This window comes from Lycium barbarum, chromosome 9, assembly GCF_019175385.1.
Source record: "Lycium barbarum isolate Lr01 chromosome 9, ASM1917538v2, whole genome shotgun sequence".
Classification (NCBI taxonomy): Eukaryota; Viridiplantae; Streptophyta; class Magnoliopsida; order Solanales; family Solanaceae; genus Lycium; species Lycium barbarum.
Window position 1 is genome coordinate 87,229,508 of NC_083345.1, and position 144,179 is coordinate 87,373,686.

At 39.0% G+C, this 144,179-nt stretch overlaps 1 protein-coding gene, 1 long non-coding RNA gene and 1 other non-coding gene across 4 annotated transcripts; 1 reads left to right on the top strand and 2 right to left on the bottom strand.

Annotated features, from left to right (window-relative positions):
• Positions 1–40,737: 40,737 nt before the first annotated feature.
• LOC132609061 (uncharacterized) lies at positions 40,738–46,761 on the bottom strand. Its single transcript, XR_009570661.1, has 2 exons — positions 46,139–46,761; positions 40,738–41,405 (listed from the first exon to the last, which is right to left on the bottom strand). It is a non-coding gene; the product is annotated as an uncharacterized LOC132609061 (long non-coding RNA).
• A 302-nt stretch (positions 46,762–47,063) lies between these two features.
• Positions 47,064–66,630, bottom strand: LOC132609062 (uncharacterized). 2 transcript variants are annotated; one of them, XR_009570662.1, is made up of 2 exons: positions 65,911–66,630; positions 47,064–54,509 (listed from the first exon to the last, which is right to left on the bottom strand). XR_009570662.1 is itself a non-coding variant. In XM_060322892.1 (2 exons), the coding sequence occupies exon 2, from the start codon at positions 60,303–60,305 to the stop codon at positions 59,343–59,345; it is 963 nt and encodes a 320-aa protein (XP_060178875.1). In that variant the 5' UTR covers positions 60,306–62,961; positions 65,911–66,630; the 3' UTR covers positions 54,519–59,342. The 2 variants fall into 2 exon arrangements, 1 of the variants encoding a protein (XP_060178875.1); XM_060322892.1 differs by lacking the exon at positions 47,064–54,509 and adding an exon at positions 54,519–62,961.
• A 24,584-nt stretch (positions 66,631–91,214) lies between these two features.
• On the top strand, positions 91,215–91,321 carry LOC132612422 (small nucleolar RNA R71). The gene has a single exon (XR_009571783.1). It is a non-coding gene; the product is annotated as a small nucleolar RNA R71 (small nucleolar RNA).
• The last annotated feature ends 52,858 nt before the right edge of the window (positions 91,322–144,179 follow it).

Genomic DNA, 144,179 nt, shown 5'->3' on the forward strand with positions numbered 1-144,179 from the left:
GGAGTTGAAATAAGAAATTAATTTGGTAAAATGGATACTTTTGATCAAAATGTGGAATGCCAGAATTTTGTCTCCACTGCAAAGTTCAAGGTCATTCTCTTGATAAATGTAGGGCTACACTCTTTGGGAAACACACCGAAAAGAATAGGACTGCCATAGTTGAAGAGTCTAATAATGCACCACAAACTACTCAAAAGGACAACAATAGACAGATCCATCAAAGTAATTATGTTCAAAAGAGGAATGTGGAACAACCAGTCCAAAGAAACTTCAAACTCCAGGAGGATGGTATGAAACTCAAAAAAACAAAGATGAGAATTGGCAGACTATCGACAGTAGAAAAGGAAAAGGAAATAGATATAATGAAAATCAGAGAGGACAACAACAAGAAAAGGATAACAAAAATGGAAAAGGAACAAGATTGGAGGCTCAAAATGGTCAAGAAGGGAACACCAAGACAGTGACACATAACACTAACACTTTTGGTATTCTACAAGAAGGGACAGAAAATGAACCTAGGGAATCAACAGACAAAGCTAAGAAGATTGTGGACAATCATATATACAGTAAACTTTGATAATGTTGGCAATGACTTAAAGAAAGAGATGGTGTATTTAGTCATCAAAGATCCAAATGAGTGCAAAAGAGTGAACAACAAGAGAAAGAAATTTACAAAAACATTTGACATACCAGCTGATATAATTCTTCAAGGTAGGACAAAGGATCAAAATGGAACAATAATGAGAATGGAAAACAACAAAAAGGATACCTGTACCCCTCTTGATATCCCCAAGAAAAGACAAGAGGAAGATGTGAACAGTGAGGGTAACAGAATAGAAGTAAGGGATGATGGGGAACAAAATTGGAACAATGATAAAGTCATCAGATAAAATGACAATCATGTACCTCCTGACCTAAATCCAGCATTGGAAACTGAAACAGATGAGCATGAAGAAGTTCTTCATGACCTAGACTCCATGGAAACAAGTTTGAGAGAAGACAACAGAGAGGGAGAAAGGATGACTCAATCAGATGATGAGCTCACCAAAGTCAACATCAACTATGACTTTCAGAATATGGAAAACACTGAAAGTACTCAAGTTCAGCAAAACATCACTTACTGTAACAATTTATCACCCAGATACTACCAAAACCAAGGTGGAATTTTCACATAAAGAAACAAAAATGAACAAACAGATTCTACCCCTGAAAGTTTTCATTGATTGATACATTATCATTGAACATAAGGGGAATAGGATCAGTAGGATCTCTGGAGAGACTCCAAACCATCAAACAACATTTTCAAACTCCCTTGATATGTCTGCAAGAACCTATGGTAGATAGTGGGATAATGGAAAAGTACAAAAGAAAATTGGGCATGGACCGTGGCTTCTTCAACTATTCAAACAAAAATTGGTTATCCTAGAATAATGAAACTGACAAGGTGAAAATGTTGTCATCAAGTTAGACATGGCAAAAGCTTATGACAGGGTATCTTGGAAATTCTCATGTAAGGCCCTAAAAAGTTTGGTTTCTCAAAATGGTGGATTCACATTATTCATAATTTTATCTCAAGCAACTAGTATTCAGTTATTGTGAATAGAGAAAGGCATGGATTTTTTAAATCTGTAAGGGGATTGAGATAAGGAGACCCTATATCACCTTCACTTTTTGATCATCTTTTCTGTTTGGGAGAGCATGCTAAGAGGATCTGGAGGTTCTTTGCTGGTCCTTTGGGAATAGACTACAACAACATGAGCCTCAAAATCCTGCTACTTAAATGGTGGAATCTTAAAGCTTACAATACCATTGCAAAATTCATCACCAGAACACTCCCTTTTATTATCTGCTGGGAGTTATGGAAATCAAGATGCAGTAAAAAGTTTCAAAACATAAGACCTTCAGTTTATAGAACCAAAAATAATATCATGTCCACTCTTTTGCAGGTCCTAGCCAGCAAATATGGAAGAGCAAGAGTAGGAGAAGAATGGCATACAATCTGTATAACATGTGAAGCAGTTATAAAGCAAAGATCAGCCAAAATTATAAATGGTTCAAACCTCCCAATCGACATGTTAAACTAAATAGTAATGGGAGTTGTGTTCAAGGTAGATGTGGATATACTAAGTTATACACTCGATATACATAATATACAACTTTCCGTCAAAGTCATAACTTGTGCAAAACATCAAATCTTTGGCATACAACTTCATAACATGCTTCCAACTTCCAAACTCATCAATGATCATCGCAATTAGCAACTAAACAACTTCATTTTCTTAATGTCGGAAAAATCACACTAAAGCGACATAGGTTCCTACATTCCAATTCAATACAAACTTATATCATTCTAACTTCATTTACATTGCAACCATCACAATAACACACTAACATACTAAACAACTTAATTCATTTCCATCCCAAATCCAACATACCACACGGCCAAAAGCCTTTTTTGTCAACTTCAACTAAATCATTCAACTTCCTATTCCAATATGCATTTCATCACAACCACAACTAGAATATAACATGAATTCAACACATTGTGGCTATACCACCTATACATACACACGGCTACAAGCCATATTCCAAACCCGCTTCACAAACTTCCATTTTTCCATACAATCAACACATTTTTATATACTACAACACAAACAAGACTTAATAACACAAAGATAAGGGAGAAATTCTTACCTTTTCCTCAAGTCTTCTTCACTTGGAGATATGATCACTTTAATGAATCTAAAGCTTCTCCCTCCAAACCAACTATACCAAGTTACAAAGGGACCTTGAATTAGTGGAAATCCAACAAGAGAACAATTTTTAGAACAATATTTTTGGTAGCCAAATTTTCCTCCCAAACCCGAGACCTTCCTTCTCTTCTTCTAATTTTTGCTCTTGTTTATCTTCTTGTTGATCTTATCCTAGTCTTCTAATGTGTATTTAATTGAAGTGCTTGGTCACATGACCAAGCACATGACCCATAAAATGGGCTTGGACCAAGCCAAAGTGGCCGGCCAAGGTCCCCTCTTTGGGCCTCAATTCCACTTAAATATTTGAGCCCAATAACTTGTGAATCACATTTTGTAATTCCCGAAACTAATTTCCAAAATTCCAAATTTGCCCTTAGCTTTGTCCCACACCTCCATGACTCTAATCTTTCATACATAACTCCTATGTTCAACAAAATATCAAATTGACCTTATTTCTCACAAATCAAGATTGTTTTCAAATTTTTCCTACCTGTGAAAACACGGGATATAACATCCTCCCCCCCTTTAGAACATTCGTCCCCGAATGTTAAATTAATATTATAGGGTCTGAGAATACTCCGGGGGAGTTTCTGTTTATAGATGGCACATATGACACACATTCGTTATTGAATGGAATTAAACAAAGATTCAAGATTACCTGCGGGCGTAGGGAACAAATGAGGATACTTCTTCTTCATTTCCTCTTCGGCCTCCCAGGTCATTTCTTCCCTATTGTTATTCCGCCACAGCACCTTAACAGAGGCTACATCTTTGTTTCAGAGCTTTCTTACCTGGCGGTCCAAAATAGCTACGGGCTGCTCCTCATAAGATAACTGCTCCGTCACCTGAATATCATCCACAGGAAATATTCTGGAGGGATCACCAATGCATTTGCGGACCATAGATACATGGAATACTGGATGCACCGCCTCCAAATCAGATGGCAGATTTAACTCATAGGCGACATTTCCAATTTTTCTAACAATCTGATAAGGCCCAATATAACGCGGACTGAGCTTACCCTTTCTGCCGAACCGCATCACGCCTTTCATAGGCGATACCTTCAGAAATACCCAATCACCAACCTGGAATTCCAAAGGACGACGCCGTTTATCAGTGTATGATTTCTGTCGACTCTGGGCTGCCAATAGCCACTCCCGAATAAGTTTCACCTTATCAACGGCCTGCTGGATCATATCTGGGCCAAATAACTCTGTCTCGCCAATATCAAACCAGCCGATAGGTGACCTGCATTTCCTACCATATAAAGCCTCGTACAGAGCCATCTGGATGCTGGAATGGTAGCTGTTATTATAAGAAAATTCAATCAATGGCAAGTGATCCCCCCAGCTACCTCTGAAATCAATAACACAGGCCCGCAACATATCTTCAAGCGTCTGGATAGTGCGCTCGGCCTGTCCGTCACTCTGAGGATGAAAAGTTGTGCTCAGGCTCAGCTGAGTCCCTAACCCTTCCTGAAAAGATCTCCAGAAGTTCGCTGTGAACTGAGCACCTCTGTCAGTGATAATAGATATAGGAACTCCATGAAGTCGCACAATTTCTTTAATATAAAGCCTGGCATAATCCTCAGCGGAGTAAGTAGTTCTGACGGGGAGAAAATGGGCTGATTTTGTCAGCCTATCAACAATAACCCAGATGGAATCATACTTCCGTGGAGTGCGAGGCAAACCTGTAATGAAGTCCATATTAATGATCTCCCACTTCCACGTCGGAATTTCCATTTCTTGCAACAGTCCACCCGGTTTCTGATGTTCAATTTTGACCTGTTGACAATTGGGACACTGGGCGACGAACTCTGCGATATCCCGTTTCATGCCATCCCACCAGTATAGGCATCTAAAATCATGGTACATCTTCGTAGACCCAGGATGGACCGAATAGCGAGCATAATGTGCCTCACTCATAACCTGCTGCCGAAGGCCTGCAATATCAGGTACACACAACCTGCCCCTGAATAATAAAGTCCCATCCGGAGTGAACTCGAACGGAGTCTTCTCCTTATCATAGGCTGTGTCTCTGTATCGAGCCAAAACAGGATCTTCATATTGATGCCGCTTGATATCTTCCTTAATAGATGATTCAGAAACCCCTCGGACAGAAATTCGTGTACCTCCAGAATCGGCCAGACGAACCCCAAGATTAACCAACTGATGAATGTCACGCACTATCTCTCTCCTGTCTGGCTGTAAATCTGCCAAGCTGCCCATAGATTTTCAGCTAAGCGCATCTGCAACAACATTAGCCTTGCCCGGATGATACAGAATATCCACATCATAGTCTTTCAGGAGCTCCAGCCACCTCCGCTGCCGCAAATTAAGCTCTTTCTGCTTGAAAATATACTGGAGACTCTTATGATCTGTATAGATATCAACATGAACGCCATATAAATAATGTCTCCATATCTTCAGGGCATGGATCACCGCTGCAAGCTCCAGATCGTGAGTAGGATAATTCTTTTCATGCTTTTTTAATTGCCGAGAAGCATAAGCTATAACTCTGCCGTGCTGCATCAATACACAGCCCAATCCCATGCCAGAAGCGTCACAATAAATAACATATCCATCGGGTCCCTCTGGAAGAGTTAGAATTGGGGTTGTAGTCAGCTTCTCTTTCAGCAACTGGAAGCTTCATTCACAAGCATCAGTCCACTGGAACTTGGCTCCCTTCTGAGTTAGCCTTGTCAAAGGCGCTGAAATCGAAGCAAACTTTTCCACAAATCTTCTGTAATAGCCTGCTAACCCCAGGAAACTACGTACCTCTGTGGGCGTCGTGGGTCTGGGCCAATTTTTCACGGCCTCAATCTTCTGTGTATCCACCCGGACACCATCAGCTGCAATAATATGCCCCAGGAATGCCACTGAAGCCAGCCAGAATTCACATTTAGAAAATTTTGCATATAATTTCCGATGCCGAAGAACCCCAAGTACCGCTCTCAGATGATCTGCGTGCTCTGCCTCGGACCGAGAATAAACCAGGATATCATCGATAAATACAATTACGAACATGTCTATGAACGGCCTGAATACCCGGTTCATTAAATCCATGAATACCGCAGGAGCATTAGTCAGCCCAAAAGACATAACTCTGAATTCATAATGCCATATCTGGTCCGGAATGCTGTCTTAGGAATATCAGCCTCTCGTACCCGTACCTGATGATAGCCTGACCGAAGATCTATCTTCGAAAAATATTTGGCGCCCTGCAACTGATCAAACAAGTCATCAATTCTGGGGAGAGGGTATTTATTCTTTATAGTTACCTTATTCAGCTACCGATAATCAATACACATACGCAGCGACCCGTCTTTCTTACGCACAAATAATACCGGGGCTCCCCAAGGCGAAGTACTGGGCCTGATGAAGCCTTTTTCTAACAGATCCTTCAACTGCTCTTTCAGTTCTTTCAATTCTGCCGGTGCCATTCTGTACGGGGGAATAGATATCGGCTGAGTATCTAGAAGCAAATCAATAGTAAAATCTATCTCCCGCTCCGGAGGAAGGCCTGGAAGCTCATCTGGGAATACATCCGGAAATTCATTAACCACGGGAACTGACTGAAGAGTCGGCGTTTCTGCTGTCAAGTCTTGTACCCGAACCAGATGATAAAAATAACCCTTTCTGATCATTTTCTTCGCCTTAAGGTATGAAATAAACTTACCTTTCGGCGATGCTGTATTACCGGCCCATTCTATAACTGGCTCCCCGGGAAACTGGAAACGAACTACCTTATTTTGGCAGTCAAGATTAGCATAACAGGAGGCTAGCCAGTCCATTCCCATAATAACATCGAACTCGATCATATCTAACTCCACCAGATCTGCCTTAGTGTCACGGCCACATACAATTACAGAACAGTTTTTATATACCTGTTTTGCTACAATAAAGTCCCCAATCGGTGTGGCTACCTCAAACGGCTCTATAGGTTCAGACGTTATACCAATTTTACTAGCAACCAGAGGCGAAATATATGACAAAGTCGAACCTGGATCAATCAATGCATACACAGACCGAGGGAAAACCAATAATGTACCTGTAACGACATTAGGTGATGCCTCCTGATCCTGGCGGCTGGACATAGCATAAATGCGGTTCGAAGGACCGCTAGTACCAGAAGCTCCACCACGGCCTCTGCCGCGACCCGCTGGTGCTGAAGTACCTGGCCCCGTAGGGCGCATAGCCACTGATGAAGATGAAGACCCGGCGGCTGACCCGGTAGGCTGCGCTGCACCACCCGAACTACCCTTATACGGGCAATCTCTCATAGAATGGCCCTGACGGCCACAAGAAAAACATGCACCGGTGGCTCTGTAGCACTCTCCCGGATGATATCTGCCACAATAAGAACACTGAGGCCTAGGTGGCCTCGTCTGACCAGAACACCTGTCTGTTCGCGAACCTGAAGCCCTGGAGCTCTGACCTGCTCCTGAATACCCTGGGCTATCAAACCTGCGACCTGTCGGCTGTGGAGGTGCGCTTTGTGCCGGCTGGGATAGATGTCTGCTAGGCTGCTGCTGCTGCTGAGGCTGTCTGCCCCGAAAATCTCCAGAATACCCAGACGATCTGACCCTCTTGGGCTGTCTCCGATCTTGACTCCTATCAGGCTGACGCTCCCTATGCCTGTCCTCCATGCCCTGGGCGTGCGCCTGAATCCGGGCAATATCCATGCCGGGCTGAGCAGCCAATACCAAACAGCTGTCGACGAAATAACGGTCCAGCCCCATAATGTACCTGTGCATCCTGTCAGCCATAGTAGCTACCACAGCAGGTGCGTATCGGGCCAATGAGTCGAACTCCATACTGTACTCTTGAACACTGTGACCCCTCTGTCTCAGCAATAAGAATCTGTCAGCCTTGGCTCGCCGTAGCTCCGGAGGCAGAAAATGGCTTAGAAAAGCCCGAGAAAAATCATCCCAAACTGCTGGGGGAGCGCCGTCGCCTCTGGATAACTCCCATGACTCGTACTAATTAGCCGCTACATCATACAACCGGTACGAAGCCAATGTGACTGACTCTGTCGCAGAAGCATTAATCAAATGTAAGGTGCGCCGCATCTTCCTGATAAACTCCTCAGGATCCTCCTCGGGCTTTGTCCCGAAGAACTCTGGAGGGCCACAAGTCAAGAACGCACGAGCTCTCGAACTGTCACGCCTATATGCTCGGTCACCTCCCAATATGTGCCCCTGAACCTGTCCTGCCACAAGTCTGGTCAATAGCTGGACTGCCTCTCTCATAGTCTGATCCTCAGTCCCTGGCCGTGGAGCTGGAGGCTCAGGTACTGGAACTGCGGGAGCTGGCGGTGGAGCCGCCCCTCGACCTGCAGCTGCTGCTGCTCCAATCTCATCTACATGTGGCGGTGTGGAAGAGCCCTCTGCCGGGGGCAAAACATCAGGAGCAATATGAGCATGGGCCCTGGTAACCCTCTGGGCCCGACTAGTCTCTCCCACAGCTGCTGCATTGGCCTTTTGGGCCGCTGTCGCCTTTTTTGGAGGCATAACTGCAAATGTAACAATTCGTTAGGGAGGAATCATCCTGATAACATACCTCTATCGCACGATCTAAGACAGAAAGAAGGGTAGTATCCTAAATGCCCTGTAGCCTCCTGTTTATAGGTGTGGTGCACAACACACCGATAAACAAGACTCTACTAGACACGGTCTGTAGACATTCCGAGGACGAACCGCTCTGATACCACTTTTGTCACGACCCAACCCCGTAGGCTGTGACTAGTGCCCGATCTGGGCACTCAAACACATTCTAGTATATAGCAGAAGCCGACAAGGCTTTATTTCCAATTTAGATAATTTCCAGAAAAATTTCGGCAGATTTTCCTTTGTTTTACGGACTATCCCATATACCCTGCACGCAGAAAATACCAACAAAGGCCACACAGGGCCAACAGAGTAACATTTAAATATATGCGGACCGGCCACCGCGGCGAATGGGATCGCCCAAACACAACATATACACACAGCTGTACAGAAAGATCCCAACCCACAAACATGTCTACAGACCTCTAAACAGACCAACAGAATCATATGGCGGGACAGGGCCCCGCCGTACCCATGAACGAGAATATACATATATAGAAGTGACAGACTGTACCAAAAGATGGCTCTGAATAAAAGAGCGCTCCAAATGGCGGAAAAGATATCCTAGACAGACGGATCGGCAAACCTGTCGTCAGTACCTGCGCGGCATGAAAACGCAGCCCCCGAGGAAAGGGGGTCAGTACGAAATATGTACTGAATATGTAAAGCCTGAGTTGCAGAAACAAAATCATAACTGGTATAGAACGTACAGAAAGTAACCAGAAAATACAAAGTATCAGATATATATTTTCAAAACATGCGGAGTGTGTACAGAAACATATGTCATATCAAATCCGGCCCCTGCCAAGGGACTCGACAGACAGAACGTGGCCACCCTCCCGACGCTGGTGCCACAACACAGAAGAATCAGAATAGGGGCATAACCCCGTAACATAATATGTCATATCAGATGGCCATAGTAAATCATATCAGAACAAGCGTACATGGCACACCATACTCCACAAACCCATGTACGCGTATACCTGCCCCCTCACATCGAGGCACGGCGAACAATGCAAAGGATCACGCTTGACAACATATCCTGGCCCGGGCTCAGTGTGGGAAACATTGGGGCATCCACGAATGGAGTAGTGAGAGACTAATGCAATTAAAATATCATAAATATTTTAATAGACTCGATGAGGCATATCAAAGACAAACCGATCCAATGAAGTCGAACGGGAACATAATAAACGAGTTTCGGATATCATAATGGATTACAGAAGTATAACCTTTCTGAAATCGTTCCGAGTGTCAAAAAAATTTATCGGACTCAATGGAATATTTAAAACAATGTTTGTTAGGTAATTAGAATAGTAGTCAAAACGTTTCTTTTAAGAACTGCTCGAAAAGAAGACTTAAGTACATTAAGGGAAAAACCGGGAATAGCGGGCCCACCTCGGGACAAACAAGGCGGCGGGCTCAAATTATGCCCTTTTAAGCTTATGGGGTCACCTAAAAAGGTTCTACGGACATTCTATAGCTTTCCAAGTAATTTAGAGAAAGTTTGCATAATTTCAGGGAAAGCACACCAAATGGGCTCAATCTTACTGAAGGAAAAAGCGAGATTTTCAATTGCGGATTCCGAGGGGCAGGAAGTCTTTCGAGGCCCGAATTCGATTCTAATACACTTAGGCATGCCAAAAGAAGGATCGGGTTAGCTTTACATACCTTTTGAGCTTTTTCAGTCTATCCAAGCTCACTTCCCGTTTCGTCAAAAATCTGCAAATGGTCACATTTACCAGTTGTGAGTTATGGATGCCATGATTTCAACTTAATGCATATTTGTCTACCGAAAATTTCGGCAGCACTTCCCCTATACATATAGCACCCCCGAGAATTCAACTCGGTTAGAAACCATCAACCACAACCCAAACGACAACATCAACATCAACAACGAACATTAAAAACACAAATATCCTTCAACTAGTCATCTTTGTAACAAGTTGACATAACCTTCATTCTAACCCAAACTTTCAAACTGATATCAATGATTTCACATTCATTAACAATCAAGATCATCACAATATAGTTCTAGAAACATTTCATATCGTTTTCCTTAAGTTATACACTCGATATACATAATATACAACTTTCCGTCAAAGTCATAACTTGTGCAAAACATCAAATCTTTGGCATACAACTTCATAACATGCTTCCAACTTCCAAACTCATCAATGATCATCGCAATTAGCAACTAAACAACTTCATTTTCTTAATGTCGGAAAAATCATACTAAAACGACATAGGTTCCTACATTCCAATTCAATACAAACTTATATCATTCTAACTTCATTTACATTGCAACCATCACAATAACACACTAACATACTAAACAACTTAATTCATTTCCATCCCAAATCCAACATACCACACGGCCAAAAGCCTTTTTTGTCAACTTCAACTAAATCATTCAACTTCCTATTCCAATATGCATTTCATCACAACCACAACTAGAATATAACATGAATTCAACACATTGTGGCTATACCACCTATACATACACACGGCTACAAGCCATATTCCAAACCCGCTTCACAAACTTCCATTTTTCCATACAATCAACACATTTTTATATACTACAACACAAACAAGACTTAATAACACAAAGATAAGGGAGAAATTCTTACCTTTTCCTCAAGTCTTCTTCACTTGGAGATATGATCACTTTGATGAATCTAAAACTTCTCCCTCCAAACCAACTATACCAAGTTACAAAGGGACCTTGAATTAGTGGAAATCCAACAAGAGAACAATTTTTAGAACAATATTTTTGGTAGCCAAATTTTCCTCCCAAACCCGAGACCTTCCTTCTCTTCTTCTAATTTTTGCTCTTGTTTATCTTCTTGTTGATCTTATCCTAGTCTTCTAATGTGTATTTAATTGAAGTGCTTGGTCACATGACCAAGCACATGACCCATAAAATGGGCTTGGACCAAGCCAAAGTGGCCGGCCAAGGTCCCCTCTTTGGGCCTCAATTCCACTTAAATATTTGAGCCCAATAACTTGTGAATCACATTTTGTAATTCCCGAAACTAATTTCCAAAATTCCAAATTTGCCCTTAGCTTTGTCCCACACCTCCATGACTCTAATCTTTCATACATAACTCCTATGTTCAACAAAATATCAAATTGACCTTATTTCTCACAAATCAAGATTGTTTTCAAATTTTTCCTACCTGTGAAAACACGGGATATAACATCCTCCCCCCCTTTAGAACATTCGTCCCCGAATGTTAAATTAATATTATAGGGTCTGAGAATACTCCGGGGGAGTTTCTGTTTATAGATGGCACATATGACACACATTCGTTATTGAATGGAATTAAACAAAGATTCAAGATTACCTGCGGGCGTAGGGAACAAATGAGGATACTTCTTCTTCATTTCCTCTTCGGCCTCCCAGGTCATTTCTTCCCTATTGTTATTCCGCCACAGCACCTTAACAGAGGCTACATCTTTGTTTCAGAGCTTTCTTACCTGGCGGTCCAAAATAGCTACGGGCTGCTCCTCATAAGATAACTGCTCCGTCACCTGAATATCATCCACAGGAAATATTCTGGAGGGATCACCAATGCATTTGCGGACCATAGATACATGGAATACTGGATACACCGCCTCCAAATCAGATGGCAGATTTAACTCATAGGCGACATTTCCAATTTTTCTAACAATCTGATAAGGCCCAATATAACGCGGACTGAGCTTACCCTTTCTGCCGAACCGCATCACGCCTTTCATAGGCGATACCTTCAGAAATACCCAATCACCAACCTGGAATTCCAAAGGACGACGCCGTTTATCAGCGTATGATTTCTGTCGACTCTGGGCTGCCAATAGCCACTCCCGAATAAGTTTCACCTTATCAACGGCCTGCTGGATCATATCCGGGCCAATTAACTCTGTCTCGCCAATATCAAACCAGACGATAGGTGACCTGCATTTCCTACCATATAAAGCCTCGTACGGAGCCATCTGGATGCTGGAATGGTAGCTGTTATTATAAGAAAATTCAATCAATGGCAAGTGATCCCCCCAGCTACCTCTGAAATCAATAACACAGGCCCGCAACATATCTTCAAGCGTCTGGATAGTGCGCTCGGCCTGTCCGTCACTCTGAGGATGAAAAGTTGTGCTCAGGCTCAGCTGAGTCCCTAATCCTTCCTGAAAAGATCTCCAGAAGTTCGCTGTGAACTGAGCACCTCTGTCAGTGATAATAGATATAGGAACTCCATGAAGTCGCACAATTTCTTTAATATAAAGCCTGGCATAATCCTCAGCGGAGTAAGTAGTTCTGACGGGGAGAAAATGGGCTGATTTTGTCAGCCTATCAACAATAACCCAGATGGAATCATACTTCCGTGGAGTGCGAGGCAAACCTGTAATGAAGTCCATATTAATGATCTCCCACTTCCACGTCGGAATTTCCATTTCTTGCAACAGTCCACCCAGTTTCTGATGTTCAATTTTGACCTGTTGATAATTGGGACACTGGGCGACGAACTCTTCATATTGATGCCGCTTGATATCTTCCTTAATAGATGATTCAGAAACCCCTCGGACAGAAATTCGTGTACCTCCAGAATCGGCCAGACGAACCCCAAGATTAGCCAACTGATGAATGTCACACACTATCTCTCTCCTGTCTGGCTGTAAATCTGCCAAGCTGCCCATAGATTTGGGGGACTGCGTTTCATGCCTGCAGGCCTTGAGGTACAGGTCGGTGACCCGTCCAGTAGGATATCAGCTCAGCAGCCAGTGTTGTTGCACTCCACTTGTTCAGGAGTTGCCGTGAGTCTGCATGATTATATATATATATATATATATATATATATACATATGCATGGCTATAGCGAGGCTCTGTCCTGACCACATTATGTCATGTATTCCAGTAGAAGCTTGTAGACAGTTAGGTACAGTCAGATGATGTCCAGACTTGATGTTTCATATGTTGTCACACAGGTGATTATGATAGCCTTGTTAGCTCGTATAGTCTGTCTAGTATATCCATATAGATAAATCTTTCAGATTATCTGATACAAGCATGTTTTCTTTATAAGTCTATTGAGTATCATACGATCAGGTGCCTGTCATGGCCCTCCAGTTGGGTCGTGACAGGAATCATATGCAGGTGCGTTGGGATACAAAGTTGGAATCAAATCAAAACTGAAGGTAATATTACCACCAAGATACCATGAAGGGATAGATGGAAAAGCGGTGGTAGTGTTCACCGAAGAAGAAATCAACATGAAGATCCTTAAATGGACTACCAATTTTAAACCAAATGCTAAAACATCTTTTGCTCCAGTCTGGATTAATCTCCCAGGCTTACCTTAGCATTACTATGAATGGGATGCTTTATGTAGGACTGTTGGTCCAATAGGAATTCCTTTGGTAATGGACAAGGCTACGACCTCTAAAGCTAGACCTACAACAACCAAGATAAGGGTTCAAATTGATCTTACCAAGCCTTTACTGAACAACATAGGAGTTGAAATAAGAAATTAATTTGGTAAAATGGATACTTTTGATCAAAATGTGGAATGCCAGAATTTTGTCTCCACTGCAAAGTTCAAGGTCATTCTCTTGATAAATGTAGGGCTACACTCTTTGGGAAACACACTGAAAAGAATAGGACTGCCATAGTTGAAGAGTCTAATAATGCACCACAAACTACTCAAAAGGACAACAATAGACAGATCCATCAAAGTAATTATGTTCAAAAGAGGAATGTGGAACAACCAGTCCAAAGAAACTTCAAACTCCAGGAGGATGGTATGAAAACTCAAAAAAACAAAGATGAGAATTGGCAGACTATCGACAGTAGAAAAGGAAAAGGAAATAGATATAATGAAAATCAGAGAGGACAACAACAAGAAAAGGATAACAAAAATGGAAAAGGAACAAGATTGGAGGCTCAAAATGGTCAAGAAGGGAACACCAAGACAGTGACACATAACACTAACACTTTTGGTATTCTACAAGAAGGGACAGAAAATGAACCTAGGGAATCAACAGACAAAGCTAAGAAGATTGTGGACAATCATATATACAGTAAACTTTGATAATGTTGGCAATGACTTAAAGAAAGAGATGGTGTATTTAGTCATCAAAGATCCAAATGAGTGCAAAAGAGTGAACAACAAGAGAAAGAAATTTACAAAAACATTTGACATACCAGCTGATATAATTCTTCAAGGTAGGACAAAGGATCAAAATGGAACAATAATGAGAATGGAAAACAACAAAAAGGATACCTGTACCCCTCTTGATATCCCCAAGAAAAGACAAGAGGAAGATGTGAACAGTGAGGGTAACAGAATAGAAGTAAGGGATGATGGGGAACAAAATTGGAACAATGATAAAGTCATCAGATAAAATGACAATCATGTACCTCCTGACCTAAATCCAGCATTGGAAACTGAAACAGATGAGCATGAAGAAGTTCTTCATGACCTAGACTCCATGGAAACAAGTTTGAGAGAAGACAACAGAGAGGGAGAAATGATGACTCAATCAGATGATGAGCTCACCAAAGTCAACATCAACTATGACTTTCAGAATATGGAAAACACTGAAAGTACTCAAGTTCAGCAAAACATCACTTACTGTAACAATTTATCACCCAGATACTACCAAAACCAAGGTGGAATTTTCACATAAGGAAACAAAAATGAACAAACAGATTCTACCCCTGAAAGTTTTCATTGATTGATACATTATCATTGAACATAAGGGGAATAGGATCAGTAGGATCTCTGGAGAGACTCCAAACCATCAAACAACATTTTCAAACTCCCTTGATATGTCTGCAAGAACCTATGGTAGATAGTGGGATAATGGAAAAGTACAAAAGAAAATTGGGCATGGACCGTGGCTTCTTCAACTATTCAAACAAAAATTGGTTATCCTAGAATAATGAAACTGACAAGGTGAAAATGTTGTCATCAAGTTAGACATGGCAAAAGCTTATGACAGGGTATCTTGGAAATTCTCATGTAAGGCCCTAAAAAGTTTGGTTTCTCAAAATGGTGGATTCACATTATTCATAATTTTATCTCAAGCAACTAGTATTCAGTTATTGTGAATAGAGAAAGGCATGGATTTTTTAAATCTGTAAGGGGATTGAGATAAGGAGACCCTATATCACCTTCACTTTTTGATCATCTTTTCTGTTTGGGAGAGCATGCTAAGAGGATCTGGAGGTTCTTTGCTGGTCCTTTGGGAATAGACTACAACAACATGAGCCTCAAAATCCTGCTACTTAAATGGTGGAATCTTAAAGCTTACAATACCATTGCAAAATTCATCACCAGAACACTCCCTTTTATTATCTGCTGGGAGTTATGGAAATCAAGATGCAGTAAAAAGTTTCAAAACATAAGACCTTCAGTTTATAGAACCAAAAATAATATCATGTCCACTCTTTTGCAGGTCCTAGCCAGCAAATATGGAAGAGCAAGAGTAGGAGAAGAATGGCATACAATCTGTATAACATGTGAAGCAGTTATAAAGCAAAGATCAGCCAAAATTATAAATGGTTCAAACCTCCCAATCGACATGTTAAACTAAATAGTAATGGGAGTTGTGTTCAAGGTAGATGTGGAGGAGAAGGACTAATTAGAAACACCCAAGGAAGATTCATTTTGCCTACTTCATTCGTTTTAGACCATGAACAAGTAACTTAGAAAAAGTAGTAGCTTTACTTTTTGGGCTGAACTGGTGTGCTACAATGGATATGTTTTAACACTAGGCGAAACAGACTCCTTCACGTCACTAAATGCATCAAAAGGGAATGGAAAATACCTTAGAAAATCATCAACATCATCACTGAGATCCAAGAACTAGTTGAAGAGCATGGATTTAAAATCAACAATTGTTTTAGAGAAGTAAGCCGGCTGATAAACTGGCCAGTCTCAGTCATAGTAGTGGTGTAATCCATGTATTCAACTCTTTTGCTGAATATCTAACCAAGTTAGAGGTCTCATAAACATGGATAGCTGGAACCTACTCTCTTTTAGAGTCACAAGAATCAAACCAACCCATATCATATATGAACCACCTTGAAAATTTATAAATTTTTCTATTTTTGGTTAGGACTAACAAAGTAGGCTACTCTCAAGATCATCTACAAAGTTTAGAATGCCAAAATCAATCTGTAACGTTTTGCACATCAATAATTAATGGAGACAATGTTTAACAAAAAAAAAAATTAAAAAGAATCACACTTTAACACTATTCTCAACAATAGATACCTCCTTTTCTTCTTCTCACAAATCTTCTTGCCATCTCTCTAATCTCTCTATATCTCTCTAAAGTCTACACTAATTTTTCTATTGATCTTTATTTTCCATCAAATTTTGGAAATTGGCAGTGAAGTTGGCAACAAGCTTGAGGATCGAGCAAAGTTCATTTACAACCTCAATTACACGTCGAGTTTACGTCGGCATTTGATACACTCTTTTCATTTTATAAAATTTTATTATTATTAATTAATTTTAATTGTCGTACTTAATTTTTTTAACTTTACTCCTTTACTTGCATAGTTGTAATATTTCGAATTGAGCGTGTTTCTAAGGGTAACAGGGGTAAGGCACATGATGAATCTAGAAATCCTAATTATGATGAGTTCACTAATGTAGATAAAATTGCTTATTTTAATATTAATATTCATATAAATGTGCAATTACTAGATTACGAGATTCGTCCTGCAGCTTTTCCAACTACTGAATCAGAAGATAATTTAGATGACACACCCATTAATCCAACAACTCCTGCTCCATCTTAGACTCAGTCTCAGGCTAGAACTTGAAATCCCTCCTATTCTCCCTAGTAAGAGAATAGGCCTAGTAGAACGACAACCAATATCAGATGCATGTTTTTTTTTCTTTTAAAAAAAAAAAGGATAAGGATAATTAGGTAGGTATTTGTAAAGAAAGATATGAATTTAAAACTGAAAAAGGTCAAAGCGAGACAAGGGCGGGCTGAGGAGCAGGAAGTAATTTGGGATAGGGGGGAAGCATAAAATGTCACTTATAAGACTTGTTTTTCCTACTTATACCTGGGTAGCATGGAAATGATAAAAACACAGTAATTAACATGGTTCAGATCGATGTGATCCTAGTCCACAGAGAACGACCGACATTTTTATTAATATCAAGGGAGAAAGTAAGTTACAAGATGGAATACTCTTAGGTTCTATGTTCTGTCCTACTTAACAAATCCTAGCTAGTATGTATTTATACTACTAGGTCTAATCCATTTCTAGAAAGGATCTAAATCTAAATAACACTCGAAAACCAACAAAGAAAAAAGTTTCCTTTTATTTCTTTCCGCTCTTGAGTAAGAATTGGATTGAATATCTTTTCAACTTCACAATCTCCACCTTGCGATGAATTTCGAGCTTCCACATGAACAATATTCAATCTAATGTGTTACATCTCAAAAACATTTTACGTCGTTCGCAAACCAACATAAGCTCGGAGAGGTCATGGGACCTTTTTAAGGTTAAGGAGTACTCTTAACTAGTGTTAAGAAAGTGTCTAAAGGTTCTGGGATCGAGCAAATCAAAGAAAATAAGTTTGTCAAAATTTTGGAAAAATATTGGCAGAATTTTGGACAGAAATTTTGGGTCAACTTCAGAGAGGTATATCTCCTAGTATATCAGGAGTTTTGAGGTGTTTCAACAACCTAAAATAATTTTCGTCGAGTGTAGTTTCCAACGCAACAAACTGTTAGTCAATACGACATCGGAGTAGGGAGCTATGGGCATTTTAAGACAGACTGCCAGAAGCCTGCGAATCTACGCGAATTCTCTAGAAACTCACTTAAGGCCCACTAATTCGGCCCAATGGAGCCTAACCCGACCCACACACCTATGAATACCCCTCTAACTCATCATGTTTTCACCATTTCCCATTTCCACACCTCTCTAGAACCTCTCATAACATTCATCCAAACACTCCTAAAGATATCCCAAATCCTCTAGAATATTCCTCCAACTTCCACAACATGAACATATATTCCTACAAGTCTATATGACAATTTTAACATAGCCTCAAGTCCTAGGAAGTCCTAAAAACTTCTCAAAACATATTCCAATATATTTCCAAGACCAAACCAAGGATCAAAGTGAATATTAAAGTGGTTAAGGTTTTCCAAGTGAGGTCTACACTTGTCTCCTCCTCTTGAAGATGTTTGGGTGAGTATTTTTAAGGAGAAGTAACCATAGAATTGAAGTTTTCCTGAATTTTGAGGTAAGATTTCATATTAGAGTCATGTTTATGAGTTTTTTTGGTAATTATGTTAAGATTTGAGGAGAAGAAAATTGGACGAAAAGTTCAAATATGCATTTGATGATATTTTGGGTTGTGAATTAACTTGAGTTATAATTATTAGTATGTTTTGAGCATAATCTTGTTTTGAGGGATAATAATGATGTTAAGGAATTGTCGTATACGAGTGTATAAGGGGTTGTATGAAGTTTTTGTTATGGATTGATTATAAAAAGAAGTTTTGGGATGGAATTGAGTATAGTTTGAATGTAATACTTTGATTATGGAATTGTTGATGTTTTATTGTGCCTTGGGAGTTGTTTTGAAGATTGGAGGGAGTAGAAGATATAGGGGAGATGCTACCTGAATTTCGGCAGATTTTAAAGGGATTTAATTTGAAGGCTAAAGATAAGCATATGACGATAAGCCTAACAATAATATGAATTCTCTTGAATGTAGATTTACGAGCTTGGGAGGATAAGCGTTAAGTAGTTAAGGAAGACCAAAAGGTATGTTAAGGCTAGTCCCATTCTATCTAAAGGCATGATTCTTTTCTTATGAACCCATACATGTTTTCCATAGCATTCTTATTCCCAAAAGTTAGAAGTTCATGATTCTTAGAATTTCTTATGATGCTAAAGATAAGTATGTTCCATGATGATAATGATGATGATGATGGTTCCATTTTTAGAGATTCCCAAGCTTATGGATTTGATGCTATTATGAGATTATTGAGTTTATTTCATGATTTCCTTGATTTTATTCATTGTTGTTGATCTCACCTTATGATAATTCTTCCTTTAAGGTGAGATATAGCGATGATGATTGCTCCATAATATAAATCGGAGGTTACTGACCTTACATCACTTCGATCTAGTAGTAACATTTAATTGGGCTCTCGTGCATGTTACATGTATTTATATATGTGTAATTTATATACTTACCGAGCCTTAACGGTCGGGCAAGATACTATAAACATATTACCGCGCCTTAATGGCCGGGCAAGATACTATACATATATTACCGCGTCTTAATGACCGAGCAAAATATTATACATATATTACCGCGCTTTAACGACCGGGCAAGATACTATATATATATTACCGCGCCTTAACGACCGGGAAAGATAATATATATATATATATATATAACACCGAGCCTCAATGGCCAGGCAGGATACTATATATGTATATATGGAAAAGTTTTTTTTAAAAAAAGCTAAGCATGCACGAGATCTGCCTTAAAAAGGCATTCAGGGGCACACGTTGATTTCTTTTATATTACTTTATCTTCATACTTTAATTATGTTGTTATTCATGCCTTACATACTCAGTACATTATATGTACTGACGTCCTTTCTTGTGGATGCTGCGTTCATGCCCGCAGGTAGACAGGTAGGCGGACCAGACCCTTAGGAGCTTCATCAGTGGAGTCTCAAGAGCGCTCCATTTGTTTCGGAGCTGTAGTTTATTGGCACTACTCTTGTGTATATATATACTTGGGCATGGTGAAGTCCTGCCGCGTCTTCACGGATTCCTATATTATACATAGAGGCTCGTAGACAGATGTGTGTAGCTAGAAGTCCCATACAAATATCAGTTCATATTGTTGTATTATATTATGGCAGCCTTGTTGGCTTGTGTTTATGGGCATAGCTGTTGATTATTATATAGAGATGTGTCACTATCTTGTAATATGTGCCCTTACAGAGTATGACGCCTATGAGATATCTTTGTGGTCCACCTAGAGATGGTTATGAGATGTATGTTCAGAGGTGCTCGGTAGGTTAGCTCCTGGTGCCTGTCATGGCCCCCTGGTTGGGTGGTGATATAATGTCTCTAAGCCTATATGAGCTAACTCCGTGTAGGAAACAAGAGACATTAATCGAAACCTTGTACATACTAGTAGCTCTACCTTGCCCTGCCATTCCCCATCCTGACACATCAGTTGATGCGAACTCCTGCAAATTCATACAATGACTAAACTTGACAAGAGGAACCACCTTGCTCAACATATCCGCTGTGTTGTCCTTTGTTTCAACCCTCAAGACCTTAATTGTGCCTTATTCAACAACATCACGAATAAAATGGAATCTGATATCAATGTGTTTGGTGAGATCATGAAATATCTGATTTTTTATCAAGTGAATAGCACTCTGTCTATCACATTTTAAAATTGGTTCATGTTGAACCCTACTCAATTCTGACACCAAACCTTTCAACCATATAGCCTCCGTTACTGCTTCTGCTGCTATCATATATTTAGCTTTTGTTGTGGACAAAGCAACTATAGACTGGAGAGTTGCTTTCCAACTTATGGCACTACCTGCAAGAGTAAAGATATAGCCCGTTATTGATCTCCTTCTATCATGAACCCCTGCAAAATCAGAATCCACATAAGCAAGGACCGAGAAGCCTTCATTTCTCATCCTACAAAAAGTTAGAACAACATTTGAAGAACCTTTAAAATATCTCAATATCCAATTAATTGCTTCCCAACGTGTCGTACCCGGATTAATCATGGATTGACTTACCACACTCACTGCTTGATCAATATCAGGCTGAGTGCAAACCATAGCATACATAATGCTACTAACTGCACTAGAATAAGAAACTTTTGACATGTACTCCACCTCTTCCTTTGATTGTCGTGCCATCAAAGAAGAAAGCCAGAAATATTATGCTAACGGTAAAGTAATGGGTTTACAGTTATTCATGCCAAACCTCTGAATTACCTTGTCTATATACTTTTTCTGTGAGAGATGTACCTCACCGTTTTTCCTGTGAATCTCCATTTCAAGGATTTTCTTAGCTTCACCTAAATCTTTCATGTCAAACTCCTTACTTAGCAGTTTCTTCAAATCATTTATCTTTGTCATACTATTAGCAGCAATAAGCATATCATCAACATATAACAGTAAATAAATATTTGAATTACCAGATACCGTCATGTGATACACGCAGCTATCAAATGCACTTCTCGAGAAACCTTTAGTAACCATGAACGCATCAAATCTCTTATACCACTGTCGTGGTGACTGCTTCCAACTATACAAAGATTTCTTCAATTGACAAATCTGATCTTCTTTTCCTTCAATAAGGAAACCCTCGGGATGATTTATGAAGATCACCTCTTCAAGTTCGCTATGTAAGAATGCAGTCTTGACATCAAGCTGATGAAGCTTCAAGTCATAATAGGCAACCAAAGCTAGTAACAAACGAATTGAGCTATGCTTCACGACTGGTGAGAAAATCTCATTGTAGTCAATTCCCTCTTTCTGACAAAAGCCCTTAGCAACCAATCTCACTTTGTATCTAGCATCTTCTACACCCGGAATGCCATCCCTTTTTTAAGACCCATTTGCAACCAACAGTTCTCTTCCCCTGTAGTAGACTCACCAAATCCCATGTCTGGTTCTTGTGTAGAGCTCCATCTCTTCGGTCATGGCTAAACTCCATTGAACAGCTTCACCACACATAGTTGCTTCAGTATAGCTTGAGGGTTCCAGATCCTTTATTTCCTCCTTGGCAGTAGCTAATGCATGGGCCACAAGATTAGCTTCTGAAGATTTAGGATAACATTTTGGATTAGGCTTCGGAGTTTGTTTGTCCCTTCCAGTAGCTATACTTTATGGTTCACCTTTGAGTACTACTGTGTAAGATTTTTCATTATCTGACTCCACCTGAGTCACTTGATCCTCCTGCTCAGTGATTTTCACATTTTCCTCCACCATTTCTGTTGTAAGAACTTTCTGTCCTGCAAAACTCAATAGAAGTCTTTCCAGGATCAAACATAGAGGCCTCATCAAAAGTAACATCTCTACTGATTACAAACTTAAGAGGATCTAAACTCCATATTCTATATCCTTTTACCCCTTCAGCATATCTCATAAATAAACCTTTTCGAGCTCTAGGTTCTAGTTTTCCATCACTTACATGATCATATGTGGGACATCTAAAGATTCTTAAGTACGAGTATTCAGATGGTTTACCTGACCATACCTCATTTAGACTTTTAAAGTCAATCGCCGACGCTGGAGAATGATTAATAACATAACAAACAGTTGTTACTGCTTTCACCCAGAACTCCTTAGGAACCTTGGCATTACACCGTGCTTTCTCAAGAAGAGTGTGGTTCATCCTTTCAGCTACTCCATTTTGTTGTGGTGTATGCCTAAAATTTCTATATCTCAATACACCATGAATCTTGCAGAAATTTTCAAACTATTCATTACAAAACTCCAAGGCATTATCTATTCGAAGACGCTTAATCTTTCTGTCACACTAATTTTCAATTAATGTCTTCCAGTTTTTGAAATTCTCAAAGACATCACTTTTAGCCTTTAAGAAGTATACCCAAACCTTGCATGAAAAATCATCAATGAAAGTAAGAAGATACCTCTTTCCACCCATGGATGGAACCTGAGATGGACTCCATAATTCTGAATGGATATAGTAAAGTACCCCTTAGGTTTTGTGCTTGCCAATGCTAAATCTAACTCGTTTCTGCTTTCCAAGGACACAATGCTCACAAAAATCAAGTGTACTAATCTTCTCACCTTTCAAAAGGTTTCGGTTGCTTAAAATTGCCAACCCTCTCTTCCTCATGTGACCTAATCTCATATGCCATATCTTATCCTTGTCATTATATGATAACTATGAGGTTGCAACATTTGCAGTACCTAGAATGGTGCTGCCCATAAGTACATAAAGACCATCCTTTAGTTTGGCCTTTAACATGACCATAGAACCCTTGGTCACCTTGCAGATTCCACCTTCACCCACATGCTTATATCCGAGCTTATCAAAAGTACCAAGAAAGATCAGATTCTTTTTCATATCAGGAACACATCGAACATTAGACAATGTTCTTATGATAGCGTCATGACACCATATACGGGTGGAACCAATGCCTGTTATTTCACATACTGCATTGTTACCCACAAGTACAATCCCACTCGTCTACTCGTAGCTAGTAAACAAATCTTTTCTAAATGTCACGACCCAACCGGAGGACCATGATGGGAACTCGGAGCTAACCTACTGAGCACCTCTTAATATACTCCTTATAATCATATCTAGGTGAGACACATGGCTAACTCATAATTACCACAAACTGAAGAGGCACAAGTTCCATTGAACATATGCATGTCTATATAAACATCATCAACTATGCCCATATGTACAAGCCAACAAGGCTGCCAAAAATGATATACAAAAATATGAACTGGTAAGGTTATGGAGCATCTAACTATATACATTTGTCTACTAGCCTCTACAAGGAGTGTATGACATCATAAAGATGGGACAGGACCCCGCCGTGCTCAAATATGTATACAGAAAAATAATACCACTAGACTGCAACTCTGAAGAAAATGAAGCGCTCTTGTGCAATCATTGATGAAGCACCAAGGGATCTGATCCGTCTCCTTACCAACCTGCGGTTATAAACGCAGCGTCTATAAACAAAAAGGACATCAGCACAAATAGTGTAATGAGTATGTAAGGGATGAATAATAACACAATGAAAATATGGAAAAAACATGAGACAGGAGAAGTAACCTATACATCTGATTGCCTCTTAAGCCGGATACCATGCACGCATAGCCTTTTAAAAAAAACATTTCATACATACATATATAATATAAATGTTAGTGCTGCAGAACTTGTAGCCCGATCCATATATTATATCATCTCGAGTTCGGGGCATGCCGCGTCCGGGGTATCATCATAACGTACCCACTACAGTGGTGTGCACAACTGGGGATATTATGGATATCATGTATAGGTTCACAACAAAGGAATCATGCCTTAAGAAAGAAAGGGTTAGCCTTAACATACCTTTACATCTCCTTAACTACTTAACGTTCTCCTCCCAAGCTCGCAACTCTAAGTCAAAGGATTCATAATAAGGTTAAGTCTTGAAAACACTCTTAAGTTCAAACTAGAGTAATTAGCGAGCAAGTGGAATTTGGGCAGCACTTCCCCTATTTTATCGACTTCCACCAAACTCCAAATAACTCCCAAACAACAATAATAACATCAACAATACCATAATCAAGGAATTATATTCAATTTAATCTTAAATCTATCCAAATCCCTTCTCAAATTCAACTCATAACCATCAACTTCAATTCAATGCTTTATGACTTCTCTTTTATGATTCTTTCCTTTCCAAGACTTGCTAAACCTTTAAATCAATTCAATTATATAAATAAGATGAAGAAAATACCTTATAATAGATGAACTTCTCCTCACTCAACTCCTTTCAATATCAAGTTCATCACAACATTGAAGAGAAACAAGAACAATCATCTTCCATGGACTATCTTGGAGTTATTGATGTTTGATCTCCTCTTTTAATGGTGTGGAAGGTTATGCAGTATTATGAAACCTTCAAGAACTCTCTAATAATGTGAGGAAATAAGTGTGGTAGGTGGATATGAAAATGGGATCTTTTGGGACTTAAAAAGGTTTTAAAATCGCTCTCCCGCTTCAATTTACAGTGGAGACGCGGCTCAGCATACTGAGTATGCTGCCGCATCTCCCCTCCTTTCCTTGGATAGGATGTTGGGTAGTTATGACATAAAATTAGGTGAGTTTGTGGCCAGATTTCTGCAAAGCAAACTCAGTTTCCGGTAGCATACTGGTCCACGAACTCCGATTTCGCGAAAATGCGTTCTTTCGATTCGTTTGATCTCCAATCGTTATGGAACCTTCTTGGAATTTGTATAAAACTTCATTCAAAATTTAAGGAGACCTATAACTCCCCCTCAAGGTAATGCTAAGTAATGTATAACTCAAATAACATGAAATTTTCCCAAAACATGACTCAAATTTCCAATCCGTCAACGAACTTACTTCCACCAATTCATTTAACTCTGAAACCTTAAGATACATACTTACAATTTTTAAATACCCTCCTTGAACTTTCAAGGGCTTCATTTCCACTTTAGGATTGCATTAGTTTACTCATAATGCAAACGACACGAAATTTTCAAAGTGTAATATTCTTCCCTCCTTAAGAACATTCGTCCTCGAATGTTTGACCTTTAGGGATTCTACAAAAATTTTGCTAGAGTTCTCCCCGTAGCTATACCACTACCATCCTGTCATAACAACTCAAAATATATAATGCCTCATTGGTATACAACAACAATAACAATAATGGCTCCACACGACTAAGAAATCATAAAAAGAAAGCATTACGCACCTGAAGACAATGGTGTGTCTGTTTGAACCTTCTCTGGGAGTGGAAACAAATGTGGATACCTAGACTTCATATCTTCCTCAGCTTCCAAAGTCATTTCTTTCCTATTATTGTTTCTCCATAGAACTTTTACTAAAGCTAAATATTTAGTTCTTAATCTACGAACTTGTCCATCTAGAATAGCAATGAGAACTTCTTCGTAGGACAATTGCTCAATAACTTGGACATCATCTACAAGTAAAACTCTGGAAGGATCTCCAATGCACTTGCGAAACATTGACACATGGAAAATCGGATGGACTGACTCCAAATCAGAAGGTAGGTCTAACTCATAAGATACTTGACCCACTTTGCGTACAATCTTGTAAGGCCTAATATACCGAGGACTAAGCTTACCCTTTTTATCAAATCTCATCACACTTTTCATAGGTGACACCTTCAAGAATACTCAATCATTAACTTGGAACTCTAAGTATCGTCGGTGATTATCTGCATAAGACTTTTGTCGACTTTGGGCTGCCAATAATCGATCCTGAATAAGCTTTAACTTTTCCACTGCTTGTTGGATCAAGTCTGGCCATATTAACTTAGTCTCTCCCACTTCGAACCAATCCAATTGGTGATCTACATTTGCACCCATATAAAGCCTCATATGAGACCATCTGGATGCTGGAATGATAACTATTATTATAAGCGAACTCAATAAGCGGTAAGTGATCATCCTAATTACCTCTAAAATCTACCGCACATGCCCGTATCATATCTTCGAGAGTCTGAATGATACGCTCAACTTATCCATCAATCTAGGGGTGAAATGTTGTGCTGAGACTCACATGAGTCCCCAAACCATTTTGGAAATACTTCCAGAAATTAGCTGTAAACTACGTTCCTCTATCAGAGATAATAGATACGGGAACACCATGGACTCGTACTATCTCCTTGGTATAAAGCTTTGCACAATCTTTAGCTGAGTACGTAGTTCTGACAGGTAGAAAATAAGCAGATTTCGTAAGTCTATCCACAACTACCCATATAGAATCATACTTACGCTAAGAACGAGGAAAGCCTGTAATGAAATCCATATTAATTACTTTCCATTTCCAAGTTGGAATTTCCATAGCTTGAAACAATCCCTCAGGCTTCTGATGCTTGATCTATACCTGCTGACAATTTGGACATTTTGTCTCACCAATAAATTGACTTAATATCATGATACATCTTTGTTGCTCCTGGATGAACAGAATAACGGGAACAATGGGTTTCCCCCAAAATCTGGTGACGTAACCCTGCAACATCAGGAACACATAATCTGCCTCGATGTGTGAGAACCCCATCTGCAGAAATCTCAAATGGTGACTTTTCCTTCTTGGGAAGTGTGTCTCTGCAATGAATCAATTTGGGATCCTTATATTGGAGCTCTGAATTAATATGGGATCCTCATATTGGTGCTCTTTCACCTCCACTACTAAAGACGAAACAGCTGAATTCTGGGTAGTAACTCCCGTATTGCCCGAGGCCATTAATAGAACTCCCAAACTAGTTAACTGTTGAAGCTCACAAGCTAACTCCCTCTTCTCTAGTTGTACATCACATAAGCTACCCATAGATCTACGGCTGAGAGCATCGGTTACGACATTCGCCTTCCCCGGATGGTATAGATTGCTAACATCATAATCTTTCAATAGTTCCAACCATCGCCTTCGACACAAATTTAACTCCTTCTACTTGAAAATATACTGGAGACTCTTGTGGTCAGTATAAATATCAAGATGAACGCCATACAAATAATTCCTCCACATCTTCAATGCATGAATTACTGCAGCCAACTCTAGATCATGGGTTGGGTAGTTTTTCTCGTGTTTCCACATCTGCCTTGAAGCATAGGCAATAACTTTACAGTGTTGCATCAATACGCGACCTAGTTCAACACCTGAAGCATGATAATAAATAACATAGCCCTCCGATCCTTTGAAGTGTCAGAACCGGGGTCAAAGTCAATCTATTCTTCAGCTCTTGAAAACTACGCTCACAAGCATCTTTCCACTGAAATTTAGCTTTCTGAGTGAGCTTCGTCAGTGGTGCAGAAATAAAAGAAAAACCTTCTACAAATCTTCTCTAATAACTGTCCAAACCCAAAAAACTATGAACTTCAGTAGGTGTTGTAGGTCTCGGCCAAGTCTTTACAGCTTTATTGTTCTGGGTATCCACCCGAATACCATCAGCTGAAATAATGTGCCCCAGAAAAGTAACAGAATTCAACCAGAATTCACATTTACCCGAAATTCAACCTGAAGAACCCTAAGAACAGTACTTAAATGATCCATATGCTCTGCCTCGGATAGAGAATATACCAGGATGTCATCGATGAACACAATCACAAATGAATTTAGGAAAGGCCTAAATACAGTATTCATCAAATCTATGAAAATCGTCGGTGCATTAGTCAACCCGAAATTCAAAATGACCATACCTGGTCCTAAAGGCCATCTTCAGAATGTCCTTCTCTCTAACTCTTACCTGGTGGTACCCTGATCTCAGATCTATCTTCAAAAACCATTTAGCACCCTGCAGCTGATCAAATAAATCATCAATTCTTGGGAGCAGATATTTGTTCTTTATTGTCACCTTATTTAGTTGTCTGTAATCAATACACATTCGCAAGGAGACATCTTTCTTTCTTACAAACAACACAGGTGCTCCGCACGACAATGAACTAGGCTTAATAAAGCCTTTCTCGAGCAAATCCTTCAGTTGCTCCTTCAATTATTTCAATTCTGCAGGAGCCATTCTATGTGGAAGAATAGATATTGGTTTAGTATCTGGTAACACATCAACGACGAAATAAATCTCCCGTTCTAGTGGAAGATCGGGAAGCTCGTCCGGAAATACATCTGGAACCTCATTAACTACTGGAACAGATTGAATAATCAGCGTCTTTGCTTCTGTATCTTGAACCCGGACTAAATGGTAAATACAACCTTTAGCAATCAAATTCCTTGCCTTGAGATAGAAAATAAACCTACCTCTCGGGGATGCTGTATTACCCTTCTATTCTAGAACTGGCTCTCCTGGAAATTGAAAACGAACTATTTTTGTCCTACAATCAACATTGGCATAACAGGAAGCCAACCAATACATACCCATGATGATATAAAAATCTACCATATTCAGCTCAATCAAATCAGTCATGGTATGATGGTCACAGACTACAACCACACAATTTTTACATACTCATCTAGCTATCACTGAGTCACCAACAGGTGTAAACACTTCAAAAGATTTAATCGACTCAGTTTTTACCCCAAACCGATTGGCAATATAAGGAGTAACATATGAAAATATAGAACCTAGATCAATCAATGCATACTCACCATGAGAAGATACTGATAATATACCTGTAACTACAACATGTGGATCCTATCGCCCAGCTAGTGTATAGATGCGGTTCTGGGGACCGCTCGAATTGGGTGCTCCCCTTTTGCCTCTACTACGGCCTGCTAGTGTCTGTGAACTCTTCTCCAAAAGGCGTACCGATGATGAAAAACCAGCTACGGACCTTGTGGGCTGAACCATACCTTTACCACTTCTCAATGGACAGTCACGCATCATATGGCCTGGCTGACCGCAGGCATAACAAGCATCCGTACCTAAATGACACTGTCCAGTATGCAGCTTGCCACACTGGGTGCATCGTGGTAAAGGCGGTCTCATCTGGCCAGAATCATCCCTATACTGAGAACCCGAAGCTCTAGAACTCTAGCCTAGTCTGAAATAAATAGGGCGATCAAATCTCTTGCCTGCAAATCGAGGAGGTGCACTAGCCGCTGACTGGCCCGAGTGCCTAGAATACTGCTGCCTCTGACCCCCTCTTACTCACTAATAACACCTAAGGGTCTGGCCCTCTTACTATACCCCCTATTACAATCACGCCCACTCCTCTGCTATTGCTGTCATTCTTCCAGATTTTGGGCATGGGCCTGAATACGAGAAATATCCATACCTTTCTGAAGTGAGGCCGTCAAATAATCATCAATCAAATAGGGTCCCAATCCATTCACAAACCGGTGAAATCTGTCTCCCATATCAGCAACCATAGCTAGAGCATACCTAGCCAAAGAATTAAAACAAAGGCTATACTCCCGAGCACTCATGTTCCCTTGTCTGAGGTTCAGAAACCTATCAGCTTTGGCCCGTCGAACCTCTGGTAGCAAATAGTGTCGAAGAAAAGCATCCACAAACTCTTGCTATGCCGGTGGAGGTGCATTTGTCCCTCTAGAAGCCATCCAGGTACTATACCAATGAACGACCACATCTTGCTATCTATAAGAGGACAACTCTACCGACTCAATATCTGAAGCATGCATTACCCACAATGTCCTCAACATCTCATCTATGAAGTTCTAGGAATCTTCGTCTGGTTTTGACCTAAAGAGTTCTAGAGGGTTTAGATTGATGAAATCACGAACTCTGGCGCTGACAACTTTATCACCATGACCTGTACCTTGCCGCTGAGCTTGAGTGGCTAATAATTGGGTTAGCAAATGAATGACCTCTATCATCTCCTAGCCTGAGGCATCTAGTAGAGGAACTAGAGGTGCTGTAGCTAGACCTGAGGCTCTTCTATACTCCTCTGGAGCGGGCGGAGTGTGAGAGGACCAAGATGGAACCTCATTTGGGGACTCGCCTTCATCTGCTTTTGTATGCAGTACCCATTCAGTCCTCCTACCTACCACTGCCTTTCCCTTCTGGGCCGCTATGGCTTTTCTCTTCACAGGCATCGCTGAAAAAATAGCACACGGTTAGGAAAAGGGAACCCTGATAACATAGCTCTATCACACGATCTAAGATGAGAAAGAAAGGTCAATCATTCCTAAATGCCTCGCAACCTCCTATTTATAAGTGTGACACACTTCACACCCATAAACAAGACTCTACTGGACACGATTGTAGACACAACCTAGGATGAACTGCTTTGATACCACGTCTGTCACGACCCAACCGGAGGGCCATGACAGGCACCCGGAGCTAACTGAGCACCTCTTAACATACTCCTCATAATCATATCTAGGTGAGCTACATGGCTAACTCATAATTACCACAAACTGAAGAGACACAAGTTCCATCGAACATATGTGTGTCTATATAAACATCATCAACTATGCCTATATGTACAAGCCGACAAGGCTACCGAAAATGATATGTAAAAATATGAACCGATAAGGTTATGGAGAATCTAACTATATACATTTGTCTACGAGCCTATACAATGATGGCATGGCATTATAAAGACAGGACAGGACCCCGCCATGCCCAAATATGTACACAAAAGAATAATACCACTAGACTGTAGCTCCGAAGCAAACGGAGCGCTCTTGTGCAATCGCTGATGAAGCACCTATGGATCTAATCTGTCTCCCTTCATACCTACGGGCATGAACGCAGCGTTCATAAACAAAAAGGACGTCAATACGAATAGTGTAATGAGTATGTAAGGCATGAATAATAACACAATGAAAATTTAGAAGAAACGTGAGATAGAAGAAGTAACTTTACATCCGATTGCCTCTTAAGATGGATATCATGCATGCTTAGCCTTTTAAAAAAACATTTTCATACATATATATATATATATATAATATAAATTTTAGTGCTGCGAAACGTGCAGCCTGATCCATATATCATATCATCCTGCGTCCAGGGCATCCCGCGTTCAGGGTATCATCATAACGTACCCACTGCAGTGGTGTGCATATCGACGTGCCGTACCCGGCCGACTATTGCACGGCTTAGTGTGAGAAAATACATACATGTATATAAAGCATGCATGAGAGCCCAAATAAAACATTACAACTCTATCGGAGTGATGTAAGGTCGGTAAACCTCCGATTTCTACTATGGAATAATCATCAACGCTATGTCTCACTTTAAAAGAACAACTACCATAAGATGAGATCAACAACAACGAATAAAACCAATAATCATGGAACAAGATTAATAACATCATGAGAACATCAAGAGATATAAGCTTTGGCATCTTTAGAAATGGAATCATCATCATAGAGAACATTTATCAACAATATCATAAGAACCTTGAGAATTAAGAGCTTCTAGCATTTTCTAGTAATAGGGATATTATGGATATCATGTATAGGTTCACAACAAAGGAATCATGCCTTAAGAAAGAAAGGGTTAGCCTTAACATACCTTTACATCTCCTTAACTACTTAACGTTCTCCTCCCAAGCTCGCAAATCTACATTCAAGAGGATTCATACTAAGGTTAAGTCTTGAAAACACTCTTAAGTTCAAACTAGAGTAATTAGTGAGCTAACGGAATTTGGGCAGCACTTCCCCTATTTTATCGACTTCCACCAAACTCCAAAATAACTCCCCAAACAACAATAATAACATCAAAAATACCATAATTAAGGAATTATATTCAATTTAATCTTAAATCTATCCAAATCCCTTCTCAAATTCAACTCATAACCACCAACTTCAATTCAATGCTTTATGACTTCTCTTCTATGATTCATTCCTTTCCAAGACATGCTAAACCTTTAAATCAATTCAATCATATAAATAAGATGAAGAAAATACCTTATAATAGAATAACTTCATCTCACTCAACTCCTTCCAAGATCAAGTTCATCACAACATTGAAGAGAAACAAGAACTATCATCTTCCATGGATTATCTTGGAGTTTTTGATGTTTGATCTCCTCTTTTAATGGTGTGGAAGGTTATGGAGTATTTTGGAACCTTCAAGAACTCTCTAATAATGTGGGAAAATAAGTGTGGGAGGTGAATATGAAAATGGGATCTTTTGGGACTTAAAAAGTTTTAAAATCGCCCTCCCACTTCAATTTGCGGTGGAGATGCAGCTCAGCATACTCAGTATGCGGCCGCATCTCCCCTCATTTCCTCGGGGAGGATGTTGGGCAGTGATCCCAGCCAATTTGGTGAGTTTGCGGCCAGTTTGCTGCACAGCAAACTCAGTTTGCTGTAGCATACTGGTCCACAAACTCTGATTTTGCGAAAATGCGTTCTTTTCGATTCGTTTGACCTCCAACCCTTATGGAACCTTCTTGGCATTTGTATGAAAATTCATTAACCATCTAAGGAGATATATAACTCTCCCTCAAGGTAATTCTAAGTAATGTATAACTCAAATAACCCGAAATTTTCCCAAAACATGACTCAAATTTCCAATTCGTCAACGAACTTACTTCCACCAATCCATTTAACTCTGAAACCTTAAGGTGCATACTTACAATTATTAAATACCCTCCTTGACCTTGCAAGAGCTTCATTTCCACTTTAGGCTTGCGTTAGTTTGCTCATAATGCAAACGACATGAAATTTTCAAAGTGTAACTAAATTCCACTTGTGTGTGTGAATGTCATCTATTGAAGCAGTTAGCACATAATCTTCTCCAGATATCTGAGCAACTTGAATCGTAGATGCACTGCTGTTGTTTTATCAATCTTCTTATTCAGGCAATCCCTCTCAAAGTGATCCTTTTGATGACAACCCCAACATTCAGCATCCTTCCTGCTCACCCTTTTCCTAGACTTTGACCTAGCAACTGATTTGCCTCCCCCTCTTTGACTCGAGCGACCTCTAACTGTCAAGCCCTCACCATGGTCCTCTTTATCACCATTGTTGATATGGTTTCTTAATTCATCCAAATTTAATGCATGTATTACCATCTGTAACCTGACGAGCTCCTTACTGTACATTATTGAATTAACTATGTCTTTGTACGCCGGTGATAATGAAGACAGTAGAGTGCATGCTAGTTCTTCATCTCCCACTTTAATATTAGCATGAGTAAGATCCATAGACAATTTATTAAAAGCATCAAGATGATCCTGTAAAGTTGTACCTGTCTTCATCTTGAAGGTGTGTAAATGCTACCTCAACAACATTCTAGTTGTTATTGATTTCTTCTGGTAGAGATCTTCAAGTTTCTTCCACAAACTCGCAACTATTTTCTCGGTATTGACTTCACATAACACGCTGTCTGATAAGGATAATTGAATTGCGCTAAATGTATCCATCTCAATATTTTGCTTCTCGGCCGCTTTCGTATTTTCGGGATTCGAGTCGTCCAAAGCACAGACTGATCCTTCTCTTCGTAACAACGCCATGATCTTGATCTTCCAGATGTTGAAGTTATTACTTCTCCCATCAAACTTTGCTACCTCAAACTTCATAGATGCCAAAGTCTCCTCGTCTTCTAGATCTCACGACTTGTAGGCTTCTGACACCAATAATTAACGCGGAAACGATAAAAACACAGTAATTATTGTGGTTCAGATCGATGTGATCCTAGTCCACGGAGAACAGCCAACACTTTTATTAATATCAAAGAAGAAAGTAAGTTACAACATGGAATACTCTTAGGTTCTATGTTCTTTCCTACTTAATAAATCCTAACTAGCATGTATTTATACTACTAGGAAAGAATCTAAATCCCAATAACACTCGAAAACCATCAAAGAAAAAAGTTTCCTTTTATTTTTTTCCGCCTTTGAGTAGAAATTGGCTTAAATATCTTCTCAACGTCACACCACCTTTAGTAGCTCCTTAATTTCAACATACAACTATGCTTGTTGAAGTCCACAAGACTTGAATGACATTTTAGTACATTATACATATCTTTAGTTCAAGATCATATGATCTAAAAGTCTCTTTTACTTTTAGCTAAAAATAGTCAAACCGAACCAAATCAACCCGACATTACGTGTATTTGATTTTAAAAATATTTTATACATAAAAATATTTATTTGTAATGTAGTTTGTATATATTTCCTAAATTTTTTCGTAGTTTTTTGTCTGTTATCATATTATTTTAAGCTTGAACTTAGAATTTTGAATGCTAATAAGTTTTATATTCCATGGATGTTAGTAACTCAAATAAAGTCCAAATCAAAACCAACTCAACACTAATGCTAACAAAAGAAATTCAATTGTAACTGTAGGAATGACAGTAATGTAGGATATCTATTCTTTAGTTTTGCATAATTGGTTTAGAGCGTAAAAATACATAGCTTAATTTTTTTCTTTTACATGTAATTAATACTTATTAGCCGTACTTATTTTAGTATAACTTAGTATTTAGATTAAAGTCATTTTCTTTATGGCTTATTAATTAGCAATACTTATTTTAACCAATTTTATTTTTGTTGTTGAATATTTTAATACAATGTCATCACCCATCTCACAATTTGAGTTATTTTCTTAAGAAACACTTTAGTTATATAGTTGTCTCTTACTAAGACTAAAGAAATATTTGAAGTAAAAGTCATATGTTTTGTATAAAGATTTTTTTGGAAAAAAACCCGAAAAAATCGAATAACCTGGGAAAACCCGAAGTTGAAAAACTCGAATTTTATTGGTTTGGTTTGATTTATAAATTTAAAAACCCGCCGCATTTGGTTTGATTTGGTATTTGAAAAATTCGAACCAACCCGATTCATGTACATCCCTAACGGTAAGAGACATGTTTATGATGTAGTTTGCTTATTAGGCAATCTTTGTTTTCCCATTATCATCAATTTGCTGCTTGAATTGTTCATGAGCTTACACGATGTAGTAAGATTGTTTTCTTAATTTTTGAGCTTTGAATTATTTGGATTTACTTTTGGTAATCAATACTTAGAATTAACGTGCTAAAGTTGTTGTTTGGTTATCCTACTTTCTCAGAATGAGGCATATTTGGTGACGAGGCTTGGAGAATTTGGAGAACCCGTTAGATTTTCAATTCCATTTCTTAGAATGAGGCATATAATGGTGACGAGGCTTCAAATATCAAGAAGTTAGGTATTTTCATTATTGGGGGGGGGGGGTTAGAAAAGAGTCCCCAGTATAGTGCATTATGAGCCCGTTTGGATTAACTTATAAGTTGCTTATAAGCTGTTTTTAGTTTTTTTGAGTATTTGACTGACGAGCTTAAAGTCATTTTGTGCTTAAAATAAGCTCAAAAAAATAATTGGATCCATTTGACTTAGCTTATCTAAAACAGCTTATAAACTAAAAAAAATAAGTTAGAGCCCGTTTGGATTTGGCTTATAAGTTGCTTATAAGCTGTTTTTAGCTTTTTTGAGTGTTTGGCTAGTCAGCTTAAAGTCATTTTGTGCTTAAAATAAGTCTAAAAAAATAATTGGGTCTGTTTGTCTTACCTTATCTAAAGCAGCTTATAAGCTGAAAACAGCTTATAAGCCAAAAAAATAAGTTGGGCTACTCTAACTTATTTTTTTAGCTTATAAGCTGTTTTTTTTAAGCCCATCCAAACAGGTTCGTAGACTACCTCAATTTATTTTTTTAAACTTATAAGCTGTTTGCAACTTATACGCATAAGCCCATCCAAACAGGCTCTATGTCAAATCTTTGCTCAATAGTTTAGAAACGTCACTATTGTAGTTCTAATTTGGCTTCTTGTAATCACAATCTTTTCAAATGTCATGCTCTGATGACGTAATGTAAGTACCCCGATAACAATTAGCCTTGAAGTCAGGACAACAAAAGTTATGCCGGTAAATGAAATTAGAAATTATTATTGGTTCACTTTTACTTATCACGTTTTGATTTTTCACATTGTTTAAGAAATAATAATTAAGATAGATATTTTATCACAATACTCATATTAAATAGTGTATAATTATATTGAAGTTCGGAAAATGATTTGAAATGAGTAATAAATGCTAAGGGTAAACAAGAATTTTTTTTGTCTTATCTTGATATGTGAAAATTGACAAGTAAAGATGAAAATTTATAAACGAAATAGTAGACAAGTAAAAGTGAACGAAGAAAGTATTTGAACAATTTTTTATTTTTATAAATTTACATACTCTTTGATCTCTCACATAATAATGTTATTTCTGTTATCAGAAAATGTGATTGGTGGTTATTTTTAGCAAATATTGACAACATGGAGGACTTGGTTATGTTATTTTTATTTATCATTTGTGATTCTAATGTGATTCTTCTCTATTTTATATTCTTCTTTTATATATATATATATATATATATATATATATATATATATATATATATATATATATATATATATATATATACTTTATATTTTTCTTTTTTCTCCTTTTTTTTTTGGCCTTTTTCATTGTTTTTCATATTTGTTTCCTGGCAGAAGGGTCTAGGACCCCCCTGAACTTGTCGATTTTTATTTAGTGTACATCTAAACTTTACATTGGCCTAATTACCCCCCTCAACTTGAAAATATGATAGCCTGGACCCCCCTAGACGCTAATGTGGCAAAGAGCATGAATACACTCTTTTTTAGACGTGTGGATGGGTGAAAAATAGAAAAGTCAGCTTCCAAATGAGGGTATTTTTCAACTATTAATTGCTACATAATCAATATAATGATTTTATTTGATCCAATTGTATTTCTTATTGGTTTTTCTTAATACACATTGCATATTTTATCCAAATTGTGTTTTTTTCTTTTTCGATATGATGATTATTTATTTTAGCTATGTATTTTTTTTTCTTTTTTCGGATCCAAATCTAAATAACTTAGTTGAAAGTTTCAACTTGAAATTCTATTTATTTTATTCAAATAAAAATAAGGTTTAACAAAAGTAATGAAGTTTAGACAGTGTATTTTTTACAAAAATACTGTGTATTTTTCTTTTCATGCAAGTACTATTTATTTCAACTGTGCATTATTTTTTTTCGGGTCAAATTCATAAAATATTTGGTTAATATTTTATTTGATTTCTTTTTCAGATTCAATGATTATTTGTTCTTACTATGTATTTCTTCTTTTCCTGGCCAAATATATAAAAATAACTTGATTAGAATATCATTATCTTTAGGAAAATAAAAAAATTATAGTCAAAATATTTATATAAAAATAACTTGATTAGAATATCATTATCTTTAGGCAAATAAAAAAATTATAGTCAAAATATTTTCAAGTTCTTTTTTTATAGATTTGGCCCGAAAAAGATGATTCAAATAATTGTTGAACTTAAAAAGTAAAAAATATATATTTTATCCTTTAAAAATGCCACATGGACAAAAAAATCCATATGGCAGCGCATGTTGACCACCTCCATGGGCTGTCAGCGTCCAGGGGGGTCGTGCCTATCATATTTTCAAATTTAGGGGGTAATTAGGCTAACGTAAAGTTTAGGTGTATACTGAATAAAAATCGACAAGTTCAGGGGGGTCCTGGACCCTTCTGCCTTTTTTTCTTTTATGATTTGAAAGAAATATTTAGAAAGACCACAACCATTAATGTTATCCAATTATATGGACAATTAATACGTCTTAATGTCTATTCCATATTCAACCGTTTTTGGCTCTTTCCTGTTCATGTGCTAATCATTTTAATCTCCAATTAAAGTGAATAATTAGTACATATTAATGTCCATGCTTTTTTATCTTCTTCCATAATCGTTGTATATATCTCCTCAAATTTTTCATTCATTTGTCACAACAATGCTTCAGTCTTGCAGTTTTCATCTTATGCCTAAAAGTCTTACTTTTTACAATTTTTTTGGTTTGCTCTCTTTGTGTATATGTATGGCAGCGTATTAGTTCTTTAAATATATTATCTTATTTGTTTTCAATTAGTTAGTATTAAATGGGGATTGAATTATGTATATGATATTTTTGGGAGCCTTGTCGTACCCCGATTCTTGATAGAGAAGCTGATAACGAATCGATTTGGGGATGACGCCAAATCAATTCAAGCGCGGAAAATCAAAGGATACGAAGAAAAGAGATGAGAAATAGAGGGATAGATACTTGACCCGAATGGGGAAACCCTATAGACAAATCTAGGTATATCAAACCTAAACCCTTCTCATTTGAATTCAAACACCCAAAAGAACCAAAGTAATATGAATCAAGGCAAGAAGTTCACTTGAAATCCACAAATCAACAATCTTCATGAATTCATTGGAAGTAAAAGGTCCTATAACCAACAATGGAATCCACCGCCATATGACTAAACTAACACTAGATTCTACCTAACAATCTATCACTCAAAATATGAGTATCTCTCAAATATTCATCCTCCATCAAAAAGCCCCTTAATGAAATGAAAGACAAGTTATATATACAAGCTAAGTAAAGAAGACTAATAGGAAATTACAATGCTACCCTTGATGAAGTAAAGACCTTGTTTGGCTAGTCTTCTTAGTATAGTCTTCAATTCAAGGATTGACCTTCAATGGCCAAACACGTCCCTCCTTGCATATATAGCCCTCCAATCAACCTTGCATGCATGGCCTTCTTGCAATCATAACCCTCCTTGCACAAAGTAGCCACTTGCACAAATAACCCTTTGCGCAAATAGCCATCTTCCGGCCTTGAATCACCCAAGCTTGCAATTGTAGCCACTTTAAAGGCAAGCCTTGGGTCTTGGGTCTTGACTTCTTCTCCCATGCTATCTCCCATAGCTTGAAGGCCCTCCAACGACTCTATTTTAATGCTCTCAAAGCTTCATCCTCCAAGAATCCGCTTCCAACACAAATCCTTGGAGAAGTTTGAGTAGTTGAGTCATTTGTGCCATTTAGGATCATATCATCATCCCCCTCTTCAAAAGGATTTGTCCTCGAATCCGTACCTTGCAAAATATGTAAGAGAATGAGTACAAACCCTCTCACAAAACAAGCAAGGTAGTCATCATAAGGCCAATGATAATACCTAAAGTATGCAAAACATGCAACCAATATACTAAATGGCTCACTTTTATGATATAACTAAGCATCAAATGGATCTAGAAAGAACATGTATCCAAATAATGCCAAAGACACTTGGCTATTCAAGGAATTTTGACAAAAGGGTAAATCAAAGAACCAAATGCAAATAGAAATCCCAAAATGCAAGTCTGCATTGGTTCTAGCAATTAAGAAGCATACATCTCCCCTTTAGTCAAGAAACAAGTGAAATCCCTCATGACTAAGTGTAATATCACCAATAAGCCCAACCTAAGTCAAGGGTCCAACTATCACACTACCCCACCTAGAGTAAAGAACCACTTCTAAGTCATCACCGGGGTCAAATACAAAGGTATCACCCACACTAATTTGCCCACATTCCCCATGCAAGCCCAACATGAAATCAAGTAACAACTCTAGCAAATGATCACATGAATGGAAAGAAGTGTTACTACTATACTCAACACACCAAGAAGTTACCTTCATGGCTTTAGAAAGCCTAAAAATAAGCATGAGCCAAGAATACATACCGTCCTTGAAGAAAGTACAAGTTGTGACATCATACCCAAGTGTAGTCCAATGAGGTCCATTCAAATGGTCTCCATCTTCAAGACTCCTCTTTTGACAAAACTTCATAAGAAAGTTAGTCAAATAATCAAGTTCATCAAGAGAGAAAGAGTTTCACCATTATGCTCATTCAACCTATGCCAAGCTAAGAGTAGCATCTCCTTACCCCTTAGGTCAGAAGATCTAGCATAGTCCTTCCAAGAAGTGTGCTCTTTCCTTTTTAAATTTCTCCCCTTCTTTAAAGAGCACTCACCACATTCAGAAGCCTTTTCCAAATTCGAAGTTGGTCCATCAAGTGGGTCACAAACCCTTAAGAAGGACTTTTTGTCTTCGGGGATGATGTCAAGAGCTTCAACCACCCCATGCTCTGATGCTAAATGGTAACCAATCGAATTGGGGAAGAACCAATTCAATCCAAAACGCGAAATTTAAAGATACGAAGAAAAGGAGATGAGGAATAGAGGATAAAAGTAAGACCCAATTAGGGAGAATTTATGGACAAACCTAAGTAAGACCCAATTAGGGAGAATTTATGGAAAAACCTAAGTATATTAAACTTAGACCCTTCCAATTGAATCTGATCCTAAAAGAACCACTACTATTTGACACTCAAGGCAAGAGATTCAATTTGAATCCACAAATGGCAATCTCTTCATGAATATCAATGGACATAAAAGGTTCACAAACCAACAATGGAATCCTCCATCATATTAGCTAAATTTAGCCCCAATACTACCTAACAATCTATAAACTCACATATGAGTATTCATCATTCAACAACAACTAAAGATGAAAATAACCTAAGTCTAATATTTATACTAAGAGGCAATAGAAGGCAACTAGCTATTACAATAATGCCCTTAATGAGGCAAGGGCCTTGTTTAGCTATCTTAGATATTGTCTTGAAAATCGAAATGAGCCCTTTTGCACAAATAGCCATCGTCCAGTCCACCAAGCTTGAAATTGTGACCATTTGCATCTCTGCCCTTTCTTTGCATGTTTGGCCACTTTTGTGTTTCTATCCTTTTTGCGCTTCTAGTCACTTTGAGTGTCGGCCTTCTTTCTCGTAGCTTCTTCTTCAATTCCCTTCCAAGCTACCTTCCACACTTCATAAGCCTTCTTGTGCGGCTTATATGCATCTCCCTGGATCCCTAATGCCCTGTTTGTCATCCACATAGCTTGCATGTCTTGGAGTTCCATGTCTTGACTTTGCATGTGACTCCTTGTGTAGAGTGTGCCAAGTAGGGTCATATCATCCTCCCCTTCTTCAAAAGGATTCGACCTCGAATTCGAACCTAGAAAAACATAAGAGAAGATATACGAAAACATACTCCTCAAGGATTGAGAGTTAGCACACAACATAATAATCACAAATTCATGCCAAGAATGAACAAATTTATGGTACAACCACACATCAATGATTATCAAGAAAAGCATGTGCACACATGGGATATCAACAAGGTGATTTCCCCGAAAAGCACGAAACAAGGACAAAGTGATGGAACCAATGTACTTAGAGTAAGAAGCATGGAAAACTCCATTGGTTACAGAAGATATGAAACAAATTGTATCCTCACTCCTCAAACAAGATTGACCTATTTTAAGACTAAGTGTAAGATTCAACACAAGGTCACTCTAACCTAGAATCCCACTCATTACACTAGTCTCAACTAATAATGGTCTTAAAACCAAGTCATGACAAGAGGGCAAAGCATTAGGGTCATAGACAAAATTATGCCTGACGTCATTGTGCAAAAATTCTTCATGTAATCCTATCATAGATTTATCCAATAACACACAAAGGAATTTACAAGCAAAGAATTCAAAGGGAAGAGTATCACCGGGATCAAATGGGAAGAATATCCACTTTTCATAGTTAAGAACACACCTATCAACCCCATAAGTACCTTTCTCTATATAAGATACACCCCAAACACACACAATAGCATCATCATATGCAAACAAGTAATAAAGAAAGGTGTTACGCAAAATAAGTTCCTCATCAATATCACTCTCCAATGTAACGACACTATACGGTTCAAGGACAAGATTATCCAATGGGCTACTATGAAGTTGAACATGAAATGAAGAATTAGCAAAATCTACACAAGAATCACCTTCCTTTGCAACACTTTCCCTCCCCATAAGTCGGTTGCAATCCCTCGAGGGAAGATTTTCATCATAAGGAAGAGTGTTGTCTCCCATAGTGTGTTACATATCACATTATAGTCTCCAAAGGAAACCAAACGTTCAACATTACCAAACACTCCACTAGGTTCATCACTCTAAATAGTCATGTCAATTTCAAATAACACATTATCTATAATGCGAGAAGAATCAATGAACAATGAAGGTTCAAAGCATGCAATCTCACTCTCAAAAAGACAAAGTTCATTTTTCAAGGCATTTTCATTCTCATGACTAACTACATGACACATAACACCATTACGATCTTGAGTCTCTACAAATGGCAAACAAGTCAAGGTCATGGGACTCATCTCCATACACGGGTGTTTCATATTCAAATTCACTATCAACTTGGTCAAAGTTATCACTAAATTGAGATTCATTAGGCACATCACAAAATTTCTCAATTAGTGGACTATCAATACAAGCAAGTTGACCAATACCATCATCCATACTAGTTGGACACAAATCGACCTTTCTAGAAGATCCAATTCGGTCATGCTAGGATCAACTAATGGGTACACTAACAATTCACATGACAATGTACTAACATGCATATCAAGAGGATCAACACTAGGTGGACACAACTTGAACTCAGAAGAAGAGTTAAGATATTCATCAATAGGATCAACTAGTGTTGGATCATCAATTTCAACTACATTGTCAATTGTCGTTATAGCACTAAGCTCATCACAAGGCAAAGACTCATTAAGCTCATTTACGGAAAAGCTATCATTCACACTCATTTCAACAACATGGTCATTCACATCACTTAGAGAGTTAAGATTAGCTATTGTACCTTGAAATCCGCATTCTTTTTCTTTGCCTCGGGTTTTAACTTTAGAGCTCATTTGCTCCTCGGGGAGCTCTCAACTACCTCAAGAACCTTCAAAGGTTGAGGTTCATCATCTGGCTTGCTCCCGAGAATACCTACACTATCATCAAGACCACTAGAAAAGAAAGGAAAGTTACAAGGGTTAGATAGAGTTTGTGACAACTCTCTCACATCCTCTCCTTTTTCCTCTCTAGAGTTGTCACCTTTCGCTCCCTTACTCCTCTCAATCTTTTCTATCTCAATTTCATTGGAGTTGTGACAAGTGCTAAGTATTTCTTTAGAACGGTTGGGAAAACTCTCCACCTCATTCTCTCCCTTTTCACAAGGGTTGGGTCTATCTTCCTCCCTTTGTTTGGGTAAGTGTCCCAACATTATGCGGTGCATTTTTTTCTAATTTCTCCTTGAGCCTTAGTGAAGGGTTGGACCCTCCACCTATAGCAAGTACGGTTGGAAAAAAAGCCACTCCTTCATTGTCCACTACAAACTCATGCCACCTTCGCCCAAACGATTACCCAAACACATGTGACAATCGTCTAGTGGGAGTATATCACACCAAACCTCTTCTTCATGGTAGTCGCCACGGGTAAACAACACCTTCGCGCTCCTATCAACCAAGAACCCTCGTGAATCATAGTAAGGGTCTTGTTTCTTGTGCAACCGCTTGAGGTGCAAGGTAGTTTCCATAACTCCAATTATCCAACACAAGAACATACCCCACACTACCAAGCAAAGTGATTTTTTTCTCAAGTGTTCGCCTCTCCGGGTCATTTCTAACTTGAGATCTTGCATTCCCTCTACTTCCTCCACCTCTCATTACATCACCCCTACCTTCCATACCATGACCATATTTCACACATGGTAACTCCGGATTAGAATAAGAGTAATGATTCGATGTATTTCTTGGCGTGGGGAATGTATGTACTCTTCTCCTCATAGGAGGACTTCTACTCAGCCCAACCCACACACTTATACCATTTTGCTTGGAATGGAAAGTATTACAAGGTGATGTACGTGAATATCAACTAGAAGACCCCTTATAAGAACCATATGCAACTTTGTTGTCTTCACAAACATATCCACCATGAAGTGCATAGCCACTAGGCTCATCATCACCACATTCTTCCCATTCTTGTAAGTTCTCACCAAGTGGTTCATATCGAAAGTGTGAGGAAAGAGCATACCTCAATTCAATCCCATGTCCATGGTGTGTAGGATGAGACTCTTCATGTTCGTATCCACCATAGGACTCTTCTTCATACTCATCTACTCCTTTTTCTTCATAAGCCTTAGAGGTGTTGCCTCGCAATTTCCTTCAGAGTAGTATTCTTCACCCTCGTATGAGTTATGATCATATCGCCCATGTTTCTCATATGACTCATGAGCACCATAACCATCATATTCATTGTAAGAATAGTGATGCTCACATCCCATGTCATTGTCACACCCCTTTTTTATCCGTAATAAAAAATAAATTTGATTTGTTTCTTATTTAAAAGGGTTTTTCCAATTAAAGTGACATTTTGAGAAGGGATTATTTATTTATTACAGATTCGCCACTTGGAATTGAGTTTTGGTGTTCCAAGTCACCTTATTGAATCCCTAATCAAAAGGAAAGTTGACTCTTTATTTATTGGTCTGCGAAAACAAAAGTCCGGATAAGAAATTCTGTTGACCGAGGGGAAAGTGTGAGGCACCCCTCGAGTCCCGTGATTCTAGTACGATCGCTTTATCAACTTATATTCGGCTTAAAATTATTTTGTAGGATACATTATGCTTATGAACTTGAGATTACGAATAGTAAATAACAAAAGTGATAATAACTATTATCTATATTAATGCCATAGGCTGTATATTTCACTTGAAAATGAAATTAGAATTATACAAATTGAATTCCATTTTTTTAAGTACAAGGCATGCGACTTGAATTTTTAACATGATACGTGAACTTATATTGAAGTCTAACTAGTAAGACCAATTGCTAATAACTCCAAGCTGAATGGATAACAACATGGCCGAATGATTTTTATTCAAGTATTTAACCTTATCTTTCATATTTGATGGCTTGAAATTCAGCTTTTAATTAGGAAGTGATAAAACAAGATAGGTATTAAGTCCATTCTCGGCTAAAACACTACCAGTTTATGGCACTTATAAGGATAGCCTAATTTCTCTTGACACTATATGTCACAAAAGTAGCTATTTAAACCTACCGAAATGTAGTGACGAGGAATTAAAGAAACCATTAATACACTGATCCATCCAAACATTATACTAACAGTAATAAAAAAGAACCAAATCTCAAACACTAACGAATGGAAATACTAATTAGATAATACTATATGCCATGTACGAATAAACTAGGCATACCAGTAAATGTGATTCAATTAAAGCGATAACATGCAACTAGGACAAAACGCTAAAAGTATGTAATAACGACGATCAGTTTACCAGAGTTATAGAAAATATGCCAAACACAAATATTTACATTAAAATATGACGGCTGGCTACTTATTCTTTATGTATATCATTTTTTCTTGTATCTTGTAACGTGAATTTAATTCAAGCCATAGTAGATTAGCATATTGCACTAGAGCCTTAATCTACCCCAAAAAAGTTAAAGTTACTCTTTTTATTCCTTGTGGTAAAATATTAGAAGGAACCAACTTGAACTCGTATACAATACCGAATCTTTATAGATGAGATCGACATTTTTGAACAGAGTTTCTTAACATATTTTTGACAGCTCAAGACCTTAATGAAAAACATTGGATTTGAGAAACTTGAAGAAATTCGCATAAGAAGAAGATAAATGATATCAAACTAAAGAAGAGGACACTGATATATCTCAAATACCTTTCACTTTAACATTCAAAAGAAAGAATTCCAAAGCAGCAATCATTATTCAACTTCCATCGTCACATACCAGTAATACAACTTAATTAAATGATGTGAGCTTTAACACACAAGGGTATTGAAATGAGCAAAAGAAGAGTGAAAAATAGGAACCTGTTGATAAGATGCAACTGCAACGAAATAAGTTTTGATGCCGAAATCAACAAGAAACAGTAATAAGAACTCCACCGTTGGAACTCGATCGGGAACCAGAACTCAGAATCGCAAACTCTCAAAGCTCTTTTTTGCTAAAAAAAACTACTCTCTTTTTATATTTTTGCATTACTCGTTCTCTGTTCTTGTCCCTGTGTATATTGTGTAGTGTGTTTATATAAGGTAATGTGTGTGGAAGAGTTTGAGTTGGAGTGGGAAACGGGGGGAATAGGACTTTTAGAGATAATATTTGGTTGAGGGGAGGTTTAAAGGGATTAGGATGGGGGAAGATAGGATGAGGACGTGAGGTGAGGGGTTTACTAAGGGATAATGTTTGGGGTGAAAGTTTTTAGGAGTTTGGGAGGTTTGAGGTTAGTTTGGTGAGAGTTTTAAGGGTGAAGGATTGTAAGGGATAATGAGGGGTTAGCGTTGGGTTTGGTAGGGGCAAATTAGGTTGCTGATTAGAGTAGTTTGAGTTAGCAATTTTCTTTTCTTAGTTATTTTTGTCTTTTAGTTTATCTTGTCTTTTTCCTTTTTGGGTCATTTGTTTCTTCTTTTTATTTCTTTAAAATATAATAGAATGATAAAATATATAATTATCTTTAGACAAATAAAATATAGAAAAGTTAAATAGCTAGTCCAAAATAAGACTAACTAAGAAAACTATTAAAAATCATTAGCTTATTTATTAAAACCTAAATTATAAGAAAACATATTTTTTTTTGTAAATTTTCTTTTCTTTTGAAAGACAAAATTTAACGTAAAATGTGACTCTATTTTTGTAGCTTCTGATATTTAAATGCAAAACTTACTAAAAAATGAGATAAAAATTAAAATATCTAACTAAAACTAAAAGAAATATTTAAACGCTAAAAATGGTGTAAAAACTTATGTTCGGTCAAAAATTAGGTGTTCACAGAATGTCCTTCTTTGCTTGGAAACATGAAGAGTTTCCAGGCAAATAAGTGAACACTGTGACTGATTTTTGACCTGACCATTATTTGAAAGGCGAAAAGATATAAAAGAAAAGGATGTAACCGAGTCCTATTTTTGGGCATCCTACATATCCCAGGTTATAAGAGAATCAGGTCACGTGTAGTTCACGTGGGTAAAAGGATGGAGATGAGTTGGAGGATCGAGTGAGGTCCCTTTGAGGTTCCGGTTCGTGGCTCCTGTTATTACATTAAAGAAATGAAAAATACAACAAAAGAAGAAAGGAAATACAAGATCCTATTTACTCTACTTGTCTTGAACCTTCCTTTAGACCTTCACTTGGATCTTCAGTTGTCACCTCACCTTTTTTAGGTGGGTACCTTGATCTCAAAGTATGATCTTGAAGTTAGAATTTGAGACTTCAACTTGCAACTTGGAATGAGTTGTTGATGCTCTTCCGAATAACAGTTCGTAGAATATTCTTGGGATGCTTGTTTCTTGATTAGAAGTTGAGAAGATGGATCTTGAGATGTTGGGCCCCTTATGTGTCAAAGCTAACTCTAGCTGCCTTCGAGATTGATCATTCTTCTTTCTCTTACCAAATACGGAACTTCATTCTTGAATATCAATTCTGTGCTTGCGGGCGAACCTGCAAGCCATCAAAGATAAACAAAAACAAACAAAATTTTTCTGCCCAGTTTGTACTAGGAAAATTTTGTGAGTGTTAGCAAAATCATAAACCACTTGGGACTATATTCGGAGGTAGTCAACCCGAAATTTAAAAACATGACTTTATTTGGAGCTAGTCGACTTGAAAGCACGACTATATTCTGAGAGTAGTCAACCTGCAAGCATGACTATATTCTGAGGATAGTCAACCTAAAATTTAAAAATATTACTGTATTTGGAAGCAGCCAACCTAAAACATGACTTTATTCTGAGGTAGTCAACCTATCAAAATATGACTTTATTCGGAGGTAGTCAACCTGAAATTTAAATACGTGACTGTATTCTGAGGTAGTCAGCCTGAAAATATGACTTTATTTGGAGGTAGTCAACCTAAAATTTAAAAGCATGACTTTATTCTGAAGTAGTCAACCTATGAAAATATGACTTTATTCGGAGGTAGTCAACCTGAAATTTAAATATGTGACTGTATTCTGAGGTAGTCAACCTGAAAATATGACTTTATTTGGAGGTAGTCAACCTGAAATTTAAATACGTGACTGTATTCTGATATAGTCAACTTATGAAAATATGACTTTATTTGGAGGTAGTCAACCTGAATTTTAAATACGTGACTGTGTTCTGAGGTAGTTAACCTGAAATGTAAATACGTGACTGTATTCTGAGGTAGTCAACCTGAAATTTAAATACGTGACTGTATTCTGAGGTAGTCAACCTGAAAATATGACTTTATTTGGAGGTAGTCAACCTGAAATTTAAATACGTGACTGTATTCTGAGGTAGTCAACCTATGAAAATATGACTTTATTTGGAGGTAGTCAACCTGAATTTTAAATACTTGACTGTATTCTGAGGTAGTCAACTTCAAATTTAAATATATGACTGTATTCTGACGTAGTCAACCTGAAATTTAAATACGTGATTGTATTCTGAGGTAGTCAACCTGAAATTTAAAAACATGACTGTATTCTGAGGTAGTCAACCTGAAATTTAAATACGCGACTGTATTCTGAGGTAGTCAACCTGAAAATATGACTTTATTCTTAGATAGTCAACCTATGAAAATATGAGAAAAGCAGGGATTTTTGTTCCCTAAAATACAACCAGGGAATGTCGTACCCTGTGAAGACATGAAAAGAAATAGGAGTTTTTGTTCCCTAAAATGCAATCAGGGAATGTCGTACCCTGTGAAGGCATCATAAAAAGTAGGGGTTGTTGTTCCCTAAAATGCAACCAGGGAATGTCGTACCTTGTGAAATCATGAAAAAGAAGCAGGGGATTTAGTTCCCTAAAATGCAACCTGGGGATGTTGTACCCTGTGAAGTCATAAAAAAAAAATAGAGGTTTCTGTTCCCTAAAATGCAACCAATAATGACATGATTATATGCATATCGAAGGAAAAACAAACATTTGAGAACTTTACTTTATGGCGTTCATCATTTTTTTTTAAGAACTGTTTTCCTAAATTTCTTCGCCCCTGTTTTCAACAAATAAAAATTTGTTAGTCTTAAAATGGTGGTCGGTTTGTGGCCTTCACTCGCTGTGGAAATTGTCTTAGAGCCCATCCCACTTTACGAAAAACAAGGCTGATAGTGATCGACCAAATTGCTTAGAAACAATCTTTGCTTGCGAGAGACCATGATCTTTCAATGCCCACCTTGACTATTTTGTACCCAGTATCATTTTGTGTATGTGGTGTAACCGATCTTATTCTTAGAGTGAATTTTTGTTGTGGTGATCCTTCCCCCTAGCACCTCGAAATAATGTTTTGCTTTTCGGGCAGTTCACTTTCCTGGATAGATCACAAATGGCTTTATGCTGTTGCCGATGCGGTGCGTGCCCAATAGTCTTTGCTCTGTACCGCTAGGAAACTGTAGTCAATTTTGCAGCCTTTTCTTTGCTCTTGAATTTGATGCAGGATTATACCGAAAGGGACTCAAAGAACATACTAGAGATAAGGAGAAGAAAATGACAAAAAATAAAAATAAAAAATAAAAGGAGTTATGTTTAAATAAAAAGGTGTCCCTTTCGGGGAAAGAGGGAAGAGACTTATTTGGAGGTATATGCCGACTTCAATGAATCATGACATGCATTTTGGACTGGACGCTTGATCCGTCTGAGCTGTCTAAATCTCAAAATATAGTAACCTTCAATCCAAAACCGAGCTCTCTACCTAGATCGTGTTCATGCCGGAATATAAGAAGCTCATTCGATCAATGGTTCCCTTTGGGGGTCTTCATCAACTGACCTATCTCAACTTACAATCATCTTATAGTGCCCTTGAGGGTTTTCATCAATAAGACTCTCATTTTATGTTATTTGTTTTTTTGAACTTACAATCATCTTATAGTGCATGTGAGGGTTTTCACCAATAAGACTCTTTTTTATTTTGAACTTATTATCGCCTTATAGTGCCTGTAAGGGTTTTCACCAGTAAGACTCTCTCATTTTTTTCTTTCCTCCTTTGCGTTCAAATAAAGCGTTGTATACAGCACCAAAGTCGTGGCACGCTGATTTGGCATTCTCAAATATCGATTAGAAGGTCTTAAAGGGGAAAGGCAAAAAGAATCATAGATTGAATTACAACTTTGGAACCTTTTTATGAAATATTTGGATAAAAAAGGAAAAAAAGAAAAACAAATGTCACAGTTTCTTCGAATACTAGGGAAATATGATTTTTTTTCTTTTGAGTGGTGGGACCGAACCCCGAAATAGGGCTGCCTACATATCCTTTTAGAAATCAGGTCGAACGTAGTTCAATAAACATATTTGAGGATTTTTTTTGCGCTACATTAGTTCCAAAGAGGGGAAAACAAAGAAAATGTAAACAAAGCTCAAAAGGGCTAGAAAGGGGTGACCGGTGTTTGGATAGTAGAACGACAACCTTTCATCATCCCAACCTGAAAATGCCAAGTACCATAGTGTCGAAGTGAAAGCATACCAAACATAATATCTTTTGACCGAGTCTACGTTAATGGCTATGTCAGCCACCTTTCCTTCTATATCGGACAACTGCAAAGCTCCCTTTGACAACACCTGTTTGATAACATAAGGGCCCTGCCAATTCGGGGCGAAGTTTCCCCTCGCTTCTTCTTGGTGCTGAAGGATGCGTTTCACAACAAGTTGTCCTACCTCAAAATGTCTTGGACGCACCTTCTTGTTGTAAGTGCGAGCCATCCTTTGCTGGTATAACTGGCCAAAGCAAACCGCCGTCAACCACTTTTCATCGATTAACGACAATTATTCTAGTCTAGAATTGACCCATTCAGTGTCATCAATATCTGCTTCAACAATGATTCGAAGAGAGGGGATCTCTACTTCTGCTGGTATGACCGCCTCAGTTCCATAAACTAATAAGTAAGGAGTTGCGCCAACAGACGTACGGATAGTCGTGCGGTACCCTAAAAGAGCAAAAGGCAATTTCTCTTGCCATTGCCTGGATCCTTGTACCATCTTCCAGAGGATCTTCTTGATGTTTTTGTTTGTAGCTTCAACAACTCCATTCGCTTTAGGCCGATAAGGGGTAGAGTTGTGATGTACAATTTTAAATTGCTCACATACCTCCTTCATGAGATGACTATTAAGATTGGCTGCATTTTCCGTGATAATGGTCTTTGGTATACCAAAACGACATATGATGTTAGAGTGAACAAAGTCTACCACCGCTTTCTTGGTGACTGATTTGAACGTAACGGCTTCTACCCATTTGGTGAAGTAGTCAATGACAACTAGAATGAATCTGTGCCCATTAGAAGCTTTTGGCTCAATTGGCCCAATAACATCTATCCCCCAAGCTACGAAAGGCCAAGGAGCAGACATAGGGTGTAACTCCGAAGGGGGTGAAAGAATCCGGTCACTGTGAATTTGGCACTGATGACATTTGCGAACAAAGCGGAAACAATCTCGCTCCATGGTGAGCCAATAGTATCCTGCTCGAAGAATCTTCTTTGCTAGAACATAACCGTTCATGTGCGGGCTACATACTCCCGAGTGTACTTCATTCATGATCATACACATCTCAACAAATTCAAATCCAGGGTCCTTTTGTACAAGATCTCCCCACTCAGAAAGAAACCATTGGAAAGTCGCCTAATAGTTCTTTTTTGATCTCCATCGGCATGTATTGGATACTCTTTTGTTTTTAGGAATCTTTTGATATCATGATACCATGGCTCACCATTTGGCTCTACTTCAATTGTATTGCAATAACCGTGTTGATCCCTAATCTGAATCTCCAACGGATCAATGTAAGCATTGCCTAGGTATGGAAGTATTGAGGCTAAGGTGGCCAAAGCATCAGCCAAATCATTGTGAAATCTGGGAATATATCTGAACTCGATTGACTTAAACCTTTTGCTAAGGTCCTCCAAACATTGTTTGTACGGAATGAGCTTGATGTCTCGAGTTTCCTATTCACCCTGAGCTTGCCGAATGAGTAAGTCAGAATCTCCCAAAACTATTAACTGATGTGCATCCAGATGTATTGCCATGTTTAAACCCATTATGCAAGCTTCATATTCCGCTGTATTATTGGTACAGAAGAAATGAAGTCGTGCCGTGGCGGGATAATGATGCCCCATTGGTGAAATGAGAATTGCCCCAATCTCGACACCTTTAATGTTGACCGCCCCATCAAAGTATAATTTCCAGACGTGACTGCCATCACGAACTTCTTCCTCAACTGAATTAATCTCTTCGTCAGGAAAGTAAGTATTCAAAGGCTCATTCTCATCGTCAACTGGGTTTTCTGCCAAATGATCGGCCAATGCTTGTGCTTTTATAGCGGCGCGGGTGACATAGACAATGTCGAACTCCGTAAGTAAAATCTGTCACTTTGCTAACCTTCCACTCGGCTTAGGTTTCCGAAAGATATACTTCAAAGGATCCATTCGAGATATGAGGTGAGTCGTATAGGATGAAAGATTGTGCTTCAGTTTCTGGGCAACCCAAGTCAAAGCACAACACGTTCTTTCTAAAAATGTGTATTTTACCTCATAGCTTGTGAACTTCTTGCTCAAATAATAGATCGCTTGTTCTTTCTTGCCTATCGCATCATGTTGTCTTAGAACGCACCCAAAGGAATTATCCATCACTGACAGATACAAAAACAAAGGCCTACCAGGTTCTGGCGGGACAAGCACTGGAGGGTTCGATAAATATTCCTTAATCTTATAAAGCCTCTTGACACTCGTCTGTCCACTTGACGGCGGCATCCTTGTTTAATAGCTTGAATAGGGGCTCACATGTAGTGGTGAGCTGAGCGATGAACCTATTGATGTAGTTCAACCTACCAAGAAGACTCATGACTTCAGTTCTGTTCTTCGGGGGCGGTTATTCCCGAATGGCCTTTATCTTGAAGGGGTCTAATTCAATTCCTCGCCGACTAACTATAAACCCTAGAAGTTTCCCAGATGGAACTCCAAATGCACACTTGGCTGGAATGAGGTTGAGGTTGTACTTGCGCAATCTTTCAAAGAACTTTCTCAGATCACGCACATGGTCCGCTTGTGTTTTGGACTTAATGATCACATCATCGATGTACACTTCATCATGTCATGCAAGATAGTAGTCATAGCTCTCATGTAAGTTGCCCCTGCGTTCTTCAAACCAAATGGCATTACCCTGTAATAGTAAGTACCCCATGGGGTGGTGAAGGCGGTCTTTTCTGCATCCTCTTCATCCATCAAAATTTGGTGATACCCAACGTAACAATCCACAAAAGATTGAATCCCGTGTTTGGCATAATTGTCAACAAAAATATGGATGTTAGGCAAAGGAAAGTTGTCCTTTGGACTAGCTTTGTTCAAATCTATATAGTCAACACAAACTCTGGTTTTCCCATCCTTCTTTGGTATGGGCACAACATTTGCTAGCCATGTAGTAAATTGGACGGCCCTGATCACATTTGCACTCAATTGCTTCATGATTTCCTCTTTAATCTTATCACTTACCTCTTTCTTAAATTTTCTTTGCTTTTGTTGGACTGGTGGGAAATCATGGTATGTAGGAAGTTTGTGCACTACCAGATCAACACTCAAACCCGGCATGTTATCATAAGACCAAGCGAACACATCTTTGTATTCAAATAAAACCTGGATTATGTCATCTCTAGTCTTTTGTTCGGCATAAATACTTATCTTTGTTTCTCTAGTTTCCTCAGAAGTTCCCAAATTAATTTCCTCGATTTCATTTAGATTAGGCTTAGGTTTATTCTCAAATTGATCAAGTTCCTTTTTTATTTCTTTAAAAGCCTCTTCTTCATCATATTCATCAACCTCTTGATTCGTTGTTTCGAGATTATACAGCTCTTTAAGTGTCACACCCCGCCCTTGGTAAGGCGTGATTAGCACCCGACACCTTACGAAAACCGAGCGAACCAACTTTATAACTTACATCCTTCGTGTCTCAAATGGAAACAATAGGATTGAGAGGCTAAATACGAACATAATATCATGCATAAGTATATGTACATTGGACCCATGATGCCATTATTACTATTGTCACACTATGACTAAGCTATACATATGAACTGTCTACAAAGCCTCTATGAACATGACTAAAGCATACAAGTCGGGACAGGGCCCCCGACAACAAAATCATATATATACATATCTGGACTCGGCAATGCTCCAGGAAGAAATGGAGCTCACCAATCAGAACTGATACCTGCAGGCAGCCTACTATGGAAGATCCTTGTCTCCTCTATCTACACCTGCAGGCATGAACGCGCATCCACAAGAAAGGACATCAGTACGAACAATGTACTGAGTATGTAAGGCATGAATAATAGTATGATATCGGAATGAAGATAACATAAGATAAGTAAGTAATTATACCTCGTACTCTTCTTAAGATCTATGTCATGTAAACTACTCGTCTACAGGAAAAACATTTCATACACATCCATACACAACATACATACATATGCATTCACATACACTTACTATACATACATCTGTCATATCCGTACCCGGCCCTTTCGGGACTCGGTGTTATCTGTACCCAGCCCTTTCGGGACTCGATGTTATCCGTACTCGGCCCTTGCGGGACTCGATGTTATCCGTACTCGGCCCTTGCGGGACTCGATGTTATACCCAACTGATCAGTGGGATGCAATGCATACATACATACATATATACACATAAAAATACATAAATAAAATCAACGTCATCATTAGCATTACATTATCATCATATCAATCCTTGAAGGATCAACCACCGCAAGATGAAATCGACGATGTCACGAGAGTCTCGAGAATCATGAACTTAGGTAGCACTAGAAATAGAATCGTTATCATTGCTATATCTCACCTCTTAGGAACGAGTAACATGAGGTGAGACCATCAACAATATGTACGGTTAAGGGATTCATGGAATGGCTCAATAGTCTCATAATGCCCTTAAATCATAGCTTCGGAGTTTCAAAAGAAGAGAATCATCATCGTCACAATCATCGTAGAACATATTCCATTTAACATCATAAAAGGCTTTAAGAGTCATGAACTTCGAGCTTTTGAAAACAAGGCGGTTATGGAAACATTTATGGAATCATAACATAGGAATCATGCCTTTGAAAGAAAGGGACGAGCCTTAACATACCTGAGAACTCACGTCTCGGCTTTCCCACCTATCCGGTCTCACAATCTACATATAAGACCATTCATAATATGGTTAGGCCTATTGCTGTATACTTATCCTAAGACTTCAAATTTAATCTCCTTAAAATCTGCCGAAATTCGGGCAGCATCTCCCCTGTTTATATGCCTAGCTCAATTCTCAATTCATAAACCAACAACAACAATAAAAATATCAACACCAATAACATCATTTCCAACTCCAAAGTATTCCATAGAACAGCCCACACGCTGTTTTCCAACTTCCACAACTAACCAACCCGTTATATAATTATTTAACCACGTTTTCTCCATAACTAAGCCGGTACTAACATAAATAGGAAGTGATTCGTACCTTTATCTCGATAATATTGCCGTATCTTCACTTCTCCACCTTGAGCTTAATCCATAACGCATCACTATACAATTTTGTAGTTGTAACTATACGTCGCCTGGACCAGAATTTGGGAATTATACTTTGATTTGCGTGAAAATTGATGAGTGGAAGTTGGTGGAAGTTTCCAGAGGTTTGGGGAAGCTTAGAGGGTGCTGTTTAAGGGGGTAAAGCCCTTCTTACAAGCTTCTAGGCTTGGGTTGCACCGACCTAGAAAATGGTCAGCGCGTTCGCGCAGCTTCTTGGCGCGTTCGCGCTGACTTATTCCACTGCCTGCATGTTCGTTCAGTAAAAGGGTCATAACTTTTGATCCCGATGTCGGGTGAGGGCCCACGACCTATGGTTGTAAAGCTAATTCAATTATCTACAACTTTCATTCTTGGTTTTTTTCCAAATTCCAAACTTATAATATGGTTTTGGCCCCTCCAAGTCTGATCATCCGAAACTGTTTCCTTAAATCGTCCTTTTGGAGGGTTTGGCTTATGGGTCCTTCTTAGGACTTGCTCAAATTTCCATATACTACTCATATGTCTCTTCACATGTCCTTCATGAAACTCCAGCATGTGTGCCCCACTTTGCTTACAACAACGAGGGCTTTTCGGCAAGTGACATATGAACCGATTCACCCCATATGCTCTCCACATGTCATATATATGCCATTATTACACTATTGTAATATAACCTTTCTCCTTAATCCTCACATAACTTTGCTCTTCCTCAGACCCATACTAAGCCGTCTACGACCTTGGTAGCGCGAAATTTTCCGGGGTGTAACATTAAGATCTGGGAGTGAATTCCGCATGCATGTCATGTTATTAAAGCCGACATTAATGAAACTGAAATGAAAATTAAATAACAAAATTAGGGAAAAGGAGAAGATAAAATTGACCAAAAAACTGAAACTTTATTTTATTGAATTGGAAAGGATAGAAGGGTTAACATTAGAGCATAGCAACTAAACTATCTGGATTACCACCCAGGGAATAATACAAATATAGGAAAAACATCAAAATAAACTACCAAGACACCTTCCTTGCTGGGAGAGGAGTAGCTTCCCAGTTGGTGAGCTTGAATTCTTGGCCAATACGTTGCACATCTGCATGACTAGGGCCTTCACCAATCTGAACCATGTTTACCCCATAGAACATTTCTTTGAGACCTTGACATATTTCGTCCATGTCATCTTGGACAGACATGTCCTTGTTCTCTTCAAGACGTGACCTAGTAAAAGACTTGGCAATTTCCAAACCTTATTTTTCTACTCTTTTTCCCATTTCCTATCATCTTTAGTTGGCCTAAAGCCCAAACCAAAAGTATCTTGATTACCAAATGGAGAGATAGGGTAAACAATTCCTTGCAACGACACCCCCAAGCCCTTTCCTGGCTTATAACCATTTTGCAGCATTTGTGTAGCCACCATGACCGAAGTAGAGGATAGATGAGGCTCTGGGATAGGCTTCCCTTCCATAAACTGATCAACTGCCACTATCTCAAAGGTCTGAAATACGAGGGATTCACAACCTTCCTTGGCCTCGACGCATGGGACGGAAGGGTCTCTATATATTGAAAGATCATCTTCACCGTGAAAAATAATTTCTTGTTTCTCATATTCAAACTTGACAACTTGGTGTAAAGTAGATGACACCGCTCTGGCTGCATGGATCCATGGCCTTCCTAAAATCAAGTTGTAGGAAGTGTCCATGTCTATAACTTGGAATGTGATCCCGAAATCAACAGGTCCAATTTTTAAAGTAAGATCAATCTCACCAATGACGTCTCTTTTTGCGCCATCGAAAGCTCGAACACACACATTGTTAGTACGAATTCTATCTATGCTGATTTTCGAACTCTGCAAAGTAGAGAGGGGGCAGATGTCCACACCCGATCCTCCATCAATCATGACTCATTTCACATAATTTTCTTCACATTTGACAGTTAAATGCAAAGCCTTGTTATGTCCGGCTCCTTCCATAAGCAACTCATCGTCGGTGAAAGTGATTCTATTCACCTCAAATATTCTATTGGCCATCTTTTCTAAGCGACTTACGGTTGTTTTGTCCGAAACATGTGCCTCATTCAGAATTCTAATCAATGCTTGACGGTGCTCTTTAGAATGCATGAGCAAAGATAGTAATGAAATCTGAGCAGGAGTTTTTTCTCAAATGATCAACAATAGAGTAATCTTGAACTTTCATCTTCTTCATGAACTCTTCAGCCTCTTCTTCGGTAATAGGTTTTTTCACTGGAAATTGGCTATCCCTGGCATGTTTGGCTCTCCTTAATTATTCTGGAGCATAACACCTTCCAGAATGCGTTAAGCCACTGGTTTCATCTATTTCTTCAATAATCTCTTTGCCCTTGTAAGTCACAGTGGTTTTGTTGTAGTTCCATGGGACAGTTTTCATGTCGTCACTGGAAGTTGTGTCGTGTGATTTATCACAATTGGTTCTGTCATCTTTCCTAAACCATTCTGATTTTGACGAAACCTGGGAAAACCACTAGGAACATATAATTTTGGTCCAGTCACTGATATCTCTTTTTTATTTGTGGCTCCAGGGACATACAATATCAACTTCCCCGAGCCCTTGAGATTTGCATTAGAACTTGCATCTTTTACAATCAACAGTGCTTCTTGTGCGAACTTTGTCACCATACCCAACCCCTCTTTTAAGGTGTCAATTTCCATTACTGTTTTTCCTGTTTTCTTGTATTCCTTATCATCACAGATCATCCCAACAACATGAGCATTGTTGTGAGCAGGAAGTGGGTTGTTGGTGACATTCGGAGCCTCTTCGTCATGTATCACAATTGCTTTGTCATTAATTAGCTTCTCAATGGCTCTCTTAAAAGTAAAACAATTTTCTGTGCTATGACCTTGAGTGTTAGAATGATACTCGCACCTGACAGTGGGGTCAAAACCTCTTGAATTTGGGTTCACATTATACGGCATGATAGGTTCAATTAAACCCAATTGTATTAATTTCCGCATCAGGCTTGTGTATGATTCTCTAAGGTGCAGGCGCCCTCCATTAGGACGTGGATTATAAGGTTCTTGAAAATTTTGTTGTTGGGGACGAAAGCCTTGTGGAGCAGGCGCCCTCCATTGTTGGCTTTGAGGAGGTTGGGCATATGCCTGGGTGTTGAAAACCGTATATTAGGGTGGAGCAATTGAGTAGTGGGGATCCTGATGCGGATAAAAATTTTGAGGTGAGTTGGATTGTCCCTGTTGGACTTGGTGGTTTGTCCCCCCTTTGAGTAGCACTGGACCTTGATGCCATCATAGATCCTTCCTCTTTCTTTTTTCGATTTCCAAAACCACTAGACCCATTTTGAATTGCTTGGGCGGTAGCCTTGAGTGCTACTTGACTCACAATTTTGCCGGACTTGATGCCATTTTCAGCCATTTCCCCAACTTTAATTGCTTCTGCGTATGTCTTTCCCACTGTGGAAAGAAAGTAGTGGAAGTAATCAGGTTCTTGTGCCTGGAGGAAAACATCAATCATTTCCGACTCCTTCATCGGCGGTTTGACCCTGGCAGCTTATTCTGTCCTCTTGATAGCATATTCTCTAAATCTCTCGGTAGGCTTTTTCTTCATACTGGCGAGAGAAGTGTGATCAGGCAAAATATCAATGTTATACTGAAATTGTCGAACAAGATCTCCTGCCATGTCATCCCATGTAGGCCAATTAGAAATATCTTGGTCGATAAACCATTCTGAGGAAATCCCCGGTAGACTTTCTCCAAAATATGCCATGAGCAATTCTTCCTTACTCCCTGCCCCCCTTAGTTGATTGCAATACTTCTTCAAGTGTGCTACGGGGTCACCGTGACCATCGTACTTCTCAAACTTCGGAGTCTTAAAACCAAAGGGAAAATAAACATTGGGGAACATGCATAAATCTCTGAATGAGATGCTTTTTGGACCTCTTAATCCTTGCATATTCCTCACACTCTGCTCTAGACTCTTCATTTTTCTAGCCATTTCTTCTTGTTCCTCATTCTTAGCAGTTTTCTCGATCTCGGCGGGGGAACTATACTGCTGAAAGGGGTTATATGTGTCTGGGACTTTAAAAGTCAATTCCGGAGAATAATATTGATCGTGGTGACCTTCAGATGGAGGCTCATTATTGGACTTCTGTACCAACGTTGGTTGAGGGATTGTAGTAGTTTGTACAGTGGGGATGAAAAGTGGGTTATTTCTGAGGGGTGCATTTGGAGGGCGCACAGTGGAAGTTCCAAAAATGTTGGATATGTTAACATGTGGACCAAATCCAGGAGGAAAGAGTGGATCACTTGTCGGGGTTTCAATGGGAATTGACATAGTCACATCCGGGAATCCAGGGATTGAAGATGGTGGAGCTTGCCCATTCATCCAAGCCTGGTACATGTCAGCCATTTGTTGTCTCAACATCCTTACTTCCTCTGCTGATGCTGATTCATGTTGAACCATCTGACTTCGAGATTCATCACCGTCTGACTCGTTTCCATCCTTATGGGCCATTATCCCCTTTCTTTGGGACCTTGTGTTATATTCGTGAGGAGCCAGTTCAACCACAAACCAACCACCTTATCTTTAAGACAAGAACAAACAAGTTAGGGTTTAGCATTTTGCAGATATTAATCACACGTTGCATGCCATGCACTAAATTATTTCCCATCTAATATGAGCATCGGAAGGCTTTCATGTTTCATCCCGGCTTTTAGGTGAATTCATTTTTTTTTCTCTTTCGGTGATTTTGAAGTATTTTGATCGAACCCATTAAGGGATGCCTACGTATCATGTTAAACATGAATCAGATCATTACGTAGTTCATGACAAAAAAACAAATTTGGATTTTTGAATCAACCAAAAATATTTTTATTGACTTTCAAATTAGTATTTTTCCATACAAATACGTAAAGGAAAATAACCAAAAAGAAAGGCACCATAGACTCGAAAAGACTAAATCGGGACTAGAATATCAACAACAAACTAAAAATAAAGACTCGAAAAGAGTCAATCTCAAAATACAACTACTGAACTAGAAATCCTAATAATTATAACTAAACTTCAATCTTCAAAAATTTGTGATCTGCTATGTGAACCAATGCATATCTGCTCAAGGTGCTTCTAGCCCAGGCTGACCCCCTAACATGCGGTATATCTGCTTCAGGTCTGCTGTGAAGTGGCGTGCGAGGGTAGGCACCTCACTAGCAAATTGCTCATAACCCATCCCCTGACAGTCCAGACAACTTTGAGCAACATGAACAGCTAAATGGTAAACAGGTTCTCTAACATCCTGATAGTTCTGCTCTAAGTCTCGGACTTGCTGCTGGCGAGTAGTGGCTATCTCTCTTATACCTGCCTCACGATTCAATGCTAATTAAAGCTGGTTTCGAATTCTTGCTCGATCATTCATTAATTGGTTCCTTTCTACACCAAACTGAACTCTTTCTTTGTCAAATTCAGCTTGTTGTCGAACCTGCAGGGTCAAGAATTGAGCTTTCTCATCTTCAAAATGCGCTTTCTCTGCATAAAAAAGGTCTCACTTCTCATCAAGCTTCCTCTGTAACTGATCCACAGCTTGCGTGACAATGCTTAAGTCCTCATACAAGGTCTGAATGATAGAGCGATGTTTCCTCACAGCTGTTTTGCGGGCTGTCGTAACTCTAGCATGCACTTCTGCCTCCATCTGGGCTAAATACTCTCTGGAATTTGTTAGCTCGTTATCGAGAGCGTGTAGAGTGGACTGATAATTTTTCTCCACATCTAAATGGGTTTGCATGATCCTCGCCTCGTATACAGCCTGTTGCTCATTTAATCTAGCTCAAAACTCATGTTCAACCTCCAGACGGGCCTGCTAAACTCTTGCTCTGACCTCTGATTCTCTGTCCAACTTTCTTTTTCTAGACCCCTCGGGCCCTTTTTCAGATAGGGATGGCTTGCGCAACCATGAAAGGTACCCAGGAACTACTCGCCCCCTGTCGCGATCCTCTACCATTTCTCTCAATTCGGAGATTATGCCTCCATACCAAATCTTCAGTATTCCATAACTATCAAAAGGAAAGCATGGAGAAGTGTCATACATAAATATGCTCATGTTTTCCTCTCGAGGAATTTCTTGAAGTCTACCTAGCTGTCGCATAACCCGAAGTCGGGCATAAGGTTGGACACCCCTGAGCCCAATTAGTACTAGAAAAGGATGGTGCGAGGACATACAAATGACTTCAAGTGCAGGGAACTAGTGGTAGTTCCAAATAATCTTATCAGCAGTCAACTTAGAGAGTCTTTCCTCCCAGGCTTTGATACCGATTGGTAGATCACACTTCTCGACCCTTTCTTCATGCTCGGCCATGTAGTTCACCCAATCATCATTGAATTTTAGTGCAAAATGATGACGATAGAAGTGTTCAAGAAACCAAATTTGTGAAAGAATGTTGCATCCCTCAAAATATATAGCACCTTCTTTACATTTGGTTAGTGCTCGGAAGATGTCCCCAAGAATCATGGGTATGAGAGTGGGGTTATTCATCGTAGTCAATGCCTGTACTACTCCAGCCAAATGAATATCAATTTGTTTATCTCGCTCAAGGAAAACAATACAGCCTAGGAACGCAACCATGAAAGCAAAGCGTCTATGTAATTTCCATGTCTCGATTTCCCTTTTGTTGTTAAGTTGACCCAAATACTTCTCAAATTCTTCTTCTTGCCCGTAACTTTCGTATAAAAACTCCAAAGAAACCCAACCGCTTTCTAAACTTGCTTCCTTCATTTTATTGATTTTTAAATAATTCAAAAACTTAGTTCCTTCCACAGGTTTCAGAACTATGGGTCTTTTATTACGAAGATCAGAACCCTGGAGCTTAGAGCCCATCCCTATGAAGCCTGCAATTTCTTTTAGGGTCGGTGTCATTTCACAGTCCGAGAATCGAAACACATTATTCTTATGGTCCCATACCTGAACCAATGCCTCAAACACATCTCTCCTAGGTTTGATTTCCATCATATGCACCAGATGCCCCAAATGAACTTTTACTTGCCTTTGCTCATATCCCTCCATGTTTCTCCACCATTGCCATAGTTTCAATGGTATTTCATCGACAATCATGAACTTTGGTACCCTTCAACCCTGGGCCTTTTGTCACACACTCCTCTAGTTGGTAGCGACATATTGTACCTTTAGGAAAAGGGACAGAAAGAAAATTAAGATTGAAACCTACTAAGACACAAAATTCCCGATTTTCTCGAGTATATAAAAAAACACTTAAAAGAATGAGGAACTTAAAGTAGATTTGGCCAAGACACGGGTCCTTAGTAAATTAATTTTTTTTCGAAACAAACTCTGATAGACTTCATAGGAGGTTTTAAGACTAATTAAGGAAACGATCAAACGGAGCGTAAAACTAACTAATGGGACTATTTTTACAAGATACAATATATTTATACTTTCGAGTAGAGTTTTAAAATTGTCTTAGCAAAAAATGGACGAAGGCGGGACCACAAAGTAATCAGTTTTGCAAAATCAACCTTTATTGTGACCGAATAGGAGACAAGATTGACAAAGTCGTTACCCTTACGAAAACAACATTTATTTACTCTCCATTGCAAAATTTAAAGCTATTTTGATAAAGATGGCCAAAAGCAAAAACTAAAAGACTTAAAATTAGCTTTCCTTTTTTTAAAAAAAAAATGGGGTCGAACCATAGAGAGTTGCCTACGTATCACACCGAATGGTGAGAATCAGACCCGCGTAGTTCGTTAAACTAGCTTAGACTCTTGAAAAGCTTGTTTTTTATTTTTTTTATTTTTTTTCACCAATAATCCTCGACCTTTTTTTTTTTTTTTTTGCAAAACAAGATTTTTTTTATATATTTTTAAAAAAATGGAGGATAATTATTTCTCCCTTATTCTTCCTAATCAACCTAAAAACCGGTCAACATGCAAAGGCCTTCCAAAAAAAATATGTTTTCATATAGCACATAAAATGAACATGGTGGTCTTTTGAAATGGATACCTGTCTTAGACGGACCTGGCCCCTGTGCCGAGTCCCACTAAGTCAAATGCACGTGATGTAAATAAAGCATAGCCTACTAGGGATAATCATTACTTCTGGCTTGTTCGGCTAGCTTTAACATCCTAAAGGAGGAGGTGTCTAGACTGGCTTACCCGAGCGGATAACTCGAGCCGGGGAAGGGCCAGATCGCCGGTAGCAGAGCTTTTTCGGCTTCACTGGTGGTCCAACCCCGCCTAACATGTGTGACTGCTAATTATCCTGAACCAGGAGCGTAACCGCCCACAGGCTCATTCAGACAGAAAATTTTGTGGAGCGTATGTGCACACACAGTGAACAGTGGTGAATGTGTTCAGAGACTCAGTGGGGTGCGCAAGAGAAGACAGTTTATATATGAAGTCACATAATATCAAAGCAGTAAATACGCAGCAAATAGCACATTAGGCCAACAAGCACAGAATATATCCAAGAAATAAAGAAAGCCAAATACAAGTAAATATATAAAGCTCGAATTCTGGTTATTCCCCAACAGAGTCGCCATCTGTCACACCCCTTTTTTTCCGTAATAAAAAATAAATTTGATTTGTTTCTTATTTAAAAGGGTTTTTCCAATTAAAGTGACATTTTGAGAAGGGATTATTTATTTATTACAGAGTCGCCACTTGGAATTGAGTTTTGGTGTTCCAAGTCACCTTATTGAATCCCTAATCAAAAGGAAAGTTGACTCTTTATTTATTGGTCTGCGAAAACAAAAGTACGGATAAGAAATTCTATTGACCGAGGGGAAGGTATGAGGCACCTCTCGAGTCCCGTGGTTCTAGCACGTTCGCTTTATCAACTTATATTCGGCTTAAAATTATTTTGTAGGATACATTATGCTTATGAACTTGAGATTACGAATAGTAAATAACAAAAGTGACAATAACTATTATCTTTATTAATGCCATAGGCTGCATATTTCACTTGAAAACGAAATTAGAATTATACAAATTGAATTCCATTTTTTAAGTACAACGCATGCGACTTGAATTTTTAACATGATACGTGAAATTATATTGAAGTCTAACTAGTAAGACCAATTGCTAATAACTCAAAGCTGAATGGATAACAACATGACCGAATGATTTTTATTCAAGTATTTAACCTTATCTTTCATATTTGATGGCTTGAAATTCAGCTTTTAATTAGGAAGTGATAAAACAAGATAGGTATTAAGTCCATTCTCGGCTAAAACACTACCAGTTTATGGCACTTATAAGGATAGCCTAATTTCTCTTGACACTATATGTCACAAAAGTAGCTATTTAAACCTACCGAAACGTAGCGACGAGGAATTAAAGAAACCATTAATACACTGATCCATCCAAACATTATACTAACAATAATAAAAAAGAACCAAATCTCGAACACTAACGAATGGAAATACTAATTAGATAATGCTATATGCTATGTACGAATAAACTAGGCATACCAGTAAATGTGATTCAATTAAAGCGATAACATGCAACTAGGAAAAAACACTAAAAGTATGTAATAACGACGATCAGTTTACTAGAGTTATAGAACATATGTCAAACACAAATATTTACATTAAAATATGACGGCTAGTACTTATTCTTTATGTATATCATTTTTTCTTGTATCTTGTAACATGAATTTAATTCAAGCCATAGTAGATTAGCTAGCATATTGCACTGGAGCCTTAATCTACCCCGAAAAAGTTAAAGTTACTGTTTTTATTCCTTGTGGTAAAATATTAGAAGGAACCAACTTGAACTCGCATACAATACTGAATCTTTATAGATGAGATCGACATTTTTGAACAAAGTTTCTTAACATATTTTTGACAGCTTAAGACCTTAATGAAAAACATTGGATTTGAGAAATTGAAGAAATTCGCATAAGAAGAAGATAAATGATATCAAACTAAAGAAGAGGACACTGATATATCTCAAAGACCTTCACTTTAACATTCAAAAGAAAGAATTCCAAAGCAGCTATCATTATTCAACTTCCATCGTCACATACCAATAACACAACTTAATTAAATGATGTGATCAAGCTTTAACACACAAGGGTATTGAAATGAGCAAAAGAAGAGTGAAAAATAGGAACCTGTTGATACGATGAAACTGCAACGAAATAAGTTTTGATGCCAAAATCAACAAGAAACAGTAATAAGAACTCCACCGTTGGAACTCGATCGGGAACCAGAACTCAGAATCGCAAACTCTCAAAGATCTTTTTTGGTAAGAAAACTACTCTCTTTTTATATTTTTGCATTACTCGTTCTCTGTTCTTGTCCCTGTGTATATTGTGTAGTGTGTTATATAGGATAACGTGTGTGGAAGAGTTTGAGTTGGAGTGGGAAACAGGGGGGTGGGGGTGGGGGGGGGGGGGGGAATAGGACTTTTAGAGATAATATTTGGTTGAGGGTTTTAAGTGAGGAGGTTTAAAGGGATTAGGATGGGGGAAGATAGGATGAGGACCTGAGGTGCGGGATTTACTAAGGGATAATGTTTGGGGTGAAATTTTTTAGGAGTTTGGGAGGTTTGAGGTTAGTTTGGTGAGAGTTTTAAGGGTGAAGGATTGTAAGGGATAATGAGGGGTTAACGTTGGGTTTGGTAGGGGAAAATTAGGTTGCTGATTAGAGTAGTCTTAGTTAGTACTTTTCTTTTCTTAGTTGTTTTTGTCTTTTAGTTTATCATGTCTTTTTCCTTTTTGGGTCATTTGTTTCTTCTTTTTATTTCTTTAAAATATAATAAAATGATAAAATATATATTTATCTTTAGACAAATAAAATATAGAAAAGTTAAATAGCTAGTCCAAAATAAGACTAACTAAGAAAACTATTAAAAATCATTAGCTTATTTATTAAAACCTAAATTATAAGAAAACATATATTTTTTTTAAATTTTCTTTTCTTTTGAACGACAAATTTAACGTAAAATGTGACTCTATTTTTGTAACTTCCGATATTTAAATGCAAAACTTACTAAAAAATGAGATAAAAATTAAAATATCTAACTAACCCTAAAAGAAATATTTAAACGCTAAAAATGGTGTAAAAACTTATGTTCGGTCAAAAATTAGATGTTCACAGTCATCTCCCTTATAGCCCCCATATTCATCATAGTCATACTCTCCATTGCTAGAGGCATAACATTCGTAATCGTCTCCACAAGATCCCAAGGCTACAGAAGACATCCTTATATCTTCTTCTCCTTATGTCTTCTCTTCTTGTACCTACAAAACGAGCAAACAGGATTAGTAGTAAAGTTCCTCACGTCACTCGTATTTGGACTCAAGCTTACCTCTCAACCTAAAGCTTCTTCCAAAGTTGGTCAAAAATCCTTTAATCCAACTCAATTCACAAGATTGCTAACCTTTGTGGAGGAATAGATTCTTGTTAATCGAAAAACGGCCGATTCGATAAAGCAAAAGGACTTGAGCCAAGAAAATTCAACGATATTAAAACGAGAAAAGGCTTGAAAGAATTTGAATGAAATGAAATTAAGGACTAAAGAACTAATCAACAACTAACTAAGGTCAATTACTAGTATTAATTAGCTTGGAAGATCAAAGAAAGGATGAACAAGTACCTAGCAAAACCTAGAACCCAAAATGTCGTGAAACTGAATTGGAACACGAACTTGAAATGCAATTTCGGGTAAATACGGGTACATCTAGGAGTTGGGGCTTTGTATATGGGTTGTTTATGGCTCGTGGTAACACCCGAAAATGGCCATTGAGGGCCCACAAGTGGAAGCATAAAACGTGTTTGTGGAGTACGTTTTATGCTTTGGATGTACGTCCCGTACTTTGAATGTATGCCCTGGGCTTTGGGAATGTACGTCCCGTACTTTAAAGTACGGGCTACACTTGTATCACATACATTGAGTGAATTTTTCAGCAACTTATTGGAATTTTTGGCAATGTACGCCCTCCAAGGTATGCCTAACACTTTGAAGTACGTCCAGTACTTTGTGGACGTACTTTGCTTCAGTTATTTCGTCTTTCACTAATTTTCCTCAAATTTTGGGCCAAATTTCTTAGATCTGATGATGTTTTGGGGCCCACACAACCTAGGACTTGCCCCTTTTGGTCCAACAAACAACTTTTCTCCTTGACTTGGAATTTTTTTTTGATTGGACCTTCCTTTTGACTCTTCTTCTCAAGATGAAGATATGAATGTCTTCAAGAACATGAAGAACATTCAAATTTCCAAGTACCTAAATTCCAACTCATTTTTCTTCCAAATTTTGGATCTAAGGTCCTTTTGACATGGAGAACAAAGCCCACTAACTAATTAGCTTCAATTTCAACTCAATCATCAAAACCCACTTTCAAGTTCTTCAAAACCCAAAAATGGTAGATCCTTCAAATTAGCTCCAAATTAGCTCAAATTTTGAATCTAAGTTCTCTTTTATGTCCAATAGGTTTCAACCTCCAATTTTACCAAAATCAACTAAACCCACTTTGAGTTCTTCAAGCTTTGATGAAGCTTCAATGGTGAAAACTCCAAAACCCACCCAAATGACTTCAAACTTCGGATTTCGATGTATTCCACCTCAACAAACTCAAATTCAACTTCAAAAACCACTAAATCAAACCGCAATTGTAATTTTCAATTTTTTTTTGGGAATTTTCGGAATATTGTTTTTTTTTTTTACTTTTCTAGATCAAGGATTGAAGAATCAATAGAATAATCCCTTTACCTTGCTCTGATATCAAATGATAACAAATCGATTTGGGGATGAAGCCAAATCAATTAACATGCGAAAAATCAAAGGATACGAAGAAAAAGGATGAGAAATAGAGGGATAGATACTTGACCTGAATGGGGGAACCCTATAGACAAATTAAGGTATATCAAACCTAAACCCTTCTAATTTGAATTCAAACACTCAAAAGAACCAAAGAAATATGAATCAAGGCAAGAAATTCACTTGAAATCCACAAATGAATAATCTTCATGAATTCATTGGAAATAAAAGGTTCTACAACCAACAATGGAATCCACCATCATACGACTAAACTAACACTAGATTCTACCTAACAATCTATCACTCAAATATGAGTATCTCTCAAATATTCATCCTCCGTCATAAAGTCCCTTAATGAAATGAAAGACAAGCTATATATACAATGTCACACCCCAACCTTGGTGAGGCGTGATTGACACCCGGCACCCTACTGGGTCCTAGTGAACCAAACTGTAATTGCGTCATCTATGTCTCCAATGGCAAAATAAGGCCAAGAAGGCCAACTATGAATATAATATCATGCATATATATATGTACAATGGGCCTGCGATGTCAACAAGTCCACTAACAAAACATAATTGAGCTGTAAACAGAAATTTGTCTGCAAAGCCTCTATGAACATGACTGAAGTACATATGTTGGGACAGGGCCTCCGACATACCGTTAACACAAAATACATATACAATGCAAATTCGGCAATGCTCCAGGAAGAAGTGGAGAAAACCAATCAAAACTAGTACCTGAAAGCAGCCTACTGTGGAAGATCCTCGTCCCGTCTGTCTACACCTGCAGGCATGAACGCAGTAATGTACCGAGTATGTAAGGCGAAATTGTAACATAATAAACATATGCTGCAAAGAAGAAGGATAAGAATCAACATGGCACATCTGGCTTACTAATGAGAATCTAGTACACATATATCTTTATACTCTCATATCTTTAACTACATCTATGTATCATACTGTGTCTCTAACTTACTTATCGTCCTGGTGCTAACTGCCTAACTGATCAGTGGTAACTGCCCAACTGGCCGTAGAACGGTGGTAATAACTGCCTTACTGGTCGTAGACCAGTGGCAATTATAATCGACACCAAAACCAAGCTTCTACAAGAAATATCTATGCACTTCTCATGGTCATCGCTTAACCCGTAGTGTCTACATAATCTCATAAGACTTATAAGCAAAACTCAGGCCATTAGTACTGCTTTCCGCTTGACTAGACTATAACCAAATCCTAAGATACAACATTAACCTCTCTTCGAGCATTAAATACCTCATTAGAGATCCGCTGCTAGCACTCTATTCATGTCCTATAAAACATCCCTTAAGAACTTGTTCCTAAACTCGTTGGATTATTATTAGGGAACCATCATCATGAACACATCTCACCTTGAAGGAACAAAATCATAAGGTGAGGTCAACATCAATGAATGGAATCAAGAAAAGCATGAAACAACTCGATAATCTCATAATAGACTTAAAATCATAAGATTTGGAATTTCTAGAAATGAAATCATCATCATCATGGTCATCATAGAAAACATCTCACCTTTAACATCATCAAGAGCCTTTAAGAATCATGAACTTCTAACTTTTTGAAGTAAGAAGGTTATGGAGAATATGTATGGAATCATAACATAGGAATCATGCCTTTTGCAAGAAAGGGGCTAGCCTTAACATACCCCGAAGCTTACTTTTCGACTTTCCAACCTACCTCCTATCGTGCAATATACATATAAAACCATTCATACTATTGTTAGGCTCACTATCAGACACTTGTCTTAAGCCTCTAATTAAAATACTTTTAGAATCTGTCGAAATTCAGGCGGTATCTCCCCTGTTTATATACCTAGCCCGAAATCACAGTCTAGCAACCAACAACAACAGCATCAATACCAACATCAACAATAATATTATCAATACCAATATATTCCACAAACATTCCACACGATGTTTTATCTAATTTCACAACCCATAAATTCGTTATATGATCATTTAATAACTTTTCCTCTGTAAATAAGCTTAACTCAATATTTATAAGGAAAGATTCATACCTTTCACCCGCTAGAACTACAATATCTTCAATTACTGCCTTGAATCCAAGCCAAGTTTCATCGCAATACGATTTTATAATCACAACTATGCGCTTTCCGGACCTAAATCCAGAGATTTCACTTAATTTGTGGTAAAATTTGATGAACGGAAGTTGAGGGAACTCTCCAGAATGTTTTCGAGAGGTTTGGGGGGGGGGGGGGGGGGTGTTTGGATGAATAATGAGGGGGTAAACCCCCTTATATAATGTTTCTAGAGTCGGTCTACACCGACCTAGAATTTGCTCTGTAGGTTCGCACCACCTTGGGGCGCGTTCGCGCAGAGTAAATTCTCTGCTCGGACAGTCTGTCTTAAAATGCTCATAATGTTTTATCCCCATGTCCGATCGACGCGCGACTTTTTGCATTGGAAACTAGACTTCCTGTACTTCAATTTAGGCTTTTTCTTTGCTCTAAAACTCCTCATATGCTAAAAGATATTCGTTCTCCAAGTTGGGCCAAAATTACCGTTCATATTTTTTCCAAAGTTTCCACAAACTTAATTTCCTTAAATCACTTATCCTCCAATCCTTCCATAGCTTATTATATGAACTTAAAACCTCATAACCATAAGATAAACACATATAATCCCACATACCTCCTGAAAGGTAGCTCGAATCTCAACTTACAAAACTACGGGGTGTAACATTGTCCCCTCTTTAATAACATTTGTCCTCGAATGTTAATTCTTTGGGATCTCTATGGAAATTTCTGCAGAGTTTCTCCTGTAAGTATATAACTATCGACCTATGACACAACAATCTAAAATACACGATACCACACCGGCCACCATAAATAATAATAACTTTTTAGCCACACATAATTAGTAATTATACCTGTATCAACATACGGTAGCTGCTCCTGATCCTAGTGTTTAGTCAAAGCGTATATGCGGTTCTAATCACCGCCAGAGCTAGACGCTCCACCTCTGCTAATTGATGTCTGAGGGCCTCTTTCTGGGAAGCGTACCTAGGAAAGTGAAGCTGCTACTGATCCAATGGGTCGAGCCATGCCACCTCTATCATTCATCGGGCAATCCCTCATATAGTGACCTGAAACCCCACATGTATAACATGCATCAGAGCCCTGACAACATTGTCCAGAATGGGCTCTACCACACTGAATGCATTGTAGAGGAGGCATCCTCATTTGCGCTGATTCTCTCCGATGCTAAAAATTCGGAGCCCTCGAATTCCGACCTAACTCAAAATAAGCCGGCCTCTATGATAGTGAAGAAATAATAGTAGCTGAAAGTGGGGGCCTAAAACAACCCCTGACATTCTCTAACTGACTAAAAGATATAACTCTCTTAGACTGACCCTCATTTAAATCCTCAAATTTCCTTCTCTTCCGATCATCTAGATTCTGAGCATATGCCTAAATACGAGCGATGTCCATACCGTCAAGTAAAACAGCTGTGGAACATTCATTAATCAAATATGGCTCGAGCCCTGCCACAAACTGGTGCACTCGGTCTTCTATTTCTCCTACAATAGCGGGAGCATACCTAGCTAAAGACATAAACTGGAGACTATAACCCCACAAACTTATGTTTCCTTGCCTAAGATTCAAGAATTTGTTTACTCTTGCCCGACGGACCTCCGGTGGCAAATAATGTCGAAGAAAGGCATCTACGAACTCCTGCCACACGGGTGGAGGTGCATTAGCTCCTCTGGAAGACATCCAAGCAGTATACCAATACACAACCACATCTCGTAATCTGTAGGACGCTAACTCTACTGACTCGGTGTCTGAAGCATGCATCACTCGCAACGTCCTCCGTATTTCATCTAAAATTTTGTAGGTCCTCCTTTTGTTTCGACCTAAAGAACTCCGGAGGGGCCAAATTAAGAAAGTCTCCGACTCTAGCACTAACGACTCTGTCACCATAACCTGTACCCTACCGCTGGGCCTGAGCGGCGACTGTCTGAGTCAACAACTGACTAGCCTCTCATACCTTCTGACCCAAGACATCAGGTGGGGGAAATAGGGGTGTTGGAGTTCCTGTATGCTCCTTTAGAGCGGTTGGCATATAAGAGGTCCGGGATGGAACTTCATTCTGGGACCCGCCTTCCTCTATATCTACTGGCAGCTCCTACTCAATCTTTCTTCCGGCCACTGCCTTGCCCTTCTGGGCCGCTCTTGCTTTTCTCTTCATAGGAGTTACTGAAATCATAACGTATGGTCAGGAAAAAGAGAATCCTCATAACATGGTTCTATCGCACGATCTAAGATAGGAAAGAAAGGATATCTTCCTAAATGCCTTGCGGCCTCCTGTTTATAAGTGTGGTGCACTGCACACCATAAACAAGACTCTACTAGACACGGCTTGCAGACAATCCTAGGACAGACCTGCTCTGATACCACTTTGTTACACCCCAACCTTGATGAGGTGTCATTGGCACCCGACACCCTACTAGGGCCGAGCGAACCAAAATGTACTTGCGTCATCTATGTCTCCAAAGGAAAAATAAGTCCAAAATGGTCAACTATGAATATAATATCATGTATACGTATATGTACAATGGGCCTGCGACGTCAACATATCCACTAACAAAACATAACCGAGCAGTACACCGGAATCTATCTGCAAAGCCTCTACGAACATGACTGAAGTACATAAGTCGGACAGGGCCCCCGACATACCCTTAACACAAAATACATATACAACCCAGATTCGACAATGCTCCAGGAAGAAGTGGAGACCACCAATCAAAACTAGTACCTGAAAGCAGCCTACTGTGGAAGATCCTCACCCCGTCTATCTACACCTGCAGGCATGAACACAGCGTCCACAAAAGAAAGGACGTCAGTACGAATAATGTACCAAGTATGTCAGGCAGAAATGTAACATAATAAACATATGCTGCAAAGAAGAAGGATAAGAATCAACTTGGCAAATCTAGCTTACTAATGAGAATCTAGTACGCATATCTCTTTATACTCTCATATCTTTAACTACATCTATGTATCATACTGTGTCAAACTTACTTATCGTCCTGGTGCTAACTTCCCAATCGATCAGTGGTAACAGCCTGACCGGTCGTAGCACGGTGATAACTGCCCGATCGGCTGTAGCACAGTGGTAACTGCCCGTCCGAATAACGCCCAACTGATCAGTGGTAATTGCCCAACCGGCCGTAGCACGGTGGTAATAACTGCCCTACTGGTCGTAGACCAGTGGTAATTATAATCGACACCATAACCAAGTTTCTACAAGAAATCTCTATGCACTTCTCGTGGTAATCGCTTAACCCGTAGTGTCTACACAATCCCATAAGACTTATAAGCACAACTCAAGCCATTAGTACTTCTTTCCACTTGAATAGACTATAACCAAATCCTAAGATACAACATAAACCTCTCTTCAAGCATTAAATACCTCATTAGAGATCCACTGCTAGCACTTTATTCATGTCCTATAAAACATCCCATAAGAACCTGTTCCTAAATTCGTTGGATTATTATTAGGGAACGAACCATCATCGTGAACACATCTCACCTTGAAGGAACAAAATTATAAGGTGAGATCAACATCAATGAATGGAATCAAGAAAAGCATGACACAACTCGATAATCTCATAGTAACCTTAAAATCATAAGCTTTGGAATTTCTAGAAATGAAATCATCATCATCATGGTCATCATAGAAAACATCTCACCTTTAACATCATCAAGAGCCTTTAAGAATCATGAACTTTTAACTTTTGGAAGTAAGAAGGTTATGGAGAATATGTATCGAATCATAACATAGGAATCATGCGTTTTGAAAGAAAGGGGTTAACCTTAACATACCTGGAAGCTTACTTTTCGACTTTCCAACCTACTTCCTGTCTTGCAATTTACATATAAAACCATCCATACTATTGTTAGGCTCACCATCATACACTTGTCTTAAGCCTCCAATTAAAATTCTTTTAGAATTTGTCGAAATTCGGGCAGCATCTCCCCTGTTTATATGCCCAGCCCGAAATCACAGTCCATCAACCAACAACAACAGCAACAATACCAACACCAACAACAATATTATCAATATTAATATATTCCATAAATATCCCACACGGTGTTTTATCCAATTTCTCAACCCATAAATTCGTTATACGATCATTTAATAACTTTTTCTTCGTAAATACGCTTAAATCAATATTTATAAGGAAAGATTCATACCTTTCACCCGCTAGAACTACAATATCTTCAGTTATCGCCTTGAACCAAAGCCAAGTTTCACCGCAATATGATTTTATAATCACAACTATGCGCTGTCCGGACCTAAATCCAGATGTTTCACTTAATTTTCTGTAAAATGTGATGAACGGAAGTTGGGGCAACTCTCCAGATTGTTTTGGAGAAGTTTGGGGGTGTTTGGATGAAAAATGAGGGGTTAAAGCCCCTTATATAATGTTCTAGAGTCGGTCTACACCGACCTAGAATTTGCGCTGCCAGTTCGTACCACCTTGGGGCATGTTCGCGCAGAGTAAATCTTCTGCTCGAACAGTCTGTCTTAAAATTCTCATAAAGTTTGATCCCGATGTCCGATCGACGCACATTTTTTGCGTTGGAAACTAGACTTCCTGAACTTCAATTTAAGCTTTTGCTTTGCTCCAAAACTCCTCATATACTATAGGATAGTCTTTCTTCAAGTTGGGCCAAAATTACCCTTCATATTTTCTCCTAAGTTCCCACAATCTTAATTTCCTTAAATCACTTGTCCTCCAATCCTTCCATAGCTTATTATATGAACTTAAAACCTTGTAACCATAAGATAAACACATATAATTTCACATACCTCCTGAAAGGTAGCTCGAATCTCAACATACAAAATTACAGGGTGTAACATACAAGCTAAGTAAAGAAGACTAATAGGCAATTATAATGCTACCCTTAATGAAGTAAGGGCCTTGTTTGGCTAGTCTTTTTAGTGTAGCCTTCAATTCAAGGATTGATCTTCAATGGCCAAACACATCCCTCCTTGCATAGATATCCCTCCAATCAACCTTGCATGCATGGTCTTCTTGCAATCATAACCCTCTTTGCACAAAGTAGCCACTTGCACAAATAGCACTTTGCGTAAATAGCCATCTTTCAGCCTTAAATCACCCAAGCTTGCAATTGTAGCCACTTTAAGAGGCAAGCCTCGGGTCTTGGATCTGTACTTCTTCTCCCATGCTATCTCCCATGGCTTGAAGGCCCTCCAATGACTCCATTTTAATGCTCTCAAAGCTTCATCCTCCATGAATCCGTTTCCAACACAAATCCTTGGAGAAGTTTGAATAGTTGAGTCATTTATGCCATTTAGGATCATTTCAGAAGCTAAAGGAAGAATCATGATCATGAACAATATTTTAAAGATAAGCTTTTGTCTTAGCACTGGGTAGGGGTAACTGTTTTCTTATTCTATTCCTTCTCTTACATAAATATTATCTGAATCTCATGAAAAAAATTGTTCATTTGCTTACATGTATTTCTGTAAGGCCCCACAGAATTTTAATGAGTTGGCATAATCACTCGCAAAATTGGTTCTAAGTACTTTGTATACTTTGAAACTTTTGGAATCAAATGTGTTTATGATATAGGTGACTTGAGAGTTCATCAAGATTAGACTGATGGTAAGCACTTTTTTTCTAAAGAGGCTGCAAAGGATGTTTGAACAAGTATTTTCTTTTAAAAAGACTACAAATTTTATGCTTTTAGTACTGTTGATGTGTTACTAGAAGTATTATTTTCTTAAGATTATTTGGAGGGTCGTAATACATAAAATAGTTCTAAATTTTTATCTTGTCTGCAACCAACCAAACCTATATACGCACAATTACAAGCCATACAATTACGAGAAGGAACTGTCTTTCCCCGATTTCGTGTATGTTCCCTTTTTTATTCTTTTTGAGGGGGAAGCAAGCAAAAGTCAAAAGAAGGGAAAGCCACATATGAAACAAACGTACATGTTTCATGGAAAAAAATGCATTCCTAAAAAACAAATCACATTTTCCTTTTGTAAAAGAAAACAAATATGGGAGAGGCTAAGATTAAAGCAAAGCACTCAATACGAGCCCAAATTGATTAGTTTGTGTATTTGAGTGTTACAAGATGTCCACACTCAATAAACTTCGTAATATCATGTAGAATAGCCACTCAATTATTAGTCACTATTTGTTTTCACCTATGAGTTATGAAAAGAATTATTGAATCAAAGCATTTGTTATTAATTTGTTGTACTTGACGAGCTTTCAATTGCAAATTGAAGGAAAAGCGAAAACTGAAAGATTCAAGCATATTCACCTATCAGAAATTGTCTTAGTCATCAAAAAACTTGTGATGCTCCACCTATGAGTTCAATTGGAGTCAAAATCCGTGCTTTGTTGAAATTTGTTTTATATTATATATATATATATATTTTATTACATAATTTGGTAGGGGAATGGGAAATAAGGAAGAAGAGTACAACATGGGGATTCGAACCCTCCCCAACAAGGTGAAAGTTCAAGTAGCCAACCAACTGAATTATTAAGATCCCCACATGTATTTTTATATTGAATTTGATCTTAATTTCTTATTGTATATCTTGCATTATTTATTTATTATGTATATTTTGGTACATTAAATATTGTATCCATTATACATCAACTAAAATTTATAAAATGAAATGTTTGACTGCACGAAGCGCGGACCAATTACATAGTATAATTATAAATGGTGAGAAATTAATGTAAATCAGACGATGAAGCAACAGGTTACGGACCCCAATCAACGCAGTTAATAATAAATTCAAAGCAAGCTAGCTACTGCTATGCAGTTGCTATTATAACGGGTTCAACATTTGAATGCTTATAAATGAATCTGTTATACTTTTAAACTTATAAGTTAACTAGTGACTTTGCCCGCGCTTTGCGTAGTTGTAAAAGATGTTAGATAACTTACGAAATGATCATGCTAATAATTAAATTAGACATTATTCCTTTTTTCTTAGAGAAATAAAAAGCTACAAAAAGCGTGATCATAAAAGATATTTGAAAATTTACGGAACAACCAGGCTCATAATTAATTTAGATGTTCCCTTTATTCGAGAGAAACAAAATGCTAACAAGCAATGTACATTTGTTAATATAGGCTTTTCAATAATTTGGATCGTAATGACGTTTATTTTAGTTTTATCTAATTAATTGTCACAACCCAAATCAGCTAAGTCGCGTGGGCACCTACCTTTCTCACCTCGGTAGGCGAACCCTCAACCCAACAATAGTAAAAACACAATCAATTAATTAAATAAGCGGAAGAGATAAAATCACCAAACTCTAACGGTAATAATATAGAAATATGTGGAAGTATGGAAAATACACCCCAGCTTCTTGTCTAATCCATACAAGAGCATCTAACTAGAGTACACAAGTCTGGAATATCAATAATACATCAAGTCTGAATATGTCTCGGGATAGAAAATAAGACATAAATAAAGAAGAATCTTGAACGTGGCGGATGTCTCGTGTTCACCCTATAGACTCTAAGCAACTCTCGGAGCGACTATCAGCCACGAGAAACAGAGGTAGATCCCACCTGGAATTCTGCATCCATAAAAGAATGCAACAAGTGCAGGTCAGTACAAAACGACAGTACTGGTAGGTATCATAGGCCGACTAAGTTTAGCTAACATAATCCATACAATAAAGTAAGATAAACAGGTAAAACAACAAGAATAAGTCAAACACAAATCAGAAACCAAGTACACGTCGTCACCTAGGTTATAGCATCTAAACCCAAGTGTGCCAAGTCGCAATATAATCAATCTGAATCCAAATAACACCAGTATATCAACAGATCATCAACATAAAGCCATGGTGCAATGCAATGCAATAATGTATGATATGTGAATGCAATGCAATGCTGTGTTCACATGTACTTCGGACAGAAGTGTCCATGTCTCTGTAGCACAACCCATAGGGGACCCGCGGAGTCCATGTACCTCACGGTCCGGCGACAACCTAGATATCGCTACCTCACTAACCCGACACAAACCTCGAGAATTGCTACCACACAACCACGATTCTGGGACAACCATCGGATATCGGTCCTTACGTCACTCTCATCCAACTGAGCCCAACTCATCACAGTGTTTCTTCAAGTATCATCAATGTATCAACAGTATATCATGAAAGATGAGAATGCGTGCAATGTATGAGTTCAATATCAATAATCAAATCAATATCACAAGTACCAAGCAAGGGTACACCAACAATATCATGAAAAGGCTACATAAGCCATATAGAATACGATGCTCGTATCAAACATCAACAAATAAGGTTCCACAATATAATGAATAAGATATATCAATAGTCTCCAATATCTACTATCACCACACGACATCAAGCCAACAACAATAGAACAAATCAAATCAGAACACAAAGGGGTGTCTAGCCCCACCCACACAACAGGGCCCAACCTAAGAAAATATCCAACCCAACTTCATACCTGAAGGTTTACATGCTTTCTCCGAAAATATTATCTAATTATATGATTTTCTAAATAAAGTCACACCATAAGGTAAACTGTAATCTACCTGGAAGGCCGAACAACAATAACACCAACAATCACTCATTAGCCTTTCCTTTCCTTTGAGCCTCGAGATCAAGAAAGTCTAAGCATATTCGAATCATGGAATTAGAATCAAGGAGAACATCAAAACAATCCCTACTTCTATCAAGACCCAAATCCCCAACCTATGGAATAGGGTTTTTTAACTAGAAGGGTGGAATTAAGGATCTAAAGGTCCCAACATGAAATTAAACCTCTAGATGATAAATTCCCATCATTAGCAAGCTAGAATAATCAACAATTCACTCTATTCGAATTCTAGGAAAAACCCCCAAATTTGGTGTAAACCCTAACTTCCAATTCCACAAATTAGCCTCTAATTAGGAAGAAATTATAAAATAATGGGTTCAAATCATCAAATTCAATGCTTAAAGAAGCTAACCCGACCAACAAATCATGATTTAGAAGTCTAGAAAGAATAATCATTAAACCCACTTTTAATCTTCCATCACTTAATGAACTAACAAGATAAAAGTATTCTAAGATGATTAGGGGAAATGGAATAGCAAAGAGATTAGAATGACTTACCACCAAGAATATTCTAGAATTGCTCCCCAAAGATCAAATTTAGGAATAGTAATAAATGAGGGACTTAGGGCATTTAACACTTCTTTTAATGAACTAACTGCCCGTCACCCGTTTCCGCAATGAGATTACTGCTCCAGCGGCGCCGCCCCAGCGGTTCCATGACCGCTACAACGATCATGCCCAAATGGAAAGGGCCACTTTAGCGGCAGGGGTGACCGCTATAACAGTACTGCTGCCACGGTGCTGGTGCCACCAAAGCGGGCACCAGACACCAGAAAATATTTCAAGTTTCATAATTCAACTCGAATTTTTGACTAACTCTCGAGGCCATCTGCTCACAAACCACATACATAGACACACATAAAAACATGCTACGGATGCACTAGTTGCGTCGAAATTTCCGATGGAGGTCTCGTTGACCGAGTCAACCCCCAATACCTCAATTTCAATTTTCCAACCCGTCCCAAAATGCACCCGAGTGCACTGGGAATCGAACCAGATATGCACACAATTTCTAAATAACCATCCAGACCTATCGGAATTGATGAATTTTCGAAAAAGGTCCGTTTATCCAAAAGTCAACTTTGAGTCAACTGTTTTCGCTTAAGGTCAATTTTTCCCAAAAAGTCACCAAAATCAACCCCGAACACCTCGAGAAGCGTATCAACGGTTCCCTCCGGACAAAAATGCCGAAAATACTATAACGACCAATCAGGTCGTTACATTAATAAGTTTAGGTATATTAAAATAAGGTTAGAAACTAAGTTACATAAATTTGATCTTATAACTAAAAATTGCCATACAAAATAGAAACATTTAGGGCCTGTTTGGAAAGTCACCCAGATAATTGGAATTGGGTGTAATTACATAGTTTGACCTATTTGTTTGACTAAGTAATTACACAGTTAGGTGGGAATTGAGTGTAATGGAGAAGGTGTAATCATACTCTCCAATTCTCGAGGGGGGGGGGGGGGGGGGTTGAGAATTGAGTGTAATTATACCATGTAATTAGAGGGTTGCTTTTTAGTTTGTTTCTTTTTTATTTTTACTTTTTAATTATTTTTATTTTTATATTATTCATTTTTCTTTTTATTTCTTCTCATTCCCAACCTTCACTTCTTTTGGTTCCATGTAATTGCTAGTATTTTTTTTTATTGTATTCATTTAGCATAACTGTGTTATTATTCTAATTTTTTAAACTACACCTCTTAATATTGGAAAGAATGAGTCAATAACAAACTTGACATATAAGGAGTGACGTTATTAAAGTAGAATTTCGTTGTGAATGAGGTTATAGACTTATATTTTCCCTTTCTTTTGAATTATTTACTTAAGTTACGTTGGAACTTACTTATGAAATGTTGAAATTTGACATAAGAGTTTATGTTAAACTTTTTCTTTTGGATTTTGAATTTAAGTTATATTTTCAATATTAAGTTATTTGCTTTAGTACTATTTACTTGTTATTTCACATTGCATGCTGTTAATTTTTCACTTACAGTTGATGGATTTTTGTGTCAAATAATTGAATAATGTTATGGCATTATATTTATAAATTTTTTTTTGTCAAACATCCAATGCATGGCGTTCTCACAAAAAAAGTCTTCTTTTAAGTTTTATAATTAATTTAAATTAAATATTATTAATTTGAAAAATATATATCAATTATTTTCTACAATATTGGTTACAAATATATGATTATTAATTAATATATTTTCAAGAAAAAAGTGTTAATAAATAACTAACTTAAGATCATTTATAAAGGAAAATATTTTCAAGATATTAATTTTAAATTTTTTATAATTAAATTAAACCAACTGTGCAATTACACTTGTGCAACGAAACAACACGCTTGTAATTACACTGTAATTACGTTATGACAAACAAATCGGTCGTTGTAATTACACAGTAGTATAATTACTAGGCTATGTAATTACTACCCTAGTAATTACACCAATTCCAATTACCAGGTGGCTTTCCAAACAGGCCCTTAAGTTATTGTTCGTTGTTTTTTGAGAATATAGGATTTGAGCTTAATATTATTCGCGGCTAAAAGTAGATATCTTTAAATAGTTTTATTCTTGTTGTAACAACCCGTTAGGTCATTACGTGTATATTGACAATTTTACCTCGGTTGACCCAATTCCCGTGGTTATCGTGCGACTCTAGCAAAACTTGGGATATTAGAACTCTTAAGTGAAAAGGTTTCAACAGTAGTTGACTTTTGGGTAAATGAACCTTTTTTTAGAGTTTCGTCAATTCCGTGAGGTCCGGAGGGTCGATTATGACTTGGTGGGTTAGTTGGTTTAGTTCCTGAAGAGTTTAGTTGTGTTTTGGGTACTTGGTTGAAAACTTGGTTTTATCCGTTTGGGGGTTGAATTGGTAAAGTAGAACTCTATTGGGAATTTCGAGGCCACAACGGGTGAGTTCGTAGCGCGTTTGTGTGCGTGTGCGCATATCTGGTTTGTGTTTGGAGGCCTCGAATAGATGTCGGGATTTCGGGAAAGATTGTGAAAAACAAGATTTTGCTGGTTCTAATGTGACTGCCATGGCGGGCTTAGTTCCGCCATAATGGGACCACCATGGTAGATCTTGACCGCCATGGTGAGTGACTGCTCTTTAATGATTTTTCACCATGGCGAATAGTCTGACTGCTACGGCGGGGTCGCCATGGCGATCCTTGTGACCGTCGTGGCGGATCAACGGGACCAGAATCCCATTTTTATCTCCAAAGTTCGAATCACTTTTCCAAAACTGCTAAAACCTAATTCTAAGAGATAGAAGAGGCGAATATTGAAGAAATTTGGTGGAATCATCTATAGGGGTATGTTCCAACTACTATCTTGCTTTATCACCTTTCTTCCATATGATTCTATGGCGATTTAAAGTACTAGAATGGTGGATAATGAGACCTAGGCCTATAATCATGAGCCTTTTGCATAAATTGATTATTGTTGAATAACTTACTGTTTACATCATCTAGAATTGTTAGTTAACACATTGTAGGTTTGCATTACTCTTAAATTCAAGAATATAATTATGAGACTTAAGGTTTCACCCAAAATTGGGGTTTTTTGGCTAACTTATGAAATTGAAGGGTCCAAAGTGATTAGAAACCCGTGAAATTGAGGATTATGATGGTTGGGACTAAGGGTAGGGTAATTTTACCCTTAATTTTTTATTTTACCCAAATGATTCACTAAGGGTATTTTGGGTATTCTTCCCCAAATTGATTCTTTGTCCAATTAGATGGTATATTGCTTACTTAGCATTTCTATTCATTAGAGTTTGAGCGTTTCGAGGCACTTCGTAATGGAAAGATTGGGTGGAGTAGCTTGCATTCCAGTTCTGCATTTGAGATAGATTATGGCTTACTTTAATAAGACTTTTATTAGTGAAATGCATGTATAGTAAAATTGAACGGGACAAAGCATGATTAGGTCTTCGAAAATGATGTTGGGAAGGATGTACTCTTAGGTTGGTATGACTTCTGATTATATGGTCTTGTCGCTGTTACTTTGTGCATTGAATTATGAGGTGTATGTTTTATATTTGGTAGGAAAGGGTTGATATATACTCTTTGTGTTGATTAACGTAGTTTGATTAATTCATACTGTTGATGAGCTTATTTATCTAAGTCTTGTTGTGGCATATGGAATCATGATTTCATACTTTCTTTGGCATATGATTTCATTGATTTACCATGTTTATGTTTATTCACTCATTCATGGTACAAATATGGTTGACAAAAGCCTTATGATGATTATGAAAGGAACTGTGACACATTTATGGTAACTATGGTATATGGATCCAGGTTCGAGGCTCTTCCCGAAATGTAGGGTTTGTGAATCAGGGTCCGAGGCTTTTTTTGAAACGGAGGGTATGTTAATTCGGGTCTGAGGCCCTTTCCGGATAGATGGTACATGGACACCATGGGTCCCCCGCAGGTCATGACTATTGTACAATCAAGGCATCTAGTATGTGTGTACATGTGGTATTACTGATCGGATCATTGCATTGTATTGGTTATCATCATTGCACGACATAAGTTACTACTTATCGCATTTACTGGTTATTCTGTGTGGATGTTGTACCTATCTGTTTATCTTGTTGATTCTATGTTTATTTGTATTAGCTAATCTTAGTCGGCCTATAATATCTACCGGTACATAGTTTTTGTACTGATACTACCTTGCTGCACCCTCTTTGAGTGCAAATTGCATTCCAGAGTCGTCTGCTAGACCTCGCATCTAGCCTAAGGCTACTTCCTGACCAGATCCGAGGGTGAGCTCCTATCTATGCCATGCCGCCTGAAGATCTCTCCTATTGATGTGTATTTCATTTCTAGACATTTCTGATATATTTAGACATTTATGTAGTTCTTAGACGTTATTTATGTTTAGAGTCCTTGTAGAATGACTTTCGGATTTTTGGGGTGGTAATATGTAGTATTCCGCACTTATTTATTTATGGCATGACTTGGACTTCTTATTATTGATTCTGTTGTTCTTTAAGTGTAAATTGGATAATTGGTTAAGGGAATGGTTAGCCCACTAGGGGGGTTAGTGTGGGTGCCATCACGGCGGATTGAGTCGTGACAAAGTTGGTATCAGAATCCTAGGTTCGTCGATCTCATTGTACAAGGACATGTCTAGTAGAATCTTGCAGATAGGTACGGAGACGTCTGTACTTATCTTCGAGAGGCTATGGGACAACAGGAAAATTCAAACTCTTTCTTTCCTTCATGCTAGTTGATTCCAATTTGTATCTGGAGAATTCAAATTGGTATCTGACCTTTTCATTCTATTCTCTCATAGATGGTGAGGACTCGTGCTAGGACAACAGTTGATGAGGTACTCAAGTCGGCCGCCGGGACTGCAGCTTGTGGTAGAGGCCAGGTCAGAGGTCATGGACGTGGTAGAGGCTTGGAAGCAGTGCCAACCAAAGGCGGGGCTCTTGTGGCTGGTCAGGCTCGTGCTAGATCGGTTTCCCCCGTGGCTTCGGCAGTTCCAGATGAGAAGGCAGAGTTTGCAGCGACACTAGCTCAGAAAGATAATATAGCTATTCCAGTGTTGTCAGATGTTATGTTTCGTGTGTTGAACCTGCTGAATGGATTGATTGAGGTAGGTGTAATACGGGCTACTTTAGATGGCTAGGGTGTGAGATTAGCTGACCAAATTCCTGACAGAGTCAGTGCTCCAGGAGTGTGATACGCTCAAATTACACCTTTTAATAGGGTTAACCGGACGATGTCAAATATAGTAACCCAACAAGGTTGGGGTCGAATCTCACAGAGAATATGGTATGAAATGTTTACTAAATAAGTATTATACTCTTGTGGTCCTGGTGTATTCCAGAAAAAGGGTTTTGTAGGAGTTTTTGTTTGTGGACTAATTTAAAGTGACTACAAATTTAGAGTTGTAAATATATAGGTAAAAAGAACCAAGGTTGTGTCCCCATCAGATAAAGTGTATGATCATGGGTCCTGATCTTGATATACTTCTGATGGGTCATTTGTATGGATTCACTTAACCTCTTTGTGAATCTAGACTATTTCCCAATAAGATAAAATTATTTCTTTCTATGCTTTTTCCAAAGATAATAAAGTATGCATGAAGAACGGTTAATTATGCCAAGTAAATTCCTCTTTTTCCTAAGTGAATTTATTAAACAAGGGTTAAAGCCTTGAGTTCTTGTTATTTGCTCTTACCTAACCGTAGTTATTTTCCCAAATAAACCAAAGTTTTTGGCATTAGCTAATGTTTGCGACCACTAACTATATGATGACAACGAAGGACAAATAAACCCTAACAATCCATTATACGTATATCAATCACAATCCCCAATCACAAAACAACCATCCTTGGATTCACAACCTTAGTAAAGGTGTTTAGCTACTCATGGCAACAAGAAAACAATAAAAGATTGAAGATTGCATAATTGAATTTTGTATTAAACTTACGAATAAAACTTGAAAGTAAACGAATGTAATTTTCTGGAAAATCCTCAATTGTACTAAAAACCCAAAAGTAATTACTACAAGTTTAAGACTCCAGATGTCTGAAAAATAAAACCTAAATAGGTATTTATACAAGTTAAAGTTGGAATAATTAATCCCAATCCAGTTCTAGGTCGGTTTGATATCCTCTAGCTGAATTTGATGCTCACAAATACCAGAAGGAATGACCCGAATCTCTGGTATGGTCAAACCAATAGCACATCTTTACTCGCGCAAAATCTCCACTAGTTTCTCGATTTGTTCCTCAGCCAGTAATGCTGAAATGATCACGGGAAATGACTTATTCGGACCAAGGAACTCATACCTTAAGTGCGATGGGAGCTGCTTAAGCTCAAGCTTTGGTGGCTTAACGATAGAAGGTTTTGCTGGTGAAGTGGTTCTATTTGCAAGGTCAAGATCAAGCTTTCTTGGGTGGTAAATGTCACACCCTAACCTTATTAGGGTGTGATGGGCACCCGACCCCATATACGGAGCCGAGCGAACCCTCAGACTCTGATTTCATACATATTCTTTTCAAATTTCCAGATAAAATCACATGAAACATACAGTAGGGCTTTAAAAAAAACTGAGAACAGACGTCGTCTTAAGCAGACCCATGTATCAGACATATCATATCAAAGCCCATAGGCTGGCGGAATGCACATCGCCTGAACATACAACATATACAAACATATAGGACGCTTAGGCCATCATAGCAAACAGGGCCGCTCAAGACACAGATCTCAGACCAAACCAAACAATATCTGTGGACATATGAAATTTGTAACATATCACAATTATCACATTGGCTAATGAAGCCGCTTACAAACTGACACTCTATACCCACGACTCTGTCTGCAAAGTCTCTAACATAAATCAGAAAGCAAAACTTATGTATACTCTGACTCGGCGACACTCCGGAGGGAAGCGGAGCTCGCCAATCCCACTGAAACACCTCCTAGTAGAGTTTTCTGATCATCTGGGTGTACCTGCGTGGCATGAAACGCAGCCCCCGAAGGAAAGGGGTCAGTACGGAATATGTACTGAGTATGTAAGGCAAGAAATACAGTAAACAGGATCATAGTCAAAATCAAAAGTACAGAAGTATAACAGACGGAATCACAATCACATTCAGAAGTACAGAACATAAGTACGATATGCAAATTAATAAGGACAACTTACTGGAAACACAAACCATGCATGCCAAGAACGGTATCCAGTCCCTTGCGGGACCCGGGGAAAAATGCGATGCAGCCCTGCCTTCGGCGCCACTCACATCTAACTCCAGAAGTTTTGCTCCGAAATCTCCGACACACAAATCATAATATCATATCATAATAACATATCATATGTGGTTCAGCGAACCATAACACATCTAACTCCGTAACACATCTAACTTCGGAATACATATATGGCACCCGGCCCTCAAACGGGGAACCCGGCGAACCATCCGCACGATCCATACCGGCCCGGGACTCGGCGAAGGAAGTCATAACATATGCACGAGCAGAGTAGTGAGAAACTAAATGCACGTAAATCAAGACTCGATGGAATAATCGGACGTGCCCTCAGAATATTCGTGGCAGATTACTCATAACGGAATACTTATACCAAAATACTTATATCCGAATACTTATGTCAGAATACTTATATCAGAATACGTATATCAGAATACTTATATCAAAATACTCGTATCAGAATACTTGTATCAGAATACGTATATCAGAATTCTTGTAACCGAATACTTGTATCAGAATACTTATGTCATTACTTAATCGTATAACATCTCGATTATATAAGACAGATTTATATCAAAAGTGAATCAGAATCACAGGCAGACTCAGGAACATATTAATTAGGACTTCAGAATCATAGAGATATATCAAAAAGGGTGAGCACGAATCATGAACTAACTCGGAATCACAGAATAGAGTAGCCTCAAGATGTATACCATATCATACCTTATTTGGCTCTAGGACATGCCAAAAGAAAGAAAGGGTAAGCCTTACATACCTGTGCCACGACCCACTAGTTATGCTTATTTGTCCAAACTTGCTAATCTACATACAAAAGAATTCATATAATAATTAAATCCATTGTTATTCACTTGTCTCAACTTCTCAAATAAATTCACTTATATTCTGCCGAAATTTCGGTAGCATCTCCCCTGTAAATATACCATCTCCGAGAATACGACTCGGCCCAAATCATCAACAACAAACCAGAGAATTCATCTCGGCCAAACCAACAACAATACTAGCAACACTTCACTATCCAATTCTATTCAATTCAATTCTGTTCAATTCAATTCAATTCAATTCAATAACTTTCAAAACGATTCAATCAACATACTACTCCATCCAACTTCTTCCAAATTTAACAAAACCAATGACAACCCATTTCCTTCTTCCAAATTTAATCACAACAACCCAACTTACAATCTTCCAAACTCAACAAGAATAATGGCAACACATTTCTTTCTTCCATATTTATAAACTACATCAACATCCCACACATTGACAACATTAACCACAATAATACAAGAACTATATGAAAATTATATTATCTTCTCCAACAACCTACAAACGGTTCCAACTTCAATTTAAATCATTAAACCTTCATTATCATCATAGAATCCACACAACAACAACCAAAAATATTAAATAAAATTAGTTCATCATTCCAACACAACCACCCCCTACACGGCCCAACTTTAACATTCAAAATTTCATGACTTTCATTCATTCTCACACACTACAACACACATAAACCATCTATAACACATGAAAAGAGGATTAGAATTTACCTTCTTCACTTAGTTCTTCAACATGACTTGAATTGAAAATCGTAAGGATGAATGGTTTGCTCGCTACAACAATTACTCCATGTTGTTTAGCACCTTCCAATTAGTGGAAGTACATGAAGAAACAAATTTTTGGAGCAAGATTTCCATGGATTAGTTTTCCATGGGGTGGCCGAATGGTCTCCTTAAGTTTTTCTCCTCCTTCTTGTTTCATTTCTTTCTCCAATTTTCTAGAGCTTTTATGGAGAATATGACTAATATGTCATATATATATATATAGATCCTCCAAACATGTGAGGGGCACATGCTTCCTTTCATCATTTGTTTTCTCTAGAATTTTCTTTCCTTTTCTTTCCTTTTCCTTTAATTAACAAAGATGACCACTTGGCTTACTCCATAAGCTTCACCCATATAGAAGTGGGGCCCACATATACATGCACATGCACACACACACGGCCAAGCCTTGGCTTGGTCCAGAAATTTTAAGACAATTTTTTTTTTGTAAATTTCCTATTTTACCCATAGCCTTTCCACGATATTACCATGAACCATTTTGTGAATTTCCCTTTTTACCCTTAACCTTTCTCAATATTTCCATACTATTAATAGTCATAAATAATATTCCTAACAACTTGTGCATTAAAATAATTTTTGAAAATGGTCTCGCCCTTAACTTTCCACGACGGCTCTGAAATATCCAAACGTACAAAATACGGGCTATAACAGTAAATGTAAGAACCTAGTCCCTCAAGTGCATTTATAGTTTCCACGTAGAGCTCCATATCATCAGCATCAAAGTTCACCAGAACAGCAGCAAGAGCTTCTCCTAAACTTTCTTCTGCCATTTTGTGTTCGACAGCATCATCAATCCCATCATACGAATCAATAACCGAGATGCTCTCATAAGCACTTGGCAACTTCATCCCCTTACTTGCTTGGAAAGTCACCTCTTCATCATTTACTCAGAACTTTATTTCATTCTTTTCAGAGTCCATAAGCGCTCTGCCTGTAGCAAGGAAGGGTCTTCCTAAGATGATGGGAATATCCTTATCAACCGCAAAATTCAAAATAACGAAATCAGCAGGCAACGTGAACTTACCCACTTGTACCAACACATCATCTATAACACCAACTAGCTTCTTGATGGATCTATCCGCCATTTATAATCGCATAGAAGTCAGTCTCGGCATTCCCAATCCGGATTGCTTGAAAAAGGCAAGGGGCATTAGATTGATACTCGCCCCATTATCACACAGAGCACGAGCGAATGCATAAAGCCCAACATTACACGGAATAGTAAGCGCTCCTGGATTTTCCTTCTTCTGAACTGTGGTGGAAACAATAATTGAACTCACGCGATGAGTTAAATTCACTGTCTCATATAATGAATAGGCCCTTTCTTCGTAAGCAGATCTTTTCCAAATTAAGCAAATCCGAGCATCTCTTTCATAACATCTAAGAATGGAAAATTCACTGTTAACTGCTTCAACTGATCATAGAGGTTTTGACACTTAGCATCATCATTATTCTTTGCTAACCTCTGAGGAAAGGGAGGCTTTGCTTTGTACATCTGAGTCAAAGGGCGAAAAGCCCCTTTTATAGTCTGTTTCCTAGTATCAGCAACAACATCTGGAATATTAGCAGCTTTCTCCTCAATATGGACCTCATCGTCTACTATAAGCACATCAGAATATACTTCTTTCTCGATAACCGTATCTAGATCAACCACTTTCTTTTCAGCACTTTGAAGTATTTTACCGCTTCTCGTGCTAACAGCAAACGTGCTCTCGAAACCACCGCCATTCTTCGGGTTTGGAATAGTATCACTAAGAAGTCATTTTTTTCTAACAGGATGCTGCTCTCTGGAAATGTCACACATATGCTGTTTAAGGTTTTGAATAGCCGCTGAGTGAGAAACTACTATCTCTGATAGCCCAGATAATGTCTTTTTTTAGTGTTTGTCTGACTTGCCAACACTTTTTCAAGCATTGACTCTAACCTCGAACTACCTTAATCATTAGACTGCCCTTTTGATGGAATGTAAGGGTTGGAACTTCTGTTTCTGAAGTTACCATTATTATTGTTGTATCTACCTTGGTTTACTTCACCATAGTTGTTGTTGTAGTTTCCTTGGTTGCTGTTGTAGTTCCCTTGGTTGTTGTTGTATGCACCTTGCCCTCATTGAGGTCTCCAGTATCTTTGAACAGGCCCAGAAATTTCCCCTTTCGCGATATAATCTGCATATTGAACCTTCTCAATTGGCGGAGGGGGACCCTCTTGATATGGACCCTCTTGGACTTGGTACATTCCAGGCGGCATGCCTGAGATATCTTTACACACGTTTACCTTCTTTGACTCCCTCTCATCAAGCCTCTATGTCAGTAAAGAGATATTCGTGGCCAGAAGTGCCAATGTCTGCTGCGTCTCCTGGCTATCCTTCATAATATTTTGAATCAATGGTGTCCCAAGTGATAACCCATCAGAATTACTCGATTGCCATGCTTTACTATGTTTAGTCAATTGATCAAGTATATTAGTAATATTATCATAGGATTTATTCATGAAACACCCACTAGCAGCATTGTTAGCTATTGCTTTGGTCATAGGATCCAACCCTGTATAGAACTTCTCCTTCAGAATATGATTTGGGAAACCATGGTTTGGACTCTTATCCAAATATTCTTTGTACCTCTCCCATGCTTCAAAAAGTTGCTCCCTATGACGTTGTTTGAACTCGTAAATCTGATCACTAATTTTAGCTCTTTTACTCGGGGGATACCTGTTACGCCTCTCATTCTCGTCATAGTAAAAACCTATGGTTTCATAGTCGGGTATGCCTTTGGAATTGAGACCCGTGTCTGAGTTTTGGAGATAGAAAGTGTCTTACCCCGTGTACAAAGGTACCAGCTGGTATTCATGATAATTTGCAGGATTAGAAGTTGAACGAATCGAATCGACGCAATATGAGCTGAATCTGGGAAATTTGCAGACACCAGTCATTGTCGACGGGTCGTCGACAGGGTTCTGCAACCTTGAAATCTGCAGGCGTAGGTCGATGGGCTGGTCGACGGACCGTCGACACGTCGACGGGTAGTTGACCCGCTCGTCTAACCGTACCGCTGGGACTTTTTAGTTCCAAGTATAAATATGTGGTCCACGACTTTATTTCTCATTTTTTTATCTTCCAAATAAAAGAAAACCCTAGTATATTTACTCGCAACATTTTCTATCATTATAGTGGTGATTTGGCAAGATCCGAGCCCCGTAAACCTAAGCTTGTGAAGAAGAAGGTTGTTTCTAGGGTTTCTTCAAGGTTGTGAAGCTTAGGGAGTTGGAGTTGAAGTTGATCCTTGGAATCTTAGACGCCTGAAGGTATGTAAATGATTTCTACCCTTATATTTAAGTTAATTATCAAGAGTTTTAGTGGTTTTAAGTGAAGAGAGGATACTTATGGAAGTGGTAAGTTGATGAAGGTTAAAATAGTGATTTGTGGCTATTTTAAGAGATGGTTTGGAATGGATATGAGTATATTTTTATATATGAGTGTTGTCTTTGTTGTTGTGGTTGATGTTGGACCGAATGGGGAGTTGAAGGGTTGTTGAGCTTAAAAGGGAAATGTTATCCATAATTCGTTAAGCTCTATATGTATTGAAAGATGATTAGTATGCGAGGTAAATAGTCTAATTAAGGCCTATGTTATCTTAATTGTAGACTTAAAAGTTCGAGAGGAAGAAGGTTGATGATTGGATATACTTCAAGGTATGTTAAGACTATCCTTTCTTTCTTTTGGCATGATCCTATGATATGAGCCAACAAGCAAGTAATCGAGCTTCCATATTACTCAACTCTTAGAAGCATTAGGAGTACTTCAGTTTTTGATGTTCATGTACCCCATTTATGATTGTTCCTTATGTTCATGGGTTCAGTTCTATGTATACAGTTATTCATGCATTACATTCATCCATATATATGCATATTGACCCGTGAACAGAAAGTGTTATATACGCAAGTATTATATATATATGGGGGTATGGGGAAAGGAATAGGCGTTATATATGCATTACCACCTGATCAGCTGGTGCACCATGATGACGATATGAGGATCGGGCTGCACGTATTGCAATAATGTATATGAGGATGGCCGCAAAGAGGCCAATATGATATGATGGGATGCCATAGAGGCTTGACAGGCGTTATATACGCATATATGTATATGTATGACCTACATTGATAAGCATGAGCATGCATATTATGCGTCCACAGAGGTATTGTCAATTATACAGAGTCATGCAGATACATACAAATACTAGTTCATACAAGTACATGCAGATAGTCACTTCAGCTTATGAGTTCAGATCTTATTTATGATTCTTACATATACATGTTGCTCTTATGCCTTTCATACTCAGTACATTATTCGTACTGACTCCCCGTTGCTCGGGGGCTGCGTCCATCCCGCAGGTTCAGGTAGACCAACAGGTGGTCCAGCTTAGTAGGACTTCTATCCAGCAGTGGTCAGTGCTCTCCATTGATCCGGAGCTGCAGTACATTTTGATATGCTAGTATTTTTAGATGATAATGCATATGGGTATGACGGGGCCCTGTCCTGTCCTTTCTACAACTTTTATCCTAGTAGAGGTCTGTAGACAATTGTATGTATTAGTCAGATGATGTAGCCTTCTCGGCTTCTATTCTTTTGAGTACAGTATCTGTAGCAGCCTAGCTGGCCTGCACTGTTCTTTCAGCATGTTTATGTATATACAGGTTGTACCGAGTTCATAATGTCACCTATTTATGAGATCAATTTAAGTCACTTGTGGGCCCTTGATGTTCAATAAGGTTCAGATATGAGTACAGGGGTGTTTGGTCGCTAGAGGTTAGGCAGTCGTCACGACTCATCGATTTGGGTCGTGACAGAAATGGTATCAGAGCAGTTCCATCCTAGGGTTGTCTACAGACCGTGTCTAGTAGAGTCTTGTTTATGGGTGTGCTGTGCACCGCACTAATAAACAGGAGGCTACAAGACATTTTAGGATGATGTCATTCTTTCCCTATTAGATCGTGTGATAGAGCTATATGTTAAGCGTTCGCTTTCTGATGATATGTTCTGACTTCAGCGATGCTCCACAAGAAAGCTACAACTGCCCACAAGGGCAATATAGTGGCAGATGAGGCCACTTGCTGCACTCGGCACGCTACGAGAGCTCGAGATGAGATTCTGAGTGAGAGGCCATCTGAGACTTCGCATACCCTGCCTCCAGCACCTGCCCCAGTTCCTCAGCCGGATGTACCGGGACAAGATGTGTGGGATGCTGTACTGTTATTGACCAGATTAGTAGCCGCCCAGGCTCAGCGGTAGGGAGTTGGTGTTGACCAGGCAAAAAGGGCTGGTAGTTCGCTGGTTAAGACCTTCCTTGGGCTAGGTCCTTCATAGTTTTCTGTGATAAAGCAAAATATGGACTCCCAGGATTTCATTGATGGTATGCAGAGGACCTCGAGGGTTATGCATGCGGACGAGGTCAAATATGTGGAGTTGGCTTCGTATAGACTTCGTGATATTGCAGTACAGTGGTATCAGACTTGGGAGCTATCTAGGAGAGAGAATGCCCCTCCAGTGGTTTGGCGAGAGTTTTCAGATGCTTTTATTCACCACTATTTACCACCAGAGGTCGGACGAGCCTGAGCAGATAGGTTCTTGCGTATTGGGCAGGGCAGTATGAGTGTCCAGGAGTATTGTGTACACTATGATTCCTTGGCTAGATATGCCCCTGCCATGGTGGATGAGATGGAGGACAGAGTTCATCGCTTCGTGGCTGGTCTGGGGCCACACTTGATAGATGAGTGTACGACTACTGCATTATAGCCGGACATGGATATCTCCCGTATACAGGCATATACACAGAATATAGAGGACCGCAAGTGTCAGCGGAGGACAGAACATGACCGCAACCCGGGCCATGGCAAGAGGGCTAGATCTCTGGATATCGCGGGTGAGTATAGGGGAGGATAGAGACAGCAGTACTCCCGATATCCATTCCATTCAGCAGTGAGTGCATCTCCACGGTTTTCAGGTCCGAGGTTTTATCGGTCTTCTTATTTCAGAGCGGGCCAGAGTTCTAGAGCAGTAGGCTATCAGTACGGGCAGAGTCATGCCAGATGAGACCTCTTTTGCTGCGGTGTGCCCAGTGTGGCAAGTTACACGTAGGTCAGGGTCGGCTGGGATCAAATGGTTGTTATGCTTATGGACAGCTAGGTCACAAGGTGCGACAGCGTTCGATGAGAGAGAGTGGGAGTATGGTTCAGCCCACCGGTTCCGCAGCTGGTTCATTTTCTGCAGTGCGCCCTTTAGGGCAATTTCCTCAGACACCAGCAGAACGAGGTAGAGGGAGGAGTGGAGCATCCAGCTTGAGCAGTCCTCAGCACCGCTTATATGCACTAGCCGCTAGGCAGGACCGTGAGTCATCTCCTGATGTCGTCACAGGTATATTATAAGTCTCCTCCTATGATGTGTATGCACTGATTGACCCAGGTTCCACTTTATCATATGTTATGCCCTTTGTTGCCGGTAAGTTTGGGATAGAACTCGAGTTGATTAAACCGTTTAAGGTATCTACGCCCATTGGTGATGCAGTTATAGCTAGGTGAGTATACCGGGGCTGTGTTGTTATAGTTTGTAACCGCCATACCATAGTAGATCTGATTGAGTTAGATGTAATTGATTTCGATGTTATTATGGGTATGAATTGGTTGGCTTCCTGTTATGCCAATGTTGATTGCAGAGCAAAAATAGTTCGATTTCAGTTCCCAGGCGAGCCAGTCCTAGAGTGGAAGGGCAATGCTGCTTCGCCGAGGGGTAGGTTTATTTCCTACCTTATAGCAAGGAAGATGATCGGAAAAGGGTACATCTATCACCTGGTTCAGGCTCAGGATGTGCAAGCAGAGTCACCGACCCTTCAGTCTGTTCATGTGGTTAATGAGTTTCCAGAAGTGTTTCCAGATGAGCTTCCAGCATTCCCCCCAGAGAGAGAGAGAGAGAGATTGATTTTACTATTGATCTATTGCCAGATACTCAGCGAATATCTATTCCTCCTTATAGGATGACACTTGCGGAGTTGAAAGAATTGAAGGAGCAATTGAAGGATTTGCTCGAGAAGGGCTTTATTAGGCCCAGCACATCACCGTGGGGAGTACTGATAAAAGAAAAATACCACGCATAAATTAAGTTGGTATTTAGTTTTAATACTAATATTTTTATTTTTCTTTGCAGAAAATGTCATGATTTAATAACAAAGTTATATAGGTCATTAAGTAACAAAGATATGTGATAAAAGAGATACTAGTCCTGATTTTGCAAAAACAAAGATCCAACACAAACAAAAATGAAAAAAAAGAAGAAAAGAGAAAGAAAGGGTGCTGCAAAGATGGATAACAAGTGGTGCAAATTGTCTTTAGTATGGGGCCCGACAATAAATTAAAACAAAATAAAAAAAAGAAAATGAAAAAGAGCCAACTTCATTTGGTAGCTACAGAGAATGAAAGTTTTTGCAAATTTTCTTTGTGGGACCAACAAATAAAAGAAAAAGAAAAGAAAGAAAAGGAATGATGAGAGAGAAAAATGGTAGGCTACAAACTGAATTGCAATTTGCTTGCAAATGTGGAAACTTGTTGTGATTGGTTGGAAAGGAGGTAAAAAAGGAGGTAAATTTTGCTATAAATAGAGGCATCCAACTCTAGTTCAAGACACCAATTCAGAGGATTTGAGAGAACGAAAAATTTGGAGGAGAAGCTGCAGATACAATTCTTCTCATTCTTAAGCTTCTTCTTCTACTATTTCTTCAATTGTTTAATGTTAGGAAATTATTCTAGTTCCTACTTTTAATTAAATAGCGAAATTATTCTTCTTGAATATTTCTTCTATTTTTTTATTAATGGATAAGAATATTTCCATTAGTTGTATCAACTCCAATAGGGAGTAACTTTCTTTTGTGTTGGGAGAATGACGGATCTTGATATTTCTATATAACCGTAGATAATATTATTCCTCAATTTCACATGTTTGAGCGGAATCTTTCTATTTAACTTTTATATGCTTTACAGTTAGATGTTATTTTATTTGTTAACATTTATCTAATTTATACTATCAATTAATTTGTTACTAATTCTGTAATCGAGAGAGTCGGAAGAAGTAACATAGTTAATTGTCGTATTGATAGATGTTAACATTTATTTAGTGACATCTATCTCTTTTATGTCATAATTAATTTTACACTTATTTATAATCGAGAGAGGCGGATAGTGTATTGATTAGTTATAGCAAGTAAGGTAACCGAAAAGGACTTCCTATAAAGAGCATGTTTTAGTTCAAGCATATATTTCTGGTGCTTTAATATTACTATTTTGATAATTAATTTTTATAACCGAGAGGAGTGCGATTAATTCTTCAACTTAAGTAATAATATATAAATGTAATAGTGAGAGGCATTTATACATTTATGAGAAATAGAAATTGAAGATCAAAGAATTTACTTTATAATAGAAAAATCATGTGAAGTCAGGATCCCAACACCTTTTATTATATTTTTGAAAAATCAAATATATCTCCATTGCTCTATTTGCATATTTTTAGTTAATTAACTCACGACTCAACTCTTTCTGATTGTCTCAAATAGTAATTAAAACAAAAAACGTCTGTAGAATAGATAAACCAATCTCTGTGGGTTCGACATCGTTCTATACTATTATTTGACAGAGCACGAGTTAAAATATATATACGCCAGACACTCGTCAAGCACCGGTATTATTTGTAAGAAAGAAGGATGACTCTTTGCGAATGTGTATTGATTATAGGCAATTGAATAAAGTGATTGTAAAGAATAAGTATAGGCTCCCAAGGTGTTACACCCCTCATTTTCGGAGTGGTAGAACCTATGGTTTCCTAGTTGGGTATGCCCTTGTAATAGACACTCGAGCCCAAGTTTGGAGGTAGAAGTGTCTTTCCCCATGAACAAGGGTACTAGCAGGTATTCTTGGCAATTTACAAGATTAGAAGTTGAGCGAATCGACGCGATCTGAACTGAATCTGAGAGAATCTACAGACACCAGTCATCATCGACGGGTTGTTGACATGGTCAACAGACTGTTGATATGCGGCATCGACAGGGTTCCGCAGCTAGAAATCTGTAGGCGCAGGTCGACGGAGCAAGTCGACGGACCGTTGACACGTCGATGGGCCGTCGACCCGCACCGTTGTAGCCTTTTTAATTCCGAGTATAAATATGTGGTTCACGACTTATTTCTCATTTTTCTCCATTCCAAATCAGAGAAAAATCGTAATATTTTTCTCCCAACATTTCCTATCATATCAGTGAAGATTTGGTATGATCCAAACACCGTAAACCCACGCTTTGAAGAAAAAGGTTGTTTTTGGGGTTTCTTCAAGGTTAATTGTAGACTTGCAAGTTCGAGAGGTAGAAGTTGGACGATTGGAAATACTTCAAGGTATGATAAGGCTATCCTTTCTTTCCTTTGGCATGATCCTATGATATTAGTCAACAAGCGAGTAAGCGAGCTTCCATATTACTCTACTCTTAGAAGCATTAGAAGTCCTTCACTCTTTGATATTCATGTACCTAGTTTATGAGTGTACAATCTGTTCATGGGTCCAGTCTTATGTAGCTAGTTATATGTATACAATTTACCCATGCATTACATTCATTATATATTTATATACATTGACCCGTGAGCAGAAGGCGTTATATACGCGAATATTAGATATATGTGAAGTATGAGAAGAGATATAGGCGTTATATACGCATTACCACTATGATGATGATATGAGAATCAGGATGCAAGTACCGCAGCAATGTATATGATGATGGCTGCAGAGAGGCCGATATGATATGAGAAAAGAGACAGGCGTTATATACGCACTTTTATCAAGAGTTATACATGCACATATATATAGATGTATGACCTCCATTGATAGGCATGAGCATGCATATTATGCGCCCACAGTGGCATTGTCAGTTACACAGATTGATGCAGAAACAGACAAATACTAGTTCATACAAGTACATGCAGATAGTGATTTCAACTTTTGATTCAGATCTTAGTCATTTCAACATATATATATATGTTGTTCTTATGCCTTACGTACTTAGTAGATTATCCGTACTGACTCCCCATTGCTCGGGGGGTTGCAATCATTCCTGCAGGTACAGGTAGACAGACAGGTGGTCCTGCTCAGTAGGACCTCTAGATCTAGCAGTGGTCAGTGCGCTCCATTTGATCTGGAGCTGCAGTCAGTTTTGGTATGCCACCCTTTTGAGATGTATGTGCACATGTATATGACGGGGCCCTGTCTCATCCTTTCTACAGCTTTTATTCCAGTAGAGGTCTGTAGACAGTTGTATGTATTTGTCAGATGATGTAGCCTTTTCAGCTTCTTTTCTTTTGTGTACAGTATATGTAGCAGTCTAGCTGTCTTACACTGTTCTTTCCGCATGTTTATGTATATACAAATTGTTCAGTGTTCATGATGTCGCCTATTTATGAGATCAATTTAAGTTATGTGTGGGCCCTAGATGTCCAGTAAGATTCAAATATGAGTATAGGGGTATTTGGTCACTAGGGGTCAGACGCTCGTCACGACTCATCGGTTTGGGTCGTGACAGAAGTGGTATCAGAGCAGTTCTGTCCTAGGGTTGTCTACAGATAGTGTTTAGTAGAGTCTTGTTTATGGGCGTGTTGTGCAGCACACTCATAAACAGAAGGCTACAGGACATTTAGGATGATGTCATTCTTTCTCTCTTAGATTGTGCGATAGAGCCATGTGTTAAGCGTTCGCTTCTGATGATTTGTTCTGATTTCAGCGATGCCCCGCAAGAAAGCTACAGCTGCCCAGAAGGCCAAGAGAGCGACAGGTGAGGACACTAGCCAAACTCAGTAGGATACGAGGGCCCAGGATGAAATTCAGTGTAAGGGACCGTCTGAGACATCGAGTACCCCGCCTCCAGCACCTGCCCCAGCTCCTCAGCCTAATGCACCAGGCCAGGATGTGCGGGATGCGATACAGTTACTGACTAGATTTTTAGCCGCCCAGGCTCAGCGGCAGGGAATTGGTGTTGACCAGGCAGATTGGACTGGTAGTTTGAGGGTTAAGACCTTCCTTGGGTTAGGTCATCCAAAGTTCTCAGTAATAAAGCAAAATATGGACCCCCAAGATTTCATTGATGGTATACAGAGTACCTTGAGGGTTATGCACGCGGATGAGGTCGAGTCTGTGGAGTTGGCTTCGTATAGGCTCCGTGATATTGCAGTACAATGGTATCAGACTTGGGAGTTATCCAGGGGAGAGAATGCTCCTCCAGCTATTTGGCGAGAGTTCTCGGATGCTTTTATTCGGTATTATCTACCTCCTAAGGTTAGGCGAGGCCGAGCAGATAGATTTCTACATATTGAGCAGGGCAGTATGACCGTCCAGGAGTACTGTGTATATTTTGATTCTATGGATAGATATGCCCCAGCCATGGTGGTAGAGATGGAGGACAGAGTTTACCATTTTGTGGCTGGTCTAGGGCCATATTTTATAGATGCTTGTACGACTGCTACGTTACAGCCAGGCATGGACATCTCCCGTATACAGGCATATGCACAGAATCTGGAAGATCGCAAGCGCCAGAAGAGGACAGATCATGACCGTGACCGGGGCCATGGTAAGAGGCCTAGGTCTTTAGAGATAGGGGTGAGTCTAGGGGAGGACAGAGACAACAGTATCCCCGCTATCCATTCCATTCAGCAGGGAGTGCATCTCCGCGGTTTTCAGGTCCGAGGTTTGATCGGTCTTCTTATTCTGGAGCAGGCCAGAGTTCTAGAACATTAGGCTCTCAGTATATACCGGAGTCAGGCTAGGTGAGGCCATCCTTGCCGTGGTGTGCTCAGTGTGGTAGGCTACATACTGGACAGTGTCGATTGGGGTTGGATGGTTGCTATGCTTGTGGTCAGTCAGGCCACAAGATGAGGGAGTGCCGGATGGGGGTTGGTACCGGTATGGTTCAGCCTACAGGGTCTGTGGCAGGTTCCTCTTCTGCAGTGCGCCCTTTATGGAAAGTTTTTCTGATGCCAGCCGGGCGAGGTAGAGGGAGGAGTGGAGCATCTAGCTCGAGCGATCCTCAGCACCGCGGTTTTCAGGTCCGAGGTTTGATCGGTCTTCTTATTCTGGAGCAGGCCAGAGTTCTAAAACATTAGGATCTCAGTATATACCGGAGTCAGGCTAGGTGAGGCCACCCTTGCCGTGGTGTGCTCAGTGTGGTAGGCTACATACTGGGCAGTGTCGATTGGGGTTGGATGGTTGCTATGCTTGTGGTCAGTCAGGCCACAAGATGAGGGAGTGCTGGATGGGGGTTGGTACCGGTATGGTTCAGCCTACAGGGTCTGTGGCAGGTTCCTCTTCTGCAGTGCGCCCTTTATGGAAAGTTTTTCTGATGCCAGCCGGGCGAGGTAGAGGGAGGAGTGGAGCATCTAGCTCGAGCGATCCTCAGCACCGCGTGTATGCATTGGCTGGTAGGCAAGACCGCGAGACGTCTCCTGATGTTGTTACATGTATATTATCAGTTTCCTCCACTGATGTTTATGCACTGATTGATCCAGGTTCCACATTATCATATGTTACGGCCTTTGTTACCGGCAAGTTTGGGATAAAGTCTGAGTTGATAAAACCTTTTGAGGTGTCTACCTTAGTTGGGGATCCAATTATAGCTAGGAGAGTATACCGGGGCTGTGTCGTTATAGTTTGTAATCGTCACACCCTAGCGGACCTGATTGAGTTAGATATGATTGATTTTGATGTTATTATGGGCATGGACTGGTTGGCTTCCTGTTATGCTAATGTTGATTGCAAAACAAAGATAGTTCGATTTAAGTTTCCCAATGAGCCAGTTCTAAAGTGGAAGGGCAATGCTGCTTCGCCTAGGGGTAGGTTCATTTCCTACCTTAAGGCAGAGATGATGATCAGAAAAGGGTATATTTTTCACCTAGTTCGCGTTCAAGATGTGCAGCAGAGTCGCCAACTCTTCAGTCTATCCCTGTGGTTAATGAGTTCCCAGATAAGCTTCCAGGCATTCCTGCAGAGAGGGGGATTTATTTCATTATTGACCTATTTCCAGACACTCAGCCAATATCCCTCCTTATAGGATGGCAATTGCGGAGTTGAAAGAAATGAAGGAGCAATTGACAGATTTGCTCGAGAAGGGCTTTATTAGGCTTAGTACATCGCCGTGGGGAGCGCTAGTGTTGTTTGTAAGAAACAAAGGATTGCTCTTTACGAATGTGTATTGATTATAGGCTATTGAATAAAGTGACAGTAAAGAATAAGTATCTGCTCCCGAGGATCGATGATTTATTCCATCAGTTGCAAGGCGCTAAATATTTCTCGAAGATATACTTGAGATCAGGACATCACCAGGTCAGGATAAAGGAAGAGGACATTCCAAAGACGGTCCGGACTAGATATGGCCACTATGAGTTTCGTGTTATGTCGTTTAGGCTAACTAATGCCCCGACCGTATTCATGGATTTGATGAATTGTGTATTATGACCCTTCCTAGATTTGTTTGTGATTGTGTTTATAGATGGTATTCTGGTTTATTCGCCGTCAGAGGCTGATCATGCAGAACACCTACGAACAGTGCTTGGAATTCTTCGAGGAAGAGAGTGCTGTGCCAAGTTTTTTAAGTGTGAGTTCTGGTTGAACTCTGTGGCTTTTTTGGGTCACGTTATTTTAGAAGAAGGCATTAGAGTGGATGCCCAAAAGATTGAGGCTGTGAAGAATTGGCCAAGGCCTACGACACCAACGGAGATACACAGTTTCTTGGGGTTGGCAGGTTATTATAGAAGGTTTTTTTTTTAAGCAAAGCCACCAGGAAGGTGGTAATTTATTGATAAAGAAAATATGTACATATCAATCCAAAAGTGATTGATCAAATAACAAAAACAACAACAGAAAGAAAAAAGAACAAGTGGAAAATGGAAATACAGATTTTGATTTAAGACAAACTAGTAACAACTATTAATCCAAGGGCCTTGACTTGAAAACATCTATCACACCTTCAAAGTCTCACAGGTGGCATGTTTCAAATCAGTTGAATCATTCTTCAGGCCACTTAAATTTAGTTATGATCTTCTGAACAAACCATCATCTGTATGGAAGCAAAACCACTTTCAAACATTGTACCATTGTCCAAAGAGCATGAATCCTAGCCTGGACATATGTAGCATAATTACTGTAACTGTCCATACTATTTCATGCAGCATTTGAATATGATTCTTGTACATATCTTGCTTATCAACCTGGTGATCCTTCAAAAGTTGTAATATTCTTTCAATGTTCAACCTGTCCCTAGCTTAATCCTTTGCATGAAACCAGGTCTCTATGATACTTAATCCTTGGTTAGTACAGTCTGCTATCTAGATCATGAGCATCACACCATTTATACTAAGGAATGAGCATGCCTAGCAAACTGATACCACCCTAATACAGATGCTGCAAATACTCACCATCAGTTGATAAACTGTACTCAGTAATAGTGGCAATTTTGATATCAGTCTGGTGCTTTGTCTTGAATGGTTCTTATTCTCAAGTTTGGAATTCCTCTCTTCTCCATATTCAGAATCCTCTTAGCTTGACTTGGCAATTCCTGAAAATTATGAAACTGAACTGGACCTGCAAAATAAAAAACCAAGTTAGTTAAAAAATCTGCAAGGCCATTGCCTTCTCTATGTATATGCTCCACAGATACTGTTTGATCATCCATCATTCTCTTGATATCATCCACCAGCATTGAAATGCTCCAAGGGACCTTCCATTCAACCTTTAAAATCATCTTCATGGTCATGGAATCAGTCTCTAAGATCAATGGAAAAAGTTGCTTTTCCACACAGTACCTCATTCCCATCCTAATAGCCTCAGCCTCAGCCACAATATTTGTTCCATCTGTCAAATTTTTAGTAGCTGCATACACCAAATCTCCCTCATCATTTTTTATACAAAAAGCAGCAGAACTTGGACCTGGATTTCCTTTAGCAGCTCCATAAGTATTACACATGTAAACTCCATATGCAGGTCTCCTCCATTTAATAATTCTGCATATAACAGTATGCTTATATCCTTCAAAGAACTGAACAATCTGATGCCATATAGTTGGAATATTCAACCCAGGAAATTGAACTTTACATAACATATGAATGTTCATATTTATGTCATATAGCACTCTATTCAGATTCATTGTACCACCATGAAGCCTATTATTTCTCCACTTCCATATTTGCCACACAATAAAAGAAGGCACTGCTTTATATATGGTCTTCATTTTGAAATGGCATTTTGCTTCCCACCAACATCTTATAGCATGTTTGACCTGAACACAATTCATGCTCAATCCAACCCCCATATTAAAGTATCTCCATACCTTTATAGCCAAATGTCCACACAGAAACATATGGTTTATTGTCTCCATCTGAGCATTATGACAGCAACAACACGTTGAAGCTAATGGAATGCCAATACTTGCCACCACTTCATCAATTGGGACTTTAAACTTCCACAATCTCCACCGGAAGAATGAAATTTTAAAAGGCACACCTTTGATCCACATATTCTGAAATGGCACTGTTACATTAGCTTTTTGCCTCAGTAACTACCATGCACTACTTACTGTAAACTTGCCTGAACTTTTCATCATCTACCAAGGTCTATCTCATTCATTTGATGCATATTTAATGTTAATTTACTGTATTATATGCTGCACAATATCTATAGGAAACAACTGCATGAGTTTGCTGATATTCTTTCCTCCATCTGTCATAAGTTCAGAAACATCTTCAGCATGCTCATTGATTTGCCAGGACTGGGGAACCACATAACTAAGAGCACCTAGCTTAGTCCAATTGTCAAACCAAATGTTTGAACTTCCAATCTTTGGCTCCCACCAGATTTCCTGTTATATATTTTCCCTTGCTTCCAACATCATCTTCCAGACTTGTGACCCTCCCTTCCATTGAACCACCTGAGGAATTTGTTTTTTACAGTATTTATTCCACATAAAATTAGCCTAGAAAGAACTAGTGGTTCTAAACTTCCACCAGAGTTTAGCACATAAAGCTTTGGATGTGTCATAGACAGACCTGAAACCCAAACCTCCTTCATGTTTGGGAATGCACATGTTAAGCCAAGCTGCCCAGTGTCTGCATCTTCCTTCATCCTTATTATTCCAAAAGAATCTGGCAAAGATCCTGTGTAGTTCCTTTATAACACATTTAGGAGGCCTTATAGCAGATAAAACATGAATTGGAATACTTTGAAGGACACTTGTAATCAACACTGCTTCTCCTCTTTAAGACAACAACTTGCCTTTCCAGGTTTGTAACCTGTCTTTGACTTTCTTCAATAATGCAGTATAATCCACTTTCCTTTTCCTGCATGAGTAATTGGTACTCTAAGACATGTAAAAGGAAAATGACCTCTCACAAATCCTGTTATTGTTGCAACCTGCTGACTTAACTCCTGTGATACTTTGCTGAACATATAAAAAGAACTTTTCCTCTTATTTATCAGCTGTCCAGATACTTTCTCATATTCCTGAAGAGTATCCATGATCATCTGTAAAGATTGGTTATCTGCTACAGAAAAAATGATTGTATCATCTGCATATACCAGATGATTCAAATCAGCACTCCACTTTGGCATCCCATAACCAATAAAAACCCAGGCTGATCAAACAAATAATTTAATGCCCTTGAAAGGACTTCTGCAGCAATAATGAAAAGAGCAGGAAAGAGTGGATCCCCTTGCTTGACACCCCTTGTAGAATGAAAGAAACCATAAGCCTGGCCATTTAGGAGAACAGAATACCAATTATTTTCCAACAGCCTCCAAATCAGGTCAATGAAAAATGGAGAAAATCCTATCTTTCCCATCACTTTACATAGGTACAACCATGAGACCCTATCATATGTTTTTGCCATATCCAATTTAATCACAACATTTGTTGGTTTTCCTCTCTTCCTTATATCAGTTACAATTTCTTGTGTCAACAACACATTCTCAATTATATTCCTGCCCTTAACAAAACCAGATTGATTTGGAGAGATCACCCTTGTAAGCATCTTATCAAGTCTGTCATGAACTACTTTTGATATGACCTTATTGATAAAGTTTGCTAAGACTTATAGGTATCATATCAGAAAATGCCTCAACAATAGTCTTCTTTGGTAGTAAAACCAGATTTGTGTGAGTGATTGACTTGGGAAGAGTATGTCCTTCAAAGAAAGCTTTAACTGTTATGTCCCGTGTTTTCGTATAATTGGAAATCGAGAAATAATTAAGACTTGTGTGTTATGAGGAAATATTTTGATTCTAGTTGATGTGACTATGTTGGTTATGAAATCATTAATGTTAAGACATCGGGGAAGGCCGAGGGTAAATTTGGAATTTCGGAAATTAGTTTCGAGAATTACAAAGCGGGACTTTTAATGAATTGGGCCAAGAAAGTGGACAACAAAAATTGAGGCCCAAAGCCTTGAAGTGGCCGGCCATGGCATGGTCCAAGCCCACATTTTTAAAGGTCATGTGATATACACATGACCTATAGTGGATATATATCAACATTTCCTTTGTAATTATCAAGAACAATTAAACACTCCACTTGAAGCTATACTACTCCCTCTCTCGGCCGAACCCTCTATAGGAGAGAAAGAAAATTTTCTAGACTTGTTGATTAATCCAAAAATCTTAGTTTCCACATATTTGTGAAGTACTCGAGACGCTCTCCGACGTGATACAATTTGTTTGGCACAAGAATCACATTTGCGGCAAGTCGGATTTTCAAGAAAAGGTAAGAATTTTGCCCCTCTAATGTTATGGAATTGATATGAATGTGTTAAGGATTGAGAATAGACGAGAATCCCGTAACTTGGATGTGTGTGTAGAAAGTCGTGTGTGTGCATGTGTTGGTATGTGGCCGTGAGCCATGAATTGTGGAGGACAAGATGAATTTGATTTCGTTTAAGTTTGTTAGTTGCGTCGTTGTGGCCTTTATAACTTAAATGATTGTTTAATGAATTGAATTGGCGTTGGAAAAGGATTTCAGAACATTATGGGAAAGTATATATCTTTGGTATATTTGTGTATATCATTGTATATCTGTGATGCTAAAGACTTTAAATATGACTTATGGTTGATGTTAATGAATTTGGAATGAAACAATGCCAGTTAGAATGTTCGCCGTAAGTTTTGATGTTTTGGATGAAATATGGAAAGTAATGAACTTCGGGAAATTTGGTATATTGTTGGAGTGTAATTGGGATGGGTTTGAATAATCTTGAATGGGTGAATGAATACAATAATGTGGGCGTAAGTTTGGAATTGTGAAGTTTGAATGAAAGTTGTCAACTTGTGTAGTAAGGTAGAACTTTGAAGTTAGAATGATTTGATTGTGATTTATGTTGCTTGTGATGTTTGGGTTGTTGTTGTTGATGTATTTTGAGCCGAGCTAAGTCTCGGGGGTGTTAGATTTATAGGGGAAATGCTGCCGAAATTTCGGTAGCCAAGTATAACCCAAAGATTAAGATGTTAACTTTCATGAATAGTAACTGGTAAAAGTGACCATTTGCAGTTTTTGGACGAAACGGGAATTGAGATTTGACGAGCGTAAGGCGCAATCCAGGTATGTAAAGCTTACCTTTCCTTCTTTTGGCATGTCCTAGTTACACTAGGTTAAGATCGGACCCTCGGGGATAATTCTGCTCTTGGAAATCCGAGTTCAAGTTTGGGCACTATTCATTCAGCGCAATTGAAACCTATTCCTTACATTTGGTTGAAAGAATGTTCAAACCTTCATAACTTTTGCTATTGTGTCTGAATCTCTCCGAAACTTTCGTAGATGGCTTTATGGAGCCTAAAGTCTGTGATCTGTGTCCGCCGCCTCGATTTGACTCAAGGTGGGCCCGCAAGCCCCGAGGCTTCCCTTATTTGGTTTGTTTGACTCATTTCCGTCCGATATGAAAAGTGATCGTTTGCCTAGGACTCAAAGGTCCGTTTGAAATTTCCTATACCATTATTGAACGTTTTGCACTATGAATGATATTAGATTTTCGAAAAATGACCTGTGAATTGTTTTTCAAAGGTTTTGCAGTTTGGAACTTCGTAACTTCTATACATTAATTTTGATCGACCTGACTCCTACTCCGAGCCTTCTGGCGTCGGTATATGCCTATATGTAATTATGTGTCGAGTACTGTAAATTATTTTAATATGCATATGGTCTCTGCACTACTCCGTTCGTGCCATTCGCTATGATTTCGTTCGTCGGTACCCGGGCCGGCTTTGTGATCGTGTGCGCTATACCATATTCGGAAGTATGATGTGTTACGGTTTCCGAGGCCTCGCCATAGGGCCGGTTACCGTCTATGGAGTTATGATGTGATATGGCATTTGATATGTTCTGATGATGTGATATGTGTGTGATACGATTTGTCTGGAGACTGTACGGAGATTTGAAAAACTTCTGGAGTATGATGTGTTGTGGCACCAGCGTCGGGGGTGACCACGTTCCTAAGCCCTATACATGATTTTTATTTGCATTTGTACATTTATCTTACGTACAGGTTTGATTTGCTACTTTGACGTTTGTGTTTGTTCCTTCTGACTCCAGTTATGATTGTGATTTCTGTACCTTCTGCTTTACATACTCAGTACTTCTCCCGTACTGAACCCCTGTTCTTCGGGGGGCTGGGTTTCATGCCCGCAGGTACAGAAGCTCGTTTGGGTGATCCCCCGGTTTAGGCTACCTATTCTGCTATTTTGGAGGGCTCCCCTTGATCCGGAGCTTAACTTTTGGTACATACCTTTTGCTGTGCGTGTGTTCTGTACATTTGTGGCTGTGTGGGTACGGCGGGGCCCTGTCCCGTCATATGTTCGCATGTTCTGTTTTGTTTTAGAGGCCTGTAGTCATGTTTGTGGGTCGTGGGTCCGGTGTGTTTGTATGTGGATCTGTTTTGCGTTCTTAAGCGGCCCGTATGCTACTATGGCCAAGACGGCCCATGCGTTCGTACGTGTGTGTGTGCATTTGGGCGAGGTATATTCCGCCACCTTTCTGATTTTGATATGACTGTTCTGCACGGGCAACCGCTTAAGATAAGTGTTTGTTCAATGCTTGTGTGACGTCTGCTATTAGTTTTCAGTTCGAATAACGTATGTTAAGTCTGAATGAGTCTGAATATGATGATCTGGTTTGTGAGTCTGTTTGGGGTGCCTAAGTAGGGTGTCAGTCGCGGCCCACAAGGTTGGGTCATGACATTAACAACCCTATATACATCAGCCTTTATCACCTCCCAACACTTCTGATAAAATATACCAGAAAATCTATTAGGGCCACAGACACTATCCCCATTTAATTCAAATACTGCATTCTGTACTTCCTCCATAGTAGGTTGTTCAGCAAGTAGTATATTATCCTCTTCTCTGATCAGCTCTTGAATATGATTAAAAATTGGAGAATCTTCACTAACCTCTTCATGAGTAAATTGTTTCTGGAAAAAGTTGACAGCTTGAGCAGCAACACTATCAACATCCTCAAGCCAATTACCAGCATCATCTTTAATCCTCCTAATATGGATTATTTTTCTTCTTCCTTTTACCAGACTATGGAAGTATCTAGTATTCTTATCACCTTCAGAAAAATAGTCCATCTTGGCTTTTTGCCTCCAGAATTCCTCCTCATAATGAAGATACAACTTAAGTTCTGCTTGTGCCCTCTGCATGACCATTCTATTTTCTTCAGATGGATTTGCCTCAAACAACTGCTCCTTAATCTTAACTATTTCCTCTCTGATAACAAGTTGTTTAAAAATGTCACCAAGAGTAGTCTTACTCCATGTACTTAAAGCAGTTTTCAGTTTCTTCATCTTGAGCTTAAATGACAGAAATACATCATCAGTTAAGACTGTTTCCCATTGCTGCTTAACCAAATCAAGAAAAGTATCATGTTCCACCCAGAATTTGAGAAATCTGAATGGTTTTACAAACTTTTGCACATGATCTCCACATGATACCAGTAATGGTGCATGATCAGAACCAGTCCTTGCCAAATGTTCCACCTCTAAGTGTCCAAACCAATTCTGAAATGTATCATTATGTAAAATCCTGTACAATCTCTTAAAAATACAGTCATTAGCAGCCCTAACATTCCACCAGGTGAAAGGACTCCCTTTGAAATGCATCTCATGCAACTCACAGGAATTTAGACAAAAAGCAAAATCCTCATATTCTTGTGGCAAAACTGGTACACCTCCTATTTTTTCTTCTTCATTCATTATAACATTAAAATCTCCACCAACCAGCCAAGGAGATGTCATATTACTAGTCAAGAGGTATAAACTGTCCCACAACTGTAGTCTTTCCACTTCTGAACATTTAGCATAGACCATTGCAACTACCATATCTTTATTGAAATCTTGAAACTTCAGCTTTACAGTAATAGATTGCTCAGTATCCAATAGAACCTCAACATCAAAATTGTGTTGCACAAAGAACTAGATTTTTCCATTACAGTTGGAATTAGCATAAGGCACTCCAAGTTTGCTTCTATATTGCTGAATTTGTCTGTGATGCTGAAAAGGTTCCATCAAAGCTATCAAAAAGAACTTGTGGTGCTTATTTAACATTTGAACTCTATCAAATGCTTGTTGGAACTTCACTGATCTTATGTTCCAGAATAAAGTTTTAACAATCATTTAACAGATTTCTTAAGGTTACTCCTTGTTGAATACCTCACAGTTTGTGGAACCTCAAAATTTAGCTTTCTTCCTTTTCTTGGCCCTTTGCTTTGTGATTTTTGAGATACTCCTGCCTCTACACATATCTGCTGTAGTTTCAGATCAATAGCAGCACCATCAGCATCTTTCTTCTGATTATTGATCAAATTCAAATTATCAGGTTCCTGCTGTAACTTGTGAGAGACTACATCATGTAAAGCTTTGTTATGTGATACCCTTACAGCAACATTCAGAGGCTGCATATCTCTAATATCAGGAATAATGGCCAAAGCTAAATTCCTTTGTTCTGCATCAAGAACTTTGTCAGGATAATAGCTAACCAATTGCAAGTTACAGTTAGAGCTATGTACCTCCTCATCAGCAATATTCTTCAACATTAGTGCCTGAGCAGACTCCTCCTCATCCATGGAACCAGTCATATCTTGCATCTTTTCAACAAAACCATCATTCAAATACAGATCACCTGCTTGAGTACATTCAGACATCTGATTTACTTCAGAGGCCTCATTTCCATAATGACTCCTGTTGCTATCAGTATTTTGATGGGCAACTTCATCTGCATCTCTACTGCCCCTATATTCAACTCCTAGATGCTGATCATCTTCATCAACTCTTCTTTGCACCATTTCAGACTTTTGATCATCTGCATATAATTCAGTATTCTCATGTTCTTGATTGTCATGAGACTTCTCTGAACCATAAGCCTCATTAACCTCCAGAAAGTCTGCTTTGATATCCAGCTGTCGACTATTAATGCCTTTTTGACTAGGATCATCATTAGGTTGCTGTATTTTGGCATTAGCAACTACAGTGTGATTATCAGCTTCACTATTGTGCACCTTAGCAGTTTCATTCTCATAAACTTCACCCTCTTCCAGAGACTGGACTCCATGTGGAGCCTGATGTTTATCCAGGAACAAGCTTGCGGCATCCACACCAGCGTGCACCTAATTATGCTCCTTCTTGCCATCTATACATTCAGCTGCAACCCTATCTTTTATAAACACACCTTCCTCAGTGACATGCTCCTCCTGACTATCACTGAGCCTACTAACATCAACATCCTGTACTCCTTGGTTCAATATCTCAAATTTGTTTGATACCTTAACTTCTTTGTTTCCATCATCCCTCCTAGGTGGATTCACATTGTTCTTGTACTGCCCTTTGTTTCCAGGGTAAGTTATCACAGTACTACTAGATAATACTTTTGGTAAATATTGTTGCACTGGTTTTTTCCACCCCCTATTTCTTCTATATCTTCCTTGTTGGATTTGCCCTTGTTTACTAGTTCCAGGCTCATCAACTACAACTGCAGCCTTTCCTTTGTTCTGTGACCCTACCCCATTATCTGCCACCTCATTTTCCAACAGTTATGGATGTAGCACCCAACATTCATCATTGGAATGACTTTGCAACAGGCACTTTGTGCAATACTTTGGTAAGTAGTCATATTGAATATTAACTTTAATCAACCTAATATCCTTTGTAACATCATCTTCAATCTCCATCCAGACATACTTAGGCAAGTCTGTAAGCAAATCTACCTGCACTTTCACTCTTGCACAGTTTGGCCTGGTCTTATTGATAGTAGCAGCATCCAACTGGATTGGCTTACCCACAGCAGAAGCCAACGTAAACAAGGATTCCTTGACAAAAAAGGTAGGAAGAAGGTTTGGAAACGAAATCCAAGCCATAGCAATTGAAGTTTCCTTGTCCATACTGAATCTAGAATCATATATTAATGGCCTCATTTGATATGAATGGCCATCTTTTGACTTCAACCAAAAGAAACTTTTTGATGATAGGTTAATAAAATCTTCCCTTAGATCACATCTTATCCAAACATGCCTATCTCTCAAAAAACCTACACGAACATTACCCTATATTCGAAACTGATGAGGAATAATAGATCGCAACTCTTCTAGTTCAGGCCATCCATACGAAAACTTACCAACAATGGCATAATGTAGGTTTTCAATCCTTTCCATTCGTAATACTTCTGAAGATGACCATCTAACAACGTGTTTACTATCTATAATCTCAACCATCTTCATAGGAATGGATTCACACGTTTGCATGAAATTTTTACCAGTTTCATGCATTAGGGTTTGACGATAATTCTGTGTTGTGGACGTAGGGATTATTTTTTGTGACTGTTGAGCATTGCTGGACAAGGAGAGAGGAGGGAGGAGGGAGAGGGGAGGGAAATCTTGAGGAGGTAATGACTGACCAACCACCAGATGCGGCGGCTGGCTAGTGGCCGGAGTGGCCATAGCACTGTTAGGGTTTCAAACTAGGGTTTGCATGGGAGGAGAGAGAGAATAGAGCGTCTTAAGTCCTAATACGACAATCTCATAAGGGTTCCAATTATTATTATAGAAGGTTCGTAGAAGGATTTTTCTCTTTTTCAGCCCCGATTGACTAAGTTGACTCAGAAATCAGCTAAGTTCCAATGGACAGATGCTTGTGAGCAGAGTTTTCAGACGTTGAAGGATAAGTTGACTTCAGCACCAGTTTTGACCTTTCTGGAAGGAATAGATGACTACATGGTATATTGTGATGCTTCAGGTGTTGGATTGGGTTGTGTGTTGATGCAGCACGGTAAGGTTGTCGCTTATGCTTCTAGACAGTTGAGGAAGCACGAGAAGAATTATCCAACCCATGATCTTGAGTTAGCGGCAGTGATTCATCCTTGAAGATATAGAGTCACTACTTAGATGGTGTCCATGTTGATATCTATACTGATCATAAGAGTCTCTAGTATATCTTTAAGCAGAAGGACTTGAACTTGCATCAAAGGTGATGGCTAGAGTTGCTAAAGGATTATGATATAGATATTCTGTACCATCCTGGGAAAGCTAATGTAGTAGCTGATTCCCTTAGTCGTAAGTCCATGGGTAGCTTGTCATATGTGCCGCCAGAGAAAAGAGAAATGGTCCATGAGGTTCATCAATTAGCTAGCTTCGGGGTTCGATTGATAAATTCATGTGATGCAGGAGTTACTGTTCAAGACACATCGGTGTCATCTTTAGTAGTAGAGATAAAGGAGCGTTAGTATGAGGATCCTGTTTTAGTTCACTACTGAGATACAACACCCCAGACAGAAAAGACACCCTTTGTGACTACAGGTGATGGAGTACTTAGGTATCGAGGTAGGTTATGTGTTCCTAATATTGCAGGACTCCGTCAACAGGTTAAGGGGGAGACACATTACTCCCGCTATTTTATTCATCCAGGCTCAACAAAGATGTACCATGATCTCAAGAAAGTTTATTGGTGGGATGGTATGAAAAGAGATATAGGTGAATTTGTTGCCCAGTGTCCACATTGTCAGCAGGTCAAGATAGAGCACCAGAAGCCCGGAGGTCTATTGGAGGCTATGGAGATTCTGTCATGGAAGTGGGAAATAGTTAATATGGATTTCATTACAGGTTTTCCCCGTACTTCGTGGAAGTATGATTCCATATGGGTTGTAGTTGATAGGCTCACAAAGTCAGCATACTTTCTGCCTATCAGAAGTACTTATGCAGCCGAGGATTATGCGAAGCTTTATCTCAAGGAAATTGTACGAATTTATGGTGTTCCTACAACCATTATTTTAGATAGGGGAGCACAATTCACATCTAAATTCTGGAAGTCTTTTCAGCAGGGATTGGGGACTCAGGTGAGTCTTAGCACTGCATTTCACCCGCAGACAAATGGACAAGCAGAGCGTACTATACAGACCCTTGAAGATATGCTTAGAGCTTGTGTACTTGACTTTCAAGGTAGTTGGGATGATCATTTTCCTCTTATCGAGTTTACATATAACAACAGTTATCATTCCAGTATTCGAATGGCTCCGTATGAGGCCTTATATGAGCGGAGATGTAGATCGCCCATAAGATGGTTTGATGTCGGAGAGAATCAGTTAGTAGGCCCAGACTTGATTCAGCAAGAAATTTATAAGGTGAAAGTGATTCGAGAAAGATTGCTAACAGCTCAGACTCGACAAAAATCCTATACGGATAATCAGCGACGTAAGCTAGAGTTTGGGATAGGCGATTTGGTGTTCCTGAAAGTTTCACCTATGAAGGGAGTGATGAGGTTTGACAAGGCTGCCTCTATACACGGGGACGTCCAAGACGTACTACATCGATATAGCTGACTAAACTGTATATACACAACCCACATATGTCTACAGACCTGTAAGAGTTACAAAGCCTATGTCAAAGGATCTGTACCAAAATGACTCAAGCTCCGGAACAATAGAGCTCTCCAAGCAGCTGAACAGAAGTCCTAAGCTGGAGGATCACCACACTGAGTATCTGTACCTGCGGGCATGAAACACAGCCCCCGAAGAAAAGGGGTCAGTACGGAAAATGTATTGAGTATGTAAAACATCTGTACAATAAAGAAGATCATGACTGAGTAAAAGATGACAGGAGACAAGTATGATAATCAAGGAATACCAAAGCATCTGTACTTTATGAGATGTGTCATGCATATATATAATATACCGTACCCGGCCCATTATGGAACTCGGTGAATGAAGTCATATATATGTATACCGTACGCGGCCCTCTAGTGAGGGACTCGGTGTAATAATCATATATATATCGTACCCGGCCCTCTAATGAGGGACTCGGTGAAATAATCATATATATACCGTACCCGGCCCTCTAGTGAGGGACTCGATGAAATAACATATATATATACACTGTACCCGCCCCTCTAGTGAGGGACTCGGTGAAATAATCATATATATATACCGTACCCTGTCCTCTAGTGAGGGACTCGGTGAAATATAATACGTACCCGGCCCTCTAGTGAGGGACTCGGTGAAATATATAATATACATACCCGGCCCTCTAGTGAGGGACTCGGTGAACAATGTAATCAAACTGTGCACGATTACATACCCAGCCCAGGACTCGGTGAATGATATATTAATGGTATGCACGAGTAGAATATCATGAGCAACCATATGGAAACTAAATCATCATCTCAGACTCAACAGAATAATCAGAATGAACCAACACTTGAGATTCAAAGACAACTATCATGTCAAGTACCACTGAGAACTAGAATTCATTGGAGTCATGTATGTACGTTATTCGCTCACTTTATGTAATTCATGCCAAAAGTAGGGAAGGGATAACTTTACATACACCTTGGAGCCTTTAGAGGTAGAGTCATCATCAATGAATAAAATTGAGAACATCTAGAAGTAGCTCCACATTTTTATATTCGCTTTGAAATCATAAACACAAAATCATCATTATCGTTGTCACCATCATAAAATCATTCTTTTCCTAGATATCATGAGAAGCTTTAAGAACCATGGACTTTTGGCTTTTGAAGACAAGAAGGTTACAGAAACATTTATGAAATCATATCATAGGAATCATGCCTTTGAAAGAAAGGGACGAGCCTTAACATACCTGTTCAGCCTCCAATTATCTACAATTATTCGTCCGAGCTCGCAAGTCTACATTTAAGAGGATTCACACAATCGTTGGACTCATCGTAGTATATTTGTGCTAAGTTCTCAAGTCAAACTATTTTATATCTTTGCTGAAAATCGGGCAACATTTCCCCTGTTTATATGCCTAGCCCGGAATCTCAATTCAGCAACCAACAACAACAACAACAATACCAACATCAATAACATCATTTCCAACACCAATATGTACCATAAAACAGCCCACACGCTGTTTTCCAACTTCCATAACTAACCAACTTACTACACAATTTTTTAACGACTTTATCTCCGTAATTTAGTATTAAATATTACCAAAAGAGAGAGATTCATACCTTATTTCTTGTTAAGACCGCAATATCCTCAGTATTCACGCTAAAATCTACTGCAAAACAACACCAGAGTCACAACCATGCGTTGCCCGGACCTAAACCACTACTCCGCTACTTGAAAATTGCTCACTTTTTGATTCCCTCTCTCTCTCTCTTTAAATTTCTGGAATTTTTTGGGCTAAATCTAGTGAAAAAAAGGGGTCCTTACCCTTTTTATAAGGGTCAAATTCGGGTTGGGGTCACTGTAGCATTTACTAGAGCAGTACTGTATCAAGTCGCCTACTGTAGCAGTACTGTAGCACGCGTTTCTGCTCTGTCAGCTGAATTTGTAACGTCCATAATTCACTACTCCGAAGGCAATCGACGAGCGGTTTATTGCGTTGGAAACTAGATTCGATGAACTTCATTTTAGGCTTCTGGTTCACCTTAAAACACGTCATATGCTAAAATATATTCGTCCCCCAAGTTGGACCAAAATTTTCACACAAAACATTACCCATCCTTTTTCCAAAGTCGTACTACTCCATTTCTTCCACTCATTTCTTTATAAAACTTTCTGGTATACCTTATATATATCCTTCCTCATTAAATATATTTAATAGTGCTTGCTTCTTATATTCCAAAGTGGTTTTACTTAACCATAACTCAACGTACTTATGTTTCAAATTTGATAAGTGCTTCTTCGAAGATACGGGGTGTAACATCCTACCCCCCTTAAAAACATTCGTCCTCTAATGTTGTAGCCAGCCGATCCTTAATATCCTCATTGAATTTTTGTTCGATTACCATATACTTATACTATAATTTGCTCAGTCTCGCCCTGCTCTTTCTTAGCTCCTTATCAAATTCATTTGTGAGTCGTACAGTCTTCAATCCTCATGTATACAAGTTAGCTAGTATTCCATTCTCATTCTGTCTTCCTTCCTGTGATTTAACTAGCCACGCCACGGTTACTCGCCGTCCTGCGAGCGTCCTTCCTCTTCGTTCCTCATTTCTTTATTAACGGATAACTCCCTTGCTCGAATATAGCACTTTCTTCTTTCTCTTGTTGACTCCTCCGATGCTATCTTGGCTATCCCTACTTGTACTTGTTGAGCTTAGATACGTGCTAGATTATCCCCTTGTAATTCATCAGCGAAACTTACCGATTCATCATGGATTTTCTTATACTAATGTCCCGTTGCTTGTTCAACGTCACTCTGCTACTGACAAATCCTTACTCTTAACGGCTACGTTTCTTCAATCACCCATCTTATTTCCTGTCCATGATAGGTTATAAACATATCCTCAATATGATTTCTTAGATACGTACATTTCTAATGTTCCATCACCATTTCTATTATTCCTCGTAGCAGGATTATATATTGCGATGAACCAATAATCATAGTTCGAACTGATATATAGCTCACAATATCTTTGAGTTCTTGTCAAACTCTCCCTTTAATTCCTTTGCCTCAAATCTTGCAATATAACTTATAATTATAAGGTTAGGGCGATTCTCACTTTACCACAGCTTCTTTCAAACATCGGTATGGTATACTTACCCTTGATTTCCTTATTCCAGTGACCACTTAGTTAGCTGTCAATCCTGTTGGCTTTCCGGTGTGCCCATTCCCATCTGTGGGGCATAACCTTACGCTGATGGTTCATGTAATTCTATAATACATACCCTTATGCTCAGTATAATTAGTGACCTGTGATATACTTTCTAATTTCTGGTGATGCTGCTGCCTTTCTATCTGCACCCCCATCGTTCTTTCTCTTTTTAGAGATCGCCACACCGCTTATCGTTACTCACTTGTTAAGATTCTCATATTTTTCCTTCAATATCAAGATTTTCTTCCGTTGTAACCCGAAGTGTCCTTTGTACTCATCATCCATTTCGTCATTCTCTTTGTGGTTAGCTTGCAGAGCTTTCCTACTCTCTCTATTACTCTTTAGGATACATCACTGCCTATTTAGGTGCGGCACAAACTTCCCTAGTCTAGAAACATCATATCTCACGTCCGTATGAAGTATTCTATTGATCCATTTTAATTCCTTTTCATACCTGCTTTATGGTACACTTATCTTTAATTTGTTCCTGCTCCCTCTTAATGCATTCTTGATATGCCACTACGTCCTGAATTTTGGCCTCCTTAAGCTAACCTCTTTCTTTCCTTGGACCTTTGACAATGCTATACCTCGTTTCTTGGACTAGATCTGCTCTTCCTCCCCTTTTAAGGGTGTTCTTATACACTAGTAACTCCCGAGTATCAGTAGTCATCGGCCTACCCTAACGATCCATCAGCTCTTTTGGTCTCTTATAATACCGGAATTCTCTTATCGTATAGCTTGACTTATTTTCCTTTCTGCTAATCGAGGGCTTTGCATTTGAACGAAGCGCTTATGCATTACAGATCCATTCTCGCTGCCTTCTTTAAGGCCTTTCTACTTTTACCTTTTATGACTGAACATTTCCATAATCAACGGGTTAATGGGAACATTGTAATCCATCAACACATTTTACGGAACGTTTGGTCACACTTTGCTTTTTTATCCCTCGTCTTCTTCCACAACTATTATCACTGAAATTCTACTTACTCTAAGTTTCCGGTCACACTTTACGTCTACAATATATCATTGAGAGTTAATATGCTACACTCTTCCCCTTCCACTATCAATCCTTTTATTCACTTAGCTCACTTATCCGAAATTTTCCTTGACTACTTATTTGCGTCCCACCTATGCGTTGTAGTTCTTCCAGTGTTCTGCCACTTCTTGTTCGTATCATGAATTCCTTGCAAATATACTCTCTTCTTGCTTCTCCTTCCTGCCGCCAAGCCTAGTCCATACTCATGAATATTTCCCATACATCCTTCTATTTCTCTTATAATTAAATCTCGTTATTCCTTATCCTCATCCCATTTCATTGATATACTGCCTCCCAATTAGCTTTGTTAGCTCATTATCCTCTCTCTTGTCCTTGGTGATTGCTCAATTTTTCTTTTCTTCCCTTCTCCTTCTCTCATCTCCTTCTGACCAACCCATTAGTGTACCTTTCCTGCTTTCATCCTCAAACCTTCCTTGAGTTCCTTCCTCCTCGAGCGCCCTTCTCCACTTGTTATTTTATAGTATTGACCCTGAAGTTCGTGAAATATTCCTTTTAACGTGCAAATCCGTTCTATTCTTAAATCATCTTTTAGGAAAGCTTCTCCGTTTCCGAGGTAACCGTGTCGGTATGACTACACATTTATCCCTTTAGACACCTCTCGAGAGCTGGAAATCGCTTAGTATCGTTGCAAGGCCTGATCATTCTCTCTCTTACTTCACATACCTATTTCTGAGTACTATCCTTTAGTCCCACTTATTGAAGTCTGTTTTCTGACCCCACACATTCATCTTTTGTTTCGCACTACCATACATTATCCTTTCGCATGCCTACCTTCAAATTTTATCCAAATAGTCCCTTGCCTTACCCATCGTCCCTCTTGGAAGCTTCACTTACCCTCGTTTCTTACATTTTTTTTCTCAAGGCATTCTAATCTATTTACTTTCTATATATTCACTTTCTTCCTTTCCTTGATGTTGTTGCATTAGGACTTTCCAACTCTAGCCTGTGGTGACAATATCATCAACTTACCTTGTAACATCTATCACTTGAACTTCACTACCCTGTTCGATTGATGCCTTCAGTATACCGCAACGTCGGTTGCTGGGACACATATACCGGTTGGCGCAGCCACATATGGGATGTCATATATATATATATATATATGTATGTTTACTAACGCCTCGCTTACAAAGTACTTCCCAATACTATTCGAACTCATCCTATCTAGAGCTGTGATGCTTTTTTTTTCTCTTTGCCGGTCTAGTCCGCCTCGTCCTTCGCGGCCTTTTATGGTTTCTAACCACTCCGTATACTCCAATTTCCCTTAGGCTACTCTAGCTTCTTATCTGTCTCTTATGTCTGAATTTATAGGACTCTTAATATACTTCCCAGGGGGTCACCCATCCTAGTATTTCTCTCACCCAGCACGCTTAACCTTAGAGTGCTAATGGGATCCGGTGCGTTAGTGCTGGTATAATCGCATACACCTTACCACGTGAACTTTCTCACATAACCTAAAGCAAGTTGAAGTTTTAATAGATTCCAAAACATTCTCGTAATGCATCTCCCTCCGAATTAGAAAGGATCTCTTACTCTTCCAACTAAGCAAAAGCTATTTTGGCCTTTGAAATCCTCAATAATCACCTTTCATCTATGTATACTACCTTCCATCCTAGATTTCAAGATTCCCAATGGTGGCGACAACACCTTAATCGTAGCTACCTCCAAATACTTAAGTCACTGATCCCCTTTAGGATTTCCGCTTATCACTATTCAGTATTACCCTGAAGTAATTACATACGCACATAGGAAATTCCAATAAGAACTCGTATACCTGTAGCCAATCGGTCCTTAGCCGAATCTGGTGGGCTATAGAGTGAAGTGTGCTCTTCATCCTTGTTTTCCCACCATCTACTAGTCTGTCCTAACATAATGCTGAAACGTAGGGAAAATCTAGATGTGCCAAACTCTGTACTTCCTCAATTACGTCATCGTCCACAGGAGTCTCGTGAACCCTTAAACGGGTTTTTGTCATACGATTTCTCAGTCGGGTCTCCTCCTACTGGAGCCAAATCCTCCGATGGGTCCGTCTCAATGGAATAGCCGATGCTCTTTCTTATACCTCTTGACATTCTCGATCCTGAGTCGACGGGCGATACGGGTCTCATGTCCTCCTTCGGAGCCTCACTTACGCTCCCATTAACTGAACTTGTCCTCTTCTCCAATACAATCCTGCAATTTAACAAAAATCGTACCAAGAACGAGTTTTCCTACCATTGGCTCTACAGCACGATCTATGATCAGAAAGAAAGATGACATCCTAAATGTCCTGTAGCTTCCTGTTTATAGATGTGGTGCACAACACACCAATAAACATGACTCTACTAGACACGGTCTGTTGACAATCCCTAGGACGAACTGCTCTGATACCACTTTTTGTCACGACCCAAACCGATGGGCCATGACTAGTGCCCAACCTTAGCACCCGTATACGACCCCCTAGATATAATCAGACTGAAACTGAAAAAAATATGGCACTCTGTAAAAGCATCCTGTGAACTCATCATATCATACATAAAAAAGAACCCATCTCCTGAGAAGTCACAGTTAACCAAAACATAACAAATATGCAAGCCGACAAGGCTGTCGCTATACATGGGGACGTCCAAGACGTACTACATATATATAGCTCACCAAACCGTATATACACAACCCACATATGTCTACAGACCTCCAAGAGTATAACAAAGCATATGTCAAAGGATCTGTACCAAAATGACTCAAGCTCCGGAACAATAGACCTCTCGAAGCAGCTGAGCAGAAGTCCTAAGCTGGAGGATCACCACACTGAGTATCTGTACCTGCGGGCATGAAACGCAGCCCCTGAAGAAGATCATGACTGAGTAAAAGATGACAGGAGACAAGTATGATAATCAAGGAATACCAAAGCATCTGTACAATAAAGAAGATCATGACTGAGTAAAAGATGACAGGAGACAAGTACGATAATCAAGGAATACCAAAGCATCTGTACTTTATGAGGTGTGTCATGCATATATATAATATACCGTACCTGGCCCATTATGGGACTCGGTGAATGAAGTCATATACAAGTATACCGTACACGGTTCTCTAGGGAGGGACTCGGTGAAATAATCATATATATACCGTACCCGGCCCTCTAGTGAGGGACTCGGTGAAATAATCATATATATACCGTACCCGGCCCTCTAGTGAGGGACTCGGTGAAATAATGATATATATATACCGTACCCGGCCCTCTAGTGAGGGACTCGGTGAAATAATCATATATATTTTTTCCTTTACCCGGCCCTCTAGTGAGGGACTCGGTGAACAATGCAATGAAACTATGCACGATTACGTACCCGGCCCGGGACTCGGTGAATGATATATTAACGGTATGCACGAGTAGAATATCATGAGCAACCATATGGAAACTAAATCATCATCTGAGACTCAACAGAATAATCAGAATGAACCAACACTTGAGAATCAAAGAAAACTATCATGTCAAGTACCACTGAGAACTAGAATTCATTGGAGTCATGTATGTACGTTATTCGCTCACTTTATGTAATTCATGCCAAAAGTAGGGAAGGGATAACTTTACATACACCTTGGAGCCTTTAGAGGTAGAGTCATCATCAATGAATAAAATTGAGAACATCTAGAAGTAGCTCCACATTTTTATATTCGCTTTGAAATCATAAACACAAAATCATCATTATCGTTGTCACCATCATAAAATCATTCTTTTCCTAGATATCATGAGAAGCTTTAAGAACCATGGACTTTTGGCTTTTGAAGACAAGAAGGTTACAGAAACATTTATGAAATCATATCATAGGAATCATGCCTTTGAAAGAAAGGGACGAGCCTTAACATACCTGTTCAGCCTCCAATTATCTACAATTATTCGTCCGAGCTCGCAAGTCTACATTTAAGAGGATTCACACAATCGTTGGACTCATCGTAGTATATTTGTGCTAAGTTCTCAAGTCAAACTATTTTATATCTTTGCTGAAAATCGGGCAACATTTCCCCTGTTTATATGCCTAGCCCGGAATCTCAATTCAGCAACCAACAACAACAACAACAATACCAACATCAATAACATCATTTCCAACACCAATATGTACCATAAAACAGCCCACACGCTGTTTTCCAACTTCCATAACTAACCAACTTACTACACAATTTTTTAACCACTTTATCTCCGTAATTTAGTATTAAATATTACCAAAAGAGAGAGATTCATACCTTCTTTCTTGTTAAGACCGCAATATCCTCAGTATTCACGCTAAAATCTACCGCAAAACAACACCAGAGTCACAACCATGCGTTGCCCGAACCTAAATCACTACTTCGCTACTTGAAAATTGCTCACTTTTTGATTCCTCTCTCTCTCTCTTTAAATTTCTAGGCTAAATCTGGTGAAAAAAAGGGGTCCTTACCCTTTTTATAAGGGTCAAATTCGGGCCGGGTCACTGTAGCATTTTACTATAGCAGTACTGTAGTAAGTCTGTTACTGTAGCACGCATTGTTGCTCTGTCAGCTGAACTTGTAACGTCTATAATTCTCTACTACGAAGTCCAATCGACGAGTGGTTTATTGCGTTGGAAACTAGACTCGATGAACTTCATTTTAGGATTTTGTTTCACCTTAAAACTGTCATGACCCAGCCCCGTTGGCCGCGACTGGCGCCCTACTTGGACACCCCAAACGGACATACGAGCCAAACCGTCAAATCAAAGGTTAACTCAGATTTCATAATAGTTATTTTAAACATAATTTAAATAAAAATTTGTCTTAAGCGGTCGCATAGCAAAATATCATATCGGAACAAATAGAAGCGGCGGAATGCACATCGCCGATCATATGTACAAATATAAACATAAGGGCCGTTTTGGCCACCATAACAGACGGACCGCATTAAGACACAGATCGTAATCAAAACAGACACATATAGGACCCTCGACCCACATATATGACTACAGGCCTCTACAAATGCAGAACGAAAACATATGACGGGACAGGGCCCCGCCGTACCCCAAAATAGTCAAATATACATATGCATATACATCACAAGGGATATGTACCGACATATGGGCCCCGAATCAAAGGAGTACTCTGTAATAGCAGAACGTGTGGCCTATACTGGCAGATCACTGATCTCTGTACCTGCGGGCATGAAACGCAGCCCCCGAAGAAAGGGGGTCAGTACGAAAGATGTACTGAGTATGTAAAGCATAGAGTACAGAAATGTAAATCACAACTGAAAAACAAACCGAATACAAAAGGGGAGTACTGACCAGTATATCAAAATCTGTACCAAAACATATATATACATAATGCAGATAAAATCATGCAAAGCTCAGGAACGTGGTCACCACTCCGACGCTGGTGCCACACACAGCATAACACCAGAAGGTTCAAATCTCTGTACATCCCCGAACACACATATCATCATAGCATATCGCCAGCCATATCACAGTATAACTCCAAACGGAACCCGGCCCTATGGCGAGGTCTCGGGAACCGTAACACAGCATACGGCCGAATTAATCATAGGGCGCACGAATCATGACCGGCTCGGGAACCGGTGAACGAAATCATAATAAGGGCACGAGCGGAGTCGTGAGCAAACAATGCAATTTACATATCAAAATACTTTTGCAAACTTGATAAAACCACATGTTGACTCATTAGTCAAAATAGTTCGAACAATTAATCAAAACGGGGTTCATTTCACAAAAGTATTTCCAAAACGGTAATTATGGTTCAAAATATAATTTAGGACATCGTGGCAATCAAAACATTATTTTACAATAGCCAAGTTCATAAACAAAAGTCTTTTGCCGACGTTATACAAAAATGAGCCTTATAGGGCAAACCAAAGAGTTTCGAAGTTAGCGGGCCCACCTCGAGTCAAGTCGAGGTGGCGGACATGAGTTACGGACATTTGGGGTCTATGGGATCATACGTGGAAGTTTCGAAGCGATTCGAATACATTTACAAATGTTTCGGACATTAGATCATTTTTTTAACACAAATGCGAGTTTTGTGCTTCAATTGAATTGAATGAATAGTACCCAATTTCTAGTTCGGATTTCCAAGAACAGAATGGCCTCCAAGGCTCCGATATCGACCTAGTATACCTAGGACATGCCAAAAGAAGGAATGGGGTAGCCTTACATACCTTTCTCACTTTTTACGCTCGTTCAAACTCGATTCCCGTTTCGTCCAAAATCTGCAATTGGTCATTGTTACCAATTAGAAATTGCAAGACTTAAGAATTCACTTAATTTTATATTTGTCTACCGAAATTTCGGCAGCACTTCCCCTATACATATAACATCCCCGAGGCTTAGCTCGGCTCAATATATGTCAACAACACAACCCACAATACCAAAGTTACCACGAATCACATCGAAATGGTTCTATCGTCAATATTCTTCTTTCTACATAAAGCAATACTTCCATTTCAAATTTCAAATTTCCAAACAAATCTCAAGGATTTCACATTCATCATTAACCAAAATCATCACAATATAATTTGGAAACACTTCATATCATTTGTACGAAATATTCATTCGATATACAAAATATACCACTTTCCACCAAAGTCATAATTCATTCAAAACTTCTAATCTTTAACATACTTATTCATAACATGCTTCCATATCCCAAATTCATCAACAATCATCATAATTTGCACCTTAACAACTCCATTTTCATAATGTCATAAAATCATACTAAAACGACATAAACTTCTACATTCCATTTCAATGCAAACTTATATCATTTCATCTTCATTTGCATTGCAAGCATCACAATAACACAACTAACATGTCAAGCCAAATTAATTCATTCTCATTCCAAACCTCAAACATCACACGGCCACATATACATTTTCCATCTTCCATCAAATTCTTTCAACTTTCATCCTCAATATGGATTCCATCATACACACAACTAGAATACAATATAAACTTCAACTCATCACATGCATACAACACATATACACACGGCCACATACTACACTTTATACCCACTTTGCAAACTTCCATGTTTTCATGAATTCTACTCATTTCCATATACTATAACACAAACAAACCTTCATAACAAAATAACATGGAATAAATTCTTACCTTTTTCTCCAATCTTCTTCACCCAAACATGTTGTCATTTTGAAGGAACTAGCGCTCTATTCTCCCAAACAATTGCACCATGTTGTAGAGGACACTCAATTTAGTAGGAAAATCACAAGATACAAATTTTTGGGAGGTGAAAATTGGGGCAAGAGGGTCGAATGCCCTCTATTATTTTTCTTGCTCTTCTTGCTTGCTCTCTCTTTCTTGTTTCAAGAAAATTCTAAGTGATAATGATCCTTTATAAGTTATTCTAGCACATGGTAAATATTTATTAAAATGGTGGGCTTGGGCCAAGTGATGGCCGGCCACCCCTTGGTGTTGGGCTCAATTTTCATCCAATTTTTCTTGAGCCCAAATGGTTAAAATTTTTGTTTTGTAATTCCCGAAACAAATTTCCAAAATTCCAATTTCGCCCTTGGCCTTCCCCGATGTCTTCGCACCACTACTTTCATAAACAACATAGGCATATTAACTAAAATCAAAATATTTCCTTATAACATACAAGTCTTAATTATTTTCAAGATTTTCAATTATGCGAAAACACGGGACATAACATTCTCCCCCCCTTTAGAACATTCGTCCTCGAATGTTAGATTAGGCTTATAGGGTCTGTAAATACTTCGGGAAATTTTCTTTTACGGCCCGCACAACTGATACACATTCGCCTTGAATATAATCAAGTAAGGAATTTAGATTACCGGGGGGGGGGGGGGGCATAAGGAATAAGTGAGGACACTTTTCTTTTTCATCCCTTCCTCTCTTTCTAAGGTCATCGCTCCTCCATTATTGTTTTACCATAAGACCTTAATAGGGGTATATCTTTAGGGCGTAATCTCTGCGCTTGGCAATTTAGAATAATTTCAGATTGTTCTTCATCAGACAATTCCTCCGTCACTTGAATATCATTCACTGGAACTGTTTTGGAGGGATCACCAACACATTCGCGAAGCATAAGTACATGTAATACCGGACGTACCGCTTCCAGATTAGATGGTAAATCTAACTCGTAGGCGCCATTCCTCATCCTTTAAATAATCTGATAAAGTCCGATATATTGCGAACTGAGCTTACTCTTTTTGCCGAATCACATTACACCTTTCATAGTTGATACCTTCAACAACACCCAATCACTAAGCTGAAATTCCAAGGGTCGACGTCGTATATCAGCACACAATTTCTGCCGACTCTAAGTTACTAATTGTCTCCCCCGGACAAGTTTCACTTTATCAACGGCTTATTGGATCATATCTGGACTGATCAATTCTGTTTCGCCAATATCCTCATATCGAACTAGCCGTTCAGTGACCTGAATTTTTCTGCCATACAAAGCCTCATAGGAGCCCTCTGGACGCTAGAATAGTAGTTGTTATTGTAAGCAACTCAATCAATGGCGGTGATCACCCCAGCTACCTACGAAGTCAATAACACAGGCCCACAACATATCTTCTAGCGTTTTCCTAGTGTGCTCGGCCTGTCTGCTCTGAGGGTGGAATACTGTGCTCAGACTTACCTGAGCCCTAAATCCTTCCTGGGAACAGATCCCCCGAAATTAGTCATAATCGAGTACTTCTGTCAGTGACAATAGATATAGGAACTCCGTGGGGTCTCACTATTCCTTTAATACATATAGTCTGGCCTAATCCTCAACTGAATAAGTGGCTCTGACGGGGAGAAAATGGACTGATTTTGTCAGCCTATTAACCATACCCCATATGGAAATCGTACTTTCGTGGGGTGCGAGACAAACCCGTAATGAGATCCATATTAATGATCTCCCATTTCCAAATCAGAATTTCTATTTCCTGAAACAGTCCACCCGGTTTCTGATGCTAAATGTTGACTTGTTGACAATTCGGACACTGGGCAACGAGCCTTGCGATGTCCTGTCTCATACTATTCCATCAGTATAGGCATCCGAGATCATGGTACCCTTTAGTAGATTCAGGATAAATAGAATACCGAATATTATGTGCTCCGCTCAGAATTGGCCGTTGCAGCCCTACGATGTCGGGCACACATAGTCTGCCTTCGTATAACCATACCCATCAGGTGAAACCTCGAATTGGGTCTTTTTCTTTGTTGAAGGTCGTCTCTCTACCATACCAAATAGACTCCTCAAACTGACACTGTTTTTTTTACCTCTCCATAATCGATGATTCTGCAACTTCTCAGACGAAAATTTCAATATCTTCAGAACCGACCAAACGGACTCCAAGGCTAGCTGACTGATAAGTTTTACAAACCAATTCTTTGTTGCCGAAAGTACGCCAGTCCATGCCATCCACAGGTTCACGACTAAGTGCGTTTGTCACAACGTTAGCCCTTCTAGGGTGGCACAAAATATTAACATCATAATCTTTCAATAATTCGAACCATCTTTTCTGCCGCGAATTCGGCTCCTTTTTCTTATAATATATATATATATACTGAAAGTTCTTAGGGTCCGTGTAAATATCAATGCGGACCCCGTGTAAGTTGCCGCCGTATCTTTAAAGCATGAGTCACCGTTAGCTAATTCCAGTTCATGAGCGAAATAATTTTCCCTCGTGCAGTCTGAGCTGCGGGGGAACATAGGTTATAATCCGACCACTTCCAGACAACTACATATTTCAGTCGATGTCGAAGGCCTAGGCTAGTCCTTTATCGCTTCAGTCTTCTGTATGTCAGTTGTTTTCATGTATACTTACTTTGCTTATTCTCCTTCGTTTCCCCCCTCTTTGGGGTTATACTTACACCCTATTCGTATCTTTTCTTTCTACCTACAACTTGGTTATTTTCGTACGAAACCTTAACAGAATCATAATTACATAGTACACAATCTTATTCAATAGCTGACACTCAGATATCGTAATGAATATAACAATTTATCTTTTAATAATTATATTCCTCCTCATTGGATGATTTGGCCAAGTTATTCTTTCTTTCACACCCGTTCCTTGTCCGTCGTTCTGTTTTTTCGCAATATTGGAATTACCTGATATGCACATGATTCATCATTCCATACCATAGGTTTCCTTTGTCCTGCACTACTACATTTTTGTCCGTTTTCACAAATAATTCCCGTGCTTTACCCATTAACTCTTCTAGAGGTTCCGCTTAATTACGTTTCTCACGGTTCACTTTTCTGACATTTTGTTTACCTTCCACTCAATCATTATCTTTTCTTTCCAAACATCGTCGTATTAGAATCTTCCAATCTCAACTGGTAGAAAAATGAATATCAGTTTATTTCGTAACATCTGTACCATACCTTTCACTTTGTCTCATAAATTCTGTCCGGTGAATGTTTTCCGTACATTACAACAATGGCTATCAGGGTCTGCCAACTCAATCGACACGGTCATAAATGGGGGCCCTACACATACATATATATCCCTACCATTGCTTTTACAATACATCTTCAATCACTTATTCATTCCTACCCTCGTTGCCGAGTTGCACTGCTTTTCCTTCCCTTTTTAGCAATCTAACCCGTCTCAGCTCGTGTTTAATTTTCCCTCGTGTGGCCCCTATAAAGTTTCTAGCCATATCACACATCCTAATTCCCTTTTGGTTACCCAGAATTTCCTATTCGTCTCTCATATCTAAGTTTGCGAAATTTTTTTTTGTACATTTCCCAGGGGGTCACCCATCCCAGAATTGCTCTGGCCCTGGCACGCTTAACCTTACAACTTTAATGAATTTAGGCACGTTAAGGCCGGTATAATTGCACCGATTGCCCCACACAACCTTTGTCACGTAATTTAAGACAAATCAGGGCCTTAACAACTTTTCAAAACGTCCTCGTAGCGGGTCCCACCCCGGCCTAACGAGAATTCTATTACTTTTCTGACTTTATGATTACCGTGCCGCCCCTTGTAAATCCTCAATATTTACCTTCATGCGTATATATATAATTTCAGACAGCCCACGAGTTTAAATTCATATTCCACAAATTCCATATCCAATTAGTCGAGAAAAAGCTAATAAAATATTACTGTAGGATATCTTCCGACCACCAGCAAAAGAAAGCTAGAGTCCGACGAACCTCGCGGAATCTTTTAGTACTTAATTCACATAATTACCTCCACGTTTATATATATATATATATATATATATATATATATATATATATATATCCATATATTGGAGTCGAGAGCGAACCACTCAGTTCCCGACTGCTTGTCATACGCTTTATATTCTTTCAATTAGAGGAAACTTGGTCGTTGGACATTTTTGCCCTTCACATGGCTGTGCTAAAACAAAATGGGTTGGAACATATTTCTGGTCCCTCCAAATAAGTTACGAATTTGCTACTCGTATATGCTTCCTCGAGATAGAATTTTTTTCCCGATAAGGTTAATACTTCTTACAAATAACATGGAGGGTACCTCTTAAACTTTTAATCCACCATAATAGATTTATCATATCGGTATCGACCTTCAAGACAGGTTAAGAATTTATATCTCATTTCCCTTTTTGTATTTCTAGAAAAATTTGGGCAGAGGTTCCTCTGTATTTCTTACTATCCCAAAACCTGTACACAGGAAATACCAACCATGCCTCACAGGGCCAACACATATACGTATATACATATCATATCATATCACATCACAGCCACACGGGGCTAACAATTATAGATAGAAGTATACAGATGTCGAGGCTTACCTCACATGCCCAATTCAAACTGCACCTGCTACACTTTCCCGTTTATTTGTCTTTTCAATGTCCGACTTTATGTTTTAATCGTACTTCAGAATACCTTACCCAACATACGTCTTTCATACCATTGCTTACCTGAGTACTGTATAGCTTCCAATATCAGCAGTCGTTGTCTTACGTCGATACCGCTATCCAGCTGCAATCAAGGGTTAGAAAGAAAGGAATTCATTTCCTACAGCTGGCTCTATCGCACGATCTAAGAATCAAAGAAAGGCAACACCCTAAATGTCCTATAGCCTCCTGTTTATAGATGTGGTGCACAACACACCGATAAACAAGACTCTACGAGACACGGCCTGTAGACATTCCGAGGACAAACCGCTCTGATACCACTTTTGTCACGACCCAGCCCCGTGGGCCGCGACTGGCGCCCTACTTGGACACCCCAAACAGACATACGAGCCAAACCGTCAAATCAAAGCTTAACTCAGATTTCATAATAGTTATTTTAAACATAATTTAAATCAAAATTTGTCTTAAGCGGTCGCATACCAAAATATCATATCGGAACAAATAGAAGTGGCGGAATGCACATCGCCGACCATATGTACAAATATAAACATAAGGGCCGTTTTGGCCACCATAACAGACGGACCGCATTAAGACACAGATCGTAATCAAAACAGACACATATAGGACCCTCGACCCACATATATGACTACAGGCCTCTACAAATGCAGAACGAAAACATATGACGGGACAGGGCCCCGCCGTACCCCAAAATAGTCAAATATACATATGCATATACATCACAAGGGATATGTACCGACATATGGGCCCCGGATCAAAGGAGTACTCTGTAATAGCAGAACGTGTGGCCTATACTGGCAGATCACTGATCTCTGTACCTGCGGGCATGAAACGCAGCCCCCGAAGAAAGGGGGTCAGTACGAAAGATGTACTGAGTATGTAAAGCATAGAGTACAGAAATGTAAATCACAACTGAAAAATAAACCGAATACAAAAGGGGAGTACTGACCAGTATATCAAAATCTGTACCAAAACATATATATACATAATGCAGATAAAATCATGCAAAGCTCAGGAACGTGGTCACCACTCCGACGCTGGTGCCACACACAGCATAACACCAGAAGGTTCAAATCTCCGTACATCCCCGAACACACATATCATCATAGCATATCGCCAGCCATATCACAACATAACTCCAAACGGAACCCGGCCCTATGGCGAGGTCTCGGGAACCGTAACACAGCATACGACCGAATTAATCATAGGGCGCACGAATCATGACCGGCCCGGGAACCGGTGAACGAAATCATAATAAGGGCACGAGCGGAGTCGTGAGCAAACAATGCAATTTACATATCAAAATACTTTTGCAAACTTGATAAAACCACATGTTGACTCATTAGTCAAAATAGTTCGAACAATTAATCAAAACGGGGTTCATTTCACAAAAGTATTTCCAAAACGGTAATTATGGTTCAAAATATAATTTAGGACATCGTGGTAATCAAAACATTATTTTACAATAGCCAAGTTCATAAACAAAAGTCTTTTGCCGACGTTATACAAAAATGAGCCTTATAGGGCAAACCAAAGAGTTTCGAAGTTAGCGGGCCCACCTCGAGTCAAGTCGAGGTGGCGGACATGAGTTACGGACATTTGGGGTCTATGGGATCATACGTGGAAGTTTCGAAGCGATTCGAATACATTTACAAACGTTTCGGACATTAGATCATTTTTTAACACAAATGCGAGTTTTATGCTTCAATTGAATTGAATGAATAGTACCCAATTTCTAGTTCGGATTTCCAAGAACAGAATGGCCTCCAAGGCTCCGATATCGACCTAGTATACCTAGGACATGCCAAAAGAAGGAATGGGGTAGCCTTACATACCTTTCTCACTTTTTACGCTCGTTCAAACTCGATTCCCGTTTCGTCCAAAATCTGCAATTGGTCATTGTTACCAATTAGAAATTGCAAGACTTAAGAATTCACTTAATTTTATATTTGTCTACCGAAATTTCGGCAGCACTTCCCCTATACATATAACATCCCCGAGGCTTAGCTCGGCTCAATATATGTCAACAACACAACCCACAATACCAAAGTTACCACGAATCACATCGAAATGGTTCTATCGTCAATATTCTTCTTTCTACATAAAGCAATACTTCCATTTCAAATTTCAAATTTCCAAACAAATCTCAAGGATTTCACATTCATCATTAACCAAAATCATCACAATATAATTTGGAAACACTTCATATCATTTGTACAAAATATTCATTCGATATACAAAATATACCACTTTCCACCAAAGTCATAATTCATTCAAAACTTCTAATCTTTAACATACTTATTCATAACATGCTTCCATATCCCAAATTCATCAACAATCATCATAATTTGCACCTTAACAACTCCATTTTCATAATGTCATAAAATCATACTAAAACGACATAAACTTCTACATTCCATTTCAATGCAAACTTATATCATTTCATCTTCATTTGCATTGCAAGCATCACAATAACACAACTAACATGTCAAGCCAAATTAATTCATTCTCATTCCAAACCTCAAACATCACACGGCCACATATACATTTTCCATCTTCCATCAAATTCTTTCAACTTTCATCCTCAATATGGATTCCATCATACACACAACTAGAATACAATATAAACTTCAACTCATCACATGCATACAACACATATACACACGGCCACATACTACACTTTATACCCACTTTGGAAACTTCCATGTTTTCATGAATTCTACTCATTTCCATATACTATAACACAAACAAACCTTCACAACAAAATAACATGGAATAAATTCTTACCTTTTTCTCCAATCTTCTTCACCCAAACATGTTGTCATTTTGAAGGAACTAGCGCTCTATTCTCCCAAACAATTGCACCATGTTGTAGAGGAAACTCAATTTAGTAGGAAAATCACAAGATACAAATTTTTGGGGGAAGATTTTTGGGAGGTGAAAATTGGGGCAAGAGGGCCGAATGCCCTCTATTATTTTTCTTGCTCTTCTTGCTTGCTCTCTCTTTCTTGTTTCAAGAAAATTCTAAGTGATAATGATCCTTTATAAGTTATTCTAGCACATGGTAAATATTTATTAAAATGGTGGGCTTGGGCCAAGTGATGGCCGGCCACCCCTTGGTGTTGGGCTAAATTTTCATCCAATTTTTCTTGAGCCCAAATGGTTAAAATTTTTGTTTTGTAATTCCCGAAACAAATTTCCAAAATTCCAATTTCGCCCTTGGCCTTCCCCGATGTCTTCGCACCACTACTTTCATAAACAACATAGACATATTAACTAAAATCAAAATATTTCCTTATAACATACAAGTCTTAATTATTTTCAAGATTTCCAATTATGCGAAAACACGGGACATAACAAAAACACTTCATATGCTAAAGGATATTCGTCCCCCAAGTTGGACCAAAATTTTCACACAAAACATTACCCAGCCTTTTTCCAAAGTCGTACTACTCCATTTCATCCACTCATTTCCTTATAAAACCTTCTGGTATACCTTATATACATCCTTCCTCATTAAATATACTCAATAATGCTTGCTCCTTATATTCCAAAGTGGTTTTACTTAACCCTAACTCTGCGTACGTATGTTTCAAATTTGATAAGTGCTTCGTCGAAGATACGGTGTGTAACACGTATGAGCTAGAATTGCCTTTTGGGTTAGAGTCGGTACATCCGGTATTTCTTGTATCTATGCTTCGTAAATGTATCGGAGATCCTTCAAGAGTGGTACCAGTGGATGATATCCAGGTGACCGAGCAGTTATCATATGAAGAGGTTCCAGTGGCTATATTGGACAGGTAGGTTCGTCAGATACGAATGAAGAATATCACTTCAGTCTAAGTTATGAGGAGGTGACTTGGGAAGCAGAAGAGGCAATAAAGATTAATTACCCGCATTTGTTTCCAGCAGTACACGAGGTTCAGTCTGAGGCATCATCACCCTCAGGTATTATTCCATTTTTAGCTATCGTGATTAGTCGTGTGAAGCCATGGTATTTTATGTAGTAGTATGTGGCCCTGTGTGGTAATATTTTGGGTTGCTATGTGTAGGACGGATTGGTATAAGTACAGGAGAAACTCTGTCGAAATTTTTATAACCCAGGATTGTTCGAACATTCGAGGATGAATGTTCCTAAGGGGAGAAAAATGTTACACCCCTCGTTTTCGTAGGGGTAGAACCTATGGTTTCCTAGTCGGGTATGCCCTTGGAATAGAAACCCGACTCGAGTTTGGAGGTAGAAAGTGTCTTGCCCCGTGTACAAGGGTACCAGCAGGTATTCCTGGCAATTTGCAGGATTAGAAGTTGAGCGAATCGAATCGACGCGATCTGAACTGAATCTGAGAGAATCTGCAGACACTAGTCATCGTCGATAGACCGTCGATGTGTGGCGTCGACAGTGTTCTGCAATTGGAAATCCGCAGGTTCAGGTCGACGAATTAAGTCGATGGGTTGTCAACACGTCAACGGGCCGTCGACCTGCTCGTCGAACCGCACCGCTGTAGCCTTTTAATTCCGAGTATAAATATGTGGTTCATGACTTATTTATCATTTCCTCCATTCCAATTCAGAGAAAACCCTAATATTTTTCTCCCAACATTTCCTATCATATTAGTGAAGATTTGGTAAGATCCGAACCCCGTAAACCCGTGCTGTGAAGAAAAAGGTTGTTTCTAAGGTTTCTTCAAGGTTGTGAAGCTTAGTGTTGACACCCAATTTTGTCCCTCCTTTATTTAATCTTATTTACTCGGGTTTCTAAATTTATTGACGAGCTAAATATTTTATTTTCATTTTTTATTGCTACTACTATTAATATCGCTACTTTTATTTTCAACATTACGAGTGTTACTTTATCACAAATTTTAAATGGTTCGTCATCGTTTCATTTTAGGATTTGTACTCGTTAAATTAATTGTACTTTGTTAAATCCTTACTTTCTATATACTAATTACTATTTATCTTCACATAATATATATTGCACTAGTTGTCAAATTAGAAGCCCACAAATAATTGAAACAAAGAAAGAAGAACTCATTTTCGGACCAACAAACGGACCAGCCCACATTATTCCCCTACCCAAAAACAATTCAGCCCACACTTAAAATTCAACTCAGCCCCATGTTAATTTCGGACCAGCCCACTATTTCTATACCTGACCCGGCCCAACCACTTCATTTCATCAGCCAAACTAAAACCTAATCCCTCATCTCTCTCTCTCTCTCTTCTCCATCCTTCACCCGCCGCCTCCCCTTCTCTCTCCCACGTTATCCGCTCCATCCACTTCTCCTTGTCCCCCCACGCCTCACGCTCCTTCCACTTCTCTTTGTCTCCCACTCCTATCTCTCATACGCTCCTCTCTCTCTTTTCGTAAAACCAAACGAAACCCTATAAATCTGGGGGGATCTTTTCAGTTTTGGGGGATGGAACTTTGTTTGAGAAGGGAGGATATTCAGTGTTTTGGGAGACCCAACCATCCTCTACACTTGATTTTCCCTTTTCCGGTGAACTTTAGCCGCGACAAAGGGGTTTCCAACAAATTCAATTTGATTTTCTTTGGCTTTAAAACTTTCTTCTGTGGATTTGTTGAGTTTAGAACTCAAAAAGAATTTGAGTGTCGTTCGCGTTCAAGTTTAGAATTCGAGACCCCGACGACCTCAGTTCACTGCACACAAAAAAGGTAAACATCGATACATTTATTGCTTATAGTCTTTAGTTTCTGTTTTAGTTAAAATCTTAGCTTATTCTGCTATTTTTTTTGGTAGCAGTTATGTAGTTTGCTTATCGTCATGTTATTTGTTTGATGTTTGAGAGCTGTTAGGATAGAATATTAATTGCTAAAACGAATTTGAAGGACATATACTGTGATTTGGAGGTTTAGACTAAATTTACATGACTTAGAATCTAGATGAAGTCGAATATACATAGGATATACAGTGGGCTATCGAGGTAAGAAGAAGATATACATTCGATATACATCTGATATACACACCCTGGTGTGTATATCTTAGGTATATTGTGTATGTGATTAAAACAGATCGACACTGAACCATTTCCATAATTGTCTATCAATCTGTAGGTTTAAGTTTTCTATTTTGGTTAGTGCTAATATGAAAATAGTAGTATGTGATATGTTTACTGTTAGTTCAAGTGGAGTGCATACCGTAACCAAATCTAATTTTGGTTTATTTGATTAGTTCGCTGTCAAACATGTTTAAATTTAGACTAGGATAGTTATATTCAACTGCTCTCTGAGGTATGATTAATGCATTGCTAGCTTGTCAATCATAGGCGATTAATACACATGTATGTTGGACTGTTTGAAGATCATGTATGCCTAAATATTTCTTTAGAAAGCTTAAGTCTGGATGTTAAAAAAGGAAATTTCGATCTGGTTTGAGCTAAACTAACTCACACTTTCTCTTTTTCCAAAATGATTGTGAATGCCTTCAAGCAAGTAGACTGAAACTGACTCTGGCCATCTAAAACATTTGTGTCTAGCTGGCCTACTGCCATCCTAAGATAACTTTAAAAATTAGATTCTTTTCATATGCTCATTGGCCTAAGTAATGATAATGTTGGCTGTTGGTATGTTTCTCTTCTCTTCAGATGGTTTGAGCTAAACTAACTCACACTTTCTCTTTCCGCATGTTTATGTATATATAGATTGTTCAGTGTTCATGATGTCGCCTGATACGCTCAAATTACACCTATTAATGGTATAACGCGGACGTTGTCAAATATAGTAACCCAAGGGGTTGGGGTCGAATCCCACAGAAAACAATATGTAGGCAATTTAAGCAGATTAGGAATTATTACTAACAATAGCTAGACCGAACACATTAATGGTTGTTTTTTATAATGTTTTGATAAAATACGGAAATATAAATTCTAATCTAGAAAGCAAGTAAATTGATCAATGGCCACAAGTAAGGAATTAAGGAATCTATTTCTCAAGTAACGATCCAATCTATTTCACGAATTATAAATAATAGCAAGTTTATTTTATTTAGCCTCGGATAATGACTCTAAATTAACTTCTCCCGAAGATTAACTAGACTATCCAATTGAAGACCCCTCAAGCAATTTGGAGCATTAAGAACACCCGACGATGGCTACAAGTGGTATCGCCTATTCCTAGGTCAATTTCCATTAGATGAGGGTTAACGCCCCAAATTCATGTTAATTATTCTATCCCAACCCCGTTATTCCTCTTCCGAGTTTCAAACAAAGTAAATGGGCGAGTCATAGGGTTAGCTAATCCCTTAAGAAACGTTAAAGAACAAGAATAATTAAAATAAGAATAACTTACTTGATTAAAAATAATGTCGATCAATAAATAAGCACAACAAGAGTTTCAATCTCAATTGTTACCAAGAAATTCCCATAAACAAGGTTCAAATAAAAGAAAGAAAATATACGTAGGAACTCTAGCCTCCAAACTTGTGTTTTATGCCAAAGATGTTTAAGAATTTTGGCTTATGAAATATTTATAGGTGTAGGAAAAAATCCAAATAAAATAACTGAATCCAACACAAGTTGGGAATTTTTTTTTTTGCCGAAATATAATTGGACGTTCTGCCTCGCATTGACGCGTCGCTTTTCAGTTTTGCCCAAATACGTCTTTCTTTTGCAAATTTCAATTGCTGCATCTTCTTTTCCTTATTTTTGTCTTTCATGATGGGGGGCACAATTATCATTTGTCTCACTTCTTGTCCCCCTCCTTTTCCCTTTATTTTCTTTCCACTTTGATTCTTTTTTTTTTCTCCAAATCGCTTTAATTTTGAAATTCTTTATTCCTACACAATAAAATATAATATTAAGCATAATTCAATATAATAACACTCAAAATACTATTAGAAGTATCATAATGTGAGGCAACAATGACTAAATATATACAAATTTAGCCGAACATCATCGCCTATTTATGAGATCAGTTTAAGGTATGTCTGTGCCCTAGATGTCCAGTAAGATTCAGATATGAGTATAGGGGTGTTTGGTCGCTAGGGGTCAGACACTCATCACGGCTCATCGGTTTGGGTCATGACACAAGGATTGATGATTTATTTGATTAGTTGCAAGGCGCCAAATAATTCTCGAAGATAGACCTAAGGTCAGGATATCATCAGGTTAGGGTGAAGGAAGAGGATATTCCGAAGACGGCATTCAAGACTAGATATGGGCATTATGAATTTTGTGTATTGTCGTTCGGGTTAACTAATGCCCCAGCCGTATTCATGGATTTGATGCATCGTGTATTCATACCCTTTCTAGATCGGTTCGTGATTGTGTTTATTGATGCATCGTGTATTCAGACCCTTCCTAGATTGGATGAATGGTGTCCCAAGTGATAACCCATCAGAATTAATCGAATGCCACTCTTGACTGTGTGTAGTCAATCGATCAAGTATATCAGTAATACTAATATAAGATTCATTCATAAAACACCCGCTAGCAGCATTGTTGGCTATTGCTTGGGTCATAGGATCCAACCCTCTTTAGAACTTCTCCTTCAGAATATGATTTGGGAAACCATGGTTTGGAATCCTACCCAAATATTATTTGTACCTTTCCCAAGCTTCAAAAAGTTGCTCCCCATGACGTTTCTTGAACTCATAAATCTGATCACGAATTTCAGCTCTTTTACTTGGGGGATACCATTTTCTGAGAAATACTTTGACCATCTCTGCCCATGTAGCAATAGAGTTTCGTGGTAGCTTTGTGAACCATTTTCTCGCTTCTTCGGCTAAAGAGTATTTGAAGAGTTTTAGCCGAACAACTTCTTGAGTCACACCCCTTTGGAAATAATGAGAGCATACCTCTAGAAAGTTTGTTATATATAGGTGAAGATCATTATCGACTGCATTCTGAAAGTATCCTTCTTGTTTGAGCATATTATAGAGGGATTGACCAAACTTAATTGTAGCAGCAGTCACCCTCAGATGAATTATTGCAGATGCAAAGTCTTCCTCTGCTTCTGACTCATCAGCAAAAACGTTGTTGTTACACCTCGGAAAATCTTCCTTTGTTGCTCAATGAATGAACTAGTGAGGAGTACAAGTATATGATATTTCCATGAGTAAGAAATGACAATTGATGGCCTTAAGTAAGATTTCAAAGGAAATCACAATAAGAGATAGGTTATGCTCCATAATGACTAATTATAGGTTCTGAAAATGTGGAAAGTTGCAGATTTGCATTTTGGCCAGTTGGACGTAAAATGAAGTACAGACCTTAAAGTGGTATACGGCCCGTAAACTGCCATGTCGTATTTTGACTTCCAAAACTTCAACTTGCTGTCAAATGTTCAAATGGTTAAATACGACTTGGAATACGAACCGTAAAATGAAATACGTCCCGTAAACTGCGATTGTAAATCACCATGATCCCCGACATACTTTCTGGTTCTTTTATGCTTAAATACGACCACGCAATACGGCTCGTAAACTAGAATACGGACCATAAAATGGGTTTACGACCACTGTGCACTTTCGTCGACTGTTTAGTTCAGACCAGATTTTGGGTTATTAAAAAGGGGACCAAGTTTATTATTTCATTTCGTTTCACTTCTACATGACACCCCTTCTCTCTAAAACATCTCTCTACATAAATTCCAAAAGAATTCAAGGATATTTGGTGATCAACAACATAAACTAAGTGAATCAAGTATAAGAAAACCCATTAAGGATCATACAAGTCAAGAAATCTCATTGGAGATAAACTAGGGTTTTGCTCAAGTGGAGTATTATCAAGCAAGGCTTGTTCCTACGACATATAAGGTAAGAAATATGATGTTTCTAGGTTGTTTAAGGTATTTAAGAATTGAAATACTTGGAGTGTAGAGAGGTATGGCAAAATGGGTCATGAATGTGGAATAGTGCCATTTTGAGAAATAGTTTGAATTGAGTTATGAGTATTGATGTATTGTAATGTAAATGTGTTATAAATGATATTGAGAACATGAGATGAGCAATGTACGTGAATGGACATAGTCGTGTGTTATAGCCATGGATATGAGTAATTGAAAGCAAATTAAGAAATGTGGATAATGCGGATGAATAATGACTATTGCTATGGTATTGTGAATGTATTATTGACGTTTGGGAATTGATATATGTTATGGAGGAATGTCGTATAAATAAAGAAGATGCTGTCCAATTTTCTCTAGCTTTAGTCGTATATGCTAGCTATCGATTCTAATGATAATATGACTTCAATGAAGGTAGAAACGCTAGCATTGGAGGTGAACGCGCAAATGTAAAATAGTGAACGGAAAAGGTATGTAAGGCTAACCCTTCTTTCATAAGGCATGGTTCTTTGGCCAAATATCTAACTCTTCTATGAAACTATGATGTCCTTCAAATGACTTTATCTCTCGAGCTAGTAAGCTCATGATTCTTGATACGCCACGATTGTACTAAATCCCTCGGATGACGAGTAAGCCGATAAAGATAAATGTGATGAATGACGATGATAGTATAATGATGTTGGTGACGATGATGATAATGATGTAAATAGTAAAGACGTTTATGAGCTATTATGTATATGTGTCTATGTTTGACTAATATGGAACCCCGAGCTTATGAGGCCGGGTAAGATATGTAAATAAGTATGTATATGATTACGTAACGCGCGCACACCTCTGCAGATGGTACGGATAACCCTGATGCCTTGGTAGGGCCAGGTAGATGTCACCCTGAAGCCTTGGTAGGGCCAGGTATGAGTCACCTTGAGCCTTGTTTGGCTAAGTATGTATGAAACACCGATCCTCCATGGTCGGGTATGCTATGTAGATACTATGTATATGATATGATGATGTATATGATATAGAAATGAGTATGAATATGAATATGATACGATATGAATGTGAATAAGGGTATGTATACGAATACAGGTACTAATATGGAACGGATACGATTATGGATACAGATATTGATGTATGAGCACAAATACACATTTCAATGGAAAGTTCCTATGAAAGGCAAATAAGTGCCCATGACGATGATATTACCATCTCCCATCTTGTGCTACTTTAAATGATGTTCATTATGCTTTTATATTGATATTGATCATGCTTTACATACTCAGTACATTCTTCGTACTGACGTCCTTTTGTTTGTGGACGCTGCGTCATGCCCGCAGGTGCACAGGGAGATAGGATTGATCCATAGCTACATTCTTAGAGACTACATAGCAGGGCTCCACTTTATTCGGAGCTATAGCTTTTGGGTACTTATTCTTTTGTGTACATAGTTATGGGCATAGCGGGGTTCTGTTCTGCTTATGTGATATGTTATATTCTTCTTAGAGGCTTGTAGACCTGTGAATATGGTTAGATGTGTCCAGCCTTGTCGGCCTATGTTTTGTATATTATTTTGATAGCCTTGACGGCTCACGTACATTGACGTGGTATAGATGCCAACCATGATATGAAAGCATTGTCATCCAATGGGACTAGCATGAATGGTGATTAGAAATGTATGTTTAATTATGTGGCTCACCTAAATGTAAGTGATGTGTAAGCCAAGGGGTGCCTGGGCTGGGCTAGCACCGGGCGCTCGTCGCGGCCTTCTAGACGGGTCCTGACAAAAGTGGTATTAGAGCAGTTCAGTCCTAGGGTGTGTCTACGAGCCGTGTCTAATAGAGTCTTGGTTATGGGTGTGTTGCGCGCCACACTTATAAACAAGAAGTTGCGAACATTATTGGAATGAATGACCTTCTTTCTTCATAAGAATCGTGCGATATGATATAAGAAATTCTCGTCGCTTAATCGTGTGTTGTGTATTTCAGAAATACCTGTAAAGAGAAAGGCTACAGCAGCCCAAAAGGGCAAGACGGTGGCAGAAAAGCGGGCCGAAAAAAAACCGCCACCGGTAGTAGAGGAAAGTGAGTCCCAGAGTATGGTCAATCTCAGTCCTCCCATTCAGTACCTATATTAAAGGAGCATGAGGGAGCCTCAGCCCCGACTCCAGCACCTACAGCTCCTCCACCGGATCCTTCGGGCCAAGATGTAAAAGAGGCCATACACTTGCTTACTCTGTTGGTTGCTGCCCAGACTCAGCGGCAAAATACAGGGAAGGTGACAAGGCTGTTAGTGCAAGAGCCCGTTATTTCATTACTTTGAACCCTCCGGAATTCTTTGGGTCAAAGCCAGAGGAGGACCTTTAGGACTTCATTGATGGTATGTTGAGGACGCTTCGATTGATACATGCTTCGGACACCGAGTCGGTGGAGCTAGCGTCGTATAGTTTGAGAGATGTCTCGATCCAATGGTACACAGTTTGGATGGCTTCACGGGGATCCAACGCACCTCCCCCGGTATGGCAAGAGTTTGTTGATGCTTTCCTCTGATACTATATGCCTCCAGAAGTTTGGCGAGCTAGGGCCGATAAATTCTTGAATTTGAGGCAAGGTAGCAAGAGTGCTCTAGAGTATAGCCTCCGCTTCAACTCTTTGGCTAGGTATGCTTCGGCCATGGTAGCGAATATGTGTGACCGAGTGCACCGATTTGTAAAAGGCCTAGGGCCACATTTGATGGATAGATGATTGACCGAGTCCCTTCAGGATAATATGGATATTGCACGCATTCAGGCTCATGCTCAGAACTTAGAAGAAAGTTTACAACAGAAGAGAAGTGAACGTGAGCAGTATAGGGGTCATAGCAAGAGGGCCAAATCTTCAGGCCCGATGAGTGAGTTCAGAGATGGGCACAGACAGCAGATTTCCAGGCACTCAGGCAATTCTACGACTAGTGCACCTCCATGGTTTTCAGGCTAGAGATTTGATAGATCTCCTCGTTCCGGGCTGAGTCAAAGCTATTCGGGGTCTCAGTTTAGAGATGATGCGGGTCAGGCAAGGCCACCCATGCCACGATGTTCCCAGTGTGGGAAGTTGCATTGGGGTCGATGCCGAATGGGTTCAGATGTTTGCTATTCATGTGGTCGACCAGGCCATATTATGCGTGATTGCCCCTCAGTTCAGGGTAGAGGTAGGACCTAGCTTTCAGGGTCGGTAGCCGAATCTTCAGCATCTGTACGCCCTATGGGGCCAGGTTCACATGCGCCAGTCGGCCATGGTAGAGGCAGAGGGAGAGTTCCCAGTTCTAGCGGTCCTCAGCACTGTATTTATGCTTTGGCTGGACGCCAAGATCTCGAGTCTTCTCCTGATGTGGTTACAGGTATATTATCGGTATTTTCTCATGATGTATATGCTTTGATTGATCCAGGATCCACATTGTCATATGTTACTCCGTATGTTGCGGGTCGATTTAGAGTCAAGCCGGAATCGATTAAACCTTTTGAGGTGTCTACACCCATTGGTGAATCGCTAATAGCTAGCCGAGTATATAGAAATTGTGTAATTGTGATTTGTGATCGTCGTACCATGATTGATTTGCATGAGCTAGAAATGGTGGATTTTGATGTTATTATGGGCATGGATTGGTTGGCTTCTTGTTATGCCAATGTTGATTGTAGAATGAAAATGGTTCGTTTCCAGT

What these genes read in the sequence shown, in the direction of transcription:
- LOC132609062 (XM_060322892.1), bottom strand. Translation starts at nt 60,305, where the DNA reads ATGGCCCATAAGGATGGAAACGAGTCAGACGGTGATGAATCTCGAAGT.